Here is a 112,031-nt window from a genome sequence, read left to right as displayed (position 1 = left end):
TCAGCTGCCTCCGCTGTGTCCCTGTCTCTGTCCTTACCCCCCCCCCCCCATCCCTCTGTTATCTGCCCGGTCAGGAGGCCAGCAGCGCTGCGTGGAGGAGGGCAGAGGTTTGAGCCATCGGAGGGTCTCCTGGGCAGGTTGGACCTTTCTACCCCGCCTGTGCATCACTGCGATCCAGCCGCATCTTGTGGATTTATTTCCTCCCAACTGACACCTGGAAGACGAGGGCAGCCTGAGCAGAGAGGCAGGAGTCGGCTCCCCCCTGCTCCGTCCCCCCTCCCAGCCTGAATGACCCGGCCTCCCCTCTGTAAGTAGCCCTCCGCTCATTGGGGCTTGTAGGTGTCTCTGCAAGGTCAGGGGTCGGGGGAGGTTGTGCTTGAGATATGCACATAGCCATTTCTCATTACTCCCCTGAACATCTTTGGGGGGCTTCTTGCGGTCCGGGGGGGGCGTCTAACCGGCCAATTAGTGGCTTCTTTGACAGGTTTGAATAATTTGCAGCCTAATGGAATTTGGAGATTACATAAAATTGTGAATTATTTAACAGGAATAAATTGCCTTTCCACAAGAGAAAGCTCATATTGTTGCGTTTAAGCATGAGATGTTACGAAGCTACATGAGGCTGCAGTTGTCTTAATTTATGAAGTTCAAAATGTCCACAACTGTTGCTTCTGCTTTGTGTCCACCGCTGCCGCGTAAGGACGTCTCTGGACATTTGAAACCTCTGCCCCGGCCTTCACTCATTCATTTATTCACCCCTGGCCCTGTGATGAGCGTCGTACGGCAGAGCTGACATGCAAACCAACACTGGAACAGGAGTAACTAAGGAGGGTCGCTTAACGTGTGGGTCCGTGTACACAAGGCACTGTTTACCGATCACGGAAGGGAGCTGCGGGTGTAATTGGGAGTCTGTTATGCGTGTGTGTGTGTGTGTGTGTGTGTGTGCATTTGTGTGTGTGCACAGCGTACCAGCAGAAACCGGTTCCCCGTCTCATATCTTTGACATGCTTTGTTGAATCATGCAGCGAGCGCACGCTGTCATGATGCAAAAAATAGCCCCGTCAATAATGTCTGCGTGAAGTTGCATGTTTCAGATTCATGTTCAACACAACAAGAAGTCCAAAACCACGTGTTGCGTCATCACTATGATCACGGGTTGGCTCATTCAGCGCCGTCGGGATTATAATGCAGCTAAATTTTGGCGTTCTGATGGTGTGATATTCAATGTCCGTCACAGTCAGAGGATAATTCAGAATATTTCTCACCTGTCGGTAATCTTTGGAAAAAAGAACACATCGCTACACAATGGAATAACAATCGTTTATCTGCGCTGATAATCAGGTAACATTTACCGACTCCAGTCGTAACCAAGCGTGTCGTTCAAGGCCGTAGAGCAGCAGCAGTATCATATAGCTATCGGTTGTTTTGTGTGACTACAGGCGACGTCAGGAATTCACAATAGAGTCCGATGGATTTGGGATTCAGCCCGTTTTTTAATTATACCAGAGGTTGAGTTATCATTACCAACATAAAACCCCAAACGACAGGGATGACATGCAACATCCAGCATTGCTTCAGGCTTCTCTGTGTTCGTTGCTTTACCTTTTAGCATGCAACTGGAGCAATAATGAATTCAGCGTTTAAGTAGTTTCAGCTTCTACAAGGTTTAATCCTGCCTTTGTGCCCATGAGCAGCAGCCACATACTCTAAAGCAGCCAAATTGTTGCTGCTCACGCTTTCTTCGCTCGCTCCTAACCTCCCAAAGTCTTTGCATCATCCTTGAATAGCGTGCGATGCATTCACACGGGCACTATAAAGTAAGGACACCTGCAGGACTTTGGAAAGTGCAGTCCAGAAATGTGATGCTTCTTCCTCTGAGCAGAACCTTCCCTGATCTAATTGTTAAGCCTGCCCCCTTTTTTTTAGCCTTGCTCAAGCGATTCCACGCTTTTGGTCACAAGGACAAGACAGGACAAGTGTCTGTTGTTGCTTGTCTGATCTCCTGGTGTCTTTTTCTGCCCTGTAATGCTCTCTTCCTTTGACCCAGCCCGAACCTTCTTCTCCTCCGTCTCTCCCTCATTCTTATATCAACGGTTTCTTTGTTTGTTTGCTTTTTAAGGGGAAGTCGAATCGTCTGGCGGGACATTTTTTATTTGGGTCATGTGGTGCCATATTTCACATCCCTGCATCCCGACTCACCTCTAATGTCAATATGAGGTGAAACTCCGTAAAGACGAGAGACGTTGTTGGAATAAGGCAAGGCCTCGTCACATGTGCTACATTTCCTATTCTGTTCTATTCTATTCTACTATTTTTCCTGCTCTACTTCTATCTTCTCCTGTCATCTCCTATCCCCTCTTAACCAATCATACCTACCATACTCTATACTCCCCTGTCCTGCCATATCCCATCCCATCCTATCCTAATCTGTTCTATTCATCTCCTATCCTATCCTATGATCTCCTGTCCCATCCCATCCCATCCTCTCTTCTCTTCTCTGGCCCTGTCAGTTCCTATTCCTATTCCTATCATCTCCGCTCCTATCCTTGATGAAGTAGTCAATCCACTTTAATCCTTCAAGCTTTAAATTCTGCATTTTTCAAAGAAGAAATAAATATTTCGACTGTCACCAGAGTACCTGAGGTAAAGGCGGTTAAACCTTGAAGCTATAAAACAGTGTGTGTGTGTGTGTGTGTGTTTTAATCCACAGTAACCTAACTGTTAACACATGAAATGAATTATGAATAGAATCTTAGTTTCTTATCGGAGCCGTATTTTATATATTTTTTTATCAGTAATTATAATGCAGTCTGAGTTTTTCATTTTTGACTGTGTTGTCTTTGACTTTTCTCCCATGATGCCTCCTGCCGTTTATGCTAATTGCTCACTCATGCTTCTTTCTCAGTGACATTTCCGCCTACCTTCGGAAAAAGACTAATTACAGACGAACAATGCCGATTACGTCCCCATCATGCTGTCTCTGACGATTGTGTTGAGCTCACAACCTTTGTCGGTAGTCAGAGTTTATGATGTCATGGACGTGACCGCTGCGGGGATGAGCCTCCAGAGCAGTAAATTATTAACCTAATGAGCAGCATTTTGACCTCCAGGAAAGATTTCAATTGCTGGATCTATGACTCAAACGGTCAACATTACCTGAGGAGACACCCTCTCAGGCCCAAACCGCGGTGGTCTGTGATACAATCGACCCGTCTGATGTTGACCCAACACTGATCATCCGTTCACAGCCGGTGACTGTTTACGCGGCGTCGGGGGGGGGGGGGGGGGGGGGACGACGACACTGAGACCTACACCCAAAGAATGACAGAAAAATAAAGATTTGTTGTCAATTTAGCGTAGCTTCGTCCGCAGCACTTTCCTGTGCATAATTCTAAAGGAAAGAGTCAGATGAGGAACCAAGGACAATGACGGATAAACAACATTCATGTCGGGCAGATGAACGGGGGGGGGGGGGGGGCTGACGTACGACCGACCAAATAAGGCTGTGATTGTTGTCTCGTGAGGCTCGACACCAACAGAAGACGGGATGGGAGGAATCAAAAGGTCATCTTTATTATGGCTTCAACACGAGCACATAAACAAGAGGAGCAGAGCGTGACATCATCTTTATGAATGCACGCTTTGTGCGACGTGTCAAAGCGTCGAGCGAGGGTGCGTTTGAGGATTGTTTCATGAGACGTGCCGCTTCGGTTCAAGGTCAACGTCGTCGTCTGTTTGTCTCAGCTTGGCTTTAGGGTTTTATTTCAAATGTTCATATATGAGAAGACGGAAAAGAGACACAAGGAAGGACAGAACGCTGGATGGAAGAGGGAAGAGCCAAACTACCAGATCCCACCAGGAGCTTATACCGAGGAAGAGGAGAAAATAATACCATGTGTTCATTTAAATTCCACTTGGTCATGGATTTCGCTCAACACTTCTGTAGCGACTCTCCCGCCCTCATTACAGGCGTGTATCGCTGCAGCACGGCTGCATAATGGCAGCTAAGATTGGGTTAGCTGCACACACCAGCTGTTTGACAGGGATCCTCTCCCAACACTCCGGTTCCTGTGAAGCGGTGCCGTCACCATCGCTTATCGTCTCCAGGGAAAGCGTGTGTGTGTGTGTGTGTGTGTAGCGTTGTCCAAGCAGAGCTGCATCATCAGTGCGCAGGAACTAGTGGAGCGCACGGTAAAGCAACCTCAGGCCCAAGGTCATTTTTAGCCCGTATCGCCCATTGCACAGCTGCCAAAGACAGATGCGTCGTGGAAGTGCCTCTTCTATTTAGCCAACGCATGCAAACACACTGCAGTGTTTCAGTGAGGCAGGGCATGAGAACGGCAATGAGGTTTCATGCTAATGGTTTCCTCGCTTTGATTGCATTATGTCTGAAGGATGTGCCACCCTGTTCGTTTTCTCTTTTCCGCTATGCTAATCTCTGAAACCAGCTCCATGCATGGGGCGCCTTACGTTGTGCATAAAGTATAACCAGTAAATCTTTACCATGCCTCCTGACCTACATAGACCCATGACGCCCGTCTGAATGCACCCTCCATGTTCTCCATCAGCTGATCAGCTGCTACCGTTCTGATTGAGTTCACATCTTTAGCTCATTTACCTGGAGCTGACATGCGGCTTTAATTCAGAATCAAACTCACCCTTCTGTCCTCCCCTGAGGCAACAAACCAAAAGGTCAATGTTAAGTTTGAATTGTGCAAGGTGGACTCTTGCATAGCGTTTTCCTCTTCAACTATTGCAGGACAAGTTCAAGCCGAGTAAAACCAAGGCTCCGTTTACACCGTTTAGCTTGACAACCTTTTCAAAACGGTTGTCATGTCGACCGGCCTTGATGAACTCATTTGCATTGCAAAGGCATTATCGTAGCGGCATAATCAATCTGCTTAATCTAATTGGGTGGCGAGAAAACAAAATATTTTCAAATGTCTTTTTGTCTCCATACAGATGGCGTTTATCATTTTTATATAAATGAAGTAGCTTTCATATTTTCATCGTGGGCTGCATGAGTGCGTCCTGGCAGTTATAGCGCACTCAGGAAGGTTGTTGTTTTTAAAGGTTGTCATGGATATGCAAAGACTTGCTGGTAGCATTAAATTTAGAGACTTTTACTAAATAAATAAATAGAATCCCAGATCGGCTGGCCTTTTTTTTACGCTGGCAATGTTCTCCTGTACTAATGTCATGTAGTGATGCACCGTGAACTAGCCAAGTGTCCGTGACATCTTCACCACAATCGCAATGACATTTATTGAAACACAGCTGAAGTAAAACATGAGTGAAACGGTATCGGAACAGAAGGTCGTCACAACAAGGCTCGACGGCGACCTCCTCCGCAGACGGATCACAAGCAGCCAGACTGGTAAAAGGACGCGGCGCCATGATTCATCGTGTTTGCACTGTTGTCTACGCGTCTGTTTCAGAGGAACAGTCCCGGCTGTCGTGTCGATTTGTTCATTTGACCTTCTGGAGGAAGCGTGCTGGAGCTCCGTGATGCGGGAGGAGGAAATCCGTCGGCACCGGTCTTTTTAATCCGCTTCATATCCACCTGAGTGTCGTCATTTAGACATACGAAGCAGAATCATAAGAGGTCTGTGTTCATTTGCACTGCTGCTTCATTTTTTTTGCTACCTCATTTACCTCCTTCCCTCTGGGTCAAAGAGTCTCAGAAGATGACTCCCTTCTGAAATCAGAAATTCTACCTTTTCTCTGCATTGATCGGGGGGATAATCTGTTTCCATTGTTGCCTCCTGAGCAGCTTTCTGCTCTCCTCTTGGTGTTCAATTCCACACGTCTTTGATTTTTGAGATTGCCTTTGTTATTTTTCACTCTCAGGCATCGGTGCATATTTCACACCTTTTTTTTTTTTTAACTGTGTGAATATCTCCCACCTTTAGAAATCGGAGTTTGCAGTGAATTTGTTGTCTCGGCCTCAATTGTTGACGGCAGCCTCCTTCAGGAGGAGTGGGTCTCCAAAGAGAACACCGGTAGTGGAAATAGTCCGATTTTTTTAATGTCCATATAAAGGCACTGCACCTTTGGGTGGATGCTGCATATTCCTTCACTCGTGCGAGATCTAAGTTCCAGATCGGCGCTGCAGAAGCTACAGAAAGGAAACGACCGGGAGAAAAAGCTGTGTGTTATTTCTGGCCATGTCTTTGTAGACTCTGACACAACACAGGGATGTTTGCTGCCTCAGATCCGCACTTGAGGTACACAGCCGTGTTGCCGGTAGCTCATTACATCACAGCAAAAAGGTCCCACCTGGGTTTTCACGATCGCCCCACGTCCTCCCACAGGGAAAGCCCATTAGTGATCAGTCAGCCGTAGGTGTGACTGTGAGCCTGAATGACTGTTTGGCTTTCTTTGTGTCTTCCCTGCGGTGAACTGGTGACTGGCCTCGGGAGAGCGTCCAGCTTCCGAAAATAGATAGATGGAAAACATCTTGTTTGAAATCAATAGAACTGTTGCTTGGAGGACAGCTTGTACCTGCAGATTAGCATTTCCATTGAGGCTGGCTTTGATAATCTTTGTGTAATATCTGTGGAGTCTTGTCTCAATGAACCCACCGTTAGCACGCTCACATAATGCACATGTGTGTGTCAGCAAAGGAATCCCAGAGACCCAGCGACAGCAGCGCAGACACTAAAGGAAAGGAGACAAGGGTTGAAGTAATACGGAGTCGGCGAGGCCGACCGGGGTTGTGTAACCAGAGTATAATGATCGGATTCCTTCCTGCTGCTCTCTGCCTCATTATGAAATGAAATGGCGTTGGGATGAAAGGCGCATGGAGACAATGACGCAGGCTGGAACGTGTGAATCTCGGCTGTGTTTTTCACAAAAGTAACTTTTCTGAAGGTTTTGCATTCAGGAAATCATCGTTTGTGTGTGTGTGTGTGTGTGTGTGTGTGTGTCCTTGCAGAAACTGCTTCTCAACATCATGAACAAGATGAAGAATTTCAAAAGGCGTTTCTCTCTGTCTGTTCCTCGGACTGAGACCATCGAGGAGAACGAGTTCACCGAGCAGATTAACCAGCTGAACATCCGACACACCCAGGGTGAGGACCCCCCCCCCCTGCAGGACCCTGCAGAGGTTAAATGTATTGAATATATTCTCCACCCATCCATCATTTTTGTTCTGCTGCTTTTTCCGCTTTGCGAGTTGTGGAATTTGCGAAAACTAAAGATACTTCTTGTCTTTAATTTTCTTCCTTTGTCCCTGAGCAGCTCGCTTCTATTAATAGAGCACAAGAAACGCCAATCTTCTTTAATAACGAACACAAAAGCTTGCCCTCCCAGATTATCTGGGGCTTTTCCGGTTCTGGCTGGCACCACCGCGAGCAACTGAGCCACAGCGGCTCAGCGGGCTTCAAAGGGAAATAAGGGTTATGGAGGGGTAGGGGGGCAAGTAGGGGTAAATAATGCAAAGGAAATTAATGCATTCAGAATTTGGCTTGTCAGCGTCTCTGCTTCAGGAGATTCTATAGTTTTACTTTGACGAATAAATCAGTGTGTCCGCTTTCAGGTTGCGGAGCTGCCGCCTGGTTAATACGTTGCTCCTGCACCTTGATGTGAATGCACATTCGCTCGATAGTGGAGAAATAAAGCTTACTATTAATATGCAAAACAGTGGATCGTGTGGGATGCTGAAGCAATCCGCCGGGCCTTGCGAACGAGAATTGCAATTTAAGCGTAAAGATGCACTGCATCCGAATCAGACCTGCTTCCACATGTGACTGATCACATTCTAAACCGTGTTAACACAGGAGAGGGAGACAGAGGGTTTACCTCACACCAGCGTGCGATGCTTTCACTGCCTCGTTCGTTTCTATTTTCCTCTCTCATCAGCCAAGTGGAATAATAATGCCAGGCTCCCACAGAGGAATCTGAAGTCAGCATCCATCCTTGTCTGACATCCGACACATTGTGTGTGTGTGTGTGTGTGTGTGGTCATAACAGCGTTGCATCTATTGACCGTAATTAGCATCGAGAGATCAAAAGGGTGCCGTAGCTGCGGTAAATGCTTGTTTTATGGGATGGGTGCGTGCATTTTGAGTTTCGTAAGGAAAATGTATTACCGTACTTCCTCATCGGCGCATAGATCTGATCCGATTCCCTTGCTATCCGTCGTCCCCATGGAAACAGGGAGTTAAAGCACCGTATGCTTCAAGTCGGGAGGGTATGATTGTTATACACACCCCTGGAGGGTGTCAGTCAAACACACTTTTGCATATCCACTTTACACACACACACACACGCCAGTGAAACGGGCAACACTTTAAACATCAAACCTGCAGCTGAAACGACAGGAGGCGTTCAAACATCAAGCACATGTCCCGTTCAATGATGCACGCTAAGGATCTAAGTGTTTTCTCCATACCTCACTTGCCACCTGTAGGTCTTTATTTAACCCGTTTCAAGTACGGAATACAGAAAAGAACCTTCAACCCTTATCGGATCAGCGAGCAACTTTTTAAAATGTTTTGCACGGCCTTCGCTCAGATGTGCAGCTTTGAAGGTCGGTGATTAGCACTAACCACAAAGGGGGCTCACTCCCTCCAATGTTTAAGGATCCGATCCAATGTAGTTTTCTGATTAAACAAAGTGTGTCTGCAGCAGCTGTGAGAATAATTTGACAGAATACACACACAACATTGGAGCATGGTTGCCAAGGTTCCACCACAAATTTGGTTTTAGCTGCAAGTGTGTCGTTTAATTATTTGTCATCTCCCAGCAGCAGATTGTCCCTTTTTTTGCAAACACTCCGGACCATCTGGGATCAGAGTTGGATCCAGATCAGACTCCGATGGTTGGTAAATCCTACGACGATGTCGTTGTGTAATTATTCTCAATGTAAACATGCCAACCGGAAGCGATGAGGTCAGAAACTACACGCCAAATGTTGTTAGAGCTCTTGCTAACTAAGTGCAGCTGCACAGGGTTTGATGATCGATGATTTGGATTGGTTCTGATTGTGTCTTTCCTCCGCCAGGCTTGACCCCAGACCGGCTGGGTCCGCCTTCTCACGACGCCAGCCCGGTGAGCCCTGAACCGACAACACCGGGGGCTGAGTCTCCATCCCACCTCCACTATCACAGCAAGGCTCAGCACAGAAGGTTCTCCATGGAGGCAAGTAGCAGAGGCTCAGCGAGCAGCGGGTTGAGCCGGAGTCGGGTTCAGAGAGATTGAATGTATAGGACAGGGCGGTGGTCCGTGAGGTATTTGTTACCCAGCAGCACAGAGAGAATGCATTTATATCATTTCCATTGTTTGATTATTAGAGTCTGACAGGTGTTTTATTTTGAAAAATGACCACATTTTCTCAGGCGTAAAATTCACCTGTGAATCGTCTTGATCACGTGATTAGTTACAAAAAAAAAAGATCAACCCGTAAACTAGCAAAAAGGCCACCTGAGGAGTAAGAAGAGGAGCCGGCGGCCTCCAAGAATAAGAAATCTTCTTCTAACAGACAATACCAGGGAGCCATCCTAGGGTTTATCTGCAGGTGACTCATGCATCAAGTCCGCTCTGCATAATATGTGGTGACAAGCAGGCAAACAGGGAAATAAAACCTTCAAAACTGCTTCGACACACAGAGAACCCTGAATTAAAAAATAAGAACTTGGAATTGTTTTTAAATGCTAGCTGTTAGCTGATTTCTACGATTCAGATTCAAATGCTTTGCAAAAGGTTAATGAAAGTTTTGTGACTAAAATGAATCTTTTATTTAGAAATTATAATCCATTGATTTGTACGAGCGTCTAAAGTCCATGTATTCTGCATCCACAACAGACAAATAATCAGGAGCGCTTGTTTTTTGCTGCAGGATGTCAGCAAGCGCATGTCGCTGCCCGTGGACATCCGCCTGCCTCCAGAGTTTCTCAAGAAATTACAGCTGGAGAGTGAAAACTCGCAGCTCTGCCAACCGGTCAGCCGCATGTCTCGCCGCGCTTCGCTGGTCAGTCCTCTTCTGTCTTCTACGTTAGAACCTCCATGGGAGGGACTTATAGCAGGGTCTCCTCTGAGTAAAGTCAAGAGCATCATCATTGTTTATTTATTAGAGTTTGTGAACGCTGGAATGAGTTGATGCATCACAGTTCATGGTGGTTCTCTTCATCAGCCTTTTTTTCCCCCCTTCTCGCCTCTAGTCTGACATTGGATTCGGGAAACTGGAGACTTATGTGAAGCTCGGAAAACTGGGTGAGGTATGTCAAAAACGATTACTCGCTTTGACAGCTGATGCTGGCGTGACGGCCGCAGCCGCCGAGCAGGGGCTCGAAGGAGCGCAGGATGGCATCATAAAAAACGCGAAGCCCCTGTCCGGTGGATGATGATCGATACACTGATGCTTCATTTTGTTTTTCTGGTTAACTGAGAGTAAACTGTGGATAGGACACAGAGAGCTTTGTTGATTGGGCTCTGTGAACTCAACAAGTGTGCATTCACACTGCAGATGAGCAGGGATGGGCTTTAGAACCTTTATCTGAGACCAGTTATCGGCTCAAGCTGCGCCGAATGATTGGTGACTGAATGCATTCGTCTCGGTCACAAGGCCCGACAGCAGATCTAGAGCTCGCTGAAAGGATGCTTCTGTTGTCGGATCCCTTTTCTGCGTCTGTTTTCTCCATCGGAAAAATATTTGCCGTGCCTTCTGCCGGCAGCAACGCACCCATGCAACCACACAATGGCGTCTGCGTTGCACTGCTTGCATATGAGGGATGATGACGAGTGAGGAAGATGAGCTACGATGCTAACGAGACAAATTAGTAATCGAATCGCAAATAAATAATCCCATTACGTTGCTGTAACTTTTAGAAGCTGCTCGGGGATGATGGTGGCGGCTCTGTCCTCGTCCGGTTCGATTTATGTTGATGGTCTGCAGAGGGTGACGATGAGGAAGAGGAGGACTCATCGTTCGTGCCAGACTCAGAACATCCGGTGACAGCAGTGCGCGTTTGTGTTCGCAGGGGACGTACGCCACGGTGTTCAAAGGGCGAAGCAAACTGACGGAGAACCTGGTGGCGCTAAAGGAGATCCGGCTGGAGCACGAGGAGGGGGCGCCCTGCACCGCCATCAGAGAGGGTGAGAACACGCCACACTCAATAACACTTCTTGCATCCAATTCGCCGGTTGGCTATGCAGAATGGAATCAGCTAAACCCAGCTGATGTCCGTAAATCCACTGAGATTGACGTCTGTGGACTGATGACTCGCCATTTGCTTGGAAATCGATTCCTGTCCCGGTTTCATCGACACAGACAAAGTCTCTTTTACGCTCTTTTATAGGTTCACGTTCGTCTGATTGGTCTGTTTCGTGGTATTTCCTCCTGCACGGCCCGACTCTCATCCATCTTTCTCCTCCTTCCGTCCACACAGTGTCCCTGCTGAAGAACCTGAAGCACGCCAACATCGTCACGCTGCACGACATCATCCACACCGAACTCTGCCTCACTCTGGTGTTTGAATATCTCGTGAGTTGACACTTCAGTCTGTTCGGAAAGATGCGTGACGTCCGCGACGCTCCGGGAACGTGGATAGGTCTCAGTGTTAACGCTGTGGCTGTTGTGTCTTCCAGGACAGCGACCTTAAACAGTACTTAGACAACTGCGGGAATCTGATGAGTATGCATAATGTCAAGGTGAGACGCCGGCGTGGAGATGACTCAGCGGGATCGAATGGCACTGCTGACGGAACACCTGAGAGAGGAGATGGACTTTGCATCGATACAAATGCATATGCTGGATTTCATTTCAATTTAGAGCCATAATTTATTTAATATGGGCTTTTTTTTTCTTTTTTTTTTACTCTGGAGCCCCTTAGAGAAATTCCCAAGAACTTCCCAATGAGATCAATAAAGTTCCATTCATCTATCAAGCAGCACACAACGCCTCCAGCATTTGTAGCTGCTTGGTCATTCAGATCTCATTTTGCATGCCCGTCATGCCGGCCTGGACGTGAAACAAAGATGTGGATTCACATTCTCTAAATAGAAAAGTTCTTTGGAAATGGTGGCACAAATCAGAGAATGAGCCAATTGTCTTCGCTTGCGCCGATCACACACCACCATTATATTAGAGGCAGACAAACAAACACTTTTTTGTTTCATCTGTTTCATCTTGTTCTGAAAGCGAGGAGGTGGGAGCAGAAGATTTCTTGGGTATATCCAAAGTCCACGAAGGTTGTTGTAAATTTCTGCGTGTTTTCTTAAAATTGTTTTTTTTGAAAGTCATCTCTGTGAAATACGAGTTAAAGCATGATCGTAAATAATGTTACTCACATATCAAGTATTACAACGAAAAAGCAATATATAGCAATGTAACTGTAACAATTGGATCTGCTGTCGAGACATTTGGAACGGTTGGGATGACCGAAGTTCCGACTGAGTTCCTTTCACAGTCCCAAGCCTCTGAAGAGACGTATGTCTTTGCTCCTGCAGATCTTCATGTTCCAGCTGCTGCGTGGTCTGTCCTACTGCCACAAGAGGAAAATCCTCCACAGGGACCTGAAGCCGCAGAACCTGCTCATCAACGACAGGGGCGAGCTCAAACTGGCCGACTTTGGTAGGAAGACCGGCGCAGCTCGCCCAGAGCCGACATATGGAGCATCAGCCAATGCTAATGAAGTCGTCAGGGTGCAAACGCTTTCGTTTCCTGTCACGATTGCTGTCCAATTATATTTTACTGCCACTCAGAGATGCGCTGTCCTGATGACTTTAGCACCCTTACTTCCTGTATCCTAGCAACTGTGTCCGTCTGTGAGTTTTGTGCTGGAAGTGGGCAGATCAGCCAGTATTTCCTCAGTATTTCCCATCAGCTTGAACTAAAACAGCATGTGAGCTGATGGAGGTGCCATTCCGCTGCACTGACTGGGTCTTATTGGTTCATTCGGTACCTGTTTAGACACAAAGCGCTTCCTTATCTTTCCTGATTCAAACTTCTCCTTCATTTTAAATTGGTGCTGAGGGCCTCTCCTGCTGCTGCCGCTGATCTGACGCTCTCTGCCGCCCTCTGCTGCACAAATATATGATGCACAATTTCAGAATAAGACACGCGACTACGACTACTGTACATCCGGCTTGTCCCCTGAGGGGTCGCCACAGCAAATCAACCTTCTCCACTCCACCCTGTCCTTTGCATCGTCCTCCCTCACTACGTCCATGTATCTTCTCCTGGGTCAACCTCTAGTCCTGTTCCCTGGCAGTTCCATCCTCAGCATCCTTCTACCGATATAGTCCCTGTCTCTCCTCTGGAAATGTCCAAACCATTGAAGTCTGTCCTCTCTGACGTTATCTCCAAAATGTCTGACCTTCACTGTCAAAGTCATTGACACAAATCTGGTTTGCTGAAGCGGTTTTGTTGTTGTTGTTCTGCATTGTTAAACCAGGAGCTTTCTTTTGTCGTCCAGGTCTGGCAAGGGCCAAGTCTGTCCCCACCAAGACCTACTCCAATGAGGTGGTGACTCTGTGGTATCGGCCCCCTGACGTCCTGCTGGGATCTACGGAATACTCCACACCCATCGATATGTGGTGGGTACTACAGTATTGATAACGTTCCCTTCCCCATGCAGGTCCCTAATGTTTGATGATGATGATGAATATATTTATTAGATAGAATGTTAGGGTTTTTAACTGGACCGTAGACGAAAATGACATTTCAGGTTTGGATAAACGATTGACGCTTCTTGGTAGCCTGGTAGGAGGCTTGAGTTTAGATTGCTGATATCCAATCGGATGCTGTGAAAGCCTGCACAGCTCTGGCCAGCCACCTCCTTAACAAGACAATCGACTTACCTGAGCTATTTTGTGTCCCCTCTGGGCCTCCAGGGGCGTGGGCTGCATCCACTATGAAATGGCGACAGGGCGTCCCTTGTTTCCTGGTGCAACGGTGAAGGAGGAGCTACACCTAATCTTTAGGCTCATGGGTATGAAAGCAGCGCATTATCGACACGGCTGAAATGAGGCGATGTTTCCTCGTACGCTTCTGCCTTTGTCTGCAGGGACTCCAACAGAAGAGACCTGGCCTGGGATAAGCAGCAACGAGGAGTTCAGGTCGTACCTCTTTCCCCAATACAAACCTCAAGCTCTCATCAACCACGTGCCGAGGTAACCCCAACTTCCTGTACTTCGGCCGCTGTCGTGCTTTTGAGCTAATTGCTAATCTGTTCCTGTACTTTCGGCTTGTCTCCTAATAAGCTCGTCTCCTAATTAACTAATCGCTATTGTCAGCATGTGAACATGCGCTCTGTGTCGATGCGAACGCACTGATGCTCAGCAGTGTAGGGAATTTCCGTATTTAGATGGGATTCCACAACGTAATTACATGCCGACACCACTAGGAACGCACCACATTTAGTTTGTTATTGTAATGACTGATTTCAATTGAACGCATCACAACAGTGATGTCACACAACACAGATAAACATGGGCTTAGATTGGCTGGGGCACAACCCACCTTGAGGGGGACGGACTCATGGACATAGAAAGACACGGACGCGGAGAGCGGCCCTTTTGTAGCGTTTGCCATCCTGCAGCAGTTCTTGCGTGTGGCAATCACCAAGTGGTTCTAACTTAATATTTACGGAGAAAAGAAGGACAGCACAACTCCACTGTATCTCATCTGGGAAACGAAACTCAGACGATTTTATTTACTACTGCGCATGCTCAGGATAACTCAGGTACACGCAGCATGACATCACTCAATATGCTAATTAACATGAATTTGCTACATGCTATTAAATATGCTCAACACTCCCACTCAAATACATGTGTATAGCTCTCTATAGCAGCAAACAAAAAACAAAACATAACTCCAAAATGAACATTTTGGCATACTGACAGTGTTCTACAAAACTTCAAAACCTTTACATCTGCCAGTTCACTTCATTCTCCAAACAAATACCCTTTGAACTTCTCAAACGTAGCCTTTGTCACCGGCTTAGTGAAAACATCAGCAACCATGTTTGCAGTAGGGCAGTACTCGATAGATATTTTCCCTTCTGTGTTTAAGTGGACCCATATCTGTCATCTTAAACCTTCTCTTCAACATGTCTTTCACATCACTGAGTAAGGTGTTGTTACTCGCCGCGATGATTAAGTCATCCACCCACACTAACAGAATTACTTTCTCGTCCTCAGATTTTCTGTTATAGACACAATGATCAGCATCATTTTGTACAAAACCATTCTCTGTAAGGTGATCATGCAGTAACATGTTCCAGTTACGCCCAGACTGTTTTAAGCCATATAGTGACTTGTTGAGTTTACACACTAAGTGTTCTCCTGTTTTTGATGTTACCTCAAAACCTTCAGGTTGCTCCATATATACCTCACAGTCCATTGGAGCATGGAGGTAAGCAGTCTTTACATCCATTTGATGCAAGGTGAGGTCTTCCTGTACAGCGACCTGCATCAGCGCTCGGACGGAGGTCATGTTGGCTGTCGGTGAAAAAGTTTCAACATAGTCAATCCCTTCCACTTGACCGTATCCCTTTGCGACATATCTGGCTTTAAAAGTCTCAGATCCTTCAGGGCTCTCTTTCACTGCATATACCCAGCGACCTCCCACTGCTCGTTTGCCTCTTGGCAGTGGGGTCAGAGTGAAAGTGTCATTCTCTGCTAAAGAGTTCATCTCCTCTTTCATCGCATCAGCCCACATTTTTGACTTCTTAGAGTCCATTGCCTCTTTAAATGTTTTAGGCATATCGTAAATCACCCTGTAGAAATAATCTACATTTTCACATTCGTCATCATTACACTCAGCTTTACACTGATACTCCTTTAAATATTCTGGAGCCTTTCTCTGCCTTTTAGGATACCTCCTTTCTCCCTGAGTACTATCTGTCTGGGTCGGACCTGCCTCAGCAGTCACCTCAACACGAGACTCTGTACTCTCTTTAGGCTGACCCTGGTTGGCGACCTCTTGTGGTGTATTACCATAACGCTCCAGGTCGTCCCCCATGTCACAGTCTGTCTGAGTGTGGCTATCTGCGCTACTTTTAGTGATGAATTTTACCAGCCTATGTTTTAGGACTTTTCCTGTCTCAGGATAATACACATTATATGCTGGACTGTATTTATCATAGCCAATAAAAATTCCCTTATCACACCTGGAATCCAGCTTCCTTTTATCCTGCTTGTATGTGTAGCACTCAGAGCCAAATATTTTCATGTTGGACAGGTTAGGTGTTTTTCCTGTGAAAACACGGTAAGGTGTTTGCTCCAGCCGCTTGCTGTAGCACCTGTTCCGGATTTGAGCTGCTGTCTGTACAGCATATGTCCAGAGCTGCTTTGGGAGGCTGCTCTCCAATAGCATACATCGTGACATCTCAAATAAGGTTCTCCAGCCTCTTTCAGCAGTTCCATTCTGATGAGGTGAGTAGGGCGCACTCGTCTCGTGCCTTATCCCGTTCCTCCTCAGTAAAGACTGGAACTCCTGCCCGGTGAATTCTGTACCGTTATCAGACCTTATGCACTTTATCTTTCCGTGTGGAGCTACATCTGCTATGAATTTTTCTGTAGCTTTTGCCGTGTCACTCTTTGCTTTAATAAAGTATGGAAAAATCATCCCACTGTAATCATCAGTAAATGATATTGCATATCTGTACCCATCTTTATCTGCTGGTTCTATAGGGCCGCATAAGTCTGTGTGTACTAGCTCTAGTACTATCGTAGCTTTAGCGTCTGCCTCTCTGTTTCTACTCTGTGTGAACTTGCCCTGTGTGCATATTTCACAGCTTTGGTTGTTCTTGTCATGTTTCCCTTTTATTGACATCCCTTCAACAACCTTTTCTAATTTTGCCACATCATCAAAATTGCAATGACCAAGTATTTTATGCCACGTCTGAATATCATGACAACCACACGCTTCATCAACATTTTCAACCTCTACTGTGCTAAGGTAATACAGCCTACCATACACATCCACCTTGAATTTGGTGCCATCTTTGTGGACCAGCCAGTCATCGCCGTCCTTGAAGCGAACCTCTGCTCCGTTGGCTGTTGCTGCTTTGACAGAAAATATGTTTTGCGGGAACGATGGGATGTAGAGCGCTTGCTTAAGCCTCGTTGTCACGCGTCGTCCCTCGCTGTCCAGCAAGCAGACTTCAGCGTCTCCCCTCATCTTTGCCATTCCGCTCACCTTTGATCCGTCAGCAAGCTCGATCATGTGGTCCTCGGGTTTGAAGCTCTTGTCCACCGTTTTGAACTTCGTGGCGTCGTTGATCATGTGTGTTGTGGCGCCGCAGTCGACCATGAGACCCTTTTTGTCTCCTCTTTGAGTGGGACAGTCACTCATCCTGAAGAAACAGAAAGAAGCAGGCTCTGCCTCCATTTCTCCATCCGCTTTCTTCACCTGGTCCCGTCCTCGTCCTCGACCGCGCCCCCTTCCTCGCTGTGGCGTGTCCCATTTCCGTTCCTCTCTCCTCGCCTGGTATTCATCAGGACATAATCTGGCCATGTGTCCCCTTTTACCGCATGCGTAACACTCGACATCAGCGAGGTCTGTTTTCTTTCCTCTTCCTCTTCCTCGTGGCCTTGCTGCCCCGCTAGTCTTCATCACATTGTCTCCTTCAACATTCACGTCACTCTTCCCATATTTCTCGGTGCTCTCATAACTTCGCAGTTTCGTTTTAAACTCGCCGAACGTTACAGCGTCATTGGTCTGGGTGATGTGCACGACGAACGGCTTGTATGCGTCGGGCAGCCCCTTAACGACCATGGCTATCTGCAGCCCGTCGCTAATGTGCTCGTCTGCTCTTCTCAATGACGTGAATATCGTCTCTGCTCTGATGATGTAGTCAGTGACAGTTTCGTTGCTAGCTTTATGGAGCGAGGAAAGTTCACAGTATAAACTCACGACGCGGGGTTTGTCCTTTCCCGCGTAATGCTCGCGGAGGATCTCCAGCGCTTTTCTCCCGTCGCGCTTCGCGTCCCTCATTATCAGCGACAGGCTCTTGTTGTCCAGGCATTGCACCAGCTCCGCATATGCCTCTCCGTTCTTCGCCGCGTCTTCCTCAAGAGCCGCTTCGTCTTCCTCACTTATCTCCGGGTCTTCCGAGATAACTCCTCTGAGGCCGCGTAACTCCATGTGCGCCAAGAACCGCGTTTCCCAGAGCTCGTAACTTTTCTCGTCGCCGTCGAATAAAAGTCTGAACCATCTCTGGCTTGCATTACTGGGCCCATAACCTGTAGCGTTTGCCATCCTGCAGCAGTTCTTGCGTGTGGCAATCACCAAGTGGTTCTAACTTAATATTTACGGAGAAAAGAAGGACAGCACAACTCCACTGTATCTCATCTGGGAAACGAAACTCAGACGATTTTATTTACTACTGCGCATGCTCAGGATAACTCAGGTACACGCAGCATGACATCACTCAATATGCTAATTAACATGAATTTGCTACATGCTATTAAATATGCTCAACACCTTTGTTCGGACCTGAGACAGACACATGGAGCAGGATCGAACCTCAGCGCTGATATCCGAACTAATTGTACTGATCTGTTAATTATATAAATGTCTTAATCTTAACCCGCATTCTCCTCATTGAATACGCACCCACTACGGAGAACAAGAACCGGAAGAGGGTTTGGTAAAACCCTACAGCAGGAACGATGTTGACCATTCTATGTTCCAAGCTTTTATGGTTCAGTGATACAAAGATTCCCACTCTTCCTCCCGCTCCCCGCCCCCACCATTCTATTAAAGAACCGGTCGATACCGGTTGCTGAACAAACATTTTAACATCGCAGCAGGAAGCCCGCCGGTTGTGTAACGATTGGCCCTGCCATTGGCCCTGCGGCGCTGTCGCTGTTACTGTGGCACTTAATGGAACTCAGCCATGTTTGCTGTTATTCAGTGAAGCTGTGGTTGTCGCTATGCAACCAGTCCTTTGTATTTTTTCCTTGACTTTTAGTCTAACCATAAATAGTTCAGCCCTCTCGGCATTTACCTTCATCTCAGGTTTGTTGTTCTATCTTTACCCCCCCCCCCCCCAGGTTAGATACAGAGGGGATTGACCTGCTCTCTGCTCTGCTGCTGGTATGTCACAAAAGCACAATGGCCTCCATCGATCGGACGTCAGCTATTCCTGACCATCTGCGTTTGCGTTCTGATTGCAGTACGACACCAGGAGCAGGATCTCCGCCGAGGCGTCTCTGCGACACCCCTACTTCTCAAGTCTTGGAGATCACATTCACAATTTGGCAGACAGTAAGACACACATTTACACTGTGAACACCTTTACAGTGGGCGGCTCGGTGGCGCAGTGGTAAGCACTGTTGCCTCACGGCAAGACGGTCGCAGGTTCGTCTCCGGCTTGTGGCCATTCTGTGAGGAGTTTGCATGTTCTCCCCGTGCCTGCGTGGGTTCTCTCCGGGTTCTCCGGCTTCCTCCCACCACCAAAGACATGCGGCTTAGGCTGATTGGTGACGCTAAATTGTCCGTAGGTGTGAGTGTGCGTGTGGCTGGTTGTATGTCTCTGTGTTGCCCTGCGATGAACTGGCGGCTTGTCCGGGGTGTCCCCCGCCTCTCGCCCATTGACTGCTGGGATTGGCTCCAGCTTGGCCCGCGACCCGACAGCGGATTAAGCGGTTAGAAATGATGAACACCTTTACAGTGACCTTTGACCTCGGATACGACCAAACGTATCCGAGGTCAGCAACTCTGTGGTGTGTTGATTTGTTTTTTCTACCAATGTGGCTCCTTTTTACATCTTATTTACATTTGTGTTCGATTCCCATCATTAGCATTTAGCCTGTTCATGACACAACTTCTTTGTTTCAGCCCGCTACGGGCGAGAGGCGGGGCACACGCCAGCCCATCTTTTGTTATCTCATCTCTGTTATTTTTTAAATACAAACCTCCTGAAAGCGGTCAGAGGACAGCACAGTTTTAATTGTAAAAGAGCTTGTTAGCTTAGCGAGCAAGCAAGCAAGCCGTCTCTAGATATGAACTATTTCTTGGTGTTAGCTGCTGCTCCAGTGGAGCACAATGACGCAAGCACCTTTTATTGTCAGCGAGAACATTTCTGATCTGATTTATGTGCTAATATCGGCCTAGCTGTACTGTAAGAGGTGTTTTAAATACACAATGCATTAAAGGATCGATCAACACCGAGATAGTTTTTTTCCTGTACTTCTAAGTGGTCCTTTCTCCCGCTTGTTTCAGCTGCGTCGGTGTTTTCCCTCAGAGAGCTGCAGCTGCAGAAGGATCCGGGTCACCGCAGCTCAGTGTTCCAGCCTTTAGGTTGGTTCTGTGGAAGTTGGCTCGGGAACATTTGCATGATAAGAGATGCTGTTGAAAAATGCTTTATCTTGTTTGCTAAAGTTTAGCGGGTTCTTTCACGGCACATCCTGTTCCTGACCACAACATCTGAGATGCTGTCTGAAAATGTTCTTTCCTAATTAGCAATGTTTTGCAAGGCAATGCTCTTTTTATTTTTTATTTTCCTCTGACACAAATACCACAAAGCCAATTCTCAACGGAAGTGAAAACAGAATTCAAGATATTACTGATATTTATATCCTCTAATTAGCTCTTCAAGTACTTTATGACTCTAAATGTATGCTAACATTTAGCATCCTATTTGAAAACCTGGGGAAAATTCTCTCCAACTTCTCTGAAAATAAATTTGATTGTCTGTTTCTTTTGGTGAATAATCTGAGTTTCTAAATAAGGGTTCAATCTTTTGCGTCTCTGCAGCTCGAGGAAAGAACAGAAGACAAAGCATCTTCTAGAGGTCCCAGAGGACAGACAGAGACACGCAGAAAAGACCTTTCACGTTCACAAAGACTTTTCAGACCACAAGAAAAAGGCCAACGCAGCTCAGTACATTCACAGGCATGCGAGAACTGGCGTGCTCATGCCTGCATGCACACACAAACGCATGCGCTCTCTCTCAAATCCGTGGAAAGTGATCGTGGAAAGATGCAGAGTTTCTGGAAGTGAACTTGTGTTGCACTTAAAATGACTGTCATGTGCTTTTACATACAAACAGCACCTAATTGCACACATTTGCACAATCGTCAAGACGCTGCTATCGCCTAGCTGCACACACAAGAGGTTTGAGAGTAGATTTATCCTGCTGACGCATTTATTCCAACCCAAGAAACACCTGGAACAGCGATACGCATATTCTCTAGCTTGTATATTAGCCATTTGCAGCACATCCAGGTATTTGGATGCATTAGATAGCTACCACATCTGGAACCGCCACACAGCTAAAGGTGTGCAGGTGCGAGTCGCGGTCGGCGTGGCATCGTCCATTGAGGTGATCTTGCATATCGATTCAGTAAAATGTTTGCCCCACATAGGTTTCCGTGACATCCCACAACTCGCAGCGGTCTCAGGGCTGCAAATCAGATTTTGGAAATAGTTCTTAAATTCCCGAAATGGAAAAACCAAAATAAACTAAAAACGATGGTAATTTGTTTTTTTGTTTTTCAGATTTTATTATTTACAGTCGAAATTGTGATTCAAAGTATCCACAGAATTGTCAGTAATACAATTCTGCTTTATGTTACAGTCTCAAAGTTGTGCTCGTGTACGTTACCGCTGCTCACGTGAAACCAACCAACATGAACACCGAGTTCTTCGTGAAAACGATCTTCCGTCGCTGGATGGCCTGCCTCGCCGCAGAGCCCTTGTTTCTTGAGTGTGTGTGTGTGTGTGTGTGAGGGGGGGGTAAAACTCCAGCTTTTGAAGTTGCCTTAGAAAAACCGTGCATGATATAATGGCCTGTAAAGAATCTATATTCGATCTTGTGTTGCCGATGTGTTAGGAGGTATTTGCTTTGTCTGTGTAAATAACTTATTATTATGGGGTCAGATGTATTTCTTAGTGTCCTATTTGCACAAACCAGAAGTGTCCTGTAAGGCCGGCTTCCTTCCCTTTGTGTCTCAAATTACATGATCCTTATTTCCTGTATAAACCCTATGAACCAGTAAACTGGGAAAGTATTATCTCTAAATGCTTTCCGGTAGCATATCCCTGTCGTAGGACTCACCCCTCACCCTTATACTTCGTATTGCATCCTTCAACGGGGGGCGGCATTTGACTGTCGGACCGCTGTAAGCAGCGTAAATCAAGTACAGACTGAGCAATAAAAACTATATCTAGGATGACGAGAAGTCAAAGGATTGGGACTTAGAAAACCGGGTATCAGTGATGAAAACTTTATTTAAAAAAAGTCCTTGAGTTTTGCTCGAAAAAAGTTTATGTGATCTGATAAATCCAGATTAACCTTGTTCCAGAGTGATGGATATCAGGGTAAGAAGAGCCATGAAGTCAGGCACCTGCCATGAACTGGTGCCAGCCTTGACACATCAAGAAAACCTCTGGGTGTGTTCAAATCCCGTGAGTCTAACACGGACCCTTGGAGCCCTCCAGCTCCAGACCGATGTGAAGAATCACAGGTCTTAATGGGCTCCATTTAAACCGACGGGCCACTTAAAGTTTTTCTGACTCAAAAAGTGCAAGAACCCGATTGAAAAAATATGTCGCGACCATCCAACCGCCCGGTCCCGCCACCAGATAGAAACGGCAGCAACGTGGAGAGGAAACCAGTGCAAGCATATTGGGATGTCAGAGGGCTGCACCTCTGAGGTCCAACCACCCCACCTCCAACACCCCTCCCTTTGTGGCAGAAGTAGTCCTGTGTATTATAATTGTGATAAATAAAGCTATTTTAAACACTGTAATGAAAAATAAATAATATATATATATATATGTATGTATTTTAACAGATGTTTTTATTCTCATTGAGTTTTACGCTGTCAAAAATACAGAGTATTTAAAATAAAGGAGAAAAAAACCTGCATTTGATGTCTGAATGTTTTATAAAAGACGTGTTTAGATTTTGTATGGCGTGGGATATTTTTTGTGTGATTTTGTCTAGATTGTCATAAAAATGAGAACATGAATGTACTGCAGCGGCACGCAGGCATGAATTTAACTGAATACATGATTAATGATGAATAAATAAAAAACTGAAATCAAGTTCATTGATTTTACTTTGTCTTGATTTATAGACAGGGAGGTGTCATCACATAGCTGAACAGGAGAGGGCGTTACTCGTCCGCATCAATACAGGATGTAGTCAGGCATTGACGTGATGTCGTCATCAACCGTCACATGACCACCATGGTGGTAGTTTTCTTTCACATCCATCTATATTATAACACTAACATTTATTCTATGTAAATGTTATTGGTGAAAATAACGTTTTGTGTCAGGAAACGTTTTGAACATTGATGCCCGGATTATACGTCATATGATAAAATGGACCGGTGTGAGAAAGACTGGGAGTTTTACACCCGTCCCTGTGCTCTTCTGACAATGATGTCAGTGAACAATAAATATTTGAGCACAAAAACAAAATAATCATAATAATAAAACAGAAAATATTGTCATAAATTGAATTACTGAAATCAATACTGTGTAAAGCCATGAGGAAACAGAACTGACATTAAAAAGTCCCTGAAAACCAGGCTCCAAACTTCCCAAAACAAACTCATTCGGCTACTCCTCAATCTGGGGCCCATGACCCACCTTCTTCCTGGACATTTTGCTATTCTGACATGGCTCAGGGTAGAAGATGGGGTTAGACAACTCAAAATGGGATTGGCAGAAACGGAGACAGTCATCACGACTCTCTCCGGATCAATCCCCCACCCACGTTGTACATATGTGCCTTTTTAATTTATTGTTATTTTATATCTGTGGAGTAATTTATTTTTATCTTATTGGTATTGGTTTTGGTTTATTTGTGTTGTTAAATGTCGATGATTTATGTACGAAGGACTTTCAACGGAAACAAGACCGCAGGGGCTTTTTTGAAATGCTCCTCTGATGTTTGACTGTACTTGTACTGTAATACATGCTACTGTTTGACTGTACTTGTACTCTAACATTCTATCTAATAAATATATTCATCATCATCATCAGCTCCACAGTCGGTACGTTTACTGCCGAGGTTCCTGTTAATGTTTAACATCTGATTGACTTGAATAAACTTATCTTTACTGCTCTCACCTGGCATTACTTAAATAATTAGTTCCAATATTTAAACAAAATCAATGCGCAAATATGAGACTATGTCTCTCGGCTGGCCTGGGAACGCCTCGGGATCCCCCCCGGAAGAGCTAGAGGAAGTGGTCGGGGAGAGGGAAGTCTGGGCTTCCCTGCTTAGGCTGCTGCCCCCGGCCCCGGATAAGCGGTTGAAAATGGATGGATGGATGGCAATGCGCAAATACGTTTATTGAGCAATTTCATGTCTCATTTTATTTTAAAAATGCTAAAAGCTTGTTTTATTTATCACTCGTGCTGCGGTAGGTTCTTGTACACTTAAAGAGATGATGATCAATTTTATGTTCTTGCTTATTGTAGATTATCCTGCAGTAGACTTTATCATTAGATTAGGCCATGTGTCTGCAATTAGTTTAATTTATAAAGTGGATTTTATTCTTCAGTCTTGTTCTGAACTTCACTTAGTTTGCTGCTGCTTCACACACCATGATTTAGCAAAGTCAAACTCTTTCTTTCTTTCTTTCTTTCTTCTCACAATGGGTGAAGACTGTTATTCATTCATAGCGGTTTAACATTTCTAGACTTGGCTTAAACTATTTCACATGGAAATGAGTGTCTTTTTTCTGCAGCACAAACTCAAACAATATTAACTTTAACAATATAGAACAACCCAAAACACACAAAACGCTCACAGACACTCGTGGAGATGAAATCTCCTTCTGTCCGTTGACTGTTATTATGAAGCAACAAAAGCTGTGAAGTTACTGATGAACATCAAACAGAGTCTATTTACACGTGAACAGACTTTACAGTCTGTTCCTGCTCTAATTACAATAAACTGCTGGAGTATTTAAAAAGCGCGGAGACGCTCCTCCGCCCCGCGTCTGCACCACGGACTGCGTGTCCCACGACGGGACGTCCCGCGCGTCGTGCGTGGTCGCGGCTACTTTTCTTTTTCTAAACTGGCGTGAATCCAACCGGAAAGTGGGCTGTACTTAGGAGCTCCAGCCAATCAGCGTCCCGCCCGTCGACAGGCTGATTATCCCACGAACAGAAAGTTATTTGGGAGTACCTGACGGTTGCTCCTCACGGAGGTTTGTCCCGGCGGAGCTCCGGTGGAGGTCTAAATGACTCGGTGGCACTTGTGCGTCTTCCGTTCGCGACTCCCGGGAGTCGGACTCCTCTGACGCGCCGACATGAAGCTGCTGGACGAGCGGATATGGTCGCTGTTCAGGCGCAACTGGCCGCAGACTCTGACTTATTGGAGCGTGTTCTTCAGCTTCGGTCTTTGCATCGCCTTCCTGGGACCCACCATCCTGGACCTGAGCTGCCAGACCCACTCCACGCTGCAGGACATCACCTGGGTCTTCTTCTCCCAGCAGCTGTTCCTGTTGGTGGGCAGCAGCGCTGGAGGCCTCTTCAAGAAAACGTGAGCGCCGACCGACAATGAGTGGTCATATTTATTATCCTGCTTTAAAGTTATTAAAATAATTGGTGCCATAATTTTAAGATGAATTTTCAGGCACGTGCTTTTATTTTATTTATTTATCAGATCCAATTAAAATTTATCTGAAGGGAAAATCATTTCCAGAGGAACAAAATCTCAAATCATAGGTCTTTTTTGTTCTTGCTGACAAAAAAAAAACCTGAGACAGAATCACATAATTTGAATTTTAACTAACGAATATTCCCATTGTTTACTTACTTACTATAATTATATATATATATATATATATTTGAAGAAGATGACAAAGTAAATAAAACTGTAATAAATCTTCCTTAATGAGAGCGATTACGTGTCCAACTGTTTGACATATTTGATCGATGGTGAAAAATCCCACATGATTTAATTGCTAGGCGCCTGATATGGCAACCTGTGGGAGGGGAGCTTTCCAGATAGATGAGATGTTGTTTTAGAGTGTTTGAATGATTAGCTAAATGAATGCGTGCGATGCATCTTAATTACACTGAAATTATCATCTTTGGCAGTTGCATCGTGTTCTCAAATAACATTTCTCCATGCCTCCCTAATCAGGATAACTTCAAAAGTTTGCACATCACCATAGTAAAAACAAAAGAACATTTCAGATTAACATTACCAGTACATCCAATATAGGAAGATGAATTGTGCATTAAAACACATAAGGAACAACCCGCTGCAAACTAATGCTTATTCAGCAGATTCACAGCAGTCGGGAGAAATCTATTTTTGTACCTTTTGAGGTCATCACCTTGGCACTAGAAACGTCCGTCCAGAGCCCAGAGAGTGACTGTGGGGGGGGGGGGGGGGGTCGTCAGGTGAAACGGAAGAGGCGATCCTCTCTCCACTGTACAAGGACACAGGGCAGGTCTGTGCTTCACCAAGCGGAACACTTGACCATTTCACAATTTGATCCGGTAACTTTTTATGTTTCAGGTTAGCTTGGCCAAACCAAGACACCGCAGAAAAGGGCACAACACTCTCAATAAAGGAGCGATTAGAGCATCGTCATGATAGTTCGATCAATTTGGAAAAAATACCAGCTTCCTGTGTTGGTCAAACAGTGCCGTCGCTGCTGACCCCTCTTGCTCACTGCTTCACTGTTCTCTTCAAATTTCAATTTGCTGTCAATAACGGTCCCAAGGTAATTGTGTGACTGCACATGCTCAATGGCATGACCATTAATTACAGTAACCCTGACCTTTCAAGCCTTGGGACGGTTGCCGGCTTATTATCTGCAGTTCGTCTTGTACTTCCCTCTCGGGTTTAAGTGGCGGCTGAACGTTTTGTGCTATAATCATGTGAAAAAGTTCCTTTTGGGTCACTGGAGTCATTCTGGGATGCTCCAGCCAACATCAGTTCTCTACGCACATGGATGACTTTCTTCCCCATGTAGGAAGAAAGACTTGTTGGCAGCTAACGCCAATGAGAAGTCCTCACAATCCAGTGGAGGTGGAATCTTAATTAATGCCGTTACCCCAACTGGAGGCAGCGTGATTGTTTATTTGTTTATTTAATTAGTTTCTGTTGATTCCATCCATCCATCCATCTTCCACAGCTTATCCGGGGGAATCCCGAGGGGTTCCCAGCCGAGAGACAGTCTTCCTAGTTCTTCCCCGGGACCTCCACCCGGCAGGACATGCCCGGTACACCTCCACAGGGAGGCGTCCAGGAGACATTCTTTTCTATACGTTTCTCCTTAAGGCATCTCAAAAACTAGATTTCTATATTTATATTTCCGTAGGCAGTAGGCAGTACTTTCCAGGCGCGCCTATGTTCGAGTCATGCAGTACTGATATAATATCTTACTTTGTGAGCTAGAAGCCTTCTGGGACAAGGTTAAATGGGGTGATGGAAAGTTGGTGCAAGAAGAAGGAGAATTCAAGGTAAAGATAGTGTGGAGGTGAACGCCGCAGGAGCGCTTTGAGCCTGCTAACAGGCAAATAAATCCTGCCCCCGGAACAGCGAACCATCAAGGTGACTTCACTGAAACAACACATGCTAGAAATTCCTTTGTTCAGTCTGGCCTGACTTCCGGCTCGCCACGACCCAATCAGGCGTTTCACACGAATCTGTTGACTGCGCGATCCTTTAAATGGAAGTTCTTATTTTGAATTCATCGCTGAGTGGGTTCTGTAATGCCGTTATCGCCTCCCTGTGTGCTCTCTCCAGACTCCTATCCTCCCTGGTAGCCCTCTTCTTTTGCACGCTCATCATCTCCTTCGTGTTCGCCATCATCCCGCTATGTCGCCACATTGTGGTGTTGTCCCTTGCCTTGGCGGTGGCCGGCACCGCCATGGGGGTGATCGACACCATCGCCAACCTGCGGCTGGTGAAGCTGTACCAGAAGGATTCCAGCGTCTTCCTACAGGTCAGAGCGGAGAAGCTTTGTGTAATGATAGGAAAATAATCCATACAAATAATTCACACATGGTTGAAGGACACAACCGTTTCCAACTTTGTGCCAATGTTTCTCCAGGCCTTGCATTTCTTCATAGGCTTGGGAGCCCTGGTTAGTCCACTGGTGGCTGATCCTTTCCTGGCAGAGGGCACCTGTCTCCAAGACGGCAACATGACCAACACATCGATTTCCATTGGCCTAGAACACCACATCGGAGATGGGCTACACAACATTTCCCAGGATCCTCTGGGCAGCGAGGATGGCGTCACCACCTCGGTGTCGTACGCGTTCTGGATCATGGCTCTTATCAATGTGAGTCAACATTTCATGTTATGTTTCCGACCTCAATCGCTTCGCCTACAGGCACTTACCCGTCTTCACAAGGGATTACTAAAGTTCTCTCTATCTCTATTAAATAAAATAAAGCACATGTCTTACATGTTAATAGATTCACAAGCTTGTGGAGCAATCAGTTGTAAATCCTGACTGACCAATCAGAAATCAGTAGCAGAACGCTAGAAAGTTCCAGCCTGTTTTTGGTACGATGGATTGAACAGTTTGGGGATTGAACAGGCTGATGAATAAAGGAGTGTTCCAATGCACGGTCATCACATTGGAGCCAAAATACAGTACAGGAAGCGCTGACACGGCGGTGAGAGGTCGAGTTCTTTCCTGGAACTCACCTGTCACTTAAGCTTAAACTACAGGGCTGCTGCTCCTTGTCTGTGCCAGTCTCCTCCTTCTCTGCCATGAGGTCACTGACAGGCCCGTCTACTTGCACGAGCCTATGGCTCCGCCCCCTGCTGTGTTGAAAGCACCTGTTTATCTTGGCTGGACATGTAGATGAGAAAAGACGTCGCCTGTGTTACCTGTTGACTTATGAAAATGTTAAACATGCTGAACTATTCTCTGTAGAACGTTTGAGTTTGAGGAGCTTTTGTCCTGCAAGCTGTCCCAAGTTATTTTTAGATTGACAAATTTACATTGAAATAGCCACAAAGCTGCTGCTTTTGGGCATTTTGGGCAAGAAAAGCTCAAACTCAGGACACCTTATTGGTGGTTTAGGTCGTTCTGTTAGTTTGTCCCGTAGATAGTCATTTTATTAACAACCTCAAACATTGTCATTGCCTTTTATTTGTAAGAGCAAAATGCTGCTGTGCACGTTATTTTGGGGGAAAGGCTCAAAACAGGTCTGCAGTGTAAGTTTGTTTGTGTTCAATAAAATAAGATTGGAACATCGAAAGTGTATGTTGTCAGTTATTTAAAAAATCTGTATCGGCCGAAATCGGTATCTGCAGGTCAGGACTTTTTAAAGATCGGTGATCGGCCAGGAAATAGCAATCGGTGCACCCCTAGATTCAACCCTCATTATCCGGTTTGGATCCTTAGGTCTGAAGATGACACGTCTTTTAATCTGTTACCTCCACAAAGGAGGTTTTATTTCTGCTGCCTTTACCAAGACGCTGTGGAATCCAGAAGAAACCGCCATTACTGAAAGTGTTCTTTTTGTGAATAACTTGTAAACTAATAATGACATCAAAAGTGAATCCAATCATTAAAGCTTCGTTTTCATGGTTAAGGAATCTAAAAATAGAGATAAAATAAATGTAGGGCCATTATTTATGGTGTAAATCGCAATATAGGGAGACTGAGCTGCTTGGCGGAGGTCCGAGTGCTTTTCTAGTTTGGCTATCCTTTCTCGGGTGCATGCAGGTAGATGAAATACTGTATTATCTCAATACAACACAAACTCATGGAGCCAATCGCAAAAGATTGGAATGGGTTAAAGTCTGCATTGTCAAACGAGCGTGAGGCACAAAGCCATTGCCTCCAGGGTGAAGATTATTCCAGACAGAACAACCATTACCACATTTGTGGAACAGGTTGACAGGGACTGTCATTTTTACATTAGTTGCAACACAATTCCCGTCTCAGCAGAAAATCTGCTGCGTTTTTATTTCTTGGCCTGGGTCCCAGTGAGACCCGACGACCTGCCTGCTAAATTTGTGAGGGCACGTTTGCGATCAGAATCAGCTGATAGAACAGGCTGAAAATTAATTCAATAAGCAGTGACCTCTCACTTGTATTTCTCTGGCAGCTCCCTGTACCAATTATTGTGCTGTTACTGATGTACCACGAGAGGCTGCTGCCTTGCTTCATCCACAGTCCACGTCTGCTTGACCCGAACACTCAGTCCAACGTGGACAGTAGTCACGGTAACCCATGCATGTGTGCATTTCTGATCACTTCCTTCTGTTGGAATTTTTCTTTTTTTATGACTCATTACCTTTCTGTTTCTGCAGGCTGTGGGAATTTGTTCCATTGCTGTAACCTCGCCAAACTCCAAGGTCATCCACCTAATTTCTTCATCCTCCATGCTTTGGGTGGAGCCATCCTCTTCGCTACCGATGGAATCATAGTGAGATTTCTTTCTCCACACATTCAGACATGATTTTTTAGCACGATACCCTGTGACAGGGTGTTTAGACTAGACGTGGCTGTGGTCATAACTCCAAAACGCTTAGCACACAGTTCCAATTGTGTACACAATTTGCTGTCATACTTCAAAGTCTTCATTTGTTGCCCTGCAGGGATCCTACGCCGCTTTCGTCTACACTTATGCGGTGTCTCCTCCCCTGCTGATGGCTCATAAAGAAGCTGGCTATTTGGACAGCGTGTTCTGGGCCGCCATCGCGCTAGGAAGACTGGCATTCATTGTGCTGTCCTGCAGATACACGCCATCCAAGCTGCTCCTCTTCAGTTTGGTATGAGAAAGTTCAAAGGGCAAATCCACCCCAAGACTGTTTCATTCCTGTCGAGGTTTTGAGTCCAGCGTCAAATTGAAAGAGTGAAATGTGTATCACAAATAGCAAAAAAGAAGACTAAACTGGACTTGTTCAAGTTTGATTGAAGACGTTTCACCTCTCATCCAAGAGGCTTCTTCAGTTCTGAGAGACGCGTAGAGAGTTTAGATACTTATACTCTTGTGTGAGCAGAAAACAAACTTGTTTTCAAACGTGAACAACTCCAGCTGATTCTTCTTTTTCTCTATTTGTGATTTTCCATGACCTGTCATAACAGTTTTAAACAAATGTTTGTACGAGGAGGGACTGCTGGATGAGCATACAAGACGAGCTGGTACATAAAGAACATGAGTATCAAAGTCGGCACTTTGACCTAAAGACAAACAGAAGACATATTTTCATTCACTGCCTTTTTTATTTCAATCTCAGGAGTGAATTTCGACAAAGTGTTCTATATTAAACAGTCTCGTGTATATCAAAGTCGGAGACGCCATCCCTCGAGATGGTCGGATTTGTCATTGCAGACAGACAGAATGTATTGAACTAATTTCACCATCTATATATATGTATATATATATATATATATATACATATTATGGCATGCCGTTCAGGAACATATTATATATATATATCAAAAGTGAGGTCTGAGAATATGGACCGAACTCTGGAATATATATATGAAAAGTCTGAGAATATGGACCGAACTCCGGAATATATATTTTGATATATATATTCAGAAATGTCCATATATATATTCAGACATTTCAATATATATATTCAGAAATTTCGGTGCACGGGAATATATATATGGAATATGAAAGTCCCCAGAACCTTCTCGGCTTATGCAACAACTACAGGGTTTCTCCTAGAAACCCTTTCGGGCTTGGAGTTGATGTTTCCTTCCACTTAAATCCCTTGAAGCAAAGTGATCGCACGGAGAGCGTGACTCAACAACCTGCATCTGTTGCACGCTGCCACAATTCACTGACAGAAAGTATTTGGTCAAAGGTAGTAAAGCCTGCCAAGCAAGTTTACGCAGACGACTGCATGAACCAACACGCCTCGTTTCGATGACACGTCATCAACACGCTCTCCCATTGTCAGGCTATTTAAAGTGAAATCATTTCCCTTCTCTTTGAGTAGTAATTAGGACAAGACAATTTCGAAGACAAGAGTCCAATACAAGTTTCGAGAACGGGCTGAAGCGGGCTGAAGTAGCTCAGTTGGGAGAGTCTTGGACTGAAGATCTAAAGGCCCTTGATCAAATCCTGAGTTTCAGCAGGAAGAGTCTCTTTTTCAATTTCACTGATATCAGTCTGGTTGATACTTCCATGTCTGTCAGTGCTGAATGATTAATTTGACATCTTTTCAATTCCCAAGACAAGAGTCCAAAACAAGTTTCCAGAACTGATCAATTTTCATCTTGTTATCATGACTTTATATTTTTCTTTGGATAGAAAAATATTGAACAAACGTGCTGAAATAGCTCAGTTGGGAGAGCGTTAGACTGAAGATCTAAAGGTCCTTGGTTCGATCCCGGGTTTCAGCAGGAAGAGTCTCTTTTTCAATTTCACTGATATAAGTCTGGTTGATACTTCCAAGTCTGTCAGTGTTGAATGATTCAGAGCTTTCATTTTCCATTGTATCTCACAACTGTAGCAGTTTTAACTATATCATATATCCCCAATATTTACTACATATTTCAATTTGAACAAATTAATTTCACATCTTTTCAATTCCAAAGACAAGAGTCCAAAACAAGTTTCCAGAACTGATCAATTTTCATCTTGTTATCATGACTTTATATTTTTCTTCGGATAGAAAAATATTGAGCAAATCTGCTGAAATAGCTCAGTTGGGAGAGCATTAGACTGAAGATCTAAAGGTCCTTGGTTCAATCCTGAGTTTCAGCAGGAAGAGTCTCTTTTTCAATTTCACTGATATAAGTCTGGTTGATACTTCCAAGTCTGTCAGTGTTGAATGATTCAGAGCTTTCATTTTCCATTGTATCTCACAACTGTAGCAGTTTTAGCTATATCATATATCCCCAGTATTTACTACATATTTCAATTTGAACAAATTAATTTCACATCTTTTCAATTCCCAAGACAAGAGTCCAAAAAAAAGTTCTGAGAACTGATCAATTTTCATCTTGTTATCATGACTTTATATTTTTCTTTGGATAGAAAAATGCTGAATGAGTGTGCTGAAATAGCTCAGTTGGGAGAGCGTTAGGCTGAAGATCTGAAGGTCCTTGGTTCAATCCTGAGTTTCAGCGGGGAGGGTCTCTTTTTCAATTTCACTGATATGAGTCTGGCTGATACTTCCAATTCTGTCAGTGTTGAATGATTCAGAGTTTTCATTTTCCATTGTATCTCACAACTGTAGCAGTTTTAGCTATATCATATATCCCCAATATTTACTACATATTTCAATTTGAACAAATTAATTTCACATCTTTTCAATTCTCAAGACAAGAGTCCAAAAAAAAGTTTTGAGAACGGATCAATTTTCATCTTGTTATCATAACTTTATATTTTTCTTTGGATAGAAAAATGTCAAACAAGTGTGCTGAAATAGCTCGGTTGGGAGAGCGTTAGACTGAAGATCTGGAGGTCCTTGGTTCAATCCCGAGTTTCGGCGGGGAGAGTCTCTTTTTCAATTTCACTGATATAAGTCTGGCTGATACTTCCAAGTCTGTCAGTGTTGAATGATTCAGAGTTTTCATTTTCCATTGTATCTCACAACTGTAGCAGTTTTAACTATATCATATATCCCCAATATTTACTACATATTTCAATTTGAACAAATTAATTTCACATCTTTTCAATTCCAAAGACAAGAGTCCAAAACAAGTTTCCAGAACTGATCAATTTTCATCTTGTTATCATGACTTTATATTTTTCTTCGGATAGAAAAATGTCAAACAAGTGTGCTGAAATAGCTCAGTTGGGAGAGCATTAGACTGAAGATCTAAAGGTCCTCGGTTCAACCCCGGGTTTCAGCGGGGAGAGTCCCTTTTTCAATTTCACTGATATAAGTCTGGCTGATACTTCCAAGTCTGTCTTTGTTGAATGATTCAGAGTTTTCATTTTCCATTGTATCTCACAACTGTAGCAGTTTTACCTATATCATATATCCCCAATATTTACTACATATTTCAATTTGAACAAATTAATTTCACATCTTTTCAATTCCCAAGACAAGAGTCCAAAAAAAAGTTTTGAGAACTGATCAATTTTCATCATGTTATCATGACTTTATATTTTTCCTTGGATAGAAAATACTGAATGAATGTGCTGAAATAGCTCAGTTGGGAGAGCATTAGACTGAAGATCTAAAGGTCCTCGGTTCAACCCCGGGTTTCAGCGGGGAGAGTCCCTTTTTCAATTTCACTGATATAAGTCTGGCTGATACTTCCAAGTCTGTCTTTGTTGAATGATTCAGAGTTTTCATTTTCCATTGTATCTCACAACTGTAGCAGTTTTAGCTATATCATATATCCCCAATATTTACTACATATTTCAATTTGAACAAATTAATTTCACATCTTTTCAATTCCCAAGACAAGAGTCCAAAAAAAAGTTTTGAGAACGGATCAATTTTCATCTTGTTATCATGACTTTATATTTTTCCTTGGATAGAAAACATTGAACAAATGTGCTGAAATAGCTCAGTTGGGAGAGCGTTAGACTGAAGATCTAGAGGTCCTTGGTTCAATCCCGAGTTTCAGCGGGGAGAGTCTCTTTTTCAATTTCACTGATATAAGTCTGGCTGATACTTCCAATTCTGTCAGTGTTGAATGATTCAGAGTTTTCATTTTCCATTGTATCTCACAACTGTAGCAGTTTTAGCTATATCATATATCCCCAATATTTACTACATATTTCAATTTGAACAAATTAATTTCACATCTTTTCAATTCCCAGGACAAGAGTCCAAAAAAAAGTTTTGAGAACGGATCAATTTTCATCTTGTTATCATAACTTTATATTTTTCTTTGGATAGAAAAATGTCAAACAAGTGTGCTGAAATAGCTCAGTTGGGAGCGCGCTAGACCGAAGATCTAAAGGTCCTCGGTTCAACCCCGAGTTTCAGCGGGGAGAGTCCCTTTTTCAATTTCACTGATATAAGTCTGGCTGATACTTCCAAGTCTGTCTTTGTTGAATGATTCAGAGTTTTCATTTTCCATTGTATCTCACAACTGTAGCAGTTTTACCTATATCATATATCCCCAATATTTACTACATATTTCAATTTGAACAAATTAATTTCACATCTTTTCAATTCCCAAGACAAGAGTCCAAAAAAAAGTTTTGAGAACTGATCAATTTTCATCTTGTTATCATGACTTTATATTTTTCCTTGGATAGAAAATACTGAACAAATGTGCTGAAATAGCCCAGTTGGGAGAGCGTTAGGCTGAAGATCTAAAGGTCCTTGGTTCAATCCCGAGTTTCAGCAGGAAGAGTCTCTTTTTCAATTTCACTGATATAAGTCTGGCTGATACTTCAGTGCTGAATGATTAATTTGACATCTTTTCAATTCCCAAGACAAGAGTCCAAAACAAGTTTCCAGAACTGATCAATTTTCATCTTGTTATCATGACTTTATATTTTTCTTTGGATACAAAACTAGCAAGCAAACAGGCTGAAGTAGCTCAGTTGGGAGAGCGTTAGACTGAAGATCTGAGGGTCCTTGGTTCGATCCCGAGTTTCAGCAGGAAGAGTCTCTTTCTCAATTTCACTGATATAAGTCTGGCTGATACTTCCAAGTCTGTCAGTGTTGAATGATTCAGAGTTTTCATTTTCCATTGTATCTCACAACTGTAGCAGTTTTAGCTATATCATATATCCCCAATATTTACTACATATTTCAATTTGAACAAATTAATTTCACATCTTTTCAATTCCCAAGACAAGAGTCCAAAACAAGTTTCCAGAACTGATCAATTTTCATCTTGTTATCATGACTTTATATTTTTCTTCGGATAGAAAAATATTGAGCAAATCTGCTGAAATAGCTCAGTTGGGAGAGCATTAGACTGAAGATCTAAAGGTCCTTGGTTCAATCCCGAGTTTCAGCAGGAAGAGTCTCTTTTTCAATTTCACTGATATAAGTCTGGTTGATACTTCCAAGTCTGTCAGTGTTGAATGATTCAGAGCTTTCATTTTCCATTGTATCTCACAACTGTAGCAGTTTTAGCTATATCATATATCCCCAGTATTTACTACATATTTCAATTTGAACAAATTAATTTCACATCTTTTCAATTCCCAAGACAAGAGTCCAAAAACAAGTTCTGAGAACTGATCAATTTTCATCTTGTTATCATGACTTTATATTTTTCTTTGGATAGAAAAACACTGAATGAATGTGCTGAAATAGCTCAGTTGGGAGAGTGTTAGGCTGAAGATCTGAAGGTCCTTGGTTCAATCCTGAGTTTCAGCGGGGAGAGTCTCTTTTTCAATTTCACTGATATAAGTCTGGCTGATACTTCCAATTCTGTCAGTGTTGAATGATTCAGAGTTTTCATTTTCCATTGTATCTCACAACTGTAGCAGTTTTAGCTATATCATATATCCCCAATATTTACTACATATTTCAATTTGAACAAATTAATTTCACATCTTTTCAATTCCCAAGACAAGAGTCCAAAAAAAAGTTTTGAGAACGGATCAATTTTCATCTTGTTATCATAACTTTATATTTTTCTTTGGATAGAAAAACGTTAAACAAGTGTGCTGAAATAGCTCAGTTGGGAGAGCGTTAGACTGAAGATCTAGAGGTCCTTGGTTCAATCCCGAGTTTCAGCGGGGAGAGTCTCTTTTTCAATTTCACTGATATAAGTCTGGCTGATACTTCCAAGTCTGTCAGTGTTGAATGATTCAGAGTTTTCATTTTCCATTGTATCTCACAACTGTGGCAGTTTTAGCTATATCATATATCCCCAGTATTTACTACATATTTCAATTTGAACAAATTAATTTCACATCTTTTCAATTCCAAAGACAAGAGTCCAAAACAAGTTTCCAGAACTGATCAATTTTCATCTTGTTATCATGACTTTATATTTTTCTTCGGATAGAAAAATGTCAAACAAGTGTGCTGAAATAGCTCAGTTGGGAGCGCGCTAGACCGAAGATCTAGAGGTCCTCGGTTCAACCCCGAGTTTCAGCGGGGAGAGTCCCTTTTTCAATTTCACTGATATAAGTCTGGCTGATACTTCCAAGTCTGTCTTTGTTGAATGATTCAGAGTTTTCATTTTCCATTGTATCTCACAACTGTAGCAGTTTTACCTATATCATATATCCCCAATATTTACTACATATTTCAATTTGAACAAATTAATTTCACATCTTTTCAATTCCCAAGACAAGAGTCCAAAAAAAAGTTTTGAGAACTGATCAATTTTCATCTTGTTATCATGACTTTATATTTTTTCTTGGATAGAAAATACTGAACGAATGTGCTGAAATAGCTCGGTTGGGAGAGCATTAGACTGAAGATCTAAAGGTCCTTGGTTCAATCCTGAGTTTCAGTAGGAAGAGTCTCTTTTTCAATTTCACTGATATAAGTCTGGCTGATACTTCCAAGTCTGTCAGTGTTGAATGATTCAGAGTTTTCATTTTCCATTGTATCTCACAACTGTAGCAGTTTTAGCTATATCATATATCCCCAATATTTACTACATATTTCAATTTGAACAAATTAATTTCACATCTTTTCAATTCCCAAGACAAGAGTCCAAAACAAGTTTCCAGAACTGATCAATTTTCATCTTGTTATCATGACTTTATATTTTTCTTCGGATAGAAAAATGTCAAACAAGTGTGCTGAAATAGCTCAGTTGGGAGCGCGCTAGACCGAAGATCTAAAGGTCCTCGGTTCAACCCCGAGTTTCAGCGGGGAGAGTCCCTTTTTCAATTTCACTGATATAAGTCTGGCTGATACTTCCAAGTCTGTCTTTGTTGAATGATTCAGAGTTTTCATTTTCCATTGTATCTCACAACTGTAGCAGTTTTACCTATATCATATATCCCCAATATTTACTACATATTTCAATTTGAACAAATTAATTTCACATCTTTTCAATTCCCAAGACAAGAGTCCAAAAAAAAGTTTTGAGAACTGATCAATTTTCATCTTGTTATCATGACTTTATATTTTTCCTTGGATAGAAAATACTGAACGAATGTGCTGAAATAGCTCAGTTGGGAGAGCATTAGACTGAAGATCTAAAGGTCCTTGGTTCAATCCCGAGTTTCAGTAGGAAGAGTCTCTTTTTCAATTTCACTGATATAAGTCTGGCTGATACTTCCAAGTCTGTCAGTGTTGAATGATTCAGAGTTTTCATTTTCCATTGTATCTCACAACTGTAGCAGTTTTAGCTATATCATATATCCCCAATATTTACTACATATTTCAATTTGAACAAATTAATTTCACATCTTTTCAATTCCCAAGACAAGAGTCCAAAAAAAAGTTCTGAGAACTGATCAATTTTCATCTTGTTATCATGACTTTATATTTTTCTTTGGATAGAAAAACACTGGATGAATGTGCTGAAATAGCTCAGTTGGGAGAGCGTTAGACTGAAGATCTAGAGGTCCTTGGTTCAATCCCGAGTTTCAGCGGGGAGAGTCTCTTTTTTAATTTCACTGATATAAGTCTGGCTGATACTTCCAAGTCTGTCAGTGTTGAATGATTCAGAGCTTTCATTTTCCATTGTATCTCACAACTGTAGCAGTTTTAACTATATCATATATCCCCAATATTTACTACATATTTCAATTTTAACAAATTCATTTCACATCTTTTCAATTCCCAAGGCAAGAGTCCAAAAATAAGTTCTGAGAACTGATCAATTTTCATCTTGTTGTAATGACTTTATATTTTTCTTTGGATAGAAAAATATTGAACAAACGTGCTGAAATAGCTCAGTTGGGAGAGCGTTAGACTGAAGATCTAAAGGTCCTGGGTTCGATCCCGGGTTTCAGCAGGAAGAGTCTCTTTTTCAATTTCACTGATATAAGTCTGGTTGATACTTCCAAGTCTGTCAGTGTTGAATGATTCAGAGCTTTCATTTTCCATTGTATCTCACAACTGTAGCAGTTTTAACTATATCATATATCCCCAATATTTACTACATATTTCAATTTGAACAAATTAATTTCACATCTTTTCAATTCCAAAGACAAGAGTCCAAAACAAGTTTCCAGAACTGATCAATTTTCATCTTGTTATCATGACTTTATATTTTTCTTCGGATAGAAAAATATTGAGCAAATCTGCTGAAATAGCTCAGTTGGGAGAGCATTAGACTGAAGATCTAAAGGTCCTTGGTTCAATCCCGAGTTTCAGCAGGAAGAGTCTCTTTTTCAATTTCACTGATATAAGTCTGGTTGATACTTCCAAGTCTGTCAGTGTTGAATGATTCAGAGCTTTCATTTTCCATTGTATCTCACAACTGTAGCAGTTTTAGCTATATCATATATCCCCAGTATTTACTACATATTTCAATTTGAACAAATTAATTTCACATCTTTTCAATTCCCAAGACAAGAGTCCAAAAAAAAGTTCTGAGAACTGATCAATTTTCATCTTGTTATCATGACTTTATATTTTTCCTTGGATAGAAAAACACTGAATGAATGTGCTGAAATAGCTCAGTTGGGAGAGCGTTAGGCTGAAGATCTGAAGGTCCTTGGTTCAATCCTGAGTTTCAGCGGGGAGAGTCTCTTTTTCAATTTCACTGATATAAGTCTGGCTGATACTTCCAATTCTGTCAGTGTTGAATGATTCAGAGTTTTCATTTTCCATTGTATCTCACAACTGTAGCAGTTTTAGCTATATCATATATCCCCAATATTTACTACATATTTCAATTTGAACAAATTAATTTCACATCTTTTCAATTCCCAAGACAAGAGTCCAAAAAAAAGTTTTGAGAACGGATCAATTTTCATCTTGTTATCATAACTTTATATTTTTCTTTGGATAGAAAAATGTCAAACAAGTGTGCTGAAATAGCTCAGTTGGGAGAGCGTTAGACTGAAGATCTAAAGGTCCTCGGTTTAACCCCGAGTTTCAGCGGGGAGAGTCCCTTTTTCAATTTCACTGATATAAGTCTGGCTGATACTTCCAAGTCTGTCTTTGTTGAATGATTCAGAGTTTTCATTTTCCATTGTATCTCACAACTGTAGCAGTTTTACCTATATCATATATCCCCAATATTTACTACATATTTCAATTTGAACAAATTAATTTCACATCTTTTCAATTCCCAAGACAAGAGTCCAAAAAAAAGTTTTGAGAACTGATCAATTTTCATCTTGTTATCATGACTTTATATTTTTCCTTGGATAGAAAATACTGAACGAATGTGCTGAAATAGCTCAGTTGGGAGAGCGTTAGACTGAAGATCTAAAGGTCCTTGGTTCGATCCCGGGTTTCAGCAGGAAGAGTCTCTCTTTCAATTTCACTGATATAAGTCTGGTTGATACTTCCAAGTCTGTCAGTGTTGAATGATTCAGAGCTTTCATTTTCCATTGTATCTCACAACTGTAGCAGTTTTAACTATATCATATATCCCCAATATTTACTACATATTTCAATTTGAACAAATTAATTTCACATCTTTTCAATTCCAAAGACAAGAGTCCAAAACAAGTTTCCAGAACTGATCAATTTTCATCTTGTTATCATGACTTTATATTTTTCTTCGGATAGAAAAATATTGAGCAAATCTGCTGAAATAGCTCAGTTGGGAGAGCATTAGACCGAAGATCTAAAGGTCCTTGGTTCAATCCCGAGTTTCAGCAGGAAGAGCCTCTTTTTCAATTTCACTGATATAAGTCTGGTTGATACTTCCAAGTCTGTCAGTGTTGAATGATTCAGAGCTTTCATTTTCCATTGTATCTCACAACTGTAGCAGTTTTAGCTATATCATATATCCCCAGTATTTACTACATATTTCAATTTGAACAAATTAATTTCACATCTTTTCAATTCCCAAGACAAGAGTCCAAAAAAAAGTTCTGAGAACTGATCAATTTTCATCTTGTTATCATGACTTTATATTTTTCTTTGGATAGAAAAACACTGAATGAATGTGCTGAAATAGCTCAGTTGGGAGAGCGTTAGGCTGAAGATCTGAAGGTCCTTGGTTCAATCCTGAGTCTCAGCGGGGAGAGTCTCTTTTTCAATTTCACTGATATAAGTCTGGCTGATACTTCCAATTCTGTCAGTGTTGAATGATTCAGAGTTTTCATTTTCCATTGTATCCCACAACTGTAGCAGTTTTAGCTATATCATATATCCCCAATATTTACTACATATTTCAATTTGAACAAATTAATTTCACATCTTTTCAATTCCCAAGACAAGAGTCCAAAAAAAAGTTTTGAGAACGGATCAATTTTCATCTTGTTATCATAACTTTATATTTTTCTTTGGATAGAAAAATGTCAAACAAGTGTGCTGAAATAGCTCAGTTGGGAGAGCGTTAGACTGAAGATCTAGAGGTCCTTGGTTCAATCCCGAGTTTCAGCGGGGAGAGTCTCTTTTTCAATTTCACTGATATAAGTCTGGCTGATACTTCCAAGTCTGTCAGTGTTGAATGATTCAGAGTTTTCATTTTCCATTGTATCTCACAACTGTGGCAGTTTTAACTATATCATATATCCCCAATATTTACTACATATTTCAATTTGAACAAATTAATTTCACATCTTTTCAATTCCCAAGACAAGAGTCCAAAAAAAAGTTTTGAGAACTGATCAATTTTCATCTTGTTATCATGACTTTATATTTTTCCTTGGATAGAAAATACTGAACGAATGTGCTGAAATAGCTCAGTTGGGAGAGCATTAGACTGAAGATCTAAAGGTCCTTGGTTCAATCCCGAGTTTCAGTAGGAAGAGTCTCTTTTTCAATTTCACTGATATAAGTCTGGCTGATACTTCCAAGTCTGTCAGTGTTGAATGATTCAGAGTTTTCATTTTCCATTGTATCTCACAACTGTAGCAGTTTTAGCTATATCATATATCCCCAATATTTACTACATATTTCAATTTGAACAAATTAATTTCACATCTTTTCAATTCCCAAGACAAGAGTCCAAAACAAGTTTCCAGAACTGATCAATTTTCATCTTGTTATCATGACTTTATATTTTTCTTCGGATAGAAAAATATTGAGCAAATCTGCTGAAATAGCTCAGTTGGGAGAGCATTAGACTGAAGATCTAAAGGTCCTTGGTTCAATCCCGAGTTTCAGCAGGAAGAGTCTCTTTTTCAATTTCACTGATATAAGTCTGGTTGATACTTCCAAGTCTGTCAGTGTTGAATGATTCAGAGCTTTCATTTTCCATTGTATCTCACAACTGTAGCAGTTTTAGCTATATCATATATCCCCAGTATTTACTACATATTTCAATTTGAACAAATTAATTTCACATCTTTTCAATTCCCAAGACAAGAGTCCAAAAAAAAGTTCTGAGAACGGATCAATTTTCATCTTGTTATCATAACTTTATATTTTTCTTTGGATAGAAAAATGTCAAACAAGTGTGCTGAAATAGCTCAGTTGGGAGAGCGTTAGACTGAAGATCTAGAGGTCCTTGGTTCAATCCCGAGTTTCAGCAGGAAGAGTCTCTTTTTCAATTTCACTGATATAAGTCTGGCTGATACTTCCAAGTCTGTCAGTGTTGAATGATTCAGAGTTTTCATTTTCCATTGTATCTCACAACTGTGGCAGTTTTAACTATATCATATATCCCCAATATTTACTACATATTTCAATTTGAACAAATTAATTTCACATCTTTTCAATTCCAAAGACAAGAGTCCAAAACAAGTTTCCAGAACTGATCAATTTTCATCTTGTTATCATGACTTTATATTTTTCTTCGGATAGAAAAATGTCAAACAAGTGTGCTGAAATAGCTCAGTTGGGAGCGCGCTAGACCGAAGATCTAAAGGTCCTCGGTTCAACCCCGAGTTTCAGCGGGGAGAGTCCCTTTTTCAATTTCACTGATATAAGTCTGGCTGATACTTCCAAGTCTGTCTTTGTTGAATGATTCAGAGTTTTCATTTTCCATTGTATCTCACAACTGTAGCAGTTTTACCTATATCATATATCCCCAATATTTACTACATATTTCAATTTGAACAAATTAATTTCACATCTTTTCAATTCCCAAGACAAGAGTCCAAAAAAAAGTTTTGAGAACTGATCAATTTTCATCTTGTTATCATGACTTTATATTTTTCCTTGGATAGAAAATACTGAACGAATGTGCTGAAATAGCTCAGTTGGGAGAGCATTAGACTGAAGATCTAAAGGTCCTTGGTTCAATCCCGAGTTTCGGTAGGAAGAGCCTCTTTTTCAATTTCACTGATATAAGTCTGGCTGATACTTCCAAGTCTGTCAGTGTTGAATGATTCAGAGTTTTCATTTTCCATTGTATCTCACAACTGTAGCAGTTTTAGCTATATCATATATCCCCAATATTTACTACATATTTCAATTTGAACAAATTAATTTCACATCTTTTCAATTCCCAAGACAAGAGTCCAAAAAAAAGTTTTGAGAACGGATCAATTTTCATCTTGTTATCATAACTTTATATTTTTCTTTGGATAGAAAAATGTCAAACAAGTGTGCTGAAATAGCTCAGTCGGGAGCGCGCTAGACCGAAGATCTAAAGGTCCTCGGTTCAACCCCGAGTTTCAGCGGGAAGAGTCCCTTTTTCAATTTCACTGATATAAGTCTGGCTGATACTTCCAAGTCTGTCTTTGTTGAATGATTCAGAGTTTTCATTTTCCATTGTATCTCACAACTGTAGCAGTTTTACCTATATCATATATCCCCAATATTTACTACATATTTCAATTTGAACAAATTTATTTCACATCTTTTCAATTCCCAAGACAAGAGTCCAAAAAAAAGTTTTGAGAACTGATCAATTTTCATCTTGTTATCATGACTTTATATTTTTCCTTGGATAGAAAATACTGAACAAATGTGCTGAAATAGCTCAGTTGGGAGAGCATTAGACTGAAGGTCTAAAGGTCCTTGGTTCAATCCCGAGTTTCAGTAGGAAGAGTCTCTTTTTCAATTTCACTGATATAAGTCTGGCTGATACTTCCAAGTCTGTCAGTGTTGAATGATTCAGAGCTTTCATTTTCCATTGTATCTCACAACTGTAGCAGTTTTAACTATATCATATATCCCCAATATTTACTACATATTTCAATTTTAACAAATTCATTTCACATCTTTTCAATTCCCAAGGCAAGAGTCCAAAAAAAAGTTCTGAGAACTGATCAATTTTCATCTTGTTGTAATGACTTTATATTTTTCTTTGGATAGAAAAATATTGAGCAAACGTGCTGAAATAGCTCAGTTGGGAGAGCATTAGACTGAAGATCTAAAGGTCCTTGGTTCAATCCCGAGTTTCAGTAGGAAGAGTCTCTTTTTCAATTTCACTGATATAAGTCTGGCTGATACTTCCAAGTCTGTCAGTGTTGAATGATTCAGAGTTTTCATTTTCCATTGTATCTCACAACTGTAGCAGTTTTACCTATATCATATATCCCCAATATTTACTACATATTTCAATTTGAACAAATTAATTTCACATCTTTTCAATTCCCAAGACAAGAGTCCAAAAAAAAGTTTTGAGAACTGATCAATTTTCATCTTGTTATCATGACTTTATATTTTTCCTTGGATAGAAAATACTGAACGAATGTGCTGAAATAGCTCAGTTGGGAGAGCATTAGACTGAAGATCTAAAGGTCCTTGGTTCAATCCCGAGTTTCAGTAGGAAGAGCCTCTTTTTCAATTTCACTGATATAAGTCTGGCTGATACTTCCAAGTCTGTCAGTGTTGAATGATTCAGAGTTTTCATTTTCCATTGTATCTCACAACTGTAGCAGTTTTAGCTATATCATATATCCCCAATATTTACTACATATTTCAATTTGAACAAATTAATTTCACATCTTTTCAATTCCCAAGACAAGAGTCCAAAAAAAAGTTTTGAGAACGGATCAATTTTCATCTTGTTATCATAACTTTATATTTTTCTTTGGATAGAAAAATGTCAAACAAGTGTGCTGAAATAGCTCAGTCGGGAGCGCGCTAGACCGAAGATCTAAAGGTCCTCGGTTCAACCCCGAGTTTCAGCGGGAAGAGTCCCTTTTTCAATTTCACTGATATAAGTCTGGCTGATACTTCCAAGTCTGTCTTTGTTGAATGATTCAGAGTTTTCATTTTCCATTGTATCTCACAACTGTAGCAGTTTTACCTATATCATATATCCCCAATATTTACTACATATTTCAATTTTAACAAATTCATTTCACATCTTTTCAATTCCCAAGGCAAGAGTCCAAAAAAAAGTTCTGAGAACTGATCAATTTTCATCTTGTTGTAATGACTTTATATTTTTCTTTGGATAGAAAAATATTGAGCAAACGTGCTGAAATAGCTCAGTTGGGAGAGCATTAGACTGAAGATCTAAAGGTCCTTGGTTCAATCCCGAGTTTCAGTAGGAAGAGTCTCTTTTTCAATTTCACTGATATAAGTCTGGCTGATACTTCCAAGTCTGTCAGTGTTGAATGATTCAGAGTTTTCATTTTCCATTGTATCTCACAACTGTAGCAGTTTTAGCTATATCATATATCCCCAATATTTACTACATATTTCAATTTGAACAAATTAATTTCACATCTTTTCAATTCCCAAGACAAGAGTCCAAAAAAAAGTTTTGAGAACTGATCAATTTTCATCTTGTTATCATGACTTTATATTTTTCCTTGGATAGAAAATACTGAACGAATGTGCTGAAATAGCTCAGTTGGGAGAGCATTAGACGGAAGATCTAAAGGTCCTTGGTTCAATCCCGAGTTTCAGTAGGAAGAGTCTCTTTTTCAATTTCACTGATATAAGTCTGGCTGATACTTCCAAGTCTGTCAGTGTTGAATGATTCAGAGTTTTCATTTTCCATTGTATCTCACAACTGTAGCAGTTTTAGCTATATCATATATCCCCAATATTTACTACATATTTCAATTTGAACAAATTAATTTCACATCTTTTCAATTCCCAAGACAAGAGTCCAAAAAAAAGTTTTGAGAACGGATCAATTTTCATCTTGTTATCATGACTTTATATTTTTCCTTGGATAGACAACATTGAACAAATGTGCTGAAATAGCTCAGTTGGGAGAGCGTTAGACTGAAGATCTAGAGGTCCTTGGTTCAATCCCGAGTTTCAGCGGGGAGAGTCTCTTTTTCAATTTCACTGATATAAGTCTGGCTGATACTTCCAATTCTGTCAGTGTTGAATGATTCAGAGTTTTCATTTTTCATTGTATCTCACAACTGTAGCAGTTTTAGCTATATCATATATCCCCAATATTTACTACATATTTCAATTTGAACAAATTAATTTCAGATCTTTTCAATTCCCAAGACAAGAGTCCAAAAAAAAGTTTTGAGAACGGATCAATTTTCATCTTGTTATCATAACTTTATATTTTTCTTTGGATAGAAAAATGTCAAACAAGTGTGCTGAAATAGCTCAGTTGGGAGCGCGCTAGACCGAAGATCTAAAGGTCCTCGGTTCAACCCCGAGTTTCAGCGGGGAGAGTCCCTTTTTCAATTTCACTGATATAAGTCTGGCTGATACTTCCAAGTCTGTCTTTGTTGAATGATTCAGAGTTTTCATTTTCCATTGTATCTCACAACTGTAGCAGTTTTACCTATATCATATATCCCCAATATTTACTACATATTTCAATTTGAACAAATTAATTTCACATCTTTTCAATTCCCAAGACAAGAGTCCAAAAAAAAGTTTTGAGAACTGATCAATTTTCATCTTGTTATCATGACTTTATATTTTTCCTTGGATAGAAAATACTGAACGAATGTGCTGAAATAGCTCAGTTGGGAGAGCATTAGACTGAAGATCTAAAGGTCCTTGGTTCAATCCCGAGTTTCAGTAGGAAGAGTCTCTTTTTCAATTTCACTGATATAAGTCTGGCTGATACTTCCAAGTCTGTCAGTGTTGAATGATTCAGAGCTTTCATTTTCCATTGTATCTCACAACTGTAGCAGTTTTAACTATATCATATATCCCCAATATTTACTACATATTTCAATTTTAACAAATTCATTTCACATCTTTTCAATTCCCAAGACAAGAGTCCAAAACAAGTTTCCAGAACTGATCAATTTTCATCTTGTTATCATGACTTTATATTTTTCTTTGGATAGAAAAATATTGAACAAACGTGCTGAAATAGCTCAGTTGGGAGAGCGTTAGACTGAAGATCTAAAGGTCCTTGGTTCGATCCCGGGTTTCAGCAGGAAGAGTCTCTTTTTCAATTTCACTGATATAAGTCTGGTTGATACTTCCAAGTCTGTCAGTGTTGAATGATTCAGAGCTTTCATTTTCCATTGTATCTCACAACTGTAGCAGTTTTAACTATATCATATATCCCCAATATTTACTACATATTTCAATTTGAACAAATTAATTTCACATCTTTTCAATTCCAAAGACAAGAGTCCAAAACAAGTTTCCAGAACTGATCAATTTTCATCTTGTTATCATGACTTTATATTTTTCTTCGGATAGAAAAATATTGAGCAAATCTGCTGAAATAGCTCAGTTGGGAGAGCATTAGACTGAAGATCTAAAGGTCCTTGGTTCAATCCTGAGTTTCAGCAGGAAGAGTCTCTTTTTCAATTTCACTGATATAAGTCTGGTTGATACTTCCAAGTCTGTCAGTGTTGAATGATTCAGAGCTTTCATTTTCCATTGTATCTCACAACTGTAGCAGTTTTAGCTATATCATATATCCCCAGTATTTACTACATATTTCAATTTGAACAAATTAATTTCACATCTTTTCAATTCCCAAGACAAGAGTCCAAAAAAAAGTTCTGAGAACTGATCAATTTTCATCTTGTTATCATGACTTTATATTTTTCTTTGGATAGAAAAATGCTGAATGAGTGTGCTGAAATAGCTCAGTTGGGAGAGCGTTAGGCTGAAGATCTGAAGGTCCTTGGTTCAATCCTGAGTTTCAGCGGGGAGGGTCTCTTTTTCAATTTCACTGATATGAGTCTGGCTGATACTTCCAATTCTGTCAGTGTTGAATGATTCAGAGTTTTCATTTTCCATTGTATCTCACAACTGTAGCAGTTTTAGCTATATCATATATCCCCAATATTTACTACATATTTCAATTTGAACAAATTAATTTCACATCTTTTCAATTCTCAAGACAAGAGTCCAAAAAAAAGTTTTGAGAACGGATCAATTTTCATCTTGTTATCATAACTTTATATTTTTCTTTGGATAGAAAAATGTCAAACAAGTGTGCTGAAATAGCTCGGTTGGGAGAGCGTTAGACTGAAGATCTGGAGGTCCTTGGTTCAATCCCGAGTTTCGGCGGGGAGAGTCTCTTTTTCAATTTCACTGATATAAGTCTGGCTGATACTTCCAAGTCTGTCAGTGTTGAATGATTCAGAGTTTTCATTTTCCATTGTATCTCACAACTGTAGCAGTTTTAACTATATCATATATCCCCAATATTTACTACATATTTCAATTTGAACAAATTAATTTCACATCTTTTCAATTCCAAAGACAAGAGTCCAAAACAAGTTTCCAGAACTGATCAATTTTCATCTTGTTATCATGACTTTATATTTTTCTTCGGATAGAAAAATGTCAAACAAGTGTGCTGAAATAGCTCAGTTGGGAGAGCATTAGACTGAAGATCTAAAGGTCCTCGGTTCAACCCCGGGTTTCAGCGGGGAGAGTCCCTTTTCCAATTTCACTGATATAAGTCTGGCTGATACTTCCAAGTCTGTCTTTGTTGAATGATTCAGAGTTTTCATTTTCCATTGTATCTCACAACTGTAGCAGTTTTACCTATATCATATATCCCCAATATTTACTACATATTTCAATTTGAACAAATTAATTTCACATCTTTTCAATTCCCAAGACAAGAGTCCAAAAAAAAGTTTTGAGAACTGATCAATTTTCATCATGTTATCATGACTTTATATTTTTCCTTGGATAGAAAATACTGAATGAATGTGCTGAAATAGCTCAGTTGGGAGAGCATTAGACTGAAGATCTAAAGGTCCTCGGTTCAACCCCGGGTTTCAGCGGGGAGAGTCCCTTTTTCAATTTCACTGATATAAGTCTGGCTGATACTTCCAAGTCTGTCTTTGTTGAATGATTCAGAGTTTTCATTTTCCATTGTATCTCACAACTGTAGCAGTTTTAGCTATATCATATATCCCCAATATTTACTACATATTTCAATTTGAACAAATTAATTTCACATCTTTTCAATTCCCAAGACAAGAGTCCAAAAAAAAGTTTTGAGAACGGATCAATTTTCATCTTGTTATCATGACTTTATATTTTTCCTTGGATAGAAAACATTGAACAAATGTGCTGAAATAGCTCAGTTGGGAGAGCGTTAGACTGAAGATCTAGAGGTCCTTGGTTCAATCCCGAGTTTCAGCGGGGAGAGTCTCTTTTTCAATTTCACTGATATAAGTCTGGCTGATACTTCCAATTCTGTCAGTGTTGAATGATTCAGAGTTTTCATTTTCCATTGTATCTCACAACTGTAGCAGTTTTAGCTATATCATATATCCCCAATATTTACTACATATTTCAATTTGAACAAATTAATTTCACATCTTTTCAATTCCCAGGACAAGAGTCCAAAAAAAAGTTTTGAGAACGGATCAATTTTCATCTTGTTATCATAACTTTATATTTTTCTTTGGATAGAAAAATGTCAAACAAGTGTGCTGAAATAGCTCAGTTGGGAGCGCGCTAGACCGAAGATCTAAAGGTCCTCGGTTCAACCCCGAGTTTCAGCGGGGAGAGTCCCTTTTTCAATTTCACTGATATAAGTCTGGCTGATACTTCCAAGTCTGTCTTTGTTGAATGATTCAGAGTTTTCATTTTCCATTGTATCTCACAACTGTAGCAGTTTTACCTATATCATATATCCCCAATATTTACTACATATTTCAATTTGAACAAATTAATTTCACATCTTTTCAATTCCCAAGACAAGAGTCCAAAAAAAAGTTTTGAGAACTGATCAATTTTCATCTTGTTATCATGACTTTATATTTTTCCTTGGATAGAAAATACTGAACAAATGTGCTGAAATAGCCCAGTTGGGAGAGCGTTAGACTGAAGATCTAAAGGTCCTTGGTTCAATCCCGAGTTTCAGCAGGAAGAGTCTCTTTTTCAATTTCACTGATATAAGTCTGGCTGATACTTCAGTGCTGAATGATTAATTTGACATCTTTTCAATTCCCAAGACAAGAGTCCAAAACAAGTTTCCAGAACTGATCAATTTTCATCTTGTTATCATGACTTTATATTTTTCTTTGGATACAAAACTAGCAAGCAAACAGGCTGAAGTAGCTCAGTTGGGAGAGCGTTAGACTGAAGATCTGAGGGTCCTTGGTTCGATCCCGAGTTTCAGCAGGAAGAGTCTCTTTCTCAATTTCACTGATATAAGTCTGGCTGATACTTCCAAGTCTGTCAGTGTTGAATGATTCAGAGTTTTCATTTTCCATTGTATCTCACAACTGTAGCAGTTTTAGCTATATCATATATCCCCAATATTTACTACATATTTCAATTTGAACAAATTAATTTCACATCTTTTCAATTCCCAAGACAAGAGTCCAAAACAAGTTTCCAGAACTGATCAATTTTCATCTTGTTATCATGACTTTATATTTTTCTTCGGATAGAAAAATATTGAGCAAATCTGCTGAAATAGCTCAGTTGGGAGAGCATTAGACTGAAGGTCTAAAGGTCCTTGGTTCAATCCCGAGTTTCAGCAGGAAGAGTCTCTTTTTCAATTTCACTGATATAAGTCTGGTTGATACTTCCAAGTCTGTCAGTGTTGAATGATTCAGAGCTTTCATTTTCCATTGTATCTCACAACTGTAGCAGTTTTAGCTATATCATATATCCCCAGTATTTACTACATATTTCAATTTGAACAAATTAATTTCACATCTTTTCAATTCCCAAGACAAGAGTCCAAAAACAAGTTCTGAGAACTGATCAATTTTCATCTTGTTATCATGACTTTATATTTTTCTTTGGATAGAAAAACACTGAATGAATGTGCTGAAATAGCTCAGTTGGGAGAGTGTTAGGCTGAAGATCTGAAGGTCCTTGGTTCAATCCTGAGTTTCAGCGGGGAGAGTCTCTTTTTCAATTTCACTGATATAAGTCTGGCTGATACTTCCAATTCTGTCAGTGTTGAATGATTCAGAGTTTTCATTTTCCATTGTATCTCACAACTGTAGCAGTTTTAGCTATATCATATATCCCCAATATTTACTACATATTTCAATTTGAACAAATTAATTTCACATCTTTTCAATTCCCAAGACAAGAGTCCAAAAAAAAGTTTTGAGAACGGATCAATTTTCATCTTGTTATCATAACTTTATATTTTTCTTTGGATAGAAAAACGTTAAACAAGTGTGCTGAAATAGCTCAGTTGGGAGAGCGTTAGACTGAAGATCTAGAGGTCCTTGGTTCAATCCCGAGTTTCAGCGGGGAGAGTCTCTTTTTCAATTTCACTGATATAAGTCTGGCTGATACTTCCAAGTCTGTCAGTGTTGAATGATTCAGAGTTTTCATTTTCCATTGTATCTCACAACTGTGGCAGTTTTAGCTATATCATATATCCCCAGTATTTACTACATATTTCAATTTGAACAAATTAATTTCACATCTTTTCAATTCCAAAGACAAGAGTCCAAAACAAGTTTCCAGAACTGATCAATTTTCATCTTGTTATCATGACTTTATATTTTTCTTCGGATAGAAAAATGTCAAACAAGTGTGCTGAAATAGCTCAGTTGGGAGCGCGCTAGACCGAAGATCTAGAGGTCCTCGGTTCAACCCCGAGTTTCAGCGGGGAGAGTCCCTTTTTCAATTTCACTGATATAAGTCTGGCTGATACTTCCAAGTCTGTCTTTGTTGAATGATTCAGAGTTTTCATTTTCCATTGTATCTCACAACTGTAGCAGTTTTACCTATATCATATATCCCCAATATTTACTACATATTTCAATTTGAACAAATTAATTTCACATCTTTTCAATTCCCAAGACAAGAGTCCAAAAAAAAGTTTTGAGAACTGATCAATTTTCATCTTGTTATCATGACTTTATATTTTTTCTTGGATAGAAAATACTGAACGAATGTGCTGAAATAGCTCGGTTGGGAGAGCATTAGACTGAAGATCTAAAGGTCCTTGGTTCAATCCTGAGTTTCAGTAGGAAGAGTCTCTTTTTCAATTTCACTGATATAAGTCTGGCTGATACTTCCAAGTCTGTCAGTGTTGAATGATTCAGAGTTTTCATTTTCCATTGTATCTCACAACTGTAGCAGTTTTAGCTATATCATATATCCCCAATATTTACTACATATTTCAATTTGAACAAATTAATTTCACATCTTTTCAATTCCCAAGACAAGAGTCCAAAACAAGTTTCCAGAACTGATCAATTTTCATCTTGTTATCATGACTTTATATTTTTCTTCGGATAGAAAAATGTCAAACAAGTGTGCTGAAATAGCTCAGTTGGGAGCGCGCTAGACCGAAGATCTAAAGGTCCTCGGTTCAACCCCGAGTTTCAGCGGGGAGAGTCCCTTTTTCAATTTCACTGATATAAGTCTGGCTGATACTTCCAAGTCTGTCTTTGTTGAATGATTCAGAGTTTTCATTTTCCATTGTATCTCACAACTGTAGCAGTTTTACCTATATCATATATCCCCAATATTTACTACATATTTCAATTTGAACAAATTAATTTCACATCTTTTCAATTCCCAAGACAAGAGTCCAAAAAAAAGTTTTGAGAACTGATCAATTTTCATCTTGTTATCATGACTTTATATTTTTCCTTGGATAGAAAATACTGAACGAATGTGCTGAAATAGCTCAGTTGGGAGAGCATTAGACTGAAGATCTAAAGGTCCTTGGTTCAATCCCGAGTTTCAGTAGGAAGAGTCTCTTTTTCAATTTCACTGATATAAGTCTGGCTGATACTTCCAAGTCTGTCAGTGTTGAATGATTCAGAGTTTTCATTTTCCATTGTATCTCACAACTGTAGCAGTTTTAGCTATATCATATATCCCCAATATTTACTACATATTTCAATTTGAACAAATTAATTTCACATCTTTTCAATTCCCAAGACAAGAGTCCAAAAAAAAGTTCTGAGAACTGATCAATTTTCATCTTGTTATCATGACTTTATATTTTTCTTTGGATAGAAAAACACTGGATGAATGTGCTGAAATAGCTCAGTTGGGAGAGCGTTAGACTGAAGATCTAGAGGTCCTTGGTTCAATCCCGAGTTTCAGCGGGGAGAGTCTCTTTTTTAATTTCACTGATATAAGTCTGGCTGATACTTCCAAGTCTGTCAGTGTTGAATGATTCAGAGCTTTCATTTTCCATTGTATCTCACAACTGTAGCAGTTTTAACTATATCATATATCCCCAATATTTACTACATATTTCAATTTTAACAAATTCATTTCACATCTTTTCAATTCCCAAGGCAAGAGTCCAAAAATAAGTTCTGAGAACTGATCAATTTTCATCTTGTTGTAATGACTTTATATTTTTCTTTGGATAGAAAAATATTGAACAAACGTGCTGAAATAGCTCAGTTGGGAGAGCGTTAGACTGAAGATCTAAAGGTCCTGGGTTCGATCCCGGGTTTCAGCAGGAAGAGTCTCTTTTTCAATTTCACTGATATAAGTCTGGTTGATACTTCCAAGTCTGTCAGTGTTGAATGATTCAGAGCTTTCATTTTCCATTGTATCTCACAACTGTAGCAGTTTTAACTATATCATATATCCCCAATATTTACTACATATTTCAATTTGAACAAATTAATTTCACATCTTTTCAATTCCAAAGACAAGAGTCCAAAACAAGTTTCCAGAACTGATCAATTTTCATCTTGTTATCATGACTTTATATTTTTCTTCGGATAGAAAAATATTGAGCAAATCTGCTGAAATAGCTCAGTTGGGAGAGCATTAGACTGAAGATCTAAAGGTCCTTGGTTCAATCCCGAGTTTCAGCAGGAAGAGTCTCTTTTTCAATTTCACTGATATAAGTCTGGTTGATACTTCCAAGTCTGTCAGTGTTGAATGATTCAGAGCTTTCATTTTCCATTGTATCTCACAACTGTAGCAGTTTTAGCTATATCATATATCCCCAGTATTTACTACATATTTCAATTTGAACAAATTAATTTCACATCTTTTCAATTCCCAAGACAAGAGTCCAAAAAAAAGTTCTGAGAACTGATCAATTTTCATCTTGTTATCATGACTTTATATTTTTCCTTGGATAGAAAAACACTGAATGAATGTGCTGAAATAGCTCAGTTGGGAGAGCGTTAGGCTGAAGATCTGAAGGTCCTTGGTTCAATCCTGAGTTTCAGCGGGGAGAGTCTCTTTTTCAATTTCACTGATATAAGTCTGGCTGATACTTCCAATTCTGTCAGTGTTGAATGATTCAGAGTTTTCATTTTCCATTGTATCTCACAACTGTAGCAGTTTTAGCTATATCATATATCCCCAATATTTACTACATATTTCAATTTGAACAAATTAATTTCACATCTTTTCAATTCCCAAGACAAGAGTCCAAAAAAAAGTTTTGAGAACGGATCAATTTTCATCTTGTTATCATAACTTTATATTTTTCTTTGGATAGAAAAATGTCAAACAAGTGTGCTGAAATAGCTCAGTTGGGAGAGCGTTAGACTGAAGATCTAAAGGTCCTCGGTTTAACCCCGAGTTTCAGCGGGGAGAGTCCCTTTTTCAATTTCACTGATATAAGTCTGGCTGATACTTCCAAGTCTGTCTTTGTTGAATGATTCAGAGTTTTCATTTTCCATTGTATCTCACAACTGTAGCAGTTTTACCTATATCATATATCCCCAATATTTACTACATATTTCAATTTGAACAAATTAATTTCACATCTTTTCAATTCCCAAGACAAGAGTCCAAAAAAAAGTTTTGAGAACTGATCAATTTTCATCTTGTTATCATGACTTTATATTTTTCCTTGGATAGAAAATACTGAACGAATGTGCTGAAATAGCTCAGTTGGGAGAGCGTTAGACTGAAGATCTAAAGGTCCTTGGTTCGATCCCGGGTTTCAGCAGGAAGAGTCTCTCTTTCAATTTCACTGATATAAGTCTGGTTGATACTTCCAAGTCTGTCAGTGTTGAATGATTCAGAGCTTTCATTTTCCATTGTATCTCACAACTGTAGCAGTTTTAACTATATCATATATCCCCAATATTTACTACATATTTCAATTTGAACAAATTAATTTCACATCTTTTCAATTCCAAAGACAAGAGTCCAAAACAAGTTTCCAGAACTGATCAATTTTCATCTTGTTATCATGACTTTATATTTTTCTTCGGATAGAAAAATATTGAGCAAATCTGCTGAAATAGCTCAGTTGGGAGAGCATTAGACCGAAGATCTAAAGGTCCTTGGTTCAATCCCGAGTTTCAGCAGGAAGAGCCTCTTTTTCAATTTCACTGATATAAGTCTGGTTGATACTTCCAAGTCTGTCAGTGTTGAATGATTCAGAGCTTTCATTTTCCATTGTATCTCACAACTGTAGCAGTTTTAGCTATATCATATATCCCCAGTATTTACTACATATTTCAATTTGAACAAATTAATTTCACATCTTTTCAATTCCCAAGACAAGAGTCCAAAAAAAAGTTCTGAGAACTGATCAATTTTCATCTTGTTATCATGACTTTATATTTTTCTTTGGATAGAAAAACACTGAATGAATGTGCTGAAATAGCTCAGTTGGGAGAGCGTTAGGCTGAAGATCTGAAGGTCCTTGGTTCAATCCTGAGTCTCAGCGGGGAGAGTCTCTTTTTCAATTTCACTGATATAAGTCTGGCTGATACTTCCAATTCTGTCAGTGTTGAATGATTCAGAGTTTTCATTTTCCATTGTATCCCACAACTGTAGCAGTTTTAGCTATATCATATATCCCCAATATTTACTACATATTTCAATTTGAACAAATTAATTTCACATCTTTTCAATTCCCAAGACAAGAGTCCAAAAAAAAGTTTTGAGAACGGATCAATTTTCATCTTGTTATCATAACTTTATATTTTTCTTTGGATAGAAAAATGTCAAACAAGTGTGCTGAAATAGCTCAGTTGGGAGAGCGTTAGACTGAAGATCTAGAGGTCCTTGGTTCAATCCCGAGTTTCAGCGGGGAGAGTCTCTTTTTCAATTTCACTGATATAAGTCTGGCTGATACTTCCAAGTCTGTCAGTGTTGAATGATTCAGAGTTTTCATTTTCCATTGTATCTCACAACTGTGGCAGTTTTAACTATATCATATATCCCCAATATTTACTACATATTTCAATTTGAACAAATTAATTTCACATCTTTTCAATTCCCAAGACAAGAGTCCAAAAAAAAGTTTTGAGAACTGATCAATTTTCATCTTGTTATCATGACTTTATATTTTTCCTTGGATAGAAAATACTGAACGAATGTGCTGAAATAGCTCAGTTGGGAGAGCATTAGACTGAAGATCTAAAGGTCCTTGGTTCAATCCCGAGTTTCAGTAGGAAGAGTCTCTTTTTCAATTTCACTGATATAAGTCTGGCTGATACTTCCAAGTCTGTCAGTGTTGAATGATTCAGAGTTTTCATTTTCCATTGTATCTCACAACTGTAGCAGTTTTAGCTATATCATATATCCCCAATATTTACTACATATTTCAATTTGAACAAATTAATTTCACATCTTTTCAATTCCCAAGACAAGAGTCCAAAACAAGTTTCCAGAACTGATCAATTTTCATCTTGTTATCATGACTTTATATTTTTCTTCGGATAGAAAAATATTGAGCAAATCTGCTGAAATAGCTCAGTTGGGAGAGCATTAGACTGAAGATCTAAAGGTCCTTGGTTCAATCCCGAGTTTCAGCAGGAAGAGTCTCTTTTTCAATTTCACTGATATAAGTCTGGTTGATACTTCCAAGTCTGTCAGTGTTGAATGATTCAGAGCTTTCATTTTCCATTGTATCTCACAACTGTAGCAGTTTTAGCTATATCATATATCCCCAGTATTTACTACATATTTCAATTTGAACAAATTAATTTCACATCTTTTCAATTCCCAAGACAAGAGTCCAAAAAAAAGTTCTGAGAACGGATCAATTTTCATCTTGTTATCATAACTTTATATTTTTCTTTGGATAGAAAAATGTCAAACAAGTGTGCTGAAATAGCTCAGTTGGGAGAGCGTTAGACTGAAGATCTAGAGGTCCTTGGTTCAATCCCGAGTTTCAGCAGGAAGAGTCTCTTTTTCAATTTCACTGATATAAGTCTGGCTGATACTTCCAAGTCTGTCAGTGTTGAATGATTCAGAGTTTTCATTTTCCATTGTATCTCACAACTGTGGCAGTTTTAACTATATCATATATCCCCAATATTTACTACATATTTCAATTTGAACAAATTAATTTCACATCTTTTCAATTCCAAAGACAAGAGTCCAAAACAAGTTTCCAGAACTGATCAATTTTCATCTTGTTATCATGACTTTATATTTTTCTTCGGATAGAAAAATGTCAAACAAGTGTGCTGAAATAGCTCAGTTGGGAGCGCGCTAGACCGAAGATCTAAAGGTCCTCGGTTCAACCCCGAGTTTCAGCGGGGAGAGTCCCTTTTTCAATTTCACTGATATAAGTCTGGCTGATACTTCCAAGTCTGTCTTTGTTGAATGATTCAGAGTTTTCATTTTCCATTGTATCTCACAACTGTAGCAGTTTTACCTATATCATATATCCCCAATATTTACTACATATTTCAATTTGAACAAATTAATTTCACATCTTTTCAATTCCCAAGACAAGAGTCCAAAAAAAAGTTTTGAGAACTGATCAATTTTCATCTTGTTATCATGACTTTATATTTTTCCTTGGATAGAAAATACTGAAAGAATGTGCTGAAATAGCTCAGTTGGGAGAGCATTAGACTGAAGATCTAAAGGTCCTTGGTTCAATCCCGAGTTTCGGTAGGAAGAGCCTCTTTTTCAATTTCACTGATATAAGTCTGGCTGATACTTCCAAGTCTGTCAGTGTTGAATGATTCAGAGTTTTCATTTTCCATTGTATCTCACAACTGTAGCAGTTTTAGCTATATCATATATCCCCAATATTTACTACATATTTCAATTTGAACAAATTAATTTCACATCTTTTCAATTCCCAAGACAAGAGTCCAAAAAAAAGTTTTGAGAACGGATCAATTTTCATCTTGTTATCATAACTTTATATTTTTCTTTGGATAGAAAAATGTCAAACAAGTGTGCTGAAATAGCTCAGTCGGGAGCGCGCTAGACCGAAGATCTAAAGGTCCTCGGTTCAACCCCGAGTTTCAGCGGGAAGAGTCCCTTTTTCAATTTCACTGATATAAGTCTGGCTGATACTTCCAAGTCTGTCTTTGTTGAATGATTCAGAGTTTTCATTTTCCATTGTATCTCACAACTGTAGCAGTTTTACCTATATCATATATCCCCAATATTTACTACATATTTCAATTTGAACAAATTTATTTCACATCTTTTCAATTCCCAAGACAAGAGTCCAAAAAAAAGTTTTGAGAACTGATCAATTTTCATCTTGTTATCATGACTTTATATTTTTCCTTGGATAGAAAATACTGAACAAATGTGCTGAAATAGCTCAGTTGGGAGAGCATTAGACTGAAGGTCTAAAGGTCCTTGGTTCAATCCCGAGTTTCAGTAGGAAGAGTCTCTTTTTCAATTTCACTGATATAAGTCTGGCTGATACTTCCAAGTCTGTCAGTGTTGAATGATTCAGAGCTTTCATTTTCCATTGTATCTCACAACTGTAGCAGTTTTAACTATATCATATATCCCCAATATTTACTACATATTTCAATTTTAACAAATTCATTTCACATCTTTTCAATTCCCAAGGCAAGAGTCCAAAAAAAAGTTCTGAGAACTGATCAATTTTCATCTTGTTGTAATGACTTTATATTTTTCTTTGGATAGAAAAATATTGAGCAAACGTGCTGAAATAGCTCAGTTGGGAGAGCATTAGACTGAAGATCTAAAGGTCCTTGGTTCAATCCCGAGTTTCAGTAGGAAGAGTCTCTTTTTCAATTTCACTGATATAAGTCTGGCTGATACTTCCAAGTCTGTCAGTGTTGAATGATTCAGAGTTTTCATTTTCCATTGTATCTCACAACTGTAGCAGTTTTACCTATATCATATATCCCCAATATTTACTACATATTTCAATTTGAACAAATTAATTTCACATCTTTTCAATTCCCAAGACAAGAGTCCAAAAAAAAGTTTTGAGAACTGATCAATTTTCATCTTGTTATCATGACTTTATATTTTTCCTTGGATAGAAAATACTGAACGAATGTGCTGAAATAGCTCAGTTGGGAGAGCATTAGACTGAAGATCTAAAGGTCCTTGGTTCAATCCCGAGTTTCAGTAGGAAGAGCCTCTTTTTCAATTTCACTGATATAAGTCTGGCTGATACTTCCAAGTCTGTCAGTGTTGAATGATTCAGAGTTTTCATTTTCCATTGTATCTCACAACTGTAGCAGTTTTAGCTATATCATATATCCCCAATATTTACTACATATTTCAATTTGAACAAATTAATTTCACATCTTTTCAATTCCCAAGACAAGAGTCCAAAAAAAAGTTTTGAGAACGGATCAATTTTCATCTTGTTATCATAACTTTATATTTTTCTTTGGATAGAAAAATGTCAAACAAGTGTGCTGAAATAGCTCAGTCGGGAGCGCGCTAGACCGAAGATCTAAAGGTCCTCGGTTCAACCCCGAGTTTCAGCGGGAAGAGTCCCTTTTTCAATTTCACTGATATAAGTCTGGCTGATACTTCCAAGTCTGTCTTTGTTGAATGATTCAGAGTTTTCATTTTCCATTGTATCTCACAACTGTAGCAGTTTTACCTATATCATATATCCCCAATATTTACTACATATTTCAATTTTAACAAATTCATTTCACATCTTTTCAATTCCCAAGGCAAGAGTCCAAAAAAAAGTTCTGAGAACTGATCAATTTTCATCTTGTTGTAATGACTTTATATTTTTCTTTGGATAGAAAAATATTGAGCAAACGTGCTGAAATAGCTCAGTTGGGAGAGCATTAGACTGAAGATCTAAAGGTCCTTGGTTCAATCCCGAGTTTCAGTAGGAAGAGTCTCTTTTTCAATTTCACTGATATAAGTCTGGCTGATACTTCCAAGTCTGTCAGTGTTGAATGATTCAGAGTTTTCATTTTCCATTGTATCTCACAACTGTAGCAGTTTTAGCTATATCATATATCCCCAATATTTACTACATATTTCAATTTGAACAAATTAATTTCACATCTTTTCAATTCCCAAGACAAGAGTCCAAAAAAAAGTTTTGAGAACTGATCAATTTTCATCTTGTTATCATGACTTTATATTTTTCCTTGGATAGAAAATACTGAACGAATGTGCTGAAATAGCTCAGTTGGGAGAGCATTAGACGGAAGATCTAAAGGTCCTTGGTTCAATCCCGAGTTTCAGTAGGAAGAGTCTCTTTTTCAATTTCACTGATATAAGTCTGGCTGATACTTCCAAGTCTGTCAGTGTTGAATGATTCAGAGTTTTCATTTTCCATTGTATCTCACAACTGTAGCAGTTTTAGCTATATCATATATCCCCAATATTTACTACATATTTCAATTTGAACAAATTAATTTCACATCTTTTCAATTCCCAAGACAAGAGTCCAAAAAAAAGTTTTGAGAACGGATCAATTTTCATCTTGTTATCATGACTTTATATTTTTCCTTGGATAGACAACATTGAACAAATGTGCTGAAATAGCTCAGTTGGGAGAGCGTTAGACTGAAGATCTAGAGGTCCTTGGTTCAATCCCGAGTTTCAGCGGGGAGAGTCTCTTTTTCAATTTCACTGATATAAGTCTGGCTGATACTTCCAATTCTGTCAGTGTTGAATGATTCAGAGTTTTCATTTTTCATTGTATCTCACAACTGTAGCAGTTTTAGCTATATCATATATCCCCAATATTTACTACATATTTCAATTTGAACAAATTAATTTCAGATCTTTTCAATTCCCAAGACAAGAGTCCAAAAAAAAGTTTTGAGAACGGATCAATTTTCATCTTGTTATCATAACTTTATATTTTTCTTTGGATAGAAAAATGTCAAACAAGTGTGCTGAAATAGCTCAGTTGGGAGCGCGCTAGACCGAAGATCTAAAGGTCCTCGGTTCAACCCCGAGTTTCAGCGGGGAGAGTCCCTTTTTCAATTTCACTGATATAAGTCTGGCTGATACTTCCAAGTCTGTCTTTGTTGAATGATTCAGAGTTTTCATTTTCCATTGTATCTCACAACTGTAGCAGTTTTACCTATATCATATATCCCCAATATTTACTACATATTTCAATTTGAACAAATTAATTTCACATCTTTTCAATTCCCAAGACAAGAGTCCAAAAAAAAGTTTTGAGAACTGATCAATTTTCATCTTGTTATCATGACTTTATATTTTTCCTTGGATAGAAAATACTGAACGAATGTGCTGAAATAGCTCAGTTGGGAGAGCATTAGACTGAAGATCTAAAGGTCCTTGGTTCAATCCCGAGTTTCAGTAGGAAGAGTCTCTTTTTCAATTTCACTGATATAAGTCTGGCTGATACTTCCAAGTCTGTCAGTGTTGAATGATTCAGAGCTTTCATTTTCCATTGTATCTCACAACTGTAGCAGTTTTAACTATATCATATATCCCCAATATTTACTACATATTTCAATTTTAACAAATTCATTTCACATCTTTTCAATTCCCAAGGCAAGAGTCCAAAAAAAAGTTCTGAGAACTGATCAATTTTCATCTTGTTGTAATGACTTTATATTTTTCTTTGGATAGAAAAATATTGAGCAAACGTGCTGAAATAGCTCAGTTGGGAGAGCATTAGACTGAAGATCTAAAGGTCCTTGGTTCAATCCCGAGTTTCAGTAGGAAGAGTCTCTTTTTCAATTTCACTGATATAAGTCTGGCTGATACTTCCAAGTCTGTCAGTGTTGAATGATTCAGAGTTTTCATTTTCCATTGTATCTCACAACTGTAGCAGTTTTAGCTATATCATATATCCCCAATATTTACTACATATTTCAATTTGAACAAATTAATTTCACATCTTTTCAATTCCCAAGACAAGAGTCCAAAAAAAAGTTTTGAGAACGGATCAATTTTCATCTTGTTATCATGACTTTATATTTTTCCTTGGATAGAAAACATTGAACAAATGTGCTGAAATAGCTCAGTTGGGAGAGCGTTAGACTGAAGATCTAGGGGTCCTTGGTTCAATCCCGAGTTTCAGCGGGGAGAGTCTCTTTTTCAATTTCACTGATATAAGTCTGGCTGATACTTCCAAGTCTGTCAGTGTTGAATGATTCAGAGTTTTCATTTTCCATTGTATCTCACAACTGTAGCAGTTTTAGCTATATCATATATCCCCAATATTTACTACATATTTCAATTTGAACAAATTAATTTCACATCTTTTCAATTCCCAAGACAAGAGTCCAAAACAAGTTTCCAGAACTGATCAATTTTCATCTTGTTATCATGACTTTATATTTTTCTTCGGATAGAAAAATATTGAGCAAATCTGCTGAAATAGCTCAGTTGGGAGAGCATTAGACTGAAGATCTAAAGGTCCTTGGTTCAATCCCGAGTTTCAGCAGGAAGAGTCTCTTTTTCAATTTCACTGATATAAGTCTGGTTGATACTTCCAAGTCTGTCAGTGTTGAATGATTCAGAGCTTTCATTTTCCATTGTATCTCACAACTGTAGCAGTTTTAGCTATATCATATATCCCCAATATTTACTACATATTTCAATTTGAACAAATTAATTTCACATCTTTTCAATTCCCAAGACAAGAGTCCAAAAAAAAGTTTTGAGAACGGATCAATTTTCATCTTGTTATCATAACTTTATATTTTTCTTTGGATAGAAAAATGTCAAACAAGTGTGCTGAAATAGCTCAGTTGGGAGCGCGCTGGACCGAAGATCTAAAGGTCCTCGGTTCAACCCCGAGTTTCAGCGGGGAGAGTCCCTTTTTCAATTTCACTGATATAAGTCTGGCTGATACTTCCAAGTCTGTCTTTGTTGAATGATTCAGAGTTTTCATTTTCCATTGTATCTCACAACTGTAGCAGTTTTACCTATATCATATATCCCCAATATTTACTACATATTTCAATTTGAACAAATTAATTTCACATCTTTTCAATTCCCAAGACAAGAGTCCAAAAAAAAGTTTTGAGAACTGATCAATTTTCATCTTGTTATCATGACTTTATATTTTTCCTTGGATAGAAAATACTGAACGAATGTGCCGAAATAGCTCAGTTGGGAGAGCATTAGACTGAAGATCTAAAGGTCCTTGGTTCAATCCCGAGTTTCAGTAGGAAGAGTCTCTTTTTCAATTTCACTGATATAAGTCTGGCTGATACTTCCAAGTCTGTCAGTGTTGAATGATTCAGAGTTTTCATTTTCCATTGTATCTCACAACTGTAGCAGTTTTAACTATATCATATATCCCCAATATTTACTACATATTTCAATTTTAACAAATTCATTTCACATCTTTTCAATTCCCAAGGCAAGAGTCCAAAAAAAAGTTCTGAGAACTGATCAATTTTCATCTTGTTGTAATGACTTTATATTTTTCTTTGGATAGAAAAATATTGAGCAAACGTGCTGAAATAGCTCAGTTGGGAGAGCGTTAGACTGAAGATCTAAAGGTCCTTGGTTCGATCCCGGGTTTCAGCAGGAAGAGTCTCTTTTTCAATTTCACTGATATAAGTCTGGTTGATACTTCCAAGTCTGTCAGTGTTGAATGATTCAGAGCTTTCATTTTCCATTGTATCTCACAACTGTAGCAGTTTTAACTATATCATATATCCCCAATATTTACTACATATTTCAATTTGAACAAATTAATTTCACATCTTTTCAATTCCAAAGACAAGAGTCCAAAACAAGTTTCCAGAACTGATCAATTTTCATCTTGTTATCATGACTTTATATTTTTCTTCGGATAGAAAAATATTGAGCAAATCTGCTGAAATAGCTCAGTTGGGAGAGCATTAGACTGAAGATCTAAAGGTCCTTGGTTCAATCCCGAGTTTCAGCAGGAAGGGTCTCTTTTTCAATTTCACTGATATAAGTCTGGCTGATACTTCCAAGTCTGTCAGTGTTGAATGATTCAGAGTTTTCATTTTCCATTGTATCTCACAACTGTAGCAGTTTTAACTATATCATATATCCCCAATATTTACTACATATTTCAATTTTAACAAATTCATTTCACATCTTTTCAATTCCCAAGGCAAGAGTCCAAAAAAAAGTTCTGAGAACTGATCAATTTTCATCTTGTTGTAATGACTTTATATTTTTCTTTGGATAGAAAAATATTGAGCAAACGTGCTGAAATAGCTCAGTTGGGAGAGCGTTAGACTGAAGATCTAAGGGTCCTTGGTTCAATCCTGAGTTTCAGCGGGGAGAGTCTCTTTTTCAATTTCACTGATATAAGTCTGGCTGATACTTCCAAGTCTGTCAGTGTTGAATGATTCAGAGCTTTCATTTTCCATTGTATCTCACAACTGTAGCAGTTTTAGCTATATCATATATCCCCAGTATTTACTACATATTTCAATTTGAACAAATTAATTTCACATCTTTTCAATTCCCAAGACAAGAGTCCAAAAAAAAGTTTTGAGAACGGATCAATTTTCATCTTGTTATCATGACTTTATATTTTTCCTTGGATAGAAAACATTGAACAAATGTGCTGAAATAGCTCAGTTGGGAGAGCGTTAGACTGAAGATCTAGGGGTCCTTGGTTCGATCCCGAGTGTCAGCGGGGAGAGTCTCTTTTTCAATTTCACTGATATAAGTCTGGCTGATACTTCCAATTCTGTCAGTGTTGAATGATTCAGAGTTTTCATTTTCCATTGTATCTCACAACTGTAGCAGTTTTAGCTATATCATATATCCCCAATATTTACTACATATTTCAATTTGAACAAATTAATTTCACATCTTTTCAATTCCCAAGACAAGAGTCCAAAAAAAAGTTTTGAGAACGGATCAATTTTCATCTTGTTATCATAACTTTATATTTTTCTTTGGATAGAAAAATGTCAAACAAGTGTGCTGAAATAGCTCAGTTGGGAGCGCGCTAGACCGAAGATCTAAAGGTCCTCGGTTCAACCCCGAGTTTCAGCGGGGAGAGTCCCTTTTTCAATTTCACTGATATAAGTCTGGCTGATACTTCCAAGTCTGTCTTTGTTGAATGATTCAGAGTTTTCATTTTCCATTGTATCTCACAACTGTAGCAGTTTTACCTATATCATATATCCCCAATATTTACTACATATTTCAATTTGAACAAATTAATTTCACATCTTTTCAATTCCCAAGACAAGAGTCCAAAAAAAAGTTTTGAGAACTGATCAATTTTCATCTTGTTATCATGACTTTATATTTTTCCTTGGATAGAAAATACTGAAAGAATGTGCCGAAATAGCTCAGTTGGGAGAGCATTAGACTGAAGATCTAAAGGTCCTTGGTTCAATCCTGAGTTTCAGTAGGAAGAGTCTCTTTTTCAATTTCACTGATATAAGTCTGGCTGATACTTCCAAGTCTGTCAGTGTTGAATGATTCAGAGTTTTCATTTTCCATTGTATCTCACAACTGTAGCAGTTTTAACTATATCATATATCCCCAATATTTACTACATATTTCAATTTTAACAAATTCATTTCACATCTTTTCAATTCCCAAGGCAAGAGTCCAAAAAAAAGTTCTGAGAACTGATCAATTTTCATCTTGTTGTAATGACTTTATATTTTTCTTTGGATAGAAAAATATTGAGCAAACGTGCTGAAATAGCTCAGTTGGGAGAGCGTTAGACTGAAGATCTAAAGGTCCTTGGTTCGATCCCGGGTTTCAGCAGGAAGAGTCTCTTTTTCAATTTCACTGATATAAGTCTGGTTGATACTTCCAAGTCTGTCAGTGTTGAATGATTCAGAGCTTTCATTTTCCATTGTATCTCACAACTGTAGCAGTTTTAACTATATCATATATCCCCAATATTTACTACATATTTCAATTTGAACAAATTAATTTCACATCTTTTCAATTCCCAAGGCAAGAGTCCAAAAAAAAGTTCTGAGAACTGATCAATTTTCATCTTGTTGTAATGACTTTATATTTTTCTTCGGATAGAAAAATATTGAGCGAAAGTGCTGAAATAGCTCAGTTGGGAGAGCGTTAGACTGAAGATCTAAAGGTCCTTGGTTCAATCCTGAGTTTCAGCGGGGAGAGTCTCTTTTTCAATTTCACTGATATAAGTCTGGCTGATACTTCCAAGTCTGTCAGTGTTGAATGATTCAGAGCTTTCATTTTCCATTGTATCTCACAACTGTAGCAGTTTTAGCTATATCATATATCCCCAGTATTTACTACATATTTCAATTTGAACAAATTAATTTCACATCTTTTCAATTCCCAAGACAAGAGTCCAAAAAAAAGTTCTGAGAACTGATCAATTTTCATCTTGTTATCATGACTTTATATTTTTCTTTGGATAGAAAAACACTGGATGAATGTGCTGAAATAGCTCAGTTGGGAGCGCGTTAGACTGAAGATCTAGAGGTCCTTGGTTCAATCCCGAGTTTCAGCGGGGAGAGTCTCTTTTTCAATTTCACTGATATAAGTCTGGCTGATACTTCCAATTCTGTCAGTGTTGAATGATTCAGAGTTTTCATTTTCCATTGTATCTCACAACTGTAGCAGTTTTAGCTATATCATATATCCCCAATATTTACTACATATTTCAATTTGAACAAATTAATTTCACATCTTTTCAATTCCCAAGACAAGAGTCCAAAAAAAAGTTTTGAGAACGGATCAATTTTCATCTTGTTATCATGACTTTATATTTTTCTTTGGATAGAAAAATGTCAAACAAGTGTGCTGAAATAGCTCAGTTGGGAGCGCGCTAGACCGAAGATCTAAAGGTCCTCGGTTCAACCCCGAGTTTCAGCGGGGAGAGTCTCTTTTTCAATTTCACTGATATAAGTCTGGCTGATACTTCCAAGTCTGTCAGTGTTGAATGATTCAGAGCTTTCATTTTCCATTGTATCTCACAACTGTAGCAGTTTTAACTATATCATATATCCCCAATATTTACTACATATTTCAATTTTAACAAATTCATTTCACATCTTTTCAATTCCCAAGGCAAGAGTCCAAAAAAAAGTTCTGAGAACTGATCAATTTTCATCTTGTTATCATGACTTTATATTTTTCCTTGGATAGAAAACATTGAACAAATGTGCTGAAATAGCTCAGTTGGGAGAGCGCTAGACCGAAGATCTAAAGGTCCTTGGTTCAATCCCGAGTTTCAGCGGGGAGAGTCTCTTTTTTAATTTCACTGATATAAGTCTGGCTGATACTTCCAAGTCTGTCAGTGTTGAATGATTCAGAGCTTTCATTTTCCATTGTATCTCACAACTGTAGCAGTTTTAGCTATATCATATATCCCCAGTATTTACTACATATTTCAATTTGAACAAATTAATTTCACATCTTTTCAATTCCCAAGACAAGAGTCCAAAAAAAAGTTCTGAGAACTGATCAATTTTCATCTTGTTATCATGACTTTATATTTTTCTTTGGATAGAAAAACACTGGATGAATGTGCTGAAATAGCTCAGTTGGGAGCGCGTTAGACTGAAGATCTAGAGGTCCTTGGTTCAATCCCGAGTTTCAGCGGGGGGAGTCTCTTTTTCAATTTCACTGATATAAGTCTGGCTGATACTTCCAATTCTGTCAGTGTTGAATGATTCAGAGTTTTCATTTTCCATTGTATCTCACAACTGTAGCAGTTTTAGCTATATCATATATCCCCAATATTTACTACATATTTCAATTTGAACAAATTAATTTCACATCTTTTCAATTCCCAAGACAAGAGTCCAAAAAAAAGTTTTGAGAACGGATCAATTTTCATCTTGTTATCATGACTTTATATTTTTCTTTGGATAGAAAAATGTCAAACAAGTGTGCTGAAATAGCTCAGTTGGGAGCGCGCTAGACCGAAGATCTAAAGGTCCTCGGTTCAACCCCGAGTTTCAGCGGGGAGAGTCTCTTTTTCAATTTCACTGATATAAGTCTGGCTGATACTTCCAAGTCTGTCAGTGTTGAATGATTCAGAGCTTTCATTTTCCATTGTATCTCACAACTGTAGCAGTTTTAACTATATCATATATCCCCAATATTTACTACATATTTCAATTTTAACAAATTCATTTCACATCTTTTCAATTCCCAAGGCAAGAGTCCAAAAAAAAGTTCTGAGAACTGATCAATTTTCATCTTGTTATCATGACTTTATATTTTTCCTTGGATAGAAAACATTGAACAAATGTGCTGAAATAGCTCAGTTGGGAGAGCGCTAGACCGAAGATCTAAAGGTCCTTGGTTCAATCCCGAGTTTCAGCGGGGAGAGTCTCTTTTTTAATTTCACTGATATAAGTCTGGCTGATACTTCCAAGTCTGTCAGTGTTGAATGATTCAGAGCTTTCATTTTCCATTGTATCTCACAACTGTAGCAGTTTTAACTATATCATATATCCCCAATATTTACTACATATTTCAATTTTAACAAATTCATTTCACATCTTTTCAATTCCCAAGGCAAGAGTCCAAAAATAAGTTCTGAGAACTGATCAATTTTCATCTTGTTGTAATGACTTTATATTTTTCCTTGGATAGAAAAATATTGAACAAACGTGCTGAAATAGCTCAGTTGGGAGAGCGTTAGACTGAAGATCTAAAGGTCCTTGGTTCGATCCCGGGTTTCAGCAGGAAGGGTCTCTTTTTCAATTTCACTGATATAAGTCTGGTTGATACTTCCAAGTCTGTCAGTGTTGAATGATTCAGAGCTTTCATTTTCCATTGTATCTCACAACTGTAGCAGTTTTAACTATATCATATATCCCCAATATTTACTACATATTTCAATTTGAACAAATTAATTTCACATCTTTTCAATTCCAAAGACAAGAGTCCAAAACAAGTTTCCAGAACTGATCAATTTTCATCTTGTTATCATGACTTTATATTTTTCTTCGGATAGAAAAATATTGAGCAAATCTGCTGAAATAGCTCAGTTGGGAGAGCATTGGACTGAAGATCTAAAGGTCCTTGGTTCAATCCCGAGTTTCAGCAGGAAGAGTCTCTTTTTCAATTTCACTGATATAAGTCTGGTTGATACTTCCAAGTCTGTCAGTGTTGAATGATTCAGAGCTTTCATTTTCCATTGTATCTCACAACTGTAGCAGTTTTAGCTATATCATATATCCCCAGTATTTACTACATATTTCAATTTGAACAAATTAATTTCACATCTTTTCAATTCCCAAGACAAGAGTCCAAAAAAAAGTTCTGAGAACTGATCAATTTTCATCTTGTTATCATGACTTTATATTTTTCTTTGGATAGAAAAACACTGAATGAACGTGCTGAAATAGCTCAGTTGGGAGAGCGTTAGGCTGAAGATCTGAAGGTCCTTGGTTCAATCCTGAGTTTCAGCGGGGAGAGTCTCTTTCTCAATTTCACTGATATAAGTCTGGCTGATACTTCCAAGTCTGTCAGTGTTGAATGATTCAGAGTTTTCATTTTCCATTGTATCTCACAACTGTAGCAGTTTTAACTATATCATATATCCCCAATATTTACTACATATTTCAATTTTAACAAATTCATTTCACATCTTTTCAATTCCCAAGGCAAGAGTCCAAAAAAAAGTTCTGAGAACTGATCAATTTTCATCTTGTTGTAATGACTTTATATTTTTCTTTGGATAGAAAAATATTGAACAAACGTGCTGAAATAGCTCGGTTGGGAGAGCGTTAGGCTGAAGATCTAAAGGTCCTTGGTTCGATCCCGGGTTTCAGCGGGAAGAGTCTCTTTTTCAATTTCACTGATATAAGTCTGGTTGATACTTCCAAGTCTGTCAGTGTTGAATGATTCAGAGCTTTCATTTTCCATTGTATCTCACAACTGTAGCAGTTTTAACTATATCATATATCCCCAATATTTACTACATATTTCAATTTGAACAAATTAATTTCACATCTTTTCAATTCCAAAGACAAGAGTCCAAAACAAGTTTCCAGAACTGATCAATTTTCATCTTGTTATCATGACTTTATATTTTTCTTCGGATAGAAAAATATTGAGCAAATCTGCTGAAATAGCTCAGTTGGGAGAGCGTTAGACTGAAGATCTAAAGGTCCTTGGTTCAATCCCGAGTTTCAGCAGGAAGAGTCTCTTTTTCAATTTCACTGATATAAGTCTGGCTGATACTTCCAAGTCTGTCAGTGTTGAATGATTCAGAGCTTTCATTTTCCATTGTATCTCACAACTGTAGCAGTTTTAACTATATCATATATCCCCAATATTTACTACATATTTCAATTTGAACAAATTAATTTCACATCTTTTCAATTCCAAAGACAAGAGTCCAAAACAAGTTTCCAGAACTGATCAATTTTCATCTTGTTATCATGACTTTATATTTTTCTTCGGATAGAAAAATATTGAGCAAATCTGCTGAAATAGCTCAGTTGGGAGAGCGTTAGACTGAAGATCTAAAGGTCCTTGGTTCAATCCCGAGTTTCAGCAGGAAGAGTCTCTTTTTCAATTTCACTGATATAAGTCTGGCTGATACTTCCAAGTCTGTCAGTGTTGAATGATTCAGAGCTTTCATTTTCCATTGTATCTCACAACTGTAGCAGTTTTAGCTATATCATATATCCCCAATATTTACTACATATTTCAATTTGAACAAATTAATTTCACATCTTTTCAATTCCCAAGACAAGAGTCCAAAACAAGTTTCCAGAACTGATCAATTTTCATCTTGTTATCATGACTTTATATTTTTCCTTGGCTACAAAAATAGTGAGCAAACAGGCTGAAGTGGCTCAGTTGGGAGAGCGTTAGACTGAAGATCTAAAGGTCTTTGGTTCAATCCCGAGTTTCAGTCTGGTTGATACCGCCGAGTTTTGAGAACTCGGCCATTTTTATCTTGCAATCATGACTTTAAATGTTTCTTTGGTTAAAAAAATATCAAAAAATAATATATCTGTCTATCTTTCTTTCTTTGTTATTTTTGCTATTTTTTACTTTGACTCAAAACAAGCAGGTTTACGTCAGTAAATCCAGATGAACTGGTCTGTTACTGGTGAAGCCATCTCACTGACTGATGTGTGTCTCTCTCAGGCGGGGGTCGTACTGGTCAACTGCTTGCTGTTGATCTTCTCCACCAGTTGTGAGTTTCTTTTCATCGGTACTTGTGTAATGGGATTGTGCATCAGCGGTGTGTTCCCCTCCATGGTGGCCTATACCGAGGACATACTGGAATACAAAGGTAACTTTGATGTTGTTTGACGTTACAGCCGCATCATCTTTTATTTTTCATGAATCAAAATTAAAATGAGATTTTTTTAAATTATTTTCAGTTCAAGTAAAAATATCTTGAATGTAAAATCTAATTTACTGGGCCATCCCATAGATCAGAGGCTTGTGCGACCGGTAGATTTACAAAAACCAGGATACTTATAAGATCCTTATTTTATGAAGATGGGCCAAATGTCAGACTACCACCTATAGTGGATTTAGACCGACTAATGATCAGAACTTATCTTTGGTCCTGCTGCCTTTCCGAACTGCCCAACGAGAGTGTCCTTTATCGTCTTTAAAACGGGTTGGATTTACTTGCGTTCGCTGAGATTGTAGTCTTTTTCTTTTTCAGTGCACAAATATTAGATTTCCAGGGGCAGAGAACGTTTCTGAATGCATGTTTTGAACATAAAATATCATAAAGACTCACATTCCGATATGATAAAGTACCGGTTTTAAGTGGAAAGAAACACAATGCACCCCTTTGTTTGTTTCAGGTTGTGCCACAACTGTCTTGGTAAGCTGCGCCAGTTTAGGAGAGATGCTGATGCAACTTCTCGTTGGATCGGTAAGATCTTCTTTGTTTGCATTCTTTCCTGTTCAGATTGCAAAATTGTTTGATATCAGGAACCCACAGCAAGCGTGTGTTGTAATCTTTCCCCACAGGTAATCAACAGTCACGGCAGCTACGCTTTCCAGTTGTGTTGTGCGATGGTGTCGTTTATCTGCTTCAGCTTGTTCCTGCTCTTCCTGTATTCTGCACACCTTCACAAGAAGTACCAGACAAGTACACACAACATCTCTGGCTACGCCATGCCACATAGATGCACGATAACACAAAATTCTGTAAAAATAAAATAAAAAGGATTTATAAAAAGAAATAAACAATTGCTGCAGCTATTTTTTGCTGTGTCGCCAGTTTAACTTCAGATACCGTAAAACCTCAGGATGGGGGTTATTTTTTAGATTTGCTATTAATCATTAAACTAAAATTAGCACATGTAAAAAAAAAAATTTGAACACATAATTGCCCTCAATGTAAAATACACTGTTTCCTTCTCAGATTTAATTAAAGGCACGGAAATGGAGGAGAAGCCAAAGAGAGAAAGCTCCTGATCCGAGGTCTGGAAGGAGGGCGGCCGGAGGAAACAAATCGCCTTTGCTTAAGGCTGATGAAGGATCCTGGGAAGACAAGTCCCTACCTCTACGCCGGAACAAGAGTGGCTTCTTCCTCCTATTGCACTTTGTTTTAAAGTCTGCTTTCGCTTCTTTAGAATCAGCTCAATAGATGGCCCGTGCTTGACTTCACATTTGGAACACATCTCTTGAAGCGTAACACTGAAAAGACTTTCAAATGACAAAGTGCTGCCTTTTTCCAGTGTGGACATAAATGGTGGTAAAATGGTCAGTTTGGTTGCAGCGGACGCTTGATGTGATTGAATGATTTATGAGAAATAAACAATTGTAATTTTTCTATGTAGATAACGTGAATGACTGATTGACAGGGTGATTTGGCACTTTGGGATTTTTATTTGCTGGAATATTCCAGAAAATTATTCACATTACAATCCATACATTCTGTAAATCCGTCTGTCATTAGAATTCATCTCTTCAAAGTCCAACGGTCCTTAATTTTGGAAGCTGTGGTTCATTTTACTTTTTTAGTTACAATGCTCGCCAGGTCGCGGAATATTGCGCCAATCAATCCGATTGAGGGAGGGAATTCCAGCGGGAATGCGACACTAGCGCTGAATGTCGTTGGACGACAATGGCAGCCTAAATCACACCATTTTGTTGCATCATCTTCCTTTCAGGATGCAGGAAGGATGCATATGTAATAAAACGGACAAAAAAAACACAGAAATGGATGGATTTGTGGAACATTGTCTCGCCTGAAAGTTGTCTGGGATTGCCAAATTACAATTCATTTTAAATTACATATTTGTAAAAGATTGAATTGATCTTAATAAAAAATACAAAGTGCATAATTTTATCCTCCCTTTGGGAAAAGCAAATGTCAATTTCATCAAACAGGAAATGCGAGTCATAGAAAACTGGAAAGAATCCAATACTACAGGAACCCCAGAAGTGCAAACGTTCCAATACGACATCTGCGTGTACAATATCACCACTGTACGAAAAACATTTTACACACAAGACAAGATTTAGATCTCTCACCATAAGGCGTCGATTATGGAAAAACAAGGTAAACCGTCGCGGGAAAGTCACCTCCCAAATGCACAAGAGGAAAACAACAAGGAATAAATGCACGGAAGATAAATCGGAGAACCCCAAAAATAGCGAACATCTAAGAATCTGGTTGTTACAAAAATATAAATGAATCTTAAAAGTCTTTAATGTTAAAGGTAAAAAGAACAGGGATTACACAAAGAAATATACACACATATATATGTACACAATGTTTGAGTAAATATGTCATCACAAATATTTCCAAGCAGGTAGGAAAGAGACACGGCTGGAATATAAAGAATTGCTCTTATATAGATTTTATATAATATAGCTTTAAAATCTAGAACTCCGTCCATTTGTGGGAGGAAAACCTGGGCTTAGGTGTTGTAAGGCACCGTGAACCGTGATGGACTACAGGCTGGGGGGGGGCTGCCCCCCCCCCAAACGATATATGCTGGTCATCCATCCCTGGGTTATAAAGTGACACTTATCCGAGTGTCATGTAAACATGTGTGTTGTATGATATCCCCATGTAAGAGCGTAGGATCAACCGGGGGGGGGGGGGGGGGGGGTCTTCCTGGAGTCTGCCTCAGACCTATGGCTTCAGATTCACAGCAGGTGTAAACCTATCGAGGCGAGTCTTTTGGAGGAGCGGGTTCGAGGGCGAGGAAAGTGCTTCCATTCTCCGGGAGGTTCTTACAGTCCTCCGGATTGAATGGTTGGTGTATCTCAGATTGCTAAAGAGAGGCGGACCTTAAGGCTGGACTATCGCATGACTACGAGCAACATCCATCCACATGCATTCATTCATTCATTCACACCAAAGACTCGAGCCGCTGACGACTCGCACACCTTCAGCGTCGATTTGAGTCGCTTCGGAAGGAACCATTTGGGTAGGTTCAAGTTCAAAATGTCCTGTAAGGAATAGTCTGGCAATAAGCGTACCAACGCATCGTTGGACTTCTCGCTGGTCCTGATGCTACGCAAATGCTAAGCTAAGCTAGGCGCGGCCCTGTATTCAGTGCACGGATATGGGAGGGGGTTTTCGTCTTCAAGCTGAACTCTTTACAAGAATGTGAAACAGTGCGTTGTTAAAAATGTCAAACTATTTTTTGGGATTCCTCCCTAATATTTCTTTGACAAAGTTGAGTTTCTTCAAAAAGGGAAACATTTGTGCCGTCAACGCTCCGGGAAACAGTCATGGCTTCACTTTCTTTCAATCACACCTCAAAGCTTGGATTACGTTTCACAATAAGGTAAATGGATATGGCTAAAATCAGGCAACGTCTCTGAGCAGCAAACTCTCAAGCAGGAGAGGCGAGGCTGAGGGCGGAGTTACAGGTTTAAAAAAAGCACAACGAAATATAGGAACGATTCAGTAAGACGCTATCGTCTGTGCGTCCGAGTGTGAATCCGATTGTCGCTGCTGAGAGACCAATCCACACGCAACAACAGTTACCGTGGGAATGCATCCCTCCTCTGAACCGTCATGGCTGAGAATCCCCAAAACGCCAGACAATAGATGGGATAGCATCCTCATTCATCAACACGACGGTTTGTAGTGTGAATTCCGTGGTGGTAAACTTTAAAGGAATGGCAAGGGGGGGTGGAATGGGTTGGAGAAGTCTGGCTGTCTGAGTTCAAATGCTCTGGGGGTGGGGCAGGGTGTTATTCCTATGTCTTCTGGGGGTCTGGGGAAATGGGTCCAGGCGTGTTGGTCCCATCCATACTGTGCATAGGGATCTGGAACTGAGGCGTGAGGACCGACGGGAACTGGAACAGAGCAGAGCGGTTAGGCGTCTTTCATAAAGACAGGCGTATCTTTGTTTTCAGGTACTGACCTGGAACAGGTGAGCTCCCTGGCGCCGTGTGGCCGGGCTGAGCGGGGCGACTGGACTGAGCGTGCTCCAGAAGTGGATGTTGGAGAGCAGCGGACTGGGAGTCAGCAACAGCGTCGGAGTCTATGGAAGACGACGAGACACACATAATGCTTGTTGCAATGAATCAGAGGAATTCGACCAAAAAATTCAAGTTCAAAATGCCTCTGAAGTCGAACAAAAACACGGAGTTCGAACACACAAGTCGAGCGCAGGCGAACCGAACACAAGCGAACGAAGGCGGAGTCTACCCGAGTAGGTTCAGTTTGAGCCAACCTGCCGTGGGACAAAGACTGTGCTCTTATCATGGATCCAAAGAAAGGCAGCAGTGATACTACTAGAAAAGAAAAGAGGAAAGTAGTGAGAGAAACTGTGTGTGGAAGAAGGAAAGAGTCGCCAAATATGAAAATGCTGTTTGTGTCCCGGCTCTTGCTGCAGTGCGCTGTGGAGAAATGGACGATTTAAGACTTTTCTTAAACACAAAAGATGTGATAAAGGAGAAGAGTGGAGAAGCTACTGCTACCGTTAGCAAATCGAGCAGGGAACATTTTCAATGAAGGCAAACACCCGTCCAATGTAACCAACATTAGTTCTTAGTTAAAAAGAAGAGGAACTGCAGAGAAAGATTCATCTGAGCTAAAGCGAAAGAGAAGGAAAACCCCCCGGAGGACAGTTATCAATGGGTTAAAATTACTTTTATTATGTTTGTTTTTAGTATTATTTACACTTTTATGTGTTATCTGTTTAGATACACGTAGTTACATATTAATATAACTGTAGGCACGTAAATGGACATGTATCAGGTGCGTAGGAACTAATTAATCTGCTTTCCATTATTTCTTATGGGAAATGCAGTTTTGGTTTTCAAAGAAATCGGTTTCCGAACAGTATTATTGAACAAATTATGTTCGACAACCTGAGGTTCCTCTGCAGTTTATAAAAACAAGTCTGGAATGACTCTGTGAATGCGTTTATTGGAAGCATTCACAGAATCCTTCCCCAGGTAGTTTAGTGAAGACAAATGAAGATACTGACGCGTCAACCTTCGGGAACTACGTGCAAAAACTCAAAAAGAAAACGTTTCAAGTCAATAAGCTAAAGACGACCGAAGCACAAACGTGAAGCCCATTGATTTCCGAAATCCTTAAGCAGCTTGACTCGTGATCTAAACCAGTGGTCCCCAACCTGCTAATACCCCAAACACACACACACACACACGGCAAGACAAACAGGCGATTAGGGGGACGTGACCTCACCTGCAGCATGGCTGGCGTGAGGGAGGCGGTCGGCAGGGAGGGGCTGCAGACGTTCATGGCGGGGAAGTCGGAGGCGGTGACCAGAAGCTTCGGCGGGTTGATCTGCAGGACCTTCGGAGGCTTGCGGGGCTTCCCTGAGCTCAGAGTGCTGACCGTGGTGCTGCTGCTCACCGAGGACGAGCTGGTCTCTGCGTCCACCAAACTGGCCTCATCTCCTGAGAAACTGACGCCGCTGTCCACCTGGTGGACAAGAGAGCGGATTACATGCGTGTCACAACGCTTCATATGGGGGGGGGGGGGGACGACACTTGCCTTCTCCTGAACATGGGCATCTGTTGGCTGCGAGGATCCGGACTCCATGTCGCTGTCAATCACCAGCTCCTGGGAGGAGTCAGGCATGAAGCTCGGCGACGGGCTGGCGGAGGTCAGGTCTTGAAGGCCAAACGTCGGACCAGACGTGCGGACGTGCTCGAATGCGTAGACGGACCGGGACGCGCTAATGTCTCCGGTGCTCTGGGGTGGCGTCTGCAACGCATCCAGGTGGGTGGACATGGGGGTCACCGTGCCGACCTGAGGAGCTGGTGCTGGCTTCGTGGGGGTGTTTCCAAACTTGATGACAGACGGCAGAGCAGTCGGTTGCTGCGGCTCCCGGCTCCTGGCCGAGGCGGTGAGGCCTCTCTTGTCGGCCATCTTTTCTGCCGGGTTCTCCATTGTAATGGACTTGAAGAGCTGCCGGCCGTTTTGCAGCGAGTTGAGGGTGAAGGAGGTGTAAAGGCCGGAGTGGATGTAGTCGTTGCGGTTCGACTGCTTGGAGCTGGAGCCCAGAGCCGCTGCGCTTCCTCCCCCCTTGCTGAGGTCACCGGACTCGACCTCCTGCAGGGAGCCGTCTCCCCTCTTTGAAAGGGAAGGGTCGACCCCACCGCCCACCCCCCCACCTTCTGTTCTGGTGTCGACGCCGCCTTTCAGGATGTCGGGATAGGACACGAAGCGATAGACGAACTTCTGACCGTTTACTTTCTTTATGATGTTCTGTAAGAAAAAAAAGCAATTGCCATAAAAAATAAATCAGTTTATAGCGTAGCTCATCGTAATGAATTAAATGTACGTCACTGAACTGGCATCCCAGCAGTCCTAAATATACTCTAGGTTTACACATGTGACTATTTAATTTCAATTACTATTTCAAACAAAAGATAAAGTGGCGATTAATTACTTTGTGAAAGCAAATCCCAAGCTTTAATAAAGAGTGATCGGGTTTGAAGAGCGACGATAAACTAATTAAACACAGATAAACAGAATTACATGCAAACGTTTTAGATAAACAGAATTACATGCAAACGTTTTAGAAAAGCACATTTAATGCGTTTTCTATCCTCGTCGTTGACGGCCGGCCATGGGACTCCCCGTTTAGACTGTTTTTGGTGTTTTTTCACAATTTCATTGTCCTTCAAAGGACAATAACAATAAGATATTTATTTTCTTCTTCTATTCCATCGTTCTTTTTCTTGTTATCGGCCATTTTGAAGTGGACGCTGAACGAACGCGTCAGGCTTTCTGATGGAGACGACGAGGCTGGGGAGTGTGAGAAAAATCACACGTGGGGCAAACATTTGGCTGATTATTAACGAAACATTTTGGTCTTTCAGCGCTCCTTGTGAAGCATAAAGCAGCGACGCACTCTTTAGCGTCCTCTGGGCATCCGGCGATGCTCTTACCTTGTCGTAGTAGTATCTGAGAGCCCTGCTGAGCTTGTCATAGTTCATGTTGGGCTTATTTTTACGGGCTCCCCACATCCGCGCCACCTCCTCGGCCTGCAGCAGTTTGAACTCTCCCTCCTCATTGGTCCAGCAGATCAGTTGTTCGTTACTGGGGTCCAATAAGAGCTGGAGAAGGAACTGCCACAGGGTGACAGAGTTGTCCATGTCTCTCACTGGAGGTGAAACACACACACAAGAAAACCAGACGTCATGGGCTAGGAAAAACAATAAACATCATACGTGCAGGAACAGCAGCACGAAGAAGCAAATATTCTGCTCTCAACAATACGAGACAGCGCTATAGTTTAACACAATCTGAGACGTATTTCTCCTGATTGGACGACAGAGTTAAGCGACACCGTAACAGGGAGCTCTCCATACTTTACCTGAGCTGCATGGATGTAACACTTCAAACATGGAGGATCCAGATTTTCGTTTGGACAAACACCAAATTGCACACGTTCTTTAAAAAGCCAAAGAAACGGCCTGCTGCGCGCGCCGGGGCGTCTCAAAGGCAGAGACGTGGTGTCCATTTTGTAAAGGTAAATTTAACAGCTGCACGCTTGGATGTCTTGATTGCAACCCTTCCTGTCCATCATTTTGGCAGGGCACCACCAAAGGGTTACGAGATTATAAATCGTCCAACGACGAAATCACATTTTTATCAAGATTAATGATTGGTTTGATGGTTATTCAAGAAACGGTGCATGTAGTTTAAAAAAAACAGGTCAAAAACTAATTAATGAGGAATATGCATATGAAATAGATCATTTAGGACAGGAACCTTGGAAATCATGGCATGTCTGACATGGATGATTGCAGCAAGGACAGGTGGGGGACATCAGGCTGCCTTAGTGTGACCGTAGGGCGCGGAGTCCATTCCTCATAATCCACTCACATGTAATAAATGTCATCACGTGACTTGTGTAGAAACCAAAACAGTCAGCAAGCGTGTTCTGTGTAAGCTTCTTATTGGGACGAGTACCCCCCCCCCCCCCGACCACACACACACACACACACACGTGGACAACACAAGCCTCTCTGGACCTGTCACAGTAAACCTGCTGATACCAGGGCAAAAAAATAGGGCAGTGTCAAAACTGCTGGCAGAGAGGGAAGATTAGAGATGTGTGTTGTGTAACGCCTAACATTAGCAGCGAATGCTATCTACTGAGCTAACGTGAGGGAGAGCATGTCAGCTCTGCAACGGTTATTCGCGACCCATAAACGCTCAGACTGTCTGGTTTCCATTGTCCGACAGACAGGCACCCAAACACTGCAAAATAAAAGACCACTTGTTGATGGAAAACGTAGTTTGAAGAAAAGTCGCCACAGGTTTAAAGTCGTTCCCCGACAGGATAAAGTCGCAGCGCCTAGCTCAATGCTACGGTCATGTTTAGCTAATGCGTATCGCAAACAAATCAAAACATTAGCTTTAGTTTGCTAACTGTGAGTTAGCTGCTAGCTACCTTCGCGTTAGCTTGTGCGCTAACGTTACCTCACTCGTAGAGCCCGCTGAATTTCTGAGTCGTCGAGTCGCGTCGAAATATTCCCAAAACATTGCTGGAGAAATGTTTTATCGTTCCATAACTCTGGGAAGAAGTTTCAAACGGAATGCCGAGGAAATACCTGAGCATAAATTATATTAAACTGCATTCGGATTTTACTGACGATATATCCTTTGAACAGGAAAAATGTTGCGTTCGGGAACCTCGTACAACCGCGTTTTTCGAGTGTAGGAGTGACAGCGTTTCCTCGCCAGACAGTGTAATGATTTATGTGTGCGGGAAATAGTGGTTTTGATTTGTACTTTTAGGGTCATACAATTTGTTAGAAATATTATCGTTATAATTATTGCTTTTATTTATGTAGTTATAGCCCCAAAATATGTCAATCTGATGAGAACTGAACGTTTTCTAAAGGTTTCTCGGGAAAAATTACAAAAAAAACACAATCTCACGATCTCTGCAGCTTCACACGTTTATGCTAAGCTGTTAATATATCTGTCTTGAACTTTCAAAGTCAGAGCAACCAACCAGTAAAAAAAATTTAACTTGATAAATACCCAGTTCTCCTGAAGATTTGAATGCATCATTTGAGTCGCGCTGAGATCACTTCCTCTTTTGTTTCGCTGGTTGCTTGTTTCTTACTGTGTTGAAACTAATTATTATATTTGGCATTCATTTTAAATTAACGTGATCATTCAAGACCTTTAAAATATGGATTACTGTATACCCTTTAAATGCACTCAGAACAACATTATATTTATGGACGTGTGTCCATTATACCTGAACATGTTTCCTAAATGGGTTAAAATCGACCAATAAAAATAAAGGGAAATATGAGTTATATGTTTATCACTGGGGCTATGAAGTTCCTGCAGTATCACTGTGAGCTATTTAAACTTCATTCAAGTTGTAATGTTGTAGTTATGATTTTAGAAGTCTTTACATGAAAGCAGCAAGCAGTCTTAGTAACAGGTTTTTGTTTTGTTTTTTAAAGCATTGAAACTGCAGAAAAGCAGTAAAGTTTGATCACCATTATTCCAAAATAACAAGTTGAAAGATGCTTTGTAGAGTCGGGAGGATTTATAAAGTTGGGTAGCATTCCTCTGTGGTTTGTCCTGCGAGCAGTTTAGTCTAAAATGACATATAATCACTCGAGCCATTGTTGTAACAATAATGACATTCAACTGAACGGATTTTCAACGTCTGCTTTTCTGTTCATGCATGTATTCAGTTTATTGTTTCAACTCAAACACACTTTATAAATACTTCATAGAGGTTTTTAATCTGTCGGTAAAGGAATCGTTCTCGGTTTTATTGCTTTAGGGGGCTTTGAACTTGTCACACTCACTGATCAGCCGAGATGAACTGCTTTTCAAAGGCAGCTTTGTTCTTCTTTAAGCACCTGCAAGACTTTCTTGGTTGCACAAGATGTCATTACATCCTCACGTCATGACCCCTGGCCATAGAGCAGCTCGACAAGAATCTGCAGGACACGGAAAATCGGATGCTTTTTTTCTGACCACAACACGCTGGATTAGCAAGATCCTCCTAGATTGTGAAAGAGCATAGCACCAAAAAAAGGCAGGTAAGCATGGACAGCGTGACGTTACACCCTGATATCCCTGCAGATGAAGCTGCAGCTCCCTCTAAAACTATAGATACAATAAATGTAGGACAATTATTTGTAGTGTGAATCACAATATAGGGAGGCTGAGGACCTTGGCCGAGGTCTGCGCTCTCCGAGTGCTTTTGTAGTTACCCTCGCCGAAGGGGAGGCGAGGGTATTGCAATTGGGTCCGTCTCTTTGTTCTCAAAAACTTACAACCCAATCGACTTGACATTTTTACACAAGCAAGGTTCTGCCCATGGCTCGGTCCTCCCCGAGAATGGCGTTGATCCGGATATGGATCCAGATTCTAGAATTATTTTTACATCTGGAATTGTGCCTGTGTTGTAACATGGGAGTGTCACTTTAAGAGGGAGGGACACAAATGGCATGATTGGAAAAAGAGTCCAGAAGGTGTGTTGTAGTACGCAGGAGACAAAAATATTACTTGACGTTACTGAACCGAGGACTGTAATTAAAAGTTTCCAAACGAAGATGAACGTGAGTCCAGTCGTTCATTTCATTTCAGGGGTGCAACATAAAAGTTTTATCTTTTACAATCTCTGACTGTTTTTCTAGTTTACGATGCATCAACGCACCTGAGGAATTTAAACATGCAATGTTCATTCTTTAGATATATATATATTTCATTTCATTTCATTTTCTAACCGCTTATTCCGTTATCGGGTCGCGGGCCAAGCTGGAGCCAATCCCAGCAGTCAATGGGCGAGAGGCAGGGGACACCCTGGACAAGCCGCCAGTTCATCGCAGGGCAACACAGAGACAGACAACCAGCCACACACACACTCACACCTACGGACAATTTAGTGCCACCAATCAGCCTAGGCTGCATGTCTTTGGTGGTGGGAGGAAGCCGGAGAACCCGGAGAGAACCCACGCAGACACGGGGAGAACATGCAAACTCCTCACAGAACGGCCACAAGCCGGAGACGAACCTGCGACCATCTCGCTGTGAGGCAACAGTGCTTATATATATATATATATAAACTATTAAAACTGATGCTACATCCTTCTATATTTACACATGGTTAAATGTTTGGGATCTTTTGCTTGCATTTGACTGATTTTTGTGAACCTTTTTGAAACATACAAATAGCTGAGAATGCACCAGCTGGGATAAGGTCAAGGAAACCTGGAGCAAGTTCCTAATACTGCTGAACATGAGGTTGATGTTCTCCATCCGAAACAAGGTGCAAGAGGTCCCTGGAAACTACCGCAATGTTATTACTGGCGTTATTACAGGACCCAAGTTACTAACGCCGAGTCAATTTGTAGTTCAAAACCATCAAAGTGTCTCCTTTTCAGAGCAGCCCTGTTCAACACACACAAACCAAATCACAACAAATGAGTCAGTTGGTTATTTAGAAACAAAAAAATGTGATTTTATTTCTGAAATATAGGAAAATAGCATTTGTTTTTGTAATAAAAAAACCTTATTATTACAGCCTGTGTTCAACCTGGCACAGCGGCAGGACTGAGAACGAAAGAGAGGAGAGAGCGAGAGAGAGAATGGGGTGATTAGAGAATAAAGGTCTGGATGTAGGTCAGTAGGAACAGCCTGGGGAGGCTCAGACAGATAAACACGTCTGCCCGTCTGTCTGCCTGTCTATCTGCCCGTCTGTCTGCCTGCCTCAGCTCGGTTTCTTCAGCAGCTAAAGAGGCACAGAGCAGGAGTCCGTTGCTACATGCAGAAGCGCTCTTCGTCGCAAGTTTCTCCAAAAGCACCAGAACGGTTTTGTACTTTCAAAAATAAGTGTGCGCCGGTTCAACAAGAGACAATCCAGTTAAAAAGAAGTGCATCATGGGAAGCACTGGCGGATCTGCAAGCACCAAAGTACCGAGATCAAAGAACAATTGGTTATATTGTGACAGTACTGCGAATTACAGTCGAACCTTTCTCGGATAATACGGCCATTAGTAATTTCTTTTTTTTTTAAGGTTCCAATACATTTTATGGAACCACCAAAAAAAGGAAAAAAACAATCATTTCAGAAATTTCCAAAAACACAAGTGCACTTGAGACCAGCGGGACTCGGCGTAATGGTTCGTGAAATCCCAGGTCATCATCAGTCGGGCGTTTCACGGACTCGTAGCCCGACAATCGAGCTCGCGTGACAGACCAGCAACCTTTCCAGAAATGTGACTGAATAGCTTAATGCACTGATTAAAAATCCTGTGATAAAAAACAACAACAACACACACACACACATCTGTACAAAGGCTAAAAGCTGTACATATTAAACCGAGTACCGCTTGCACGGATCATGGACAGATGTTAGCTGCCTCTCCAGCCGCTTGTCTTGTTAGCTTTTCTTGCTGCTATGACCAAGAGAGAAATGTTTTTTTTTTTACAGGAAACTGCTTTCATGACAAAGAGCAGTGTTTTGCACCGTTAGAATACAACAACAAAAAAGAAAAGCAGACCGAGTGGATTTAAAAGCCACATAACTCGGCCGCACGCGATGATATCAAACAACTTTCATCGAGTAGCACATAGCCTTCGCCGTAACACACAAAGCATGGATCCAGCGAGGTCATGTGATACGGGCAAAGGCATTGATTGAACTTATGGGATGCCGGGGGCCCACAGGTCAAAACAGGGAGGACTGTGATTGGACGAAGGCAATAAAGGCCGGGATTGGATGCGAAAGAAAAAGTCTTTCTTGGCTCGGACGAAACGTCAACAAAAACCACGAGTCGAGTCTCGCAATGACGTCGTCATGAGAACAGCCACTCTGAAGAGTCTTTGGATCCGGATTTCACGCCACATTAAAAAGTGCATTCCGACTCTTGCGATTTAGAGCGCATGATACAAAGTGTGACAAAATCGCCCCCACGTGAGCAACGTATAAAAAACGTCGGGAAGCTTCACGCTTATGGACCCCTTTGGCTTTGAGAAGGAAGTGCGATCACACGAGTAGAAAGGAGATTAGAGCGTCGCCGACGCTCCGATGGCGGCTACGGCGTAGCTCGGGAGCAGGGACGGTAGTGCAAACGGGGAATGCAAGCGAGGCCTCTAAGACTCGCTCCCGCGATGCGTTTGGTCTCGTGTGTCTTTAAAGGACAGGAAGTCCACTTTCAGCTGGTTTTCCTGAGGTGGCTGTTCATTCGGAAGGACCGGTGAAAGACAAGCAGCAGGGGGGAGGAAAGGGGAGGAAGCCGCGATGGGGCGACAGCAGCCAGCCCTCACATGTCTCAGAGTTCTGCTAGCAAATCGCCCAAAGTCCAGAGGGTGTCCCAGACGCCGCTGCTCCAGGATCGGGTTTCGGGCCGGCCGACGGCGTCACACGGCAGATCTGTTCACCCTGCCGGGCGTGGAGCTTCTGTGCACCTTGGTGTGTTTGGATAGGTGGTCACTGCGGGCGAACTTCTTCTCACACAGCGGACACTCGTAGGGCTTGATGCCGGAGTGGGAGCGGCGGTGGCGAGACAGTTCGTCAGATCGGGAGAACCTGGCAACACAAGAGCAGACGGGTGGAATAAGGAACTCAAAGGAAAGCAGGGTCTTCATTGTGGAGTTATTGGGGGGTGGGGGGGTGGGGGGGGTGATTTGTAACAATTATAACTTCCATTTCCACGCGATAAAAGTCTTGCAGCGCTACGCACGCCTTGATGAAGTCACGGTTGGTAAAGCGGTCGAGTTACTCGATGACGGTCGGACGCTGATGCCAGCCTAACGGACACGCGGCTTCGGGATCTGACCGGCTGCGCGAGCAGATTCTGATCCCGCCATTCTGATCCCGATCTTTACCGCCAGGCGAGTCACGTACCTCCAGCCACATTCAGGCCAGCCGCACGTGTAGGGCTTCTCTCCCGTGTGGCGCCGGAAGTGGGCCTTCAGATGGCTGCTTTTGGTGTACATCTTCCCACAGCCTGGGTGGGAGCACTTGTGGACCCTCTCTGTAGGTGGCACTCTGTTCGCCCGGGGGGGTGCAACAGCCTTCAACACGCCGTTGCCCTGGTCCCCAATCCCAGTCACGCCCGTGATCTCCAGAGTCGTCATGGCAATGGGCAGCGGGGCGATCTTCACGTACTTCTGGTCAGCTGACTTGGCATCGCCGCTGCCTAACGAGAGCAAGGTGGCGGGGGCGGCGGGCACCTGTGGAGCCAGCAGGGCGACATTCTGCCCTGCCCCACCCTGGAGCCCCATGACCAGATGAGTCAGCCAAATGCCACTTTGGGCGCCAGGAGGCGATCCCGTTTGGGTCTGAGGCCGAGCCAGATGTATCGGCTGAAGCTGGAGAACCAGCGGACCCCCCAGCAGCATGGGCGGGGCTGAGGTGGATGGTGAAGGGCTAACTTCAGAAGAAGGGGGCGGTTCATCTGGGCGGCGACTCTCCCGTTTGCCCGGAGGGGCGATTGGGCTTAAACTTGTCCCGAGGTCACCGCAAGTCTCCGAGGAAGCAGCAGGAGTTGCCGTGGAGGATGAGGAGGCACTGCAAGGCAGAGGGGAGGCCTCCTCCTTCGGGATCAGTAGCTCCTCTTTCACCAGTTCCATTTTCCCCCTCAAGAACTCCTCTATGTCCTCCAGGGTTGGGGAGAACGGGGAAGAGGGCTGGAAAGGGAAATCTGGCAGGCGAGGCCCCTCACTCGTAGCTTCCTCTTCTCCCTCCGCTCCAAGAAAATCATGCAGCTGTGATTCTTCGTCTTCATCCTCCTCATCTTCCTCCTCCCCGTGGCTGAAGCGGTGCATGATCCCCGGCTCCCCAGCCTCAGGGCTGGAGGCGCAACTTCCCCCCTCGCTGCAGCCTCCGTCCTCCAGGCCGAGGCAGAACAAGCTGCCGCTGTCCCTGAAAAGGTCATTTTCCAAACTCAGCGTTCTGCTGCTGAGAGACACCATTGATCCAGAGGAGGGGATGGCGAGGAAAAACGATCCGGAAGCGGGATCGGGAAAACCTGCAAAGGGAACATTCAGACTGGATTTTACTACCTAGAAGTAGGAGAAAAGTTTTTTTTTTTTTTTTTTTTTACCTCACTGGCCCGTTTCTCGACTTTGACGGGTAAATGTGACAAGAAAGACCATCTTGAAGAGGCCGCTTGATCTCTGAAGTCACGCTATAAGTTTCCGGTCATGTGACGCAAACACACTCTGCAGTTACGTAAAACAAGCACAACGAGATATTCATGTTGACATTTCGATAACTGAGAAACTTTGACATGCAGCTGCGGTTAAAAAAAGATTATCAGATCATTGGGAATTAAATGCCAGCTGATCCTTTCCTGATCCTGCGCTGGCGATGCATCCGGGGTGTGCATAATAAAGTTCAATGTAAATAAGATAAGGTGGGGGAACCAAACATGCGGTCCAACTGAACTAAGCCCCCCCCCCCCGTTTATTACGTGAACGCCGCTTGCCGCCTGCTGTCACACCGTCACGCACGTGTTGCAGCAGGGCCTCGTTCGCGCAGGGCGCAGCCCAACACGGCCCACGATGACGCGCCCATAATCGAATGGCGAGGAAAACCCTCCGCGAGCCAAACGATCGGCACGTCCACGCGATAAAAACAAACGACGCGTGTTCCTAAAAAAAAAACAAAAAAAGGAGGCGCGGCCGCGCAACATGGCAACCCGCGCCCGCGTCGGAATCCGCCGAGTCTCGAGTTTGCTTCTATTTCTATTTATACTTCGTCTCTCCCGATAATCCGAGCCGGAGGATCCCGGGACGTTTTCCGGTTCTGCTCACCTCCTCTGTGTTTCCCGGTGGGGGCTCGGCGGGGCGGAGCGGCACCGTCGACGCGTGGATCTTCGTGCGTCGCGTTATCCCCGCAGCGCGCTCACATCCCGTCCTTGCCACGGGTCCATGTTGGCATTCCTTCTGCCCTTCGTCACGTGATGGCATCGCTGCACAAACTCGGAGGGCACGGGTCCTGTTCGGCGCCTCCCATTGGCCGAGCGCGGCGGAGGCTCGCCCGCGAGGGAAGGATCTGATTGGCTTCCGATCGATAAATTCCGGCTGCCATGCGTTGACGGAGGCGCTGACAGGAACGCAACAGAAACGCCCGTCAGCGCTGCGTCTCCGTCTGCGTTACTTCTTCTTCTTCTTCTTCCGGCTTATCCCATCAGGGGTCCCCACGGGGTTAGGGTCCCTGCGGATCCGGGCTTTTTCTCGAGCTATATGGATATTATTTGCTAAAAAATATTCATTGATTGTCCCACAATCAGTGCTTGGATGACGCGGCCGTTTTCCTGGGATTTAAATCTGCAGCGCGCGCGCGCACACACACACACACAATTCCCTTCACTCATGACATTTAGGGATCGTTTGGATTAACGGACACAACGGTTGTGCGTTTTGATATAATATTTATTAAAGCTTTCCTGCAGGAGGAGTCTGTCATTCTTTTATTGCATTAATTAACGGGACAACTTAATTCATGACAGTATTAAGAAAGTACATTTATCTCACGTCTGAAACAACCCTTGTAAAATTAACAACAAAAGATGGAATGGAATTTTACAGTCATGTGTCCAAGTAACATCCAGAATAGATCAATTACAATTTAGAACCTTTTGATCTTTTCTAGTGATATATATATTTCTTTGATGCTTTGATCAGGGAGGGGCCTGAGATCAAAGCTAGATTGATACTTAATAAGATTGATGTCTATTTATGCATGTGTGTGTATAAACTGAATAAACACATACTGGAGACGAAACAAAACATCACCATTATGGCGAAGACAATGAAATCCATTGCCACGCAGACAGATAGTTTTCCAAAGGTTGGAGTCGAGGATATCAGGCCGTTCATTGACTCGTTCCTTAAATGGATAACAAAGGAACAGTGGGAATTAATGAGATCAGGGCGGTCCGATGCTGCCTTTGACATTGTTTTAGTAGAGTTGCTTTTGAAGATAATATCAAATGTATCGCATGCCACAGTAAAGGAATTTAAGGATAAATATACATCCCTGTCCAAGGAGCAGGTTCAGTTCTGTGTGGGTGACACCATCATCCAGAGCTTTTGCCTAGCTTTAAATATTCCCCACCCAAGCCCGAGCGCGCATTCCAAATATCTGATTGACAACATGTGTACCGAAATTATGAAAGTAGTTAACTCTGCCCTGTCAAACAGCTCAGAGTCTGACGAGCCCGAGTATTTCACCGCATCAAGCTGCACCAACATCATGTTTGGTCATGCAAAAGATATGTTGATGGACTACATAGCCATAACCCCACGTCAACCACATCGTAAGATCAACAGCATATTTGAGAAATATGTTGACGAGGTAGATCCTGACGGAAATTTCCCAGAGATGGTTTGTCGAGAGGTGCAAAGAGAAATCAGGAAGGAACTTAAGGGTATATTACATGCCCTTTTGAATGGCCTGTCACAAACATCATTTGAGACGCTTGAATCTGAAATCTCTCAGGATACCTTACGTACCTCTGACACGATTGTCACAGAAAAGCTTGTGATGTTGGAGGGAGATTTTCCAAAAAGGAGTATCCAACTGTCTTTATTAGACATTCAGAAGATGCTTAAAGATCTTTTCACGAAATTATTTGCCAAAGCCCAAATTTATCACATAGCAGAGCATTTCAAGTTGAAGGAAGACAAGAGAATCCAGCTGACACAATCCGTTCTAAATGTGCTAGAATGTTGGCGCCATGAGCCAGAAATACAGCAAAGTGCCAAACTTAGAGCGAAATATATCAAACTCATCGAAGCCATTATTGCTAATGGCTGCGATCAACGGGTCTGCAGGTCAGACAACGTGTCGGAAAAGGCATGGGAATTTATGGTCCTGATGAATTGGTGGTTGGGAAGCCAGGTTAACTATTACAGTAAGAGAACGGCAAAAAGCGTGATGGCAATTCTTCCAGATGCTGACCCAAGATGTGAGGAGCCACGGAATATGCTGTTAGTCAAAGACTATGTCAGCATGCTCAGCGAACAGATCGTGTGGAGGCTGTGCTTCAAATTGAAGAGATTCCCTTTGAACAAGCGTAGCCTCATAGCTCACCTGTTTGAAATTGTCTGGCCAGAAATCATCTGTGACCACGCTAACGTCAACTTTGACGCCTCCAAAAGGCAACTCAAGGCCATCGTGAAAAAAATGTCCATGGAGTTTGAAAGCCACACATTGGTCTTGGATGCACTGAATAGTGGCGATTGTGAAATTGAAAAACGTATTGTAACGATTGTGAAAGATCACCTGATCAAATAGGGGAAACCCAGGTGCTACTATTTAAGTTAATTTTAAGCCATTAGGAAATAATATTTACATGTAAGATGTTGTAGAGACGTGGAATCCTGTTTATATGTGTTTTCCACCGTTTTTCTAATTTGAAGGTCAGCTTGCTATCGATTGGTGAGAGGCGGGCTACCCCCACCCCCCCGAATGCATCGCCCGGATAGATTTTCCCCAGGAAGCTGAGGAGTATTACACCCCCCCCCCCCCCCCCCATAGTTGGGGGGCATACCCCTTTCCTGAAAAAGGACCCCCCCCCCCCACCAGAAGAGCTGGAGGAGGTGTCCCAAGATAAGTGGTGGAGGCATGAGTTTCAGCAGGGATTTCTGAACTTCCCTGTCCCAGACACCTCCCCCAGCTCTTCCGGGAGGTCCCTTGGCGTTTCCAGGCCCGCCCACATGATCTCCCCAGACACAGAGACCGTGTGGACCATGTTGGCAGCCAGGGGCCAGAGGGTCCTTTTTCAGGAAAGGGGTGTGCTCCAACTACGGGGGGGGGGGGTTATACTCCTCAGCAGAGGTAGCACCTCCCTCAACAGTAAAACACAATAGGCTCGTCTGCCAAGAGGGCAGGGCGCGGCCGCTCACGATCACATAAATAATAAATTGCATGAAACTCAAACAATAACTGACGCCATGAGTGTTGTCATTTTCGAGCACATACGCAGACAATTTATTAACTGATGTTCCATATAGAAGCTGACAGCATAAGGGAGGAGAGACTGCGTCCCTAATTACTTCATCATTATCACTCACCTGTTTAGCATCCCTTTAAAGGGTGGTGCCAGAGGACTGAATGATTTTTTTTTGTTCATCCCTTATAAGTATTGAAAATTCCTTCCAAGGGATGAAATATATACATTCCATTAAATCACATTGTAAAAGTTGAAAACAAAGCTTTTAAAAAAAGTGTAACATTGCACCTTTCTTGATGATGATGAATATATTTATGAGATAAATGTTGGCGTACAAGTACAGTCACACAGTAGAATGTATTACAGTACGAATAAGGTCAGACAACGCATTTCAAAAAAGCCCTTGCGGTCTTGTTTCCTTTGTGCTTTTTATGTACGTTAAACCCCAAAGTCAGTATTTGAATTTCTTAAATTAAATCATGTAAAGTATTTACATACATACTTTGTAATTTAAAACCATGTTGGCTTAATTTTGAGTGACCAGCCCCCCCCAGTACATAAAGCTGCATCATCCTTCATAACTCCCATCAGTTGATACAAACTCAAGTTCATTAAAGGAGCCATTCTTTGAGCTGGATCCTCTGCTGCTGTTTCTATAGGGCTTGGTCAGTGATGGAGGTCCTCGCGACTGTAGATGACCCTGGTGGAGCAGAAGACGGCCACAACGCCGAAGCAGCAGGCAGACGCCATGTAAGCCCGCACACTTTCAGCCATCTCTACGACAAAGCCCATGAACATTGCTGGTAAGATCTGCAGGAGACACAGAATAACAGTTCACACGGACGAGCGGCATCATTTCTGTCTGCCTCTTGCATAAATGGAGCAGCGCGATGCACGAAAGCCTCAAAATGTGGCTTCACAACCAAAATAAAAGTACAAATAAAATCACTTAATTTGGGTTTCATGTAATGTCCAAATCAATTTCTTTGCATTTATATATATTTTTTTATTTGCTCCAGAGTTCGTATGAAGTTATCATGGTCGCAGCGGAAAGAACATGCTTATTCCCACAGTAGCAGTGTTCCTATCAGAGCTGCAATCCCAGAGATTGCCGGCGAGTCCAACAGTCTTTGATTTTAGAATATACATTTTCATTGTGACTACTACTGTACTTTTGGCTTGTTCCCTGAGGGGTCGCCACAGCAATTCAGCCTTCTCCACTTCACCCTGTCCTTTGCATCGTCCTCCCCAACACCAGCCACTCTCATGTCCTCTCTCACTACGTCCGTCCGTCTCCTGGGTCAACCTCTAGCCCTGTTCCCTGGCAGCTCCATCCTCAGCATCCTTCTACTGATATAGTCCATGTCTCTCTGGAAATGTCCAAACCATCAAAGTCTGGTCTCTCTGACCTTGTCTCCAAAATGTCTAACCTTCACTGTCCCTCTTACTGTCTCATTTCTAATCCTATCCAACCTGGTCACTCCCAAGGAAAACCTCAGCATCTTCATCTGCTCCACTTCTAGCTCCGCCTCCTGTCTTCTCCTCAGAGACACTGTCTCTAAGCCGTCCATCATGGCTGGCCTCACCACTGTCTTGTAGACCTTTCCCTTCATCCTCGCTGACACTCTCCTATCACAGAGCACACCTGATACTTTCCCCTGGGATCTTCTCATTTACACACATATACTCTGTTTTATTCCTGCTCACCCTCATTCCTCTCTTTTCTATAGCATAACTCCACTTCTCTAAATTCTCCTCTACCTGCTCCCTGTTCTCACTACAGATCACACCTCATCTGTTTGTCTATCCATCACTATGGTAAACAAAAAAGGGGCTCAGAGCTAATACCTGGTGCATCCCGCCTCTACACTAAACTCCCCTGTACTCTTACTGCACATTTCACTGCTGTCATACATGTCCTGAACTACTCTGACATACTTCGTGCAGTACCATAGTTCCTCTCAAGGCACCCTGTCATAGGTTTTCTCTAGATCTACAAAGAAAGCATGTGGTAATCAGTTCGATCAATACCAATAGGTGATTTGTACCTAGTCGCCGCAGGCATCATAATCAGCTTTGTACTTTCTTTCAGAAATACATTACCCACATTACCTGTGAAAGCAGGTAAGCGCCGTCCAGAAGGGCCATGTCAAAGCCGATCCCTCTCTGTAAGTCTGGAGGGCAGTCTCCATTGCTTTTGTCACCTCCATCCACCAGCAGTGAAGCAAGGTGTGACCCAGCGGGGGATTCCGTCCCAGGCAAAGGTAGTCGATTTGTGCAGCCCTGAGAATTTAGAGGGACTTGACAATTGGAGGCGAGTTTCTTGCCACCCCTTTGCGATCTGGGCTTGGATGAAGGGAAAAACACCTTAAAGAAAGATGGATGAAAGATGAGCAAGAGTGATGGTATTCACTTATTAGTAATGCCTTATTAGATGAACTTACTTGTTTTTCTGAGTGATAGAGACACAACAATGTTCTTGACACGACATGAAAGACACACGTTGAGTATCCTGTCACAGCCATCATGACGATGACCGTCGTCACGTTGTTTGTGAGGCTCGCGATGAGGGTGGCCAACACCGACACCACTGCACCGCTGATGTACACAACCCTGGATCCCAGAAGGGCTACCCAGTAGTGCATTCCCGCCGAGCACAGCACACCCACCACAGACTGCAGGAAGAGACCCACACTGGCCATGCGCACACCTTGACAGACATATAGTGTAGTATTATGTGGTTTCGTGGCAAATGCTTTCAGTAGTTTGAGTTAATTTGGACTAGTAGAGCTAAAAAAACAAAAAGCGTACCTTCTTCAAAGTGTTGCTTTTCCTGCGACTGCGGATCTGCATTGGGTGCTCCATTGTACAATCCCTCCCCCATGAATTCCCCAAAGAAGAGCATGACAGTCATTATCGATGTCCAGTTAAACATGTCCGCCACACACAGTCTCCATATGGCCGTGGGGACATGTGCCATTGCTTTATACGTGCGAGGTAATGCTGACACGCATGCTGATGCATATTGGCTCAGCCTCACAAGGCAACAATGACCAGGCATGATTTCGTTCGGACAGTTTTTGTTCTTCCAGCTTGTTGAAATTCTGCGGGGCACCTTCCTCGATCCCTCTTTGGCTGTGTTCTCCTCTTTGATAAAGACGGTGGTGAGAAAGCAGATGAGACAGAAGATAGTGAGCGTGGCGCAAACGAAGGCCTTCTGCCCCCCCAAGTATGTTGCTATGGGTACGTCGCTCCAATCCACGGCAGGAAGCAAAAACCTGCGTGCAGAATGTAGAAGACAGTGAACAAGGCCGTCTCTCAAAGCAGCAGTCCAAGACGGTTCAAAAGTCAATAAAGATGTGATAATCTTAAAGGCACTTCAATTAGACTGTTTGAATTAGCGGTATCTATTATTGTCAATCCCCACAGATACTTCTATTTTGGGTAGTTGCCCCTGGGACTACGGATGGAAATTGGCCTTTGGCTACAATCTGGCATGTTTATATGTGGCATGTGTCATAATCAAATAAATAAAAAAGTGAAAGAAAACAAATCTGTCATCCCTTCCGACAGATTCAAAGTTAGTCGGCGCTCAAATGAGGAGCTGCTTTACTAATGTCACACAGAAAGAGTAATGGTAGTCTAGGAGCATCAGCCTAACAACGGGCTACTCCATAGGGTAGAGACACCAAACGAGTATCGCGGGGGGGGGCCCTCACCCCAAGCACGCCCCCAGGCTTGTCATCAGGCAATTGACGGCGAACGCTTTGCGGTTCTCTTCTTCCTTCGGGAACAGATCTGACAGCAGCGCCAACAGCAAGGTCAGAGCAGCCTGAGAAGCCAACACAAGTTCTATCAATGACACCGATACCAATCTCACTATGAGGAAGCTGGAATATGATGGGTCTGTAATGTACTATTGATTACTTTGTTTTAACAAAGTACGTTAAGTGTAAATAGTCATGTACGATTGGGGCACAGGGCGCGCTTTCAGACTCGGAGAGGCCATCAGGCGTTCGCGTCATCGAGTTTCACAAGGGCTGAACTTGATCGGTTTATTGACAAGAAGCAGGAGCGATTTAAAATATATATACACCGGTATATATAAACCTCTACAGTTGTTTTATTGTTTTTTTTGAAAGCGATGGATCCCAAAACGGAAAACAAAAGTGTCAAGAAAACTGAAATTGCACTTTTATACTTTTGACTACTATGGAGAAGGAACAAGGCCCTCCTACTATGGAAAGGCTTGTATTGGTTGCCTTGTTTTTCAGATCCTATACCTATACAGGTAGCTGTTTTCTACTGTTTGGACCTGGTTGACCGGTCCAGTTATCACAGTTGTAGATGTTGCTAGGCGGGGTGTCAGGAAGAAGTCAGGAATGCGTTTTTAAATTCCTTTTCCCATTCTCTTTGCTTGTCATTAAGATTAAGCTCCAGATTGTGCGAAGGTATTTCTTTCACGACACACACCGACTTGAAAATGGCGTCGTTGACTCAACAGTTTTACATGCTCATATCTCGACTGAAGGAAAACACTTGCTAACATGTATTTAAATTAATTTGATCACCAAAAAATTCAGCATTTTATTGATCCTTTTGAGAGTTTTTTAGCAGATAGCAGAAGCTCCACGTTTAAAAATCTATCTAACTTGCATTCTCTGTGTTGGACTTGTTCTTCAGGTTGAGCGCCACGCTGCCAAGGCTGCTACGTGGGAATCTCGCAGCTTTATTTTTAGCTCGTTACTTTACCGTAATCTACAACTGTGGTTTTCGGTCCTATTGATTGCTAGAGCTGGGTCCTTCAAATTATTGTTGCAGTTGATTGATCTTTTACGATTGGGTAAAAATAAACTTTTTTTTCCCCACTGTTAAAAATTTCCTCAAATGACAATATTTTACGTAGCTACAGGAAAAGCAGTGAGCTTACGGCGATGCCATCCGGCTGCACTTTCCCGGAGAGGCTAGCTGTCCTAGCTCAAATTAATCCTGACTTTCACTCACCTGTGCACCGACATCCAGCAGACACACAGCTCCAGCCAGCAGGACACGTTCAAACCCATAGGGGTTCTGTGGGGACATCAGCGTAGCGAGGTACCAGGTGTGCGGAATGATCTGCATGCCGAATAAAACTCCCAGGAACAACACCCAGATAAATGGACGCCGACGACCATAGCGGCTTTGCAATGAATCGCTGGCTGAGCCCAGCATGGGGATGAAGACCAAACCTAAGACTGGACTCACCGCTGGCAGAAAGAAGCAGTTTGTTAGATTCATCCCGTTGACCTGTGAGGAATGTAGTAATTGCTGTTTAATCAGCATATTGATCCGATACACCCGTTAGGCGATGGGCTACCTTGATCACGGGCCTGAACAAAGTTGTGAACGAATTTCTGAAAAGTCTTTTGCTTCAACTCAAAAGCAAAAGTGTGGCTTCGAGAAGAGCAATCTCATCTCGGTCACATTTAATACAGCCAAAGGATATCTGGAAATAGCATGAGTTAGTTAGCCACAATCAATGAAGCGTAAGATCCCCAGTTGTCGCCCCGACGGTCAAATGTGATAGTCATGAACTAAAAAGAAGCAGAAACGCTTTGTGAAAATTTCAGGCTTCAGCTTTCTTTGAGAACTAACCAGACCAAATGGGGGGGGGGGGGTTGCAGGCAATTGTTAAACTGTTAAAGTACAGTTTTATTTTTATTTTAAGTCAATCTGCTTTTAAAGTAGTTTGGTCGTAAATTGACCCATGTTAAATCACCGTAGGTATATTATGCTGCGTCATGATTCTGTAAATGAGGAGTAGAAAGAGACAATTTCCTCTCGGTAGAAATCGTGGGTGAGACCGCAGAAACTGTCGTACACTCGATTCGCTCGCTCGCTTTCCGGTATGTCGTAAAAAGACGTCGTAAACCGACCAGTTCGGTCGTCAAGTCGAACTGCCGGAAGCTGACGACTACCTGCATTGACTTTTAGGACAGCGTCTCACCGGCTTCGGCTTCCGGGATGCTAGTCCGCTTCGCTAAGCCAGCCCGCTCTGATGTAGCTCGCTAAAACCGACCCTGACCGCAAATCACAGGAGATCTCTGTAGGCATTGGCCAGTCGTACAGACAAGTCTGTGTTTGAATGTTAAGCAAACTACATGTTGTGACGTATTTCATATCCACTTACCGAGCGCCATAGTCATGGTGTGCTCCTCCAGGCCCGCCTGCAGCAGCAGAGGTGGGATGTAGACAGTCCCTGCAGCGAGGCAGGCCTCCAGGCCACATGTTGGCATGTTGACCAGTATCAACCTCCACACTTGGCCTCCCAGTGGATATTCCAGTCTCATAATTGCTTTATTCACTTTGCAACCTAACCTCTTAAATTATTCAAAATCGCTGAGATTTTATATTTTTGTGATATTCAACTCAACTGTGACATAGAAAAGTTTCCCATTGGGGCGTTGGTAGTTTATCAGCTTTGCAAGGCTCCAAGGTCATGGCGTGTTGGCGTGACGATTCTTTCGCTATTGACTTGGCGGCTTTAATATTAATCCCACGACGACACGCGGAATCCGACAGGGTGAATCGAGGACGTTGTCTGCCAGTCAGGTGTCTTCCTGCATGGAAACACAAAGCCTCACTCGACAAGCGACCGACCCAAGTAGAGACAGGCCAAACACTGCATCCCATATGTTCTTGTCTATTTCTTCTTCTCTGTTTTACGTCTTTAGTCACATTGTGTGTGTGTGTTTTCTTGTCCCTCATTCCATTTAAGATTAAATCAGTGTGGATGTCAAGAAAGCGGCCAACTTTAAAATGTTTTCAAATTAAATCTCGTCAACAAGAAAATGGATGGACGGAAGAAAAAACAGATATCTGAATCGAATGAAGCACAATTACCTGCACGCTTGACGATGTATGTATGTATGGCGATGTAGTGTTTTTTTTGCACTCTGATGATGGTACAATAAGACAAATCACATCCCGCCACAGTCTGACCTTTAAACCGATAACCAGTGAATCCAGTTTAAGCAGGGCTTTCGTACATTCCAACAACCACACACCCGACTACGCAATGACGCAGTCGCCTCACTCACCTCATGTTGATGTCATTGTTGATCTCACAGCGTCAGGGAAGGCTAGCAGCAGTTGACGGCTTCCCCTCTTCAGATGATCTCTGGGTGTCTCTTATCAGGTCATCTCAGACTCATGTCCTCGCTGGCGACTGAGTAGGCGCTCGTCTTCAGATCTGATCGGATACCTGAACGTGTTTCTGTGTGGGCGGGGGGGACGGTCTCAGTTTGTGACTGTCATCCTATGATTGCTTGAGGGTTTGGCTTGATGTTTCCTGGTGCCTTTAGTCCACAAACACAGATGTCCTCATTTAGTTACTGTTTCCCCAAACTCTGTCTCTGAAAGTGTGAATACTAAACTGGAATAGAACTTCTATAAGCTTGTTTTTTTTTTTCATCAAAGCAAAAAAAAAACAAAAAAAAAAAAACACATTTGTCCACAGAGGCCTAAAGTCGTTTCCCCTCCTCTGGCGGCAGAGTCACGCCTCTTTATGGGACGGCACCGCCCGCTGTGACTGGCATCGTTAGTGCATTGTTAGGTCGGGACTTGCGGAACAAAGAAAGAAAGGGCGGCAGATGAACAATAAAACAAGCACACCCTTCTAGGAACGTCCTATCAGAACGCTCACTGCAGTTGCACAGCTTGTTCAACCTGCTGTCCGTGTTTGCAGAAATAAAACATCAGGACTTTGTCTTTTGTTTTTCAGCTCTAAAAAGGGTTTACCAAAGTTCTACGCTCTCCTAAAGGAAGCTAATTGTTGTGTGTGTGTGATGAAGTCCCATTAGCAGGTGAGTCTTAATGAAGGCGGGACAACCAAATCAGTTCTATGTTTGGAGTTATTCCTGTCCTATTTCATTACATGATGAACTTTCAGCAGGAATAACGCCTGGAGCATTATCAAGATTGAGAATTGCCGATCAATCCATCTTCTTAAAGACGAGACGTCCTCGACCGTCTCGCTTGCAGACGCTTTATCCGCCTTGCAGGCCGCAGGCGTTACTACAGCCTATCCCAGCTGACTAAGGGCGAGAGGCGAAGACAAAGAAACACACACACACACACCTACGGGCCATTTGGTGTAGATCAATACACCTAAGCTGCATGTTTTTTTGAGGTGGGAAGAAACCGGAAAACCCGGAGAGAACCCACGCAGACACGGGGAGAACCATAAAAAATTCTTAGCTAGGACTCAAACCTGGAACCTTCTTGCTGTGAGGCAACAGCCCTACCCACTGCGCCACCCACTTGTTTATCATTCACACAGCCGATCAGGAGTTCCATTTCGCTAAATGTTACAAAAATCTTGCATTTGTGTTCGCGATACTTCCCAACATGAAAGTTTGGCCACAGAAGCAGCTTATTATTTGAATCAATATTGACGCACTGTTGACTGTTTATTTAAAAACAGCTGCGTCCTTTTTGTTTGCCTTTCTAGGCAGGGCAACGCAAAAAGTTAGGAGCATTTTGATGAAATTGTTGGGGAATTTGGAGGCGATCTGGATCATCTTCTGGATTCAGAAATGTGGCATCTAAAGTAATAAGTAACATCTAGTGGGGCAATATGGGAATATTATAACCAGTAAAACAGGTCCCAGATTCGTGCATGTTAAAGGAACGTGCATTCTTCTGGGGAGCTAACAGGCCATGAATCACGAGCAGCATTTTTCTGAGAAATTCAGTGAGACCTGTTGAGTGAATGTTGTTTAATAGAATTCTTTGTGTCTCAGCTGACGAGTCAGCTCGAAGGCTTCACAAGCTTTTATATTAGGAGGCAGCTAAACTGCCAGTCCAAATTATAGTTCATTATTAAGTCATTAAATAAGAAACATTATCAGAGGCACGAAGTCGGCTCATAGGCGTGCGTACCCGGTATTTAACATATTGTGTGCAGGCGATATATCACAACCAATATTTCGGAGAAGACAGGAAGTAGATCCTCCAGCGGGCTAAGTTTATAGCATCATAGTTTAAGACTAGCCTTAAGCTAGCCTTAGTTGAAAGAGTTTTTTATATATGTAGAGAAGTGGAACTTGATAACTGCAGGTCTGACCCATGAAGGCCACCATCAGAACTTTCAGGACTGGATCTGATGCTAGTCGTGGTACCAGACACCACAGCATACCTTCAGAACCGTCAGCCAGTTCTTTTCTCAGCTTCAGATCATTTTTAGTATAATTTTCTCATACTCCACATGCTTTTTTTCTTGTGAAAAATTGATGCTTACATTACCCACAATGCAGTTCTCTACTTCAGTTTGGCTGGTAGTGGCTAATACAGTCTGGTGCTAACCCTAACATTTTGCACATTTCAGTGTCAGAGATTTTTTTATCCTCATGAATACAATATTTGTCCCAATATCTATAATCAGCGGTTTTAAATCTTTCTTATCCTATCTCTTATGCTTTTAATTTGTAAAAAAAAGAAGAAAAAAAAAACTTTTTGCAAATTCAAATTCAAATTTGTGAATTGCTGCAATGTAAACCGTTTTTGAGTTCTGGTCTGTTTGATTATGACGTCATCAGAAAACAGACAGTGTAGACCAGTGGTTCTCAAACGGTGGTAACCTCAAATGAAATTGTTTATCAGTTCAGACAACTGAATACAAAACAGCGCCACTTAGTGGCCATCACTAGGCATACCTTAATCATAAACCACTACACACATGACACAGAGCTCAACGCCACAAATCAAGTAGTTAAATCCGTATAAAAAGTAGGTTGCTTTTATTAGAAGCTGGGAAACCAAAACATCAACATTGTCGTTGTTAATACTTTTATGTAAGACCACAATATTGCCGTCACCAGCGTCATCATGGCTCCACACTTTTTCCACAACATGCAAAAGATTCAAGAGTTCAGTGTTCCTTTTTCCACACCACTGACAAAAGCCCCCCCCCCCCCTTGGATGTCCTGTTGGAATCACAACTTGGCTTACATTAACATTGCCAATACAAGGTAGATAGAAAAAAAAATCAAACAAAAAATCGCAGAATGGATGAAAGGACAATTTCACAGCCACATGCGATTTTGCCCCCCCCCCCCCCGTGGGATGTTGAAATTTGAAAGCCCCTGTGTTCGACAGACGCCTCTGACCCCACTGCAAACAGACTTCGATTGGTACAAATATTTTTCTGACTAATTCATACAGTCTTCTTGACTGAGTTTCAATTCTGGACATGAATAAGGACATTTGTTAAACAATTGTGTGCTTCTGAGCCAGTTCAAATCGGCTCATGACCTGTACAGGACCGATTTCTAGCGCATCCTAAGTTGGGACAAATGCCTTATAATTTATGTTCCCAAGATCACAATAGCAACCCCCCCTTAACGTTCGCTTTTTACTTTGACTCATCGCAAAAAATAAAATAAAAAGGGACAGTCTCACAAGGGAGTCACGAGTTTGGAGATCATTTATGGCTTTGGATAGTCTGCTGATCGTACAAATGCTTAACGTGCTAAAAGCCTAACGCGCCGCTTGTAGTAAAGACCTTAAACTTGAGGACAGGATACATTCTCAGGCCTCCAACAGCTTCATCAGAGCCACTACTGAAACCAAACTCGTTAAAAAATTAAGGCATTAAAGACAAATGAATGCCAGATGAGCCGCCGATCTTTTATCAGCCTCAGTAGAGTACAATTCTGAATAGAAACAAAACCATCCGTGAACGACAGATGAACGAAATGCTCAGAGAAAACAAAGAGCAACCGACAAGAAGCATCAAGCCAACGAGAACGGGGGCGCAAATGAAGTGGGCGGGACTAAATCGGTGAGAACAGATTGGATAGGGTCAACTGTTGTTCTTTAAAATCAAGATACATTTTATTTCTTTTTCTTAAAAAACAAACATTACAAAAAAAAAAATCTGAATAGAGAATTAGAACAATCAACCAACAGGAGAAAAAACAACATTCATTTTTGACTCATAAAAAAAAAAACCAGCTCTTCAACTTCTCAAAAAATGAAATAAAAAAGGGTGCCTGGCAGAAAGGGCTGAATGCTGTCGCCACGCAGGGAGGGGCAGCTCGTGTTATGATGGGGGGGCGTGATGCATCGTTAGAAAGCACAGCATAGGATGGAGACCGATTCACAAAAGGGAAAAAACAAACAAACTAAAGTACAACCCATCCTGCGAGAAAAACTCCCACAATCTTACCAAATAAGCAGGAACACCAGCACATAAAAACAAGCATGCCGTTTGAAACGCGCAACAGCGGCGCTCCGGCAAGCAGCAGAACGGCGTGACCCCGCAGGCCGCCTACAGAACGCTCCCCGTGAAAACGCGATGCAGTCGACTCACGCAGCCGCGAGAGACAACGATGTGTGGCGCAAGCAAAGCGACATCAAAAACAAACAAACAAATATGCTTTAGTGGCTTTAAAACGCTGCCCTGGTTTAGAAACGAGAGGCCAGCCGCTTCGGCGATGACGCGTTGACTTTAGCGAACAGCGCTTTGTCGTTACAGTGCTTAAGTTACTGATACCGAGAAGGGAAGAAAAAAAAAAAAAAAAAAGCACGTTGCCAGTCGGGCCAATAATCCCAGAGGAGGATATAAAAACACACGAACGCATTCGTTTGGGCCGAGGACGGACAGCGTGATCACGGCGCTCCCTGGGGAGGCAGTCCGGCGCAGATTGGTGATGAAGACGAGGGGTCGGGGTCATATGAGCAAAATGTTCAGGACAGGACAGAAGCGAAACCAGAAAAAAAGCAAAACAAAGTCCAACCCATCAAGCCAGGCCACCGGGAAGAATTTAATGAAATGAAAAGGGGGGGAAATAAAATAATAACTAAATGAAATTTAAAAATCAAAAGAGACAGATGAAGGACAGACTTCAGTGGGCAGCATCTTCTAGTCATCTCCAGAGGGCGCCTCCTCTTCTGAGCCATCCTCCTCCTCCTCGTCCTCCTCGTCGTCGTTTCCTCCTGCACCTTCCTTCGTCGTCTTCTTGGGGGCCGGGGAGGTTTCCTTCTTCTCTGCCTCCTCTTCCTCTTCCTCCAGGGGACTCTCCGGGTCCTCCTCTTCCTCCTCCTCCTCCTCCTCTTTGGGTGAACTCTTCTCCACTGCCTTGGTGCTGGGACGCCCTTTCCCCTTTCCTTTCATTGGGCTGGGGGTCACTGGGGTGAGAATGAGACCAGTCAGGGATCACGTTCCGTTAGCTACACGATGGCACGAGCCTTACGCTTCCTCAAATCACTGCTACAACATTTACAACCACAGAGTTTCCCTGCAGGCTGCGGCGTGGACGGACTTGACCCCTGACCTGTGGCCTTTAGTCGAGGTTTGGGGCTTTTCTTGTCCTTCTTGTCTGGCCGTCCCCTTCGAAGCACCTTCTTGCCCTTCTTCTTGGAGCGGCCGTAGTCGCTGTCGTCGTCATCCTCCACCGTGAAGTCTTCGTCGCTGCCGGACTCGTCAGCTGCACACAGAGGATGTTGCGTTTAAGGAACCCGTGGAACGGTCGCTACAACTTCCCGTTGCCGCACCGCTAGCATGCCGGTTAGCATGAGTTAGCATGGAACAGCACAACTTGAAATCAATACAACCGGGTGGGTTCGGTCTCAGCGGTAACGGCGCGCCGGTGGTTTGTGTACATACGATCCAAGTAGGGCTCCTCCTGATCTTCGTGCTCCTCATCCTCGCTGCCTCCGTCCCCCAGCAGGATCTCCCTCTGTTTGGAGACGGCCTTGGAGGCCGCCTGGCGCACCGTGCGCTTTCGACTCATTTCCTGGTCGTCGTCGCTGTCGTCTGGGTGACGAACACACGGGTACGAAACGCGTTAACGCACCCTTATGGAGAAGATCCATCCCTATTGGTCGGGAAACAAACGCCATCCTTACCTGCAGGCCGTTTTCTCTTGGGACCCCTCTTGCTGGGCTTCTCCACCTTCACTTTCTTTGCCTTTTTCCCTTTTTTTTCCTCATAGTCACTACCTCCATCTTCATCCTCCTCTTCCTCTCCCTCTCCAAAGTCATTGCCTTCATCCTCGCTGCCAAAGTCTTCTGCAGAAGTGACACAGGGTGAAGTTGGGGCGACCGTTCTCGCCTGCTCTCAGGCACAAAATGTCTCGGGAAGCATTCATCTTACCTGCCGAATCATTTTTGGATTTGGAGAGCTTGTCATCAGACTCCTCACTGCGAAGAGGAAAAGATTATCTGAGCAACAAATCAGCGTTCTCTGGGATTTGCTCGCTCGACGGTTAAACTGAGGCGCGGCAGAACCGAAAACATCCGGAGCAACTTGAACACACCGTCTCAACGGGCTATATTATATCAGCGGAGCGTCGTAGCTAGCGAGCCCGTCCTAGCCGACCTCCCCGCCACGTGAAGATGCGCTGACTGGACGGAACATTCGCCGTTGATGTCAGCAAATCTTTATTTAGTGATTCAATAAGAGACACAAATGTGGAGCGCAGCGCCGATTCCCACCCTGCTCGGACCGAAGCCGTCTATTACTTACAAATATCCCGTCCCTGTCGGCAGCGCAGCATCGGACTAGCATCCAACGACACATCCGAGTGAGACGGAAGTAAAAGCGCACGCCGCAGGAAGCCGTCCGGCCTGTCAGTCGAAGCGAAGGGCTCACCTGTCATCCTGCGAGTTCTTTGATCGCTTGTGCTTCGGCTCGCGGGGAGCTGGGCGCACCTTCTTCGGCTTAGTGCCGCCATACTCCTCATCTGTAGGGAAAGGAGAAGCCAGACGTTCATTTGCAGCAACGCACGTGGGCGCGCTCTCATTGGCTGCGGGTCACGCCGATAACACCACCGCGTCGTCGACCACAGAGAACACGGAGCCCCTCCGAGCACCAGCTACGTTCCAGGGTTTGAACCGATATTGCATCTGCTCCAGTTTAGTTACACGCCGAATAAAAGAATAAAGGCTTTGGTGGGAGTCGTGGATGAAAAGACGGACGCTGGCGACCATCTGTGGATCTATCGTTGTGCAGCTTTGACTGAAATTCTGAATTCACAACGCTTCGCAAAATATTCAACGGATGGACGGTAAATGTATTCTTTAGCGCCAGGAAGTTTTTGAAAACAAAAAATTAAGATCATTTCAAGACCGCAAGTAGAATTTTCTGTCTAAATGTGGAAGATCTTTAATCCCGCTTTTAAAATGGATTTTATTTTATTACATGTACTGAAGACGCATCCTAAGGTCTCACCTGCATCATCAGACTCATTGAATTGTGAGTAGTTCACCACCTTCCGGTTCCTGTGAAGTAGAACACACACACACACACACACACTGCATCAGGCTTCAATGACACAAAGCTAGCTCCGCCCACACCGCCGTCCCACTCGGGAACCGACGAGCAGCCCGTAGGTGCGTCACCGACGCCTCATAATTCTGCATTACACCTGGCCCAGGTAAAAACATGTCTGATGTTAAAGTGAAAACTGCGTAAACTAATTTTAGCAATAAATTAATTATTAGATATTGAGTATTTGATGGGTCAATATGGTTTCTTTGTCTCCACGCTATTTCATTATGATTTTTTATTATTTAAAAAAGGACTAAAGTGCCACACACACACACATTACTTCTGAAGGGGCGGGGCACAGAAACAAAGCAATTATAGGTCTTGTCAAGCAACTGTACAGGTAGCAATAAGCAAGTCGTGTGTAAATGTCCGGACTGGGCCGGTTGGGGACACAGCACTGAACAATGCGCCACCATCTACTGTTTCCAGGGTTAATTTAGCAAAGTGTTTGAGGGGAGCTTCAGGTGACGGCCTCCGCCTCCAGTTCAGGTAACAAGTCAAGAGGATGTGAAGATGCAGTTTGAACCACAAACACAATTCAAACAAACTAAAAAATGAAAACGCATTTCCACTGCGTAGTACCGGCTCCACTCGTCTACACTCGGAAAGGCATCATGTCCTATTCTGCAGGTCAGTTTCTACTCGTGGATCACAGCGTGGAGTTTTGCTGGGCTTGAAGCAGCAGATTCCTCTCAAAAGATTGGTGGCTGTTTATGGACAACGTGGAAATTAGTGCATAAATAACACGTTAATCTCAAACGTGTCGCTTGATTTGATATCATTGGGCAACAATTTGCACCTGGTTGAAAATATGTACAATTACTTTCGTTGTTTACTCCTAGTATCTTGGCTGGGTTTGAAAGATGCATTCCAAAAAGGCAGTCTCGCAGAGATGGAAATATGTTCCTTACTTTTTGACGACTTGCCGGGGCAGGAAGTCCAATCGTTTTATTAACATAATTTCTCAACGTATAGATCTAATAGATTTACAACGTATCACGTGAAAAGATTCTCTCCAACAAGGACAACGAATGCCATTGAACGCTCATGACCTTCAATCCCACAGGTGGCGCTGAATTCAAAACAGACCTGGATTTATGGAACATAAGACCAGACTTTTGAGGAAACCGTTTCCAGTCACCGAGTCTATAAACGCAACGCATGTCTCACCCGTGTGAATAGCGAGCGGTACGCCTACAAACAACCCGAAACAAGGACGTACAAGCACTAGAGATCTGTGGAGACGGACAAAGTGTTCTTTTAGTCCGAGAAGTCCACATTTCAAACTGTCGGCTGTTAAACGTGCCTCTGAACCAACTTCTATCCAATTCAGGATGTGCTTATATTTATATGAGAAACAAGGTTATAAGTTTGAACTTGCAGAATGTATTCCACTGGGTTCAAAAATATTTGAAATTGACTGCATTCTGCCAGAAGCTACAAGTTCCCAGGAACAGCTAAACAGTACGTTTGACAGCAAATAATTTTAATCAAGTTAATTTAAGTTTCAATACACATTATTTTTAACATCCTTAATAATGTGCAAATTAATTATGTATGGGGATGTGTGTGTTGTATTAATAATAGTGGTGATAATTATAATTAGTACTATCTTTGCATCAATTAATGTTTTTAGCTATCTTACTATAAATTTAAAGAATTGTATCATTATCTTTGATACATTAGGCAGGAAAAACCTTTGAATTAAAATATATTTTCTAACTCCGAATACCGTTAATGAGAATAAAATTTCACATTTAGATTCCCAAAAAAATGGCACACTTGAAAGCCATAAAAATAAACTAATAAGCAGATTGCAAGGCTTTAAATTAGACAACATTTCCTCTAATGGGGGGTTTTAATTTGAATTCGAAGCAGCGCGAGACCCGCGCATTGTTACAGTGACTGGGATGAGGCTTTGTGGGGGTGTGGCGAGTGGCTCCTTGTAGCTCTCCGCCCTCCTCTGACATCAGCCAGCAATGATAATTTACTACCAGCGCTAGAAAATGTAGATCCGTTCTCCCTACACGTTTTAACTGACGACGACGACATATTCTGACGGCCATTAGCCGACATTCTAGTGGTTGTGAAAACATTTACACGCGATAAATAATGATTTTTTTTCTTTTTTAAAGGGGTATTACTACGGCAAACATGCCTATTCTGCGCGGCAACAAGATCAAATCCCGAGGCCGAACACCTCCTCCTCCTCTGGTGGTTTTTTCCCCCTTCGGTTCTAGTCCTGCTGGTGGGGGGGGCGCGTTAGCTTTCGGAGCCTCCGCCGGATGAATGGGGTAGCCATATTCCCACCCCCAGTCCGAGAGGAAATAACTCGCCATGCATAAGAGAAACATAAAAAAATAAAAAATAACACGTATCTGGTTAAAATCACACCGCCTAATTTTCAGCGTGGCCTCCATAGCGGCTAACAAAGTAGCCCGCGGAGGCATCCATTAGCGTGGAAACACGACACAGCGGCGCGTAGCTCAGACAAGACATGGCGAACAGTCCACGCCGCTGGGATCCATGTTAGGGTGCACAGAGGGGCGACACGCGCGCTCGCATTCCCACACATTATTTTTTAATGAAACAAACAAATTCGCAGCTCAAACGGCACAGCGTGGTCGAGGCGTGCGTGTTATCCGCGACGCCTGCCAGCACGGTGCCGCTAACGTACGGGAGGGACGGCTTTAGCACACCTACCTCACTGGTCTTGCCATTTTGCAGGAATACTGTAGAGGTTAAGGATGGGAGAAGAAAAGGAGAAAAAAAAGAAACAATTCCCGCTCTGCGAAGCAGCGAGGTTGACCCAATGCTCCACCGTCTGAGCTAGCACCGTGGAAATGAAAGTACGGCAGCGACTTGCCCTCCTGGCGCAAATATTCTTATTTTTTTTACCTTCAGCTACTCAAAATGGTGAATAAAACAAACTGAAACTGCAGCCTGTGTGCAACCAAACCCAGCGTCTTGTGGGGAGGGTCTTCGCAGACAAGCACCGCCCCTAGCGTACCCTGAGAGGAGACGCGCCGCATCCAACTGCTTCCATTGGCTGATTTGAACGACGAATTGTCTTCCTATTGGTCGCTGCAGCTGCTCGTTCCACTAATTTTAATATATATTTGCCCGCCTTCGTTGGCAGGCTCGGTTGACTTAGCACTGTTAAGAAAACAAAAAGAGGCCCTCAGTTTGGTTACAAACATTTGATTAAATTGAAATTCAGCATTATTATTACAATTATGTTTGCGTGTATGGCTAGCATGCTGTTTATTTCAGCAGTCAGATCAACTATTATATGAATTTGAATCTGAATTTCAGGCTAATTGTTTCACCTGGATGTCTGCTGCAAGCATGAGATGCAGGTAGCAAGCATTCATAGCATGTAGCTTCTAACTACGTTTACAGGTGATGCATAACATCTGGACTGTTTATAATCTTCAATCTGCAAAGAGAATCTTAAAACTATTTCAAAATGGATAATTGAAAACACTGGGTTGACACGGGTCAATCTAAAGGTCAAGATGACAGTGGTTTGAGGGCATTAAATATTTTCTTATTGGTCTGAATGGATCAATATATATTCAGCGACCACATTTACATGCATTTATTTATTTTGTGTGTAAGATTACTCCTTAACCACAAATACTAAATCCGATTTAGGTCCAGTACATAGAAAATGATCTATAATCAATAGTTTTAGATCAATCTCAATGCACAAACAAACTGGCAAATGGATTTTATAAATACATTCTAATATTCCCCACAATTACATGGCGCTAGTTACAGACTGCAATTATATTTCATTTTTCTGAAAACCACAGTACTGGCCGTGTTTACAGATCTGCACTCCACTCTGATCCAGTTCCTCATCACATCCCGACTCGACTACTGTATCAGGGTTTTTTTTGTCTTGCCATAAAATCCCCAATAAACTCCAGTGCATTCATAAATGCCGTTTTAATGTTAAAATTCAAAACTTTTTCCTGACCTCATTCTGGATCAGATCCAGAAGACATTTTTCGGACCCTTTTATGACTGTGATTGAATTGAATGCATATTTTACAAGATCTGATTTTTTTTAAGAAGCCTCCATTATAAGTAAATGGGAAAATCCAGATTCTTTTTTGTATCCAGACGGAAATCCAGATCGCTCTCACAATTTGATGGAATCCAAGTTAGAACAAGACCCAACTTCAAATTTTTCTTCAGATCGATCCAACAGTTTTTCCGTAATCCTGGTAACAAGCAAACAAACAAACAAACAAGCAAACAAACAAACACACGCTGTCATAAACATAACTTCCTTGGCCAGCACAGAGGCCAGATTTAAAGGCTTCAGGATTCGGTGACATGCAGAGATTTTTCTGCTGGTTCACTTCTCAATCTGTCAAGTAGCAGAGACTAGTTCAGCACCCAGTGGAAGGTAAGTTGGACATAAAGATGTGAGTTGGTAATTCTTTCTACAAAACTAAACAATACAGAGGTTAACACATTTAATTTAGATAACACAGCTTAATTATATAGGTTATTGCTGCAATTAGACCCTCTATTGCAATGGTTGTCAGGTGCCTAATGATGCAGCTGCAGGGCTGTTTGTCTGCTGGAGATTATTCTTTATTTTAACCATTAAAAATAATTAGAAATCCTCTAGGGTTCCTGTTTGTTCTATCAAACCTGTTAACGTTTCCTTTAGGATGTCTCTCACTTTAGAAAATGGTGGTAAAGAGCCGTCTGGGGTATCTCTCTGGCAGGGGAGTGTTGCAGAGCCACTACGTATTGGAAAATAGCTTGTGTTTGATTTTTTAAAAATGGCTGAATCACAGTAGAAAATAAATGCAGTCTTAATTATTGCTTCTAACGGTTTTTCACCTTAAATGCATCGAGTTATTCTAAACCGTATACAAATGCTGCTCCGTCTCCACCTTCACTCCCCTCTGAGAGGTTTCGTGGGACGACTGACTTGTTGTTTGACTTATCTGGAAGATAAAAAAAATACATAAATATAAAAACAAATACATATTACAGTCATGGTATGAATTTACGTAGCGCAATTGTTATGTTTTTTGTGTGTTCGGTCTGCAAACATGTGAATTTAGTGTTCAGTTGATTTTCAGAGTATGATTGAAGTTCAGGGAAGTTCAATAATCAGATCCTCAGCGGATATATGATGAAAAATATCAACAACAAAAAAGAAAAGAAGCGAAATGCAAGAAACACAAATTGCAGGTTTATTTTGTAGGTCTGGGTAGACTGAATTAAATTTCACGTCCACCCACTCATGGTGAGTTTGAGTGCATCTGGCTGTGCTGAGGGCTTGTTTGGAATCTGAGTTATTTCCATAAAGATGTTGACCGTGTGTGTGTGTGTGTGTGTGCTGATGAATACTAATGAGTATTTTGGGACTTGGTGGTAATTAGACTAGAAGCTGCTGAAATGCCTGCTTTGCGTCCGCCTGCCTTTCTGCTGCTGTCTATCCGTCTCTTTATTTCTCCCGCCACAGACAGATGCCTCTGCGCTCAGGGATGATGCTCTGGTGAGGAGCAGGCGTGTTGCCATGGCAACCAGGGAAGTGACTCTTTATTTTTCGTCGACTTTGCGGTTACCTCGGCCGCTTTCTTCAGTCCGAGGTCTGAATTCTCAGGCCTGCAACAAGAAAGAGGAAAGTGACGGTCATCCTCCGAGGTGTCTTCGTGCTACGTCTCCGGGGTGGATATGCCAGAGCTCCCATGGTTCAACTCCTGGACGCTGCAGAGGTGTCTTTGAGCAAGGCACTGCCCCCTACCTGCTCCTACTTGGGAGCTGCATGTGAATACTGCAGGTGTGTGTGTTGTATTCAGGTGTGTACAAACTGATTTCTCTGCAGTGGGAAGAGTAAAGGTTCTTCTTCTTAAAACTTTACAGGGCGACTGTGAGGCGAATCACAGAGAGACAGATTTTTATACAAGCCTCAAAAGCAAAAGCGTAAAAAGGAGATTAAAAACGTTTTGTGCCTTCAGACGCTCTTGTTTGACATTATTTGTCCTTTTGCTGGAACTCTTTAAAACTTCTCTTCCTTAAAAGTGCTTCATATTTGATGAAAAACACAAATGTGTAAGGTGATAAATAAATAAACTAAAGTGGCCTGGTTCTGTTTCATACATGTCTGAGTATAAATATATGTGATTAAATTGTAACAGCAGCATCACCTTTAATCTATAGGCAACGCTTCTGTTCGTCCTGCAGAGGGCAGTGCAGGACAGCGATTGGCCGACAGCGCTTTTTCCTGACCGCCTGTTATTGCAGACTGATTCCATGCTGGACGCCTGCCGGACTGGTTTCTCTCTCTTTGATTTAAACGCGTCTTGACGCGGCTGCCGCGCGTCCTCCGTTCCGCGTCTGTCTGCTCGGACAGACAAACAGAAAAAGGCAGCGTGGAGAGTTCCATAAATGAACCTCCTACTCAAATGCTTATCGCGAAACCCAAATGAGAAACAAACAAACAGACGAACTAATTTAATGTCTAATCCGGAGCAGCGCCTGTTCGATGAGCTTTCTTTGTTTTCCTCCCTGTCAGAAGTTTTACTTTTGTTCGTAACCTGAATCCCAATAGCCGGGATGACGTCACACACATTTCTCAATTTAGTTGTTCCCAAATCGCTTGAAGTTGACGGGTGGTTCATCGGTGCAGCTCAGTGGACGTCACGGACAGACTGTTTTAAATGCTCTGAGTCATGGTTTGTTTGTTTGTCTGTTTGTTTGTTTTTTATTTGGTGTTTTTTTTTTATTGTGTTCATGTCTTTATTTCTTTGTCTCTTTATCTGGCAAACAAAAAGCCACTTGAAGACAACACCTTATTAAGCTGTGACGGACAAAGTCAACGGATCGAACTGATGGAAAAAAGATGAATAAAAAAAAATACATTTACCGGTACACAGAATAAATATTTAGCAGCACGTTCAATTTCATGTGCTAAAGTTCTTGCAATAAATGGAATGAAAAGAGAGTAAAGAGACAAATCGAATGGAAAACTGCGGCGGTTCATCGACGTAAACAGAGACTTGTAAACACAATGAGGGGTGAAACAGCGGCTCCTCTCCTTTGACTTGATGCTGGAATATCCCAGCAGGATGATGGGATGGAAGGTTGGAGGGGAAACAGAGCGAGGCCAGATCTGGGTGTTCTTGACACCCCCCCCCCCCCCCCCCCCCCCCCGAACAGAGATGTGC

General features: G+C 41.6%; 6 protein-coding genes and 51 non-coding genes across 57 annotated transcripts; 53 read left to right on the top strand and 4 right to left on the bottom strand.

The window, feature by feature from the left end:
* The first annotated feature begins 6,955 nt into the window (after positions 1 to 6,955).
* On the top strand, positions 6,956 to 20,829 carry LOC137915613 (cyclin-dependent kinase 18-like). Its single transcript, XM_068758809.1, has 15 exons — positions 6,956 to 7,073; positions 9,008 to 9,144; positions 9,842 to 9,973; positions 10,164 to 10,220; positions 10,983 to 11,097; positions 11,391 to 11,485; positions 11,590 to 11,652; positions 12,451 to 12,574; positions 13,419 to 13,539; positions 13,837 to 13,934; positions 14,010 to 14,115; positions 19,009 to 19,051; positions 19,132 to 19,222; positions 20,180 to 20,257; positions 20,714 to 20,829. The coding sequence occupies exons 1-15, from the start codon at positions 6,956 to 6,958 to the stop codon at positions 20,746 to 20,748; spliced, it is 1,413 nt and encodes a 470-aa protein (XP_068614910.1). The 3' UTR covers positions 20,749 to 20,829.
* A 4,404-nt stretch (positions 20,830 to 25,233) lies between these two features.
* LOC137915608 (major facilitator superfamily domain-containing protein 4A-like) lies at positions 25,234 to 72,923 on the top strand. The gene is made up of 10 exons (XM_068758805.1): positions 25,234 to 25,466; positions 27,690 to 27,888; positions 27,997 to 28,230; positions 30,017 to 30,134; positions 30,222 to 30,337; positions 30,510 to 30,683; positions 71,292 to 71,439; positions 71,969 to 72,039; positions 72,138 to 72,258; positions 72,535 to 72,923. Exons 1-10 carry the CDS (start codon positions 25,234 to 25,236, stop codon positions 72,585 to 72,587), a joined length of 1,467 nt encoding a protein of 488 aa, XP_068614906.1. The 3' UTR covers positions 72,588 to 72,923.
* On the top strand, positions 32,199 to 32,271 carry trnaf-gaa (transfer RNA phenylalanine (anticodon GAA)). The gene has a single exon. It is a non-coding gene; the product is annotated as a tRNA-Phe (tRNA).
* Positions 34,021 to 34,093, top strand: trnaf-gaa (transfer RNA phenylalanine (anticodon GAA)). Its single transcript has one exon. It is a non-coding gene; the product is annotated as a tRNA-Phe (tRNA).
* trnaf-gaa (transfer RNA phenylalanine (anticodon GAA)) lies at positions 34,385 to 34,457 on the top strand. Its single transcript has one exon. It is a non-coding gene; the product is annotated as a tRNA-Phe (tRNA).
* Positions 35,372 to 35,444, top strand: trnaf-gaa (transfer RNA phenylalanine (anticodon GAA)). Its single transcript has one exon. It is a non-coding gene; the product is annotated as a tRNA-Phe (tRNA).
* trnaf-gaa (transfer RNA phenylalanine (anticodon GAA)) lies at positions 35,736 to 35,808 on the top strand. Its single transcript has one exon. It is a non-coding gene; the product is annotated as a tRNA-Phe (tRNA).
* Positions 36,466 to 36,538, top strand: trnaf-gaa (transfer RNA phenylalanine (anticodon GAA)). The gene has a single exon. It is a non-coding gene; the product is annotated as a tRNA-Phe (tRNA).
* On the top strand, positions 37,922 to 37,994 carry trnaf-gaa (transfer RNA phenylalanine (anticodon GAA)). Its single transcript has one exon. It is a non-coding gene; the product is annotated as a tRNA-Phe (tRNA).
* Positions 38,287 to 38,359, top strand: trnaf-gaa (transfer RNA phenylalanine (anticodon GAA)). The gene has a single exon. It is a non-coding gene; the product is annotated as a tRNA-Phe (tRNA).
* Positions 39,016 to 39,088, top strand: trnaf-gaa (transfer RNA phenylalanine (anticodon GAA)). Its single transcript has one exon. It is a non-coding gene; the product is annotated as a tRNA-Phe (tRNA).
* On the top strand, positions 40,110 to 40,182 carry trnaf-gaa (transfer RNA phenylalanine (anticodon GAA)). The gene has a single exon. It is a non-coding gene; the product is annotated as a tRNA-Phe (tRNA).
* On the top strand, positions 40,474 to 40,546 carry trnaf-gaa (transfer RNA phenylalanine (anticodon GAA)). Its single transcript has one exon. It is a non-coding gene; the product is annotated as a tRNA-Phe (tRNA).
* On the top strand, positions 41,204 to 41,276 carry trnaf-gaa (transfer RNA phenylalanine (anticodon GAA)). The gene has a single exon. It is a non-coding gene; the product is annotated as a tRNA-Phe (tRNA).
* On the top strand, positions 41,568 to 41,640 carry trnaf-gaa (transfer RNA phenylalanine (anticodon GAA)). The gene has a single exon. It is a non-coding gene; the product is annotated as a tRNA-Phe (tRNA).
* On the top strand, positions 41,932 to 42,004 carry trnaf-gaa (transfer RNA phenylalanine (anticodon GAA)). Its single transcript has one exon. It is a non-coding gene; the product is annotated as a tRNA-Phe (tRNA).
* trnaf-gaa (transfer RNA phenylalanine (anticodon GAA)) lies at positions 42,297 to 42,369 on the top strand. The gene has a single exon. It is a non-coding gene; the product is annotated as a tRNA-Phe (tRNA).
* Positions 44,119 to 44,191, top strand: trnaf-gaa (transfer RNA phenylalanine (anticodon GAA)). Its single transcript has one exon. It is a non-coding gene; the product is annotated as a tRNA-Phe (tRNA).
* Positions 44,483 to 44,555, top strand: trnaf-gaa (transfer RNA phenylalanine (anticodon GAA)). Its single transcript has one exon. It is a non-coding gene; the product is annotated as a tRNA-Phe (tRNA).
* Positions 45,213 to 45,285, top strand: trnaf-gaa (transfer RNA phenylalanine (anticodon GAA)). The gene has a single exon. It is a non-coding gene; the product is annotated as a tRNA-Phe (tRNA).
* On the top strand, positions 45,941 to 46,013 carry trnaf-gaa (transfer RNA phenylalanine (anticodon GAA)). Its single transcript has one exon. It is a non-coding gene; the product is annotated as a tRNA-Phe (tRNA).
* trnaf-gaa (transfer RNA phenylalanine (anticodon GAA)) lies at positions 46,670 to 46,742 on the top strand. Its single transcript has one exon. It is a non-coding gene; the product is annotated as a tRNA-Phe (tRNA).
* trnaf-gaa (transfer RNA phenylalanine (anticodon GAA)) lies at positions 47,034 to 47,106 on the top strand. Its single transcript has one exon. It is a non-coding gene; the product is annotated as a tRNA-Phe (tRNA).
* Positions 48,492 to 48,564, top strand: trnaf-gaa (transfer RNA phenylalanine (anticodon GAA)). The gene has a single exon. It is a non-coding gene; the product is annotated as a tRNA-Phe (tRNA).
* Positions 48,856 to 48,928, top strand: trnaf-gaa (transfer RNA phenylalanine (anticodon GAA)). The gene has a single exon. It is a non-coding gene; the product is annotated as a tRNA-Phe (tRNA).
* Positions 49,220 to 49,292, top strand: trnaf-gaa (transfer RNA phenylalanine (anticodon GAA)). The gene has a single exon. It is a non-coding gene; the product is annotated as a tRNA-Phe (tRNA).
* trnaf-gaa (transfer RNA phenylalanine (anticodon GAA)) lies at positions 49,949 to 50,021 on the top strand. Its single transcript has one exon. It is a non-coding gene; the product is annotated as a tRNA-Phe (tRNA).
* Positions 50,207 to 50,279, top strand: trnaf-gaa (transfer RNA phenylalanine (anticodon GAA)). Its single transcript has one exon. It is a non-coding gene; the product is annotated as a tRNA-Phe (tRNA).
* Positions 51,301 to 51,373, top strand: trnaf-gaa (transfer RNA phenylalanine (anticodon GAA)). Its single transcript has one exon. It is a non-coding gene; the product is annotated as a tRNA-Phe (tRNA).
* On the top strand, positions 52,757 to 52,829 carry trnaf-gaa (transfer RNA phenylalanine (anticodon GAA)). The gene has a single exon. It is a non-coding gene; the product is annotated as a tRNA-Phe (tRNA).
* On the top strand, positions 53,122 to 53,194 carry trnaf-gaa (transfer RNA phenylalanine (anticodon GAA)). Its single transcript has one exon. It is a non-coding gene; the product is annotated as a tRNA-Phe (tRNA).
* trnaf-gaa (transfer RNA phenylalanine (anticodon GAA)) lies at positions 53,851 to 53,923 on the top strand. Its single transcript has one exon. It is a non-coding gene; the product is annotated as a tRNA-Phe (tRNA).
* trnaf-gaa (transfer RNA phenylalanine (anticodon GAA)) lies at positions 54,945 to 55,017 on the top strand. The gene has a single exon. It is a non-coding gene; the product is annotated as a tRNA-Phe (tRNA).
* Positions 55,309 to 55,381, top strand: trnaf-gaa (transfer RNA phenylalanine (anticodon GAA)). Its single transcript has one exon. It is a non-coding gene; the product is annotated as a tRNA-Phe (tRNA).
* Positions 56,039 to 56,111, top strand: trnaf-gaa (transfer RNA phenylalanine (anticodon GAA)). The gene has a single exon. It is a non-coding gene; the product is annotated as a tRNA-Phe (tRNA).
* trnaf-gaa (transfer RNA phenylalanine (anticodon GAA)) lies at positions 56,403 to 56,475 on the top strand. The gene has a single exon. It is a non-coding gene; the product is annotated as a tRNA-Phe (tRNA).
* On the top strand, positions 56,767 to 56,839 carry trnaf-gaa (transfer RNA phenylalanine (anticodon GAA)). The gene has a single exon. It is a non-coding gene; the product is annotated as a tRNA-Phe (tRNA).
* trnaf-gaa (transfer RNA phenylalanine (anticodon GAA)) lies at positions 57,132 to 57,204 on the top strand. Its single transcript has one exon. It is a non-coding gene; the product is annotated as a tRNA-Phe (tRNA).
* trnaf-gaa (transfer RNA phenylalanine (anticodon GAA)) lies at positions 58,954 to 59,026 on the top strand. The gene has a single exon. It is a non-coding gene; the product is annotated as a tRNA-Phe (tRNA).
* On the top strand, positions 59,318 to 59,390 carry trnaf-gaa (transfer RNA phenylalanine (anticodon GAA)). The gene has a single exon. It is a non-coding gene; the product is annotated as a tRNA-Phe (tRNA).
* trnaf-gaa (transfer RNA phenylalanine (anticodon GAA)) lies at positions 60,048 to 60,120 on the top strand. Its single transcript has one exon. It is a non-coding gene; the product is annotated as a tRNA-Phe (tRNA).
* trnaf-gaa (transfer RNA phenylalanine (anticodon GAA)) lies at positions 60,776 to 60,848 on the top strand. The gene has a single exon. It is a non-coding gene; the product is annotated as a tRNA-Phe (tRNA).
* Positions 61,505 to 61,577, top strand: trnaf-gaa (transfer RNA phenylalanine (anticodon GAA)). The gene has a single exon. It is a non-coding gene; the product is annotated as a tRNA-Phe (tRNA).
* Positions 61,870 to 61,942, top strand: trnaf-gaa (transfer RNA phenylalanine (anticodon GAA)). The gene has a single exon. It is a non-coding gene; the product is annotated as a tRNA-Phe (tRNA).
* Positions 62,234 to 62,306, top strand: trnaf-gaa (transfer RNA phenylalanine (anticodon GAA)). Its single transcript has one exon. It is a non-coding gene; the product is annotated as a tRNA-Phe (tRNA).
* Positions 62,598 to 62,670, top strand: trnaf-gaa (transfer RNA phenylalanine (anticodon GAA)). The gene has a single exon. It is a non-coding gene; the product is annotated as a tRNA-Phe (tRNA).
* On the top strand, positions 63,692 to 63,764 carry trnaf-gaa (transfer RNA phenylalanine (anticodon GAA)). The gene has a single exon. It is a non-coding gene; the product is annotated as a tRNA-Phe (tRNA).
* trnaf-gaa (transfer RNA phenylalanine (anticodon GAA)) lies at positions 64,056 to 64,128 on the top strand. Its single transcript has one exon. It is a non-coding gene; the product is annotated as a tRNA-Phe (tRNA).
* Positions 65,879 to 65,951, top strand: trnaf-gaa (transfer RNA phenylalanine (anticodon GAA)). Its single transcript has one exon. It is a non-coding gene; the product is annotated as a tRNA-Phe (tRNA).
* trnaf-gaa (transfer RNA phenylalanine (anticodon GAA)) lies at positions 68,797 to 68,869 on the top strand. The gene has a single exon. It is a non-coding gene; the product is annotated as a tRNA-Phe (tRNA).
* Positions 69,161 to 69,233, top strand: trnaf-gaa (transfer RNA phenylalanine (anticodon GAA)). The gene has a single exon. It is a non-coding gene; the product is annotated as a tRNA-Phe (tRNA).
* Positions 70,255 to 70,327, top strand: trnaf-gaa (transfer RNA phenylalanine (anticodon GAA)). The gene has a single exon. It is a non-coding gene; the product is annotated as a tRNA-Phe (tRNA).
* On the top strand, positions 70,619 to 70,691 carry trnaf-gaa (transfer RNA phenylalanine (anticodon GAA)). The gene has a single exon. It is a non-coding gene; the product is annotated as a tRNA-Phe (tRNA).
* Positions 72,924 to 75,335: 2,412 nt separating the features above from the next.
* LOC137915609 (ETS domain-containing protein Elk-4-like) lies at positions 75,336 to 78,716 on the bottom strand. The gene is made up of 5 exons (XM_068758806.1): positions 78,510 to 78,716; positions 77,107 to 77,823; positions 76,795 to 77,034; positions 75,503 to 75,622; positions 75,336 to 75,434 (listed from the first exon to the last, which is right to left on the bottom strand). Exons 1-5 carry the CDS (start codon positions 78,714 to 78,716, stop codon positions 75,336 to 75,338), a joined length of 1,383 nt encoding a protein of 460 aa, XP_068614907.1.
* A 6,253-nt stretch (positions 78,717 to 84,969) lies between these two features.
* On the bottom strand, positions 84,970 to 86,526 carry LOC137915612 (Krueppel-like factor 15). The gene is made up of 2 exons (XM_068758808.1): positions 85,457 to 86,526; positions 84,970 to 85,138 (listed from the first exon to the last, which is right to left on the bottom strand). Exons 1-2 carry the CDS (start codon positions 86,524 to 86,526, stop codon positions 84,970 to 84,972), a joined length of 1,239 nt encoding a protein of 412 aa, XP_068614909.1.
* A 4,003-nt stretch (positions 86,527 to 90,529) lies between these two features.
* On the bottom strand, positions 90,530 to 96,844 carry LOC137915610 (solute carrier family 45 member 3-like). The gene is made up of 7 exons (XM_068758807.1): positions 96,685 to 96,844; positions 95,520 to 95,761; positions 94,235 to 94,347; positions 93,327 to 93,793; positions 92,960 to 93,225; positions 92,628 to 92,882; positions 90,530 to 91,325 (listed from the first exon to the last, which is right to left on the bottom strand). Exons 1-7 carry the CDS (start codon positions 96,842 to 96,844, stop codon positions 91,182 to 91,184), a joined length of 1,647 nt encoding a protein of 548 aa, XP_068614908.1. The 3' UTR covers positions 90,530 to 91,181.
* Positions 96,845 to 100,277: 3,433 nt separating this feature from the next.
* Positions 100,278 to 107,549, bottom strand: LOC137915607 (nuclear ubiquitous casein and cyclin-dependent kinase substrate 1-like). The gene is made up of 8 exons (XM_068758803.1): positions 107,533 to 107,549; positions 104,731 to 104,780; positions 104,152 to 104,242; positions 103,654 to 103,700; positions 103,407 to 103,568; positions 103,163 to 103,314; positions 102,833 to 102,980; positions 100,278 to 102,686 (listed from the first exon to the last, which is right to left on the bottom strand). Exons 1-8 carry the CDS (start codon positions 107,547 to 107,549, stop codon positions 102,421 to 102,423), a joined length of 933 nt encoding a protein of 310 aa, XP_068614904.1. The 3' UTR covers positions 100,278 to 102,420.
* Between the last annotated feature and the right edge of the window lie 4,482 nt (positions 107,550 to 112,031).

Source organism: Brachionichthys hirsutus, unplaced genomic scaffold, assembly GCF_040956055.1.
Source record: "Brachionichthys hirsutus isolate HB-005 unplaced genomic scaffold, CSIRO-AGI_Bhir_v1 contig_835, whole genome shotgun sequence".
NCBI lineage: Eukaryota > Metazoa > Chordata > Actinopteri > Lophiiformes > Brachionichthyidae > Brachionichthys > Brachionichthys hirsutus.
This window is presented reverse-complemented; position numbering and strand designations above follow the sequence as displayed.

Excerpts from the sequence above, each read along its gene's own strand:
- LOC137915613 (XM_068758809.1), top strand. The coding sequence starts at position 6,956 with ATGAACAAGATGAAGAATTTCAAAAGGCGTTTCTCTCTGTCTGTTCCT. Across the intron at positions 7,074-9,007 it reads GAACATCCGACACACCCAGG|GCTTGACCCCAGACCGGCTG; the intron begins GTGAGGACCCCC and ends TTCCTCCGCCAG. Across the intron at positions 19,052-19,131 it reads TGCTCTCTGCTCTGCTGCTG|TACGACACCAGGAGCAGGAT; the intron begins GTATGTCACAAA and ends TTCTGATTGCAG.
- LOC137915608 (XM_068758805.1), top strand. The coding sequence starts at position 25,234 with ATGAAGCTGCTGGACGAGCGGATATGGTCGCTGTTCAGGCGCAACTGG. Across the intron at positions 28,231-30,016 it reads GGATCATGGCTCTTATCAAT|CTCCCTGTACCAATTATTGT; the intron begins GTGAGTCAACAT and ends TTTCTCTGGCAG. Across the intron at positions 30,684-71,291 it reads AGCTGCTCCTCTTCAGTTTG|GCGGGGGTCGTACTGGTCAA; the intron begins GTATGAGAAAGT and ends TGTCTCTCTCAG.
- LOC137915609 (XM_068758806.1), bottom strand. The coding sequence starts at position 78,716 with ATGGACAACTCTGTCACCCTGTGGCAGTTCCTTCTCCAGCTCTTATTG. Across the intron at positions 75,623-76,794 it reads TCACGCCAGCCATGCTGCAG|ACTCCGACGCTGTTGCTGAC; the intron begins GTGAGGTCACGT and ends CGTCTTCCATAG. Across the intron at positions 75,435-75,502 it reads AGGGAGCTCACCTGTTCCAG|TTCCCGTCGGTCCTCACGCC; the intron begins GTCAGTACCTGA and ends GCTCTGTTCCAG.
- LOC137915612 (XM_068758808.1), bottom strand. The coding sequence starts at position 86,526 with ATGGTGTCTCTCAGCAGCAGAACGCTGAGTTTGGAAAATGACCTTTTC. Across the intron at positions 85,139-85,456 it reads TGGCCTGAATGTGGCTGGAG|GTTCTCCCGATCTGACGAAC; the intron begins GTACGTGACTCG and ends TTGTGTTGCCAG.
- LOC137915610 (XM_068758807.1), bottom strand. The coding sequence starts at position 96,844 with ATGAGACTGGAATATCCACTGGGAGGCCAAGTGTGGAGGTTGATACTG. Across the intron at positions 95,762-96,684 it reads CACCATGACTATGGCGCTCG|CGGTGAGTCCAGTCTTAGGT; the intron begins GTAAGTGGATAT and ends TCTTTCTGCCAG. Across the intron at positions 94,348-95,519 it reads TGCTGGATGTCGGTGCACAG|GCTGCTCTGACCTTGCTGTT; the intron begins GTGAGTGAAAGT and ends TTGGCTTCTCAG.
- LOC137915607 (XM_068758803.1), bottom strand. Across the intron at positions 103,569-103,653 it reads ATCCAAAAATGATTCGGCAG|AAGACTTTGGCAGCGAGGAT; the intron begins GTAAGATGAATG and ends TCACTTCTGCAG. Across the intron at positions 103,315-103,406 it reads CAAGAGAAAACGGCCTGCAG|ACGACAGCGACGACGACCAG; the intron begins GTAAGGATGGCG and ends TTCGTCACCCAG.